The 144,179-nt window shown below is 41.0% G+C and overlaps 6 protein-coding genes across 7 annotated transcripts in view; 4 read left to right on the forward strand and 2 right to left on the reverse strand.

Annotated features, from left to right (window-relative positions):
- Nucleotides 1-25,774: 25,774 nt before the first annotated feature.
- rpl36 (ribosomal protein L36) lies at nt 25,775-30,099 on the reverse strand. The gene is made up of 4 exons (XM_083940235.1): nt 30,038-30,099; nt 29,273-29,367; nt 26,196-26,330; nt 25,775-25,898 (listed from the first exon to the last, which is right to left on the reverse strand). The coding sequence occupies exons 2-4, from the start codon at nt 29,363-29,365 to the stop codon at nt 25,809-25,811; spliced, it is 318 nt and encodes a 105-aa protein (XP_083796361.1). The 5' UTR covers nt 29,366-29,367; nt 30,038-30,099; the 3' UTR covers nt 25,775-25,808.
- A 10,238-nt stretch (nt 30,100-40,337) lies between these two features.
- lmnb2 (lamin B2) lies at nt 40,338-57,334 on the forward strand. Its single transcript, XM_083939099.1, has 13 exons — nt 40,338-40,726; nt 44,867-45,003; nt 45,128-45,284; nt 45,920-46,045; nt 47,325-47,423; nt 47,561-47,632; nt 47,707-47,832; nt 50,396-50,616; nt 51,788-52,019; nt 52,205-52,312; nt 53,640-53,759; nt 53,888-53,965; nt 54,235-57,334. The coding sequence occupies exons 1-13, from the start codon at nt 40,514-40,516 to the stop codon at nt 54,268-54,270; spliced, it is 1,725 nt and encodes a 574-aa protein (XP_083795225.1). The 5' UTR covers nt 40,338-40,513; the 3' UTR covers nt 54,271-57,334.
- A 2,253-nt stretch (nt 57,335-59,587) lies between these two features.
- On the forward strand, nt 59,588-63,972 carry commd2 (COMM domain containing 2). The gene is made up of 6 exons (XM_083911626.1): nt 59,588-59,726; nt 61,946-62,023; nt 62,288-62,370; nt 62,828-62,902; nt 63,006-63,104; nt 63,237-63,972. Exons 1-6 carry the CDS (start codon nt 59,660-59,662, stop codon nt 63,444-63,446), a joined length of 612 nt encoding a protein of 203 aa, XP_083767752.1. The 5' UTR covers nt 59,588-59,659; the 3' UTR covers nt 63,447-63,972.
- A 1,474-nt stretch (nt 63,973-65,446) lies between these two features.
- Nucleotides 65,447-104,067, forward strand: trappc8 (trafficking protein particle complex subunit 8). 2 transcript variants are annotated; one of them, XM_083911422.1, is made up of 30 exons: nt 65,447-65,706; nt 69,704-69,913; nt 73,716-73,799; nt 78,863-78,952; nt 79,392-79,566; nt 81,340-81,493; nt 81,643-81,739; nt 82,399-82,661; nt 84,788-84,903; nt 85,003-85,153; nt 86,935-87,035; nt 88,178-88,283; nt 88,716-88,847; nt 89,559-89,783; nt 90,258-90,363; nt 90,963-91,157; nt 92,883-93,055; nt 93,135-93,209; nt 94,017-94,122; nt 94,323-94,480; nt 95,597-96,030; nt 96,490-96,646; nt 96,734-96,830; nt 97,650-97,718; nt 97,807-97,865; nt 98,703-98,906; nt 99,695-99,796; nt 101,463-101,602; nt 101,995-102,084; nt 102,863-104,067. In XM_083911422.1, exons 1-30 carry the CDS (start codon nt 65,550-65,552, stop codon nt 103,095-103,097), a joined length of 4,461 nt encoding a protein of 1,486 aa, XP_083767548.1. In that variant the 5' UTR covers nt 65,447-65,549; the 3' UTR covers nt 103,098-104,067. The 2 variants fall into 2 exon arrangements, with proteins under 2 accessions (XP_083767548.1, XP_083767549.1); XM_083911423.1 differs by lacking the exon at nt 73,716-73,799.
- Nucleotides 104,068-120,567: 16,500 nt separating this feature from the next.
- ctns (cystinosin, lysosomal cystine transporter) lies at nt 120,568-137,945 on the reverse strand. Its single transcript, XM_083911552.1, has 11 exons — nt 137,928-137,945; nt 137,358-137,460; nt 137,025-137,103; nt 134,266-134,356; nt 129,667-129,770; nt 129,378-129,515; nt 128,735-128,834; nt 127,085-127,204; nt 126,445-126,615; nt 126,090-126,207; nt 120,568-120,984 (listed from the first exon to the last, which is right to left on the reverse strand). The coding sequence occupies exons 2-11, from the start codon at nt 137,431-137,433 to the stop codon at nt 120,836-120,838; spliced, it is 1,146 nt and encodes a 381-aa protein (XP_083767678.1). The 5' UTR covers nt 137,434-137,460; nt 137,928-137,945; the 3' UTR covers nt 120,568-120,835.
- A 4,359-nt stretch (nt 137,946-142,304) lies between these two features.
- Nucleotides 142,305-144,179, forward strand: part of mrpl55 (mitochondrial ribosomal protein L55) — a 3,754-nt gene continuing 1,879 nt past the window's right edge. Inside the window, exons 1-2 of the mRNA XM_083940105.1 lie at nt 142,305-142,405; nt 142,680-142,890. Of these exons, the coding sequence (XP_083796231.1) occupies nt 142,362-142,405; nt 142,680-142,890 (255 nt within the window). The 5' untranslated portion in view covers nt 142,305-142,361. The remainder of the gene's footprint in view (nt 142,406-142,679; nt 142,891-144,179) is intronic.

Genomic DNA, 144,179 nt, shown 5'->3' on the forward strand with positions numbered 1-144,179 from the left:
TATAAGTTAATTTTCCTGTGATAAGTTAATTTTCCTCCATTTTCCTGTGATAACGAGTTAATTTTCCTCCATTTTCCTGTGATAAGTTAATTTTCCTCCATTTTCCTGTGATAATGAGTCAATTTTCCTCTATTTTCCTGTCAAACGTTAAATTTCCCTCCAGTTTCCTGTGATAAGTTAATTTTCCTGTAATAAAAAGTTAATTTTCCTCCAGTTTCCTGTGATAACAAGTTAATTTTCCTCCAGTTTCTTGTTATAAGTTAATTTTCCTGTGATAATAAGTTAATTTTCCTCCATTTTCCTGTGATAACAAGTTAATTTTCCTGTGATTACAAGTTAATTTTCCCTCATTTTCCTGTGATAACAAGTTAATTTTCCTGTGATAACAAGTTAATTTTCCCCCATTTTCCTGTGATAAGTTCATTTCCCTCCATTTTCCTGTGATAACAAGTTAATTTTCCTGTGATGAATTAATATTCTTCCTTTTTCCTGTGATAAGTTAATTGTCCTTCAATTTCATGTCATAAGGTAAGTTTCCCCCAGTTTCCTGTGGTAAAGAGTTAATTTTCCTCCAGTTTCTTGTTATAAGTTTATTTTCCTGTGATAATAAGTTAATTTTCCTCCATTTTCCTGTGATAAGTTAATTTCCCTCCATTTTCCTGTGATAACAAGTTAATTTTCCTCCATTTTCCTGTGATAAGTTAATGTTCCTCCATTTTCCTGTGATAACAAGTTAATTTTCCTCCATTTTCCTGTGATAAGAAGTTAATTTTCCTCTTTTTTCCTGTGATAACAAGTTAATTTTCCTCCAATTTCTTGTTATAAGTTAATTTTTCTGTGATAATATGTTAATGTTCCTCCATTTTCCTGTGATAACGAGTTCATTTTCCTCTTTTTTCCTGTGATAACAAGTTAATTTTCCTCCAATTTCTTGTTATAAGTTAATTTTCCTGTGATAAGTTAATTTTCCTCCATTTTCCTGTGATAACGAGTTAATTTTCCTCCATTTTCCTGTGATAAGTTAATTTTCCTCCATTTTCCTGTGATAATGAGTTAATTTTCCTCTATTTTCCTGTCAAACGTTAAATTTCCCTCCAGTTTCCTGTGATAAGTTAATTTTCCTGTAATAAAAAGTTAATTTTCCTCCAGTTTCCTGTGATAACAAGTTAATTTTCCTCCAGTTTCTTGTTATAAGTTAATTTTCCTGTGATAATAAGTTAATTTTCCTCCATTTTCCTGTGATAACAAGTTAATTTTCCTGTGATTACAAGTTAATTTTTGTGTGATAAGTTAATTTTCCTCCATTTTCTTGTTATAAGTTAATTTTCCTGTGAAAACAAGTTAATTTTCCTCCAGTTTCTTGTGATAAGTTAATTTTCCTGTGATGAGTTAATTTTCCTCCTTTTTCCTTTGATAAGTTAATTTTCCTCGATTTTCCTGTGATAACAAGTTCATTTTCCTGTGATAATGAGTTAATTTTCCTCCATTTTCCTGTGATAAGTTAATTTTCCTCCATTTTCCTGTTATAACAAGTTAATTTTCCTCCAGTTTCTTGTTATAAGTTAATTTTCCTGTCATAATAAGTTAATTTTCCTCCATTTTCCTGTGATAACGAGTTAATTTTCCTCCATTTTCCTGTGATAACAAGTTAATTTTCCTGTGATTACAAGTTAATTTTTGTGTGATAAGTTAATTTTCCTCCATTTTCCTGTGATAACTAGTTAATTTTCCTGTGATTACAAGTTAATTTTTGTGTGATAAGTTAATTTTCCTCCATTTTCCTGTGATAACGAGTTAATTTTCCTGTGATTACAAGTTATTTTTGTGTGATAAGTTAATTTTCCTCCATTTTCCTGTGATTAAAGTTAATTTTCCTCCATTTTCCTGTGATAAGTTAATTCTCCTCCAGTTTCCTGTGATAACAAGTTAATTTTCCTCCAGTTTCTTGTTATAAGTTAATTTTCCTGTCATAATAAGTAAATTTTCCTCCATTTTCCTGTGATAACGAGTTCATTTTCCTGTGATTACAAGTTAATTTTTGTGTGATAAGTTAATTTTCCTGCATTTTCCCATGATAACAAGTTAATTTTCCTCCATTTTCCTGTGATAAGTTAATTTTCCTCCATTTTCCTGTAATAACAAGTTAATTATCCTGTGATAAAAAGTTAATTTCCCTCCATTTTCCTGTGATAAGTTAATTTTCCTCCATTGTCCTGTGATAACAAGTTAATTATCCTGTGATAACAAGTTAATTTTCCTGTGATGAGTTAATTTTCTTCCATTTTCCTGCGATAAGTTAATTTTCCTCCTTTTTCCTGTGATAAATTCATTTTCCCCCATTTTCCTGTGATAAGTTCATTTTCCTCCATTTTCCTGTGATAACGAGTTAATTTTCCTGTGATTAATTAATATTCTTCCTTTTTCCTGTGATAAGTTAATTGTCCTTCAATTTCATGTCATAAGGTAAGTTTCCCCCAGTTTCCTGTGGTAAAGAGTTAATTTTCCTCCAGTTTCTTGTTATAAGTTTATTTTCCTGTGATAATAAGTTAATTTTCCTCCATTTTCCTGTGATAAGTTAATGTTCCTCCATTTTCCTGTGATAACAAGTTCATTTTCCTGTGATAATGAGTTAATTTTCCTCCATTTTCCTGTGATAAGTTAATTTTCCTCCATTTTCCTGTTATAACAAGTTAATTTTCCTCCAGTTTCTTGTTATAAGTTAATTTTCCTGTCATAATAAGTTAATTTTCCTCCATTTTCCTGTGATAACGAGTTAATTTTCCTCCATTTTCCTGTGATAACTAGTTAATTTTCCTGTGATTACAAGTTAATTTTTGTGTGATAAGTTCATTTTCCTCCATTTTCCTGTGATAACTAGTTAATTTTCCTGTGATTACAAGTTAATTTTTGTGTGATAAGTTAATTTTCCTCCATTTTCCTGTGATTAAAGTTAATTTTCCTCCATTTTCCTGTGATAAGTTAATTCTCCTCCAGTTTCCTGTGATAACAAGTTAATTTTCCTCCAGTTTCTTGTTATAAGTTAATTTTCCTGTCATAATAAGTAAATTTTCCTCCATTTTCCTGTGATAACAAGTTAATTTTCCTGTGATTACAAGTTAATTTTTGTGTGATAAGTTAATTTTCCTCCATTTTCCAATGATAACAAGTTAATTTTCCTCCATTTTCCTGTGATAAGTTAATTTTCCTCCATTTTCCTGTGATAACAAGTTAATTATCCTGTGATAAAAAGTTAATTTCCCTCCATTTTCCTGTGATAAGTTAATTTTCCTCCATTTTCCTGTGATAACAAGTTAATTATCCTGTGATAACAAGTTAATTTTCCTGTGATAACAAGTTAATTTTCCTGTGATGAGTTAATTGTCCCCCGTTTTCCTGTGATAAGTTAATTTCCCTCCATTTTCCTGTGATAACAAGTTAATTTTCCTGTGATAACAAGTTAATTTTCCCCCATTTTCCTGTGATAAGTTCATTTTCCTCCATTTTCCTGTGATAACGAGTTAATTTTCCTGTGATGAATTAATATTCTTCCGTTTTCCTGTGATAAGTTAATTGTCCTTCAATTTCATGTCATAAGGTAAGTTTCCCCCAGTTTCCTGTGGTAAAGAGTTAATTTTCCTCCAGTTTCTTGTTATAAGTTTATTTTCCTGTGATAATAAGTTAATTTTCCTCTTTTTTCCTGTGATAATAAGTTAATTTTCCTCTTTTTTCCTGTGATAAGTTAATGTTCCTCCATTTTCCTGTGATAAGAAGTTAATTTTCCTCTTTTTTCCTGTGATAACAAGTTAATTTTCCTCCAATTTCTTGTTATAAGTTAATTTTCCTGTGATAAGTTAATTTTCCTCCATTTTCCTGTGATAACGAGTTAATTTTCCTCCATTTTCCTGTGATAAGTTAATTTTCCTCCATTTTCCTGTGATAATGAGTTAATTTTCCGCTATTTTCCTGTCAAACGTTAAATTTCCTCCAGTTTCCTGTGATAAGTTAATTTTCCTGTAATAAAAAGTTAATTTTCCTCCAGTTTCCTGTGATAACAAGTTAATTTTCCTCCAGTTTCTTGTTATAAGTTAATTTTCCTGTGATAATAAGTTAATTTTCCTCCATTTTCCTGTGATAACAAGTTAATTTTCCTGTGATTACAAGTTAATTTTTGTGTGATAAGTTAATTTTCCTCCATTTTCCTGTGATAAGTTAATTTTCCTGTGATGAGTTCATTTTCCTTTATTTTCCTGTGATAAGTTAATTTTCCTCCATTTTCCCGTGATAAGAAGTTAATTTTCCTCCAGTTTCCTGTGATAAGTTAATTTTCCTCCAGTTTCCTGTGATAAGTTTATTTTCCTGTGGTAACAAGTTAATTTTCCTCCAATTTCCTGTGATGAGTTAATTTTCCTCCATTTTCCTGTGATACGTTAATTTTTCTCCATTTTCATATAACAAGTTAATTTTCTTCCAGTTTCCTGTGATAACAAGTTAATTTTCCTGTGATAACAAGTTAATTTTCCTGTGATTAATTAATTTTTTTCCTTTTTCCTGTGTTAAGTTAATTGTCCTGCAATTTCATGTCAAAAGGTAATTTTCCTCCAGTTTCCTGTGATAACAAGTTAATTTTCCTCCAGTTTCTTGTTTTAGTTAATTTTCCTGTGATAAGTTAATTTTCCTCCATTTTCCTGTGATAACGAGTTAATTTTCCTCCAGTTTCCTGTGATAATAAGTTAATTTTCCTCCATTTTCCTGTAATAACAAGTTCATTTTCTTCCATTTTACTGTGATAAGTTAATTTTCCTCCATTTTCCTGTTATAACAAGTTAATTTTCCTCCAGTTTCCTGTGATAAGTTCATTTTCCTGTGATAATGAGTTAATTTTCCTCCATTTTCCTGTGATAACAAGTTCATTTTCCTCCATTTTCCTGTGATAAGAAATTCATTTTCCTCCAGTTTCCTGTGATAAGTTAATTTTCCTGTGATGAGAAGTTAATTTACCTCCATTTTCCTGTGATAACAAGTTAATTTTCCTCCAGTTTCTTGTCATAAGTTAATTTTTCTGTGATAATATGTTAATTTTCCTCCATTTTCCTGTGATAACGAGTTCATTTTCCTCCATTTTCCTGTGATAACAAGTTAATTGTCCCCCATTTTCCTGTGATAAGTTCATTTTCCTCCATTTTCCTGTGATAAGAAGTTAATTTTCCTCCAGTTTCCTGTGATAAGTTCATTTTCCTGTGATAAGAAGTTAATTTTCCTCCTTTTTCCTGTGATAAGTTAAATTTCCTCCATTTTCCTGTGATAACAAGTTAATTTTCCCCCATTTTCCTGTGATAAGTTAATTTTTCTCCTTTTTCCTTTGATAAGTTAATTTTCCTCCATTTTCTTGTTATAAGTTAATTTTCCTGTGAAAACAAGTTAATTTTCCTCTTTTTTCCTGTGATAATAAGTTAATTTTCCTCTTTTTTCCTGTGATAAGTTAATGTTCCTCCATTTTCCTGTGATAAGAAGTTAATTTTCCTCTTTTTTCCTGTGATAACAAGTTAATTTTCCTCCAATTTCTTGTTATAAGTTAATTTTTCTGTGATAATGTGTTAATTTTCCTCCATTTTCCTGTGATAACGAGTTCATTTTCCTCTTTTTTCCTGTGATAACAAGTTAATTTTCCTCCAATTTCTTGTTATAAGTTAATTTTCCTGTGATAAGTTAATTTTCCTCCATTTTCCTGTGATAACGAGTTAATTTTCCTCCATTTTCCTGTGATAAGTTAATTTTCCTCCATTTTCCTGTGATAATGAGTTAATTTTCCTCTATTTTCCTGTCAAACGTTAAATTTCCTCCAGTTTCCTGTGATAAGTTAATTTTCCTGTAATAAAAAGTTAATTTTCCTCCAGTTTCCTGTGATAACAAGTTAATTTTCCTCCAGTTTCTTGTTATAAGTTTATTTTCCTGTGATAACTAGTTAATTTTCCTCCATTTTCCTGTGATAACAAGTTAATTTTCCTGTGATTACAAGTTAATTTTTGTGTGATAAGTTAATTTTCCTCCATTTTCCTGTGATAAGTTAATTTTCCTGTGATGAGTTCATTTTCCTTTATTTTCCTGTGATAAGTTAATTTTCCTCCATTTTCCCGTGATAAGAAGTTAATTTTCCTCCAGTTTCCTGTGATAAGTTAATTTTCCTCCAGTTTCCTGTGATAAGTTTATTTTCCTGTGGTAACAAGTTAATTTTCCTCCAATTTCCTGTGATGAGTTAATTTTCCTCCATTTTCCTGTGATACGTTAATTTTTCTCCATTTTCATATAACAAGTTAATTTTCTTCCAGTTTCCTGTTATAAGTTGATTTTCCTGTGATAACAAGTTAATTTTCCTCCATTTTCCTATGATAACAAATTAATTATCTCCATTTTCCTGTGATAACGAGTTAATTTTCCTGTGATTAATTAATTTTTTTCCTTTTTCCTGTGTTAAGTTAATTGTCCTGCAATTTCATGTCAAAAGGTAATTTTCCTCCAGTTTCCTGTGATAACAAGTTAATTTTCCTCCAGTTTCTTGTTTTAGTTAATTTTCCTGTGATAAGTTAATTTTCCTCCATTTTCCTGTGATAACGAGTTAATTTTCCTCCAGTTTCTTGTGATAACAAGTTCATTTTCTTCCATTTTACTGTGATAAGTTAATTTTCCTCCATTTTCCTGTTATAACAAGTTAATTTTCCTCCAGTTTCCTGTGATAAGTTCATTTTCCTGTGATAATGAGTTAATTTTCCTCCATTTTCCTGTGATAAGAAGTTAATTTTCCTCCATTTTCCTGTGATAAGTTAATTTTCCTCCATTTTCCTGTGATAACGAGTTAATTTTCCTCCAGTTTCCTGTGATAATAAGTTAATTTTCCTCCATTTTCCTGTAATAACAAGTTCATTTTCTTCCATTTTACTGTGATAAGTTAATTTTCCTCCATTTTCCTGTTATAACAAGTTAATTTTCCTCCAGTTTCCTGTGATAAGTTCATTTTCCTGTGATAACGAGTTCATTTTCCTCCATTTTCCTGTGATAACAAGTTATTTGTCCCCCATTTTCCTGTGATAAGTTCATTTTCCTCCATTTTCCTGTGATAAGAAGTTAATTTTCCTCCAGTTTCCTGTGATAAGTTCATTTTCCTGTGATAAGAAGTTAATTTTCCTCCATTTTCCTGTGATAATGAGTTAATTTTCCTCCATTTTCCTGTGATAACGAGTTAATTTTCCTCCATTTTCCTGTGATAACAAGTTAATTGTCCCCCATTTTCCTGTGATAAGGTAATTTACCTCCTTTTTCCTGTGATAAGTTAAATTTCCTCCATTTTCCTGTGATAACAAGTTAATTTTCCCCCATTTTCCTGTGATAAGTTAATTTTTCTCCTTTTTCCTTTGATAAGTTAATTTTCCTCCATTTTCTTGTTATAAGTTAATTTTCCTGTGAAAACAAGTTAATTTTCCTCCAGTTTCTTGTGATAAGTTAATTTTCCTGTGATGAGTTAATTTTCCTCCTTTTTCCTTTGATAAGTTAATTTTCCTCGATTTTCCTGTGATAACAAGTTCATTTTCCTGTGATAATGAGTTAATTTTCCTCCATTTTCCTGTGATAAGTTAATTTTCCTCCATTTTCCTGCTATAACAAGTTAATTTTCCTCCAGTTTCTTGTTATAAGTTAATTTTCCTGTCATAATAAGTTAATTTTCCTCCATTTCCTGTGATAACGAGTTAATTTTCCTCCATTTTCCTGTGATAACAAGTTAATTTTCCTGTGATTACAAGTTAATTTTTGTGTGATAAGTTAATTTTCCTCCATTTTCCTGTGATTAAAGTTAATTTTCCTCCATTTTCCTGTGATAAGTTAATTCTCCTCCAGTTTCCTGTGATAACAAGTTAATTTTCCTCCAGTTTCTTGTTATAAGTTAATTTTCCTGTCATAATAAGTAAATTTTCCTCCATTTTCCTGTGATAACGAGTTCATTTTCCTGTGATTACAAGTTAATTTTTGTGTGATAAGTTAATTTTCCTGCATTTTCCCATGATAACAAGTTAATTTTCCTCCATTTTCCTGTGATAAGTTAATTTTCCTCCATTTTCCTGTGATAACAAGTTAATTATCCTGTGATAAAAAGTTAATTTCCCTCCATTTTCCTGTGATAAGTTAATTTTCCTCCATTTTCCTGTGATAACAAGTTAATTATCCTGTGATAACAAGTTAATTATCCTGTGATAACAAGTTAATTTTCCTGTGATGAGTTAATTTCCCTCGATTTTCCTGTGATAAGTTAATTTTCCTCCATTTTCCTGTGATAACAAGTTAATTTTCCTGTGATGAGTTAATTTCCCTCCATTTTCCTGTGATAAGTTAATTTTCTTCCATTTTCCTGCGATAAATTCATTTTCCCCCATTTTCCTGTGATAAGTTAATTTCCCTCCATTTTCCTGTGATAACAAGTTAATTTTCCTGTGATAACAAGTTAATTTTCCCCCATTTTCCTGTGATAAGTTAATTTTCCTCCATTTTCCTGCGATAACAAGTTAATTTTCCTGTGATAACAAGTTAATTTTCCCCCATTTTCCTGTGATAAGTTCATTTTCCTCCATTTTCCTGTGATAACGAGTTAATTTTCCTGTGATGAATTAATATTCTTCCTTTTTCCTGTGATAAGTTAATTGTCCTTCAATTTCATGTCATAAGGTAAGTTTCCCCCAGTTTCCTGTGGTAAAGAGTTAATTTTCCTCCAGTTTCTTGTTATAAGTTTATTTTCCTGTGATAATAAGTTAATTTTCCTCCATTTTCCTGTGATAAGTTAATTTCCCTCCATTTTCCTGTGATAACAAGTTAATTTTCCTCCATTTTCCTGTGATAAGTTAATATTCCTCCATTTTCCTGTGATAACAAGTTAATTTTCCTCCATTTTCCTGTGATAAGTTAATGTTCCTCCATTTTCCTGTGATAAGAAGTTAATTTTCCTCTTTTTTCCTGTGATAACAAGTTAATTTTCCTCCAATTTCTTGTTATAAGTAAATTTTTCTGTGATAATATGTTAATTTTCCTCCATTTTCCTGTGATAACGAGTTCATTTTCCTCTTTTTTCCTGTTATAACAAGTTAATTTTCCTCCAATTTCTTGTTATAAGTTAATTTTCCTGTGATAAGTTAATTTTCCTCCATTTTCCTGTGATAACGAGTTAATTTTCCTCTATTTTCCTGTCAAACGTTAAATTTCCTCCAGTTTCCTGTGATAAGTTAATTTTCCTGTGATAACAAGTTAATTTTCCTCCAGTTTCTTGTTATAAGTTAATTTTCCTGTGATATTAAGTTAATTTTCCTCCATTTTCCTGTGATAAGTTAATTTTCCTGTGATAAGTTCATTTTCCTCCATTTTTGCTGTGATAAGAAGTTAATTTTCCTCCAGTTTCCTGTGATAAGTTAATTTTCCTGTGATAAGAAGTTAATTTACCTCCATTTTCCTGTGATAACAAGTTAATTTTCCTCCAGTTTCTTGTCATAAGTTAATTTTTCTGTGATAATATGTTAATTTTCCTCCATTTTCCTGTGATAACGAGTTCATTTTCCTCCATTTTCCTGTGATAACAAGTTAATTGTCCCCCATTTTCCTGTGATAAGTTCATTTTCCTGTGATAAGAAGTTAATTTTCCTCCATTTTCCTGTGATAATGAGTTAATTTTCCTCCATTTTCCTGTGATAACGAGTTAATTTTCCTCCAGTTTCCTGTGATAAGTTCATTTTCCTGTGATAAGAAGTTAATTTTCCTCCATTTTCCTGTGATAATGAGTTAATTTTCTTCCATTTTCCTGTGATAACGAGTTAATTTTCCTCCATTTTCCTGTGATAACAAGTTAATTGTCCCCCATTTTCCTGTGATAAGGTAATTTACCTCCTTTTTCCTGTGATAAGTTAAATTTCCTCCATTTTCCTGTGATAACAAGTTAATTTTCCTGTGATGAGTTAATTTTTCTCCTTTTTCCTTTGATAAGTTAATTTTCCTCCATTTTCCTGTGATAAGAAGTTAATTTTCCTCCAGTTTCCTGTGATAAGTTCATTTTCCTGTGATAAGAAGTTAATTTTCCTCCATTTTCCTGTGATAATGAGTTAATTTTCCCCCAGTTTCCTGTGGTAAAGAGTTAATTTTCCTCCATTTTCCTGTGATAAGTTAATTTCCCTCCATTTTCCTGTGATAACAAGTTAATTTTCCTCCATTTTCCTGTGATAAGTTAATGTTCCTCCATTTTCCTGTGATAAGAAGTTAATTTTCCTCTTTTTTCCTGTGATAACAAGTTAATTTTCCTCCAATTTCTTGTTATAAGTTAATTTTTCTGTGATAATATGTTAATTTTCCTCCATTTTCCTGTGATAACGAGTTCATTTTCCTCTTTTTTCCTGTGATAACAAGTTAATTTTCCTCCAATTTCTTGTTATAAGTTAATTTTCCTGTGATAAGTTAATTTTCCTCCATTTTCCTGTGATAACGAGTTAATTTTCCTCCATTTTCCTGTGATAAGTTAATTTTCCTCCATTTTCCTGTGATAATGAGTTAATTTTCCTCTATTTTCCTGTCAAACGTTAAATTTCCCTCCAGTTTCCTGTGATAAGTTAATTTTCCTGTAATAAAAAGTTAATTTTCCTCCATTTTCCTGTGATAACAAGTTAATTATCCTGTGATAACAAGTTAATTTTCCTGTGATAACAAGTTAATTATCCTGTGATAACAAGTTAATTTTCCTGTGATGAGTTAATTTCCCTCCATTTTCCTGTGATAAGTTAATTTTCTTCCATTTTACTGCGATAAATTCATTTTCCCCCATTTTCCTGTGATAAGTTAATTTCCCTCCATTTTCCTGTTATAACAAGTTAATTTTCCTCCAGTTTCCTGTGATAAGTTCATTTTCCTGTGATAATGAGTTAATTTTCCTCCATTTTCCTGTCATAACAAGTTCATTTTCCTCCATTTTCCTGTGATAAGAAGTTAATTTTCCTCCAGTTTCCTGTTATAACAGGTTAATTTTCCTCCATTTTCCTGTGATAAGTTAATTTTCCTCCATTTTCCATTGATAACAAGTTCATTTTCCTCCATTTTCCTGTCATAACAAGTTAATTTTCCTCCATTTTCCTGTGATAACAAGTTAATTTTCCTGTGATAACAAGTTAATTTTCCTCCATTTTCCTGTGATAACAAGTTAATTTTCCTGTGATTACAAGTTAATTTTTGTGTGATAAGTTAATTTTCCTCCATTTTCCTGTGATAAGTTAATTTTCCTCCATTTTCCTGTGATAACAAGTTAATTTTCCTCCATTTTCCCGTGATAACAAGTTAATTTTCCTCCATTTTCCTGTCATAACAAGTTAATTTTCGTCCATTTTCCTGTGATAACAAGTTAATTTTCCTCCATTTTCCTGTGATAACAAGTTAATTTTCCTGTGATAACAAGTTAATTTTCCTCCATTTTCCTGTGATAAGTTAATTTTCCTCCATTTTCCCGTGATAACAAGTTAATTTTCCTCCATTTTCCTGTGATAACAAGTTAATTTTCGTCCATTTTCCTGTGATAACAAGTTAATTTTCATCCATTTTCCTGTGATAACAAGTTAATTTTCGTCCATTTTCCTGTGATAACAAGTTAATTTTCCTCCATTTTCCTGTGATAACAAGTTAATTTTCCTCCAGCTTCCTTTGATAAGTTAATTTTCCTGTGATAACAAGTTCATTTTCCTGTGATAACAAGTTATTTTTCCTCCAGTTTCCTGTGATAAATTCATTTTCCTCCATTTTCCTATAACAAGTTAATTTTCCTCCAATTTCCTGTCATAAGTTAATTTTCCTCCAATTTCCTGTGATAAGTTAATTTTCCTATGATAAGTTAATTTTCTTCCATTTTCCTGTGATAACGAGTTAATTTTCCTCCATTATCCTGTGATAAAAAGTTAATTTCCTCCAGTTTTCTGTGATAGGTTAATTTTACTGTGATAAAAAAATAATTTTCCTCATATTTCCTGTGATAACAAGATATTTTTCCTGTGATAACAAGTTAATTTTCCTCCAGTTTAATTTGATAAGTTAATTTTCCTCCATTTTCCTCTAATAACGAGTTATTTTCCTCCGTTTTCCTGTGATAAGTTAATTTTCCTCTATTTTCCTGTGATAACGAGTTAATTTTCCTCATTTTTCCTGTGATAACAAGTTAATTTTCTTCCAGTTTCCTGTGATAAGTTAATTTTCCTATAATAACAAGTTAATTTTCCTCCATTTTCCTGTAATAACGAGTTATTTTTCCTCCAGTTTCCTATGATAACGAGTTAATTTTCTTCCATTTTCCTGTGATAACAAGTTTATTTTCCTCCAGTTTCCTGTGATAAGTTAATTTTCCTCCATTTTCCTGTGATAACAAGTTAATTTTCCTCCAGTTTCCTGTGATAACAAGTTAATTTTCCTCTATTTTCCTGTGATAAGTTTATTTTCCTGTGATAAAAAATTAATTTTCCTCATATTTCCTGTGATAACAAGTTATTTTTCCTGTGATAACAAGTTAATTTTCTTGTGATAAGTTAATTTTCCTCCATTTTCCTCTAATAACGAGTTATTTTTCCTCCGTTTTCCTGTGATAAGTTAATTTTCCTCTATTTTCCTGTGATAACGAGTTAATTTTCCTAATTTTTCCTGTGATAAGTTAATTTTCCTCCAGTTTCCTGTGATAAGTTAATTTTCCTCCAGTTTCCTGTGATAAGATAATTTTCCAGTGATAACAAGTTATTTTTCCTCCATTTTCGTGTAATAACGAATTTTTTTTCCTCCAGTTTCCTATGATAACAATTTTATTTTCCTCCGTTTTCCTGTGATAACAAGTTAATTTTCCTGTGATAACAAGTTAATTTTTGTGTGATAAGTTAATTTTCCTCCATTTTCCTGTGATAAGTTTATTTTCCTGTGATAAGTTCATTTTCCTTTATTTTCCTGTGATAAGTTCATTTTCCTCCATTTTCCTGTGATAAGAAGTTAATTTTCCTCCAGTTTCCTGTGATAAGAAGTTAATTTTCCTCCATTTTCCTGTGATAAGTTAATTTTCCTGTGATAAGTTCATTTTCCTCCATTTTCCTGTGATAAGTTAATTTTCCTCCATTTTCCTGTGATAAGAAGTTAATTTTCCTCCAGTTTCCTGTGATAAGTTAATTTTCCTCCATTTTCCTGTGATAAGAAGTTAATTTTCCTCCAGTTTCCTGTGATAAGTTAATTTTCCTCCAGTTTCCTGTGATAATGAGTTAATTTTCCTCCATTTTCCTGTGATAAGTTTATTTTCCTGTGGTAACAAGTTAATTTTCCTCCAATTTCCTGTGATGAGTAAATTTTCCTCCATTTTCCTGTGATACGTTAATTTTTCTCCATTTTCATATAACAAGTTAATTTTCTTCCAGTTTCCTGTTATAAGTTGATTTTCCTGTGATAACAAGTTAATTTTCCTCCATTTTCCTATGATAACAAATTAATTATCTCCATTTTCCTGTGATAACGAGTTAATTTTCCTGTGATTAATTAATTTTTTTCCTTTTTCCTGTGTTAAGTTAATTGTCCTGCAATTTCATGTCAAAAGGTAATTTTCCTCCAGTTTCCTGTGATAACAAGTTAATTTTCCTCCAGTTTCTTGTTTTAGTTAATTTTCCTGTGATAAGTTAATTTTCCTCCATTTTCCTGTGATAACGAGTTAATTTTCCTCCAGTTTCCTGTGATAATAAGTTAATTTTCCTCCATTTTCCTGTAATAACAAGTTAATTTTCCTCCAGTTTCCTGTGATAAGTTCATTTTCCTGTGATAAGAAGTTAATTTTCCTCCATTTTCCTGTGATAATGAGTTAATTTTCCTCCATTTTCCTGTGATAACGAGTTAATTTTCCTCCATTTTCCCGTGATAAGAAGTTAATTTTCCTCCAGTTTCCTGTGATAAGTTAATTTTCCTCCATTTTCCTGTGATAAGAAGTTAATTTTCCTCCAGTTTCCTGTGATAATGAGTTAATTTTCCTCCATTTTCCTGTGATAAGAAGTTAATTGTCCTCCAATTTCCTGTGATGAGTTAATTTTCCTCCATTTTCCTGTGATACGTTAATTTTTCTCCATTTTCATATAACAAGTTAATTTTCTTCCAGTTTCCTGTTATAAGTTGATTTTCCTGTGATAACAAGTTAATTTTCCTCCATTTTCCTATGATAACAAATTAATTATCTCCATTTTCCTGTGATAACGAGTTAATTTTCCTGTGATTAATTAATTTTTTTCCTTTTTCCTGTGTTAAGTTAATTGTCCTGCAATTTCATGTCAAAAGGTAATTTTCCTCCAGTTTCCTGTGATAACAAGTTAATTTTCCTCCAGTTTCTTGTTTTAGTTAATTTTCCTGTGATAAGTTAATATTCCTCCATTTTCCTGTGATAACGAGTTAATTTTCCTCCAGTTTCCTGTGATAATAAGTTAATTTTCCTCCATTTTCCTGTATTAACAAGTTCATTTTCTTCCATTTTACTGTGATAAGTTAATTTTCCTCCATTTTCCTGTTATAACAAGTTAATTTTCCTCCAGTTTCCTGTGATAAGTTCATTTTCCTGTGATAATGAGTTAATTTTCCTCCATTTTCCTGTGATAACAAGTTCATTTTCCTCCATTTTCCTGTGATAAGAAGTAAATTTTCCTCCAGTTTCCTGTGATAAGTTAATTTTCCTGTGATGAGAAGTTAATTTACCTCCATTTTCCTGTGATAACAAGTTAATTTTCCTCCAGTTTCTTGTCATAAGTTAATTTTTCTGTGATAATATGTTAATTTTCCTCCATTTTCCTGTGATAACGAGTTCATTTTCCTCCATTTTCCTGTGATAACAAGTTAATTGTCCCCCATTTTCCTGTGATAAGTTAATTTTCCTCCATTTTCCTGTGATAACGAGTTAATTTTCCTCCAGTTTCCTGTGATAATAAGTTAATTTTCCTCCATTTTCCTGTAATAACAAGTTAATTTTCCACCAGTTTCCTGTGATAAGTTCATTTTCCTGTGATAAGAAGTTAATTTACCTCCATTTTCCTGTGATAATGAGTTAATTTTCCTCCATTTTCCTGTGATAAGAAGTTAATTTTCCTCCAGTTTCCTGTGATAAGTTAATTTTCCTGTGATGAGAAGTTCATTTTCCTCCATTTTCCTGTGATAAGAAGTTAATTTTCCTCCAGTTTCCTGTGATAAGTTCATTTTCCTGTGATAAGAAGTTAATTTTCCTCCATTTTCCTGTGATAATGAGTTAATTTTCCTCCATTTTCCTGTGATAACGAGTTAATTTTCCTCCATTTTCCTGTGATAACAAGTTAATTGTCCCCCATTTTCCTGTGATAAGGTAATTTTCCTGTGATAAGGTAATTTACCTCCTTTTTCCTGTGATAAGTTAAATTTCCTCCATTTTCCTGTGATAACAAGTTAATTTTCCTGTGATGAGTTAATTTTTCTCCTTTTTCCTTTGATAAGTTAATTTTCCTCCATTTTCTTGTTATAAGTTAATTTTCCTGTGAAAACAAGTTAATTTTCCTCCAGTTTCTTGTGATAAGTTAATTTTCCTGTGATGAGTTAATTTTCCTCCATTTTCCTGTGATAAGTTAATTTTCCTCGATTTTCCTGTGATAACAAGTTCATTTTCCTGTTATAACAAGTTAATTTTCCTCCAGTTTCTTGTTATAAGTTAATTTTCCTGTCATAATAAGTTAATTTTCCTCCATTTTCCTGTGATAACGAGTTAATTTTCCTCCATTTTCCTGTGATAACAAGTTAATTTTCCTGTGATTACAAGTTAATTTTTGTGTGATAAGTTAATTTTCCTCCATTTTCCTGTGATAACTAGTTAATTTTCCTGTGATTACAAGTTAATTTTTGTGTGATAAGTTAATTTTCCTCCATTTTCCTGTGATAAGTTAATTCTCCTCCAGTTTCTTGTTATAAGTTAATTTTCCTGTCATAATAAGTAAATTTTCCTCCATTTTCCTGTGATAACGAGTTCATTTTCCTGTGATTACAAGTTAATTTTTTTGTGATAAGTTAATTTTCCTGCATTTTCCCATGATAACAAGTTAATTTTCCTCCATTTTCCTGTGATAAGTTAATTTTCCTCCATTTTCCTGTGATAACAAGTTAATTATCCTGTGATAAAAAGTTAATTTCCCTCCATTTTCCTGTGATAAGTTAATTTTCCTCCATTGTCCTGTGATAACAAGTTAATTTTCCTGTGATGAGTTAATTTCCCTCCATTTTCCTGCGATAAGTTAATTTTCCTCCTTTTTCCTGTGATAAGTTCATTTTCCCCCATTTTCCTGTGATAAGTTCATTTTCCTCCATTTTCCTGTGATAACGAGTTAATTTTCCTGTGATGAATTAATATTCTTCCTTTTTCCTGTGATAAGTTAATTGTCCTTCAATTTCATGTCATAAGGTAAGTTTCCCCCAGTTTCCTGTGGTAAAGAGTTAATTTTCCTCCAGTTTCTTGTTATAAGTTTATTTTCCTGTGATAATAAGTTAATTTTCCTCCATTTTCCTGTGATGAGTTAATTTTCCTCCATTTTCCTGTGATAAGTTAATGTTCCTCCATTTTCCTGTGATAAGAAGTTAATTTTCCTCTTTTTTCCTGTGATAACAAGTTAATTTTCCTCCAATTTCTTGTTATGAGTTAATTTTTCTGTGATAATATGTTAATTTTCCTCCATTTTCCTGTGATAACGAGTTCATTTTCCTCTTTTTTCCTGTGATAACAAGTTAATTTTCCTCCAATTTCCTGTGATAACAAGTTAATTTTCCTCCAATTTCCTGTGATAAGTTAATTTTCCTCCATTTTCCTGTGATAATGAGTTAATTTTCCTCTATTTTCCTGTCAAACGTTAAATTTCCTCCAGTTTCCTGTGATAAGTTAATTTTCCTGTAATAAAAAGTTAATTTTCCTCCAGTTTCCTGTGATAACAAGTTAGTTTTCCTCCAGTTTCTTGTTATAAGTTAATTTTCCTGTGATAATAAGTTAATTTTCCTCCATTTTCCTGTGATAAGTTAATTTTCCTCCATTTTCCTGTGATAACAAGTTAATTTTCCTGTGATTACAAGTTAATTTTTGTGTGATAAGTTAATTTTCCTCCATTTTCCTGTGATAACAAGTTAATTTTCCTCCATTTTCCTGTGATAAAAAGTTAATTATCCTGTGATAAAAAGTTAATTTTCCTCTATTTTCCTTTGATAACAAGTTAATTTTCCTGTGATAACAAGTTCATTTTCCTTCATTTTCCTGTGATAACAAGTTAATTTTCCTCCAGTTTCCTGTGATAAGTTAAGTTTCCTGTGATAACAAGTTAATTGTCCCCCATTTTCCTGTGATAAGTTAATTTTCCTCCATTTTCCTGTGATAACGAGTTAATTTTCCTCCATTTTCCTGTGATAAAAAGTAAAATTTCCTCCAGTTTCCTGTGATAAGTTAATTTTCCTGTGATAATAAGTTAATTTTCCTCCAATTTCTTGTTATAAGTTAATTTTCCTGTCATAATAAGTTGATTTTCCTCCATTTTCCTGTGATAACAAGTTAATTTTCCTGTGATAAGTTAATTTTCCTCCATTTTCCTGTGATAAGTTAATTTTCCTCCATTTTCCTGTGATAACAAGTTAATTTTCCTCCATTTTCCTGTGATAACAAGTTAATTTTCCTCCATTTTCCTGTGATAACAAGTTCATTTTCCTGTGATGAGTTAATTTTCCTCCAGTTTCTTGTTATAAGTTAATTTTCCTGTGATAATAAGTTAATTCTCCTCCATTTTCCTGTGATAATAAGTTAATTCTCCTCCATTTTCCTGTGATAATAAGTTAATTCTCCTCCAGTTTCCTGTGATAACAAGTTCATTTTCCTGTGATGAGTTAATTTTCCTCCAGTTTCTTGTTATAAGTTAATTTTCCTGTGATAACAAGTTAATTCTCCTCCATTTTCCTGTGATAATAAGTTAATTTTCCTCCATTTTCCTGTGATAAGTTAATTTTCCTCCATTTTCCTGTGATAAGTTAATTTTCCTCCATTTTCCTGTGATAAGTTAATTTTCTTCCATTTTCCTGCGATAACAAGTTAATTTTCCTGTGATAACAAGTTAATTTTCCCCCATTTTCCTGTGATAAGTTCATTTTCCTCCATTTTCCTGTGATAACGAGTTAATTTTCCTGTGATTAATTAATATTCTTCCTTTTTCCTGTGATAAGTTAATTGTCCTTCAATTTCATGTCATAAGGTAAGTTTCCCCCAGTTTCCTGTGGTAAAGAGTTAATTTTCCTCCAGTTTCTTGTTATAAGTTTATTTTCCTGTGATAATAAGTTCATTTTCCTCCATTTTCCTGTGATAAGTTAATGTTCCTCCATTTTCCTGTGATAAGAAGTTAATTTTCCTCCATTTTCCTGTGATAAGAAGTTAATTTTCCTCTTTTTTCCTGTGATAACAAGTTAATTTTCCTCCAATTTCTTGTTATAAGTTAATTTTTCTGTGATAATATGTTACTTTTCCTCCATTTTCCTGTGATAACGAGTTCATTTTCCTCTTTTTTCCTGTGATAACAAGTTAATTTTCCTCCAATTTCTTGTTATAAGTTAATTTTCCTGTGATAAGTTAATTTTCCTCCATTTTCCTGTGATAACGAGTTAATTTTCCTCCATTTTCCTGTGATAAGTTAATTTTCCTCCATTTTCCTGTGATAATGAGTTAATTTTCCTCTATTTTCCTGTCAAACGTTAAATTTCCTCCAGTTTCCTGTGATAAGTTAATTTTCCTGTAATAAAAAGTTAATTTTCCTCCAGTTTCCTGTGATAACAAGTTAATTTTCCTCCAGTTTCTTGTTATAAGTTAATTTTCCTGTGATTACAAGTTAATTTTCCTCCATTTTCCTGTGATAAGTTAATTTTCCTCCATTTTCCTGTGATAAGTCAATTTTCCTCCATTTTCCTGTTATAACAAGTTAATTTTCCTCCATTTTCCTGTGATAAGTTAATTGTCCTCCAATTTCCTGTCATAGGTTATTTTCCTCCTTTTTCCTGTGATAACAAGTTAATTTTCCTAGATAAGTTAATTTTCCTGCATTTTCCTGTGATAACAAGTTAATTTTCCTCCATTTTCCTGTGATTAAAAGTTAATTTTCCTCCATTTTCCTGTGATAACGAGTTAATTTTCCTCTATTTTCCTGTGATAACAAGTTAATTTTCCTGTGATAACAAGTTAATTTTCCTCCATTTTCCTGTGTTAACAAGTTAATTTTCCTCCAGTTTCTTGTGATAAGTTAATTTTCCTCCTTTTTCCTTTGATAACAAGTTAATTTTCCTGTGATGAGTAAATTTTCCTCCTTTTTCCTGTGATAACAAGTTAATTTTCCTCCAGTTTCTTGTTATAAGTTAATTTTCCTGTGATTACAAGTACATTTTTGTGTGATAAGTTAATTTTCCTTCATTTTCCTGTCATAATAAGTTAATTTTCCTCCATTTTCCTGTGATAACAAATTAATTTTCCTAGATAAGTTAATTTTCCTCCATTTTCCTGTGATAAGTTAATTTTCCTCCATTTTCCTGTGATTAAAAGTTAATTTTCCTCCATTTTCCTGTGAAAACAAGTTAATTTTCCTCCAGTTTCTTGTGATAAGTTAATTTTCCTGTGATGAGTTAATTTTCCTCCTTTTTCCTTTGATAAGTTAATTTTCCTCCATTTTCCTGTGATAAGTTAATTTTACTCCATTTTCCTGTGATAAGTTAATTTTCCTCCATTTTCCTGTGATTAAAAGTTAATTTTCCTCCATTTTCCTGTTATAACAGGTTAATTTTCCTCCAGTTTCTTGTTGTAAGTTAATTTTCCTGCATTTTCCTGTGATAAGTTAATTTTCCTGTGATAAGTTAATTTTCCTCCATTTTCCATTGATAACAAGTTCATTTTCCTCCATTTTCCTGTGATAACAAGTTAATTTTCCTGTGATTACAAGTTAATTTTTGTGTGATAAGTTAATTTTCCTCCATTTTCCTGTGATAAGTTAATTTTCCTCCATTTTCCCGTGATAACAAGTTAATTTTCCTCCATTTTCCTGTGATAACAGGTTAATTTTCGTCCATTTTCCTGTGATAACAAGTTAATTTTCATCCATTTTCCTGTGATAACAAGTTAATTTTCCTCCAGTTTCCTGTGATACATTCATTTTCCTCCATTTTCCTATAACAAGTTAATTTTCCTCCAATTTCCTGTGATAAGTTAATTTTCCTCCAATTTCCTGTGATAAGTTAATTTTCCTGTGATAAGTTAATTTTCCTATGATAAGTTAATTTTCTTCCATTTTCCTGTGATAACGAGTTAATTTTCCTCCATTTTCCTGTGATAAAAAGTTAATTTCCTCCAGTTTTCTGTGATAGGTTAATTTTACTGTGATAAAAAAATAATTTTCCTCATATTTCCTGTGATAACAAGATATTTTTCCTGTGATAAGTTCATTTCCCTCCATTTTCCTGTGATAACAAGTTAATTTTCCTGTGATAACAAGTTAATTTTCCTCCAGTTTAATTTGATAAGTTAATTTTCCTCCATTTTCCTATAACAAGTTAATTTTCCTCCAATTTCCTGTGATAAGTTAATTTTCCTCCAATTTCCTGTGATAAGTTAATTTTCCTGTGATAAGTTAATTTTCCTATGATAAGTTAATTTTCTTCCATTTTCCTGTGATAACGAGTTAATTTTCCTCCATTTTCCTGTGATAAAAAGTTAATTTCCTCCAGTTTTCTGTGATAGGTTAATTTTACTGTGATAAAAAAATAATTTTCCTCATATTTCCTGTGATAACAAGATATTTTTCCTGTGATAAGTTCATTTCCCTCCATTTTCCTGTGATAACAAGTTAATTTTCCTGTGATAACAAGTTAATTTTCCTCCAGTTTAATTTGATAAGTTAATTTTCCTCCATTTTCCTCTAATAACGAGTTGTTTTCCTCCGTTTTCCTTTGATAAATTAATTTTCCTCCAGTTTCCTGTGATACATTCATTTTCCTCCATTTTCCTATAACAAGTTAATTTTCCTCCAATTTCCTGTGATAAGTTAATTTTCCTCCAATTTCCTGTGATAAGTTAATTTTCCTGTGATAAGTTAATTTTCCTATGATAAGTTAATTTTCTTCCATTTTCCTGTGATAACGAGTTAATTTTCCTCCATTTTCCTGTGATAAAAAGTTAATTTCCTCCAGTTTTCTGTGATAGGTTAATTTTACTGTGATAAAAAAATAATTTTCCTCATATTTCCTGTGATAACAAGATATTTTTCCTGTGATAAGTTCATTTCCCTCCATTTTCCTGTGATAACAAGTTAATTTTCCTGTGATAACAAGTTAATTTTCCTCCAGTTTAATTTGATAAGTTAATTTTCCTCTATTTTCCTCTAATAACGAGTTATTTTCCTCCGTTTTCCTGTGATAAATTAATTTTCCTCTATTTTCCTGTGATAACGAGTTAATTTTCCTCATTTTTCCTGTGATAACAAGTTAATTTTCTTCCAGTTTCCTGTGATAAGTTAATTTTCCTGTAATAACAAGTTAATTTTCCTCCATTTTCCTGTAATAACGAGTTATTTTTCCTCCAGTTTCCTATGATAACAATTTTATTTTCCTCCGTTTTCCTGTGATAAGTTAATTATCCTCTATTTTCCTGTGATAACGAGTTAATTTTCTTCCATTTTCCTGTGATAACAAGTTTATTTTCCTCCAGTTTCCTGTGATAAGTTAATTTTCCTATGATAAGTTAATTTTCCTCCATTTTCCTGTGATAACAAATTAATTTTCCTCCAGTTTCCTGTGATAACGAGTTAATTTTCCTCTATTTTCCTGTGATAAGTTAATTTTCCTGTGATAAAAAATTAATTTTCCTCATATTTCCTGTGATAACAAGTTATTTTTCCTGTGATAACAAGTTATTTTTCCTGTGATAACAAGTTAATTTTCCTGTGATAAGTTAATTTTCCTCCATTTTCCTCTAATAACGAGTTATTTTTCCTCCGTTTTCCTGTGATAAGTTAATTTTCCTCTATTTTCCTGTGATAACGAGTTAATTTTCCTAATTTTTCCTGTGATAAGTTAATTTTTCCTCCAGTTTCCTGTGATAAGTTAATTTTCCTCCAGTTTCCTGTGATAAGATAATTTTCCAGTGATAACAAGTTATTTTTCCTCCATTTTCGTGTAATAACGAATTTTTTTTCCTCCAGTTTCCTGTGATAACAATTTTATTTTCCTCCGTTTTCCTGTGATAAGTTAATTTTCCTCTATTTTCCTGTGATAACAAGTTCATTTTCCTCCATTTTCTGTTATCACACATCCATATCCTCCTGCTCCTCTGACACTGACACACTAATGTGAACATTATCTGTGACAGAAGAAAGTTATTTCAGAGATATGTGATGATCCATATCCTCCTGCTCCTCTGACACTGACACACTAATGGAACATTATCTGTGACAGAAGAAAGTTATATCAGAGATATGTGATGATCCATATCCTCCTGCTCCTCTGACACTGACATCTTGATTAAACATGTAGGTGTTTTCACCTGCTAGGCTCTAGGCCTGCCGCACCTCCTCCGGAGCCCTTTCCGCTAGCTGCGGGGTCATCAGCTGGGGACCACCATTCACTGATGTTTCGCCCCTTAACCAGAACTTCTCCTGGTGACGGGGCAGTGAACAGGGACGTCTCCCAGTCACCCGCCGCAGCTAGCTTTCCTCAGGAGTTGCTCACTCCCCTCACCTTGTCCCACCTCCTCAGCCAAAGCCAGAAGCTTGCCTTCTCTGCCTCGTCAGTCAGCTCTTTGGTGGTTTTGGTTAGCTCCTTACCCCTCAGCCCTAGATCTTTCAGTAGGCGAGTTGTTGAGTCTCCCACAAAGCCCCTGGGGCCCACCTCCACTGGGAAGAGTCTTGTCCTCCAACCGTTCTCCCTGCACTCAGCGACTAGGTCGGTGTACTTTGCTCTCTTCCTATCGTAGGCTCCATCCATCGCCTCCTCCCATGGCACCGTCAGCTCTACCAGCAGCACCGACCTCCCTGCCTTGGTCCACAGCACCATATCTGGCCGAAGTGTGGTGCTGCAGATCTCTCCTGGGAAATGGAGCTGCCTGCCCAAGTCCACCTCCATTCTCCACTCCCCACAGTTTCCCCCGCTTCCCCCTCCCTCAGGAACTGGGTCCACCGCTGCATGCCCTTTTGGCTCCCGTTGCTCGCCTCTTGCCTTCTCTTCTCCACCACCTCCGCCAGCTTCCTCAGCACCTGATCGTGCCGCCATCTGTACCTGCCCTGAGATAGCACGGTCTTGCATCCTGCCAGGGTGTGTTGTAAGGTAGCACTGATGGTCCCACAGAGGTCGCAGGCCTGCTCTGTGCCCAGCCACTGTTGGAGGTTTTGAGGGGAGGGCAGTGTCATAAGTTGCCCTGATTGATGTTTCCTGCAATGATTTAATAGACTACACCATTGTTTGTTTTCTCCAGATCTCAAAAGAATCATCTCGTTTATCACAGGAAAATAGAGGAAATAAAAGGGATGTAATGTATGATATCCACCGTACATATCCACGATTTGTTGCTATCCGTTAGTCCCCACTGGTTCCTGGGATTCACCAATGTTTTTCTTCTTCTGAGGTCAGAACACATTTTGATTGGAGAGCACTCCAAAATAAGACCCAAACATCTGGTTCAGTCCACTAGCTGGAAGTTTGAGCTGCTCACTCCTTACACTGTCACTTTACCTTAGAAGGTTACTGTTTATACAAACACCTGTCTGCTTATATGGATTACGTCTCATAATGCATATACATTTACTGCATGTTTACACTCTAACTTTAGTTTGTTCATTTGCCAATAAAACTTTATTTATATGTAGTTATGTCAATATTTATCCCTATAGTCCAACTGTAATCTACTATTATGTCTCGATTTTCCTGTAGGACTGAAAAAGCACGTTCATTTTGTTCCAAGTTTATTTAACAGGGTGATTCCAAGTTCTTCTTCCACTCTTTTTCTGGTGACATCTCTCCAGTTCTTGGTCATGTGTCAGTGTTTAACAACACCTGCCTTTAGTGTTCCAGGGCCTTACCATCTGCTGATTAACAGTCAGGATCAAGAGGGATTCATCTTCCAGCTCAGCTGGGTAATGGAAGGTTTCGATGGTTCTGAGTGTTAGCTGCGCCTGGACTTGATTCTTTTGTTTTCTCTGAACAGAAAATTAGGATAATATTTAAGAGAATGTTTCTCCCTGAGGCCCATAGTGGGCCAACCCACACCTGATGAGGTGTTATACTAGCCAGTAGAGCTTGTTTTTACACCAGCGTTTCTAGGAGTTGAAGTGCTGAGAGCAGATTTAATAATTCCAAAATTGAGTGTCAACAGTGACAAGTACACGCGTCTGTGCAGCGACCTGATACCATGTAATGTAGCTAGGAAAAAAACACTAGCTCTATATCTATATGTGCAACTCTCAAACTAGATAACTGTTCATGTTTGACATGTTTTAACCTGCACCAAGCCACATGACAGCAAACATCCCATCCAAACAGGCTCCTACACCTTTCTAATCAAATTCAAGGACTTTTCATCCTAATTCCCTCAAACACGAGGACCAAGAACAGCAGGGAAACACTGATCAGGGTTGATTACTGTTACAATTGTTTGAGAATTAGCAGCTTTACAGACGCTCATAATGAAAGAGGCTTGAATGCTGTTAGTGATGGAAGGTGGAACACAGCAAAACATCAAACGGTGTCAACTGAGCGATACAGACGTACAGAAGGTGACCCATTAAGCAAATATAACTTTAAGTTCTATTCTTGCACATACACACACAAGCTCTTTCAATGAGTCGTCTTCTCAGATCTCATTTTTAAAAGTTCAAGACCTTGCTTTAAAATCATCCCGGGGTCTTTATTTGGCAAATTTGGTCATCAAATAAGCCATCGAGAATTTCTCTTCATGTATGAACAATCAATGGAGAAATCGCGGAGAGTGGCAAACACTGATTAGCTCGGGCAGTACGGTGAAGGCATTTAAAGGTCTTTAACCACTAATACCGCTCAAAATAACAGCAAACCTCTGCAACAGCATGAGAAGAGTCCCTACACAGAAAACAAAGCACCAATGGGCTCCTTCCTTCGGGATTGACTTTGGTAATCCACTTAAATAGACTTTACTATGAGAGGAGCTGGTACAGGGGACAGTAGGGAAGTCTTTAAAACACTCTTTAATAAACTCTGGGTTCACTGACTACCTTGTTGGTGCTTTGTTTTCTGTGTAGGGACTCTTCTCATGCTACTGCAGAGGTTTGGGGTTATTTTCAGCAGTATTAGTGGTTAAAAAAAGAAGTTTAATGCCTTCACTGTACTGCCCGAGCTAATCACTGTTAGCCACGTCCGGCTGTTAACGACTCCGTCAATAGTTCATATATGAAAGAAATTGTCTTGATTGTTTATTTGATGACCGAATAGTCTAAAAAGGTTTTTACACTGGAATTTTACTTAAAGGATTTCATGGGCCCATGAGTATGTAGCGGTTTTAAAAATTTGTGCTGTGATAGTATTTTGAAGCATGTTTAATAATTATTTTTCCAAAGAGAAAAGCATTAAATCCTAAACAGAGAACACAGTGGTCAGAGATCAACATGTGTGCTGGACATGGACCGTCAGAACCAGAGCTGATGAGCAGAGCAGAAGACAAACACACGGCAGTCTGGAGTTTGTAGTTTAGCAAACGTTTATTAAGTGACAGATTAGTCCTTCTTGGCGGCAGCTTTCCTCATAGCAGCCAGTACGTTGCTCAGCTCCTCCCTCTTTCTCTTGGCACGAATGTGAGTGCCAATCTGGGGAGGAAAGAGAGCAACATTAGAGCGACTTAACATGAGCGGAGCAACACAACGAGCAGGGAAAAGCTCAATATTAGAGCTGAGCTGCTGAGCTGGAAAGGGCCGATGCAAAATTAGGCTAAACCCTACAGTATGCTACAGCCTTACAGTGCTGTGAAACAGAATGACACTCTGCAGCAGACTTCTAAAGCAGTGTGCACACATCAGATAGATGAGATTAACAGGAGATGCTCCTGTGGCTGTCCCACAGTTGGTTGGCACTTGAAAGCACTCGGAGCAGAAATAGAAACTCACCCTCTTCTTGATGAACTTGAGGGCTCTCTTGTCCTTTGACACCTTCAGCAGCTCCATGGCTCGCCTCTCATACGGAGCGAAACCACACACTTCGCGGATCATGTCCCGAACAAACTTGCTGTGTTTGGTCAGACGCTGCAGAGGAAAGACAAAGCTTTTAAACATGATCCACTTTTATCCACTGAGGGACTCTGGAGAACGCTGTTCATGTGCTACTTCTTCAGTACAAGATTGGATCAATACTACTCTTATGCTCCTTTATTGGTTCAGTTCTTTATCAATACTCATTTCTTTTTCATTACTAAATTGCTTTTTTCCCCCCAAAAAATATTTCAGAACAGGATTAGAATGTACTAAATGTTTCTAGAGCAACAGCAGTCAAGTTTACGATGGCAGAAATCCCTTTAAACCTCATATCTCACTTCAAACCTATCTAAAATGCCATGAACTAAAATCCTATTCCTGACATGACTCTGAGCTTGGGAACCAGAGGGGAGCAGGTTCCAGTTCGTCTTCTTAAATACTTAGTGAAGTTTACAGAGTTAAGACACTCATGTTCTCTTCCCTGTGCTACTGCGAACCAGGCTCCTCTGTCATTATTGTGCATATTAGTTAGTCATGTGCAGGCAGACAGAGGCCATTAAAATACTGCTTTGGATAAAGTATGGGCTTCTTAACTGCAAAGCCTTTATTGCAATGAGTGTCTGATATCAACGGGTGTAGTTAGAGCAGCTCAGTCCTGATGCTACAGTGTGATAATTACACCAAAACAATAACAGGGAGGAGGGGAAAAAAGAACCGATAGCCCGCAGGTTTATCAATACCGTGGTCTTTAATAACTAGCCCTGGGGCCTGTTTAATACCATGTTTCTGTACCTAACCCTAATCGTCCAAAGCCTATCTGCAGCATGTTAACACTGAATAATACACAAGTCTTGTGACAATGTGATATATTTACAAAGGAATTTCTAAAAATCTAGCGATCTGGAGGTCCTGAAATTTGGAACTTATTTCCTAAGAGAAATGAAAGGTCAGCTGCAGGACATAAGGCTGGTGGAAGTGTATATTGATCAACAAATCTCACGATAAGACAAAAACCAATCAGATTGCCCACCAGCTCAGCTCCGAGCCTAGTGTTTCACTTCTGGAAAGCTCACAGTTTAAACAGGCTGTATCAGAGCTGGTGTCAAATGAAGATTACCACATGGTGATAATCGAGACTTGAAACATCACTGGCCTTTTCAGAAAACGCTTCATTCAATATACCCCTTAAAGATTTGAAGCCATTTCTTAAGTGATGCCTCATTAATGAAAAGAAAGAGTGAGGACTTTGGTGATGCACACAAGAAATATGTCATCACTATGGTCCCTTTTCCTCCCAAAGCTGAGGAATAAGGACTTTAAAAAAAAAGGGTTAGGTTTGTTCACATCATTGAGACATTAAATGTGAGGTCAAACAGGTCCACCGTGGACAGCGAACCGCAACAATGAGGTAAATCACATTTAGTTTACATGTAGCCAGGCTTTTCTTGGGAGTGCATCTGCTGGGACTATTTTCAGCAGCAGATTAAACATTGGCAGCAGGATAATGACATGGGTGTAAATTCCACTAACAATTCTTTTGGATTATACATCCATAGTTAGTTTCCAGATTTACTCATTAATCATTTGGGTTACAACAGTTTAAAAAAATACACACCATCTCCAGATCATTACTTATATTGTCAAACCAACAGTCCAAAGCCCAAACACATTAGTTTGATGCCCTGTGAAGCACTTTGGATGACTGTTACAGCTCTTTAACTGTGCTACAGAAATAAAAGTGAACTTGAACCGTAGAAGACAAGGAAAAGCAGCAAATATTCACTTATCCAAGGAGCTGAAACCTGGGGATTTGAGCCATTTTGCTAACATGAATTGAACAATTAATTGAGTATAGTTAGTCATTTTTTTAATTGACTAATCAATTGATTGTGTCAGCTCTACATTGCATCCAGAAACATGTTATCCTGTGCAACAGTGTGGCTCACCAATGTGGTTATAATAGGTTCTGGACAACAATGGAGCTGTACAGCAGAAAGAAAAACCGGAGTTGGGAGTACACAATTTTTAACTGGTTTCTGTATTTTCATGGGATCTGTTGAAAATAGATAAAAAAATAAAACCACCAAACTTAACTGCGGGCTTTACTAATCTGAATCCATCTAAATAAAATTAAATTGAATGTTTAAGGCATTGTATAGGCAAGGTCCTGATGGCTTTCTGATTGGTCTTTTGGCCTACTTTCATTTCTTGATTGACCTGGTGAATAATGAGTTTCCTTTCAGACTTTTTGCATTTATGGATATAGAAGTTATTGAATGAACTGGTAATATTTCAAATAAAAATGTAACTTCTGTCCAGATCATTTACCTACAGGCCTAATAAAGAACATATTTTCTATAAGTTCATCTTTGTCCCACATAACATGGTCAACATCAATCCAGAAGAATTTAACATAAATGCATAAACGGTGTGAAATCAGAAAAATCGACTTCAGCAAATCATGGTTAAAATTCGGAAGGATTGAGAAAGTCATGAGATATTCCTGTGATATTCGGTTGAAAAAAAAAAAAAAAAGAAGAAAACCACCGGACATAATCCCAGACTTCTCTATTCTGATGTTGTTTAGCTGTGAAATTCTGATTACCTTAAAGAAGTGGATTTGTTTCACATGTCTATACTCCAACTGCTCTGCTCATTAGCCATGATATGGGAGCATACCTATGTTCGCTCTTTCTTTTTTTTTTAAAGTCAGATGCTCCCCGCTTTTCACAGAAAGGGTCCCATGTTCTCCGATCAGTTATTTTTTCCACAATCAGTGCCGACTTCCAGAGCAAATTGCCCCAACACTCCCCCCTAACCTCTAACAAAATGCTGAATTACATCAGCGAACACATAGGCTAATGCGACTGAACCCTGATCATTGACTATTGATGGAAATTATGGAGCGTGTTACAGCAGTATGCTTTAAACCAGGAGGACCCCTGTGATAACCAGAACATTGAGCCTGTCACTACAGTACGGCAGATACTCACCCCACGCCGGCGGCTGTGTTTGGGAGCAGTCACATTCTTGGTAACCTGGTGGCCTTTGTTGAGGCCAACAGCCATAGGATAGCGTATAGCCATGTCTGCAGGAGATCACACACACAAACATCAGTTCAATGCAACCCACTGCTGTCACCAACCGTTTTGACATACAGCTATCAGACACTCAGCATTATAACCGGACAGTCTTTCAAGCCTTTATTGTACAGGGGTGAGCGAGAAAGAGGGGGAGACATGCAGCAAAGGGAGTCAAACCTGCGTCCGCTGCCTCGAAGACCTTTAGCATTTTTACATGGGGAGACTGCTCTAACCACTGTGCCATACTACAACATCCCGGCTTCAGCAGAAGCACCGAAAACAGCAGGCTAACTCTAATTCCACGAGTGAGTTACAGAGCTGCGTGAGGGCCGTGCGGCAGTAACACAGAAGCGTTGAGCCCGGACATGTACATGAGTTTATATAGGGTTTCTGCAGAGGCCTGGGACGCTTCGTTACACATACACGGTGGAACACAAGGTAGACGGAGGGAGTCTAGCGTTAGCCGCTTCAGTGTGCTGGACGAACAGAAACATGGAAGCTGTGGAGTCACTGACGCGACGTCTACTTTTCACTTCTTTTTGTGCTACAATACTGGACACATGTGTTAGGAGAAGTCAATAGGACGCTGTAGTTTGAATTGATTCTGTAGAAATGGACGGATGGCAGAGATTTTGAGTGGCTTTTAGCTGATAGTTGTCAACATTAAAGTCTTACCTGCTGTCTATGATGGCGGTCAAGCCGGAAGGAATGCTGGGGGAGCGGAGCGGGCTAATGGAAGGTTTGACCCGGAAGACGCGACTGCGACGTCGACGGCAGTGCCCCTGCCGGCCTGGAAGGGTACTGCTGTTTAATAGTCCAGCCATTTTAAGCCAACACACCAACACAACAGAAGCAAACCAAACAGATTTTTTATCCTCAATATACAACAAGGAAAAAAAGCCCCGAAGAATCCTAATAAGGGAGAGTTTCTAAAAAGACTCAAATATACCCTATGCTTTCAACTATGCATTATTTCTCTCATGTGAATAGAGAAAAGAATAACCTTCAGATATCCCCATGAAAATAACTCAGTTGATTACTTACATCAAAACAAATAAAAAATGTATTGATTTTGTAGTTTCTTGACTAAGGGCTGTCTGTCTGTCTGTCTGTTGGGATAGGGTGCCCTGTTGCTGCTCATGGGGGAATTTTTGGGTCTCTGTAAATCATGAATAAGTCATAGTATGTTCTTTTCCTGAGATAACTTTGTTGTGATTTGGCACTGTAAATACAATTGAATTGGATTGAATTGAAATTTTAGGGCACAGTGGTGGTGTGGTGTGGTGGTCAGCACTGTCGCCTCACAGCGAGAGGGTTCCCGATTCAAATCCCGGCTGGGGCCCTTCTGTGTGGAGTTTACACGTTCTCCCCGTGTCTGCGTGGGTTTTCTCCGGGTTCTCCTGTTTCCTCCCACAGTCCAAAGACATGCATGTGTTTGGTTAATTGAGGACTCTAAATTGCCCGTAGGTGTGAATGGTTGTCTGTCTTTGTTTGTCTCTATGTACGCCCAATGTCAGCTGGGATCTGCTCCAGCCCCCCGGTTGAATAATTCATTTAATTTATATAGCGCTTTTCAAAGACCCAAAGTCGCTTACAGAGCAGGACAGGTAGTACATAGACACACATGTAACAGGTAGCAAACAACAGGAGACAAGGATGACAGGGAAACAAAGCAAAGGGGGCATGGGGTAATGGTGATACAGACAAACAGGCAGAAACAGGTACAACAATAGAGGTGGGGGGATGGATTGAAGAGCAGTGGGGGGGGTCGGGGGCTGAATGGGTGAGGAGAGCTGAAGGAGGGTGGGGGGGGGGGGGTCAGGGGGAGAGGACAGGAGTGAATGTAGTTTTGGGTAGGGGAGGTTGTAGGCTTGTGAGAAAAGGAAGGTTTTTAGACGGGATTTAAATGTTGTGATTGATGGAGAGTCGCGGATGGGCTGGGGGAGAGAGTTCCAGAGTCGGGGTGCAGTTCTAGAGAAGGCTCTGTGTCTGAAGGTTTTGAGTTTGGAAGGTGGCATGGTCAGAGTTAGGGAGGAGGAGGATCGAAGGGCTCGGGAGGGGCGGTGGGGGATAAGGAGGTCAGAGAGGTAGGGTGGTGTCAGATGGTGGAGAGCTTTGGAGGTTAGGAGGAGTATTTTGAAGTCGATGCGTTGTTTGATCGGGAGCCAGTGGAGGGTGTAGAGAATGGGGGTGATGTGCTCACGGGAGCGGGTGTGAGTGAGGAGGCGAGCAGCAGAGTTCTGGACCATTTGGAGTCTATGGAGGGAATGGGAGGTGATGCCAGTGAGGAGGGAATTGCAGTAGTCAAGACGTGAGGAGATGAAGGCGTGGATGAGGGATTCAGCGGCAGGGGGGGAGAGGCAGTGTCTGATTTTGGCGATGCGGCGGAGGTGGAAGTAGGAGGTCTTGACAATGGAGCGGACGTGGGGATCAAAGGAGAGCGTGGGGTCCAGGATAACACCAAGGTTGCGTGCAAGGGGGGAGGGAGAAATGATTGAGCTGTCAATGGTAAGTGAGATGGGTCCGGTTTTGTTTAAAGTGGATTTGGTGCCAATGAGGAGGAGTTCTGTTTTGTCACTGTTGAGTTTGAGGAAGTTCTGGGACAGCCATGTTTTTATTGCAGAAATGGAGGTTTCAATGTGGTTGAGTGGAAGATTTTGGGTGGGTTTGGTGCGGATGTAGATCTGGGTGTCGTCAGCATAGCAGTGGAATTCGAGGTTGAGTGAGCGGATGAGGTGACCAAGGGGGAATAGGTAGCAGATGAAGAGAAGGGGGCCAAGGACTGAGCCCTGGGGGACCCCCTGCGAAACAGGAGAGAGGGTGGATGTGTGGAGGGAGACGAACTGTTGCCTGTCGGTGAGGTAGGCGGTGAGCCAGTCGAGGGCAGTGCCCTCAACACCCTGCTGGCGCAGCCTTTCGAGGAGGATGGAATGATTGATAGTATCGAAGGCTGCGCTGAGGTCGAGTAGTAGCAGGATGTTGAGGGCACCGGAGTCTGCAGAGGTGAGGAGGTCATTGACAACTTTGACAAGGGTAGTTTCGGTGCTGTGAAGTGGGCGGAAACCGGATTGGAGGGGTTCATAGAGGTTGTTTGACTGGAGGTGGGTGTGAAGTTGGGCGGCGACAATGCGTTCCAGAGTTTTGGAGAGGAACAGCAGGTTGGAGATAGGACGGTAGTTGGAGAGGTTAGCTGGATCAAGGGTGAGCTTTTTAAGGATGGGGGTGATGGAGGCAAGTTTGTAGGTGGAGGGAACGAGACCAAGGGACAGACACTGGTTGAAGAGGGTGGTGAGGTGGGGGATGAGGACGGGGAGGCAGGCCTTGGTTAGAGCTGTTGGTATGGGGTCGAGGGAGCAGGTGGTTGTTTTGGACGCAGAGATGATGTCCAAAATGTAGGAGGGGTCGATGGGGGAGAAGGCAGTGAGAGAAGGGGGGGGGGGGGGGGGGGGGGCGGGTGGTCAGGGAGGGGGGAGGCGACTGGGATGGTGTTGGTGGAGGAGTTGCCAACAGTGGCAGTCAGGGAGCTGTTGATTTGGGAGATTTTATTGTTAAAGGCGAGGAGGAAAGAGTTGCAGATGTCGGGTGAAGATCAATGAATGAATGTATAAGCAAAGTCCTGATGGCTTTCTGATTTGTCTTTTGGCCTACTTTCATTTCTTGATTGAACCGGTGAATAATGAGTTTCCTTTCAGACTTTTTGCATATTTGGATATAGAAGTTATCTGTAATTAACTGAAATTTCAAATAAAAACGTAACTTCTGTCTAGATCATTTCCCTACAGGCCTAATAGAGAAGAGCATATTTTCTGTAAATTCATCTTTGTCCCACATAACATGGGACATCAATCCAGAAGAATTTAACATAAATGCATAAAGCACCAACGGTGTGAAATCATAAAAATATACTTTAGCAAGTCACGGTTAAAGTTCTGAAGCACTGAGAAAGTCATGAGATAAGGTATTCCTTTATTAGTCCCACAGAGGGGACAATTAGGAGGTGATGACTTAAGCTTAAAATGCTCTTTAGGTGAGGACTTTTTTTAACCCACAGACTATGGATGTGACCACTGCTCACTTAATGATGTAGGATCAACCGTAAAATCATCCTATAATGGAAAATGTGTGGAGCTTAGTCAAATGTCCTTTTATCGCCCTCTAGTGTATGGTCTTAATAGTGAATGGATGATGGCCAGAAACCGTGTCAGTGCAGTTTCATGTTGTGTGTAATGGGTTTTAGACCAGATTGAACTACCGTAAGTACTTATGATTGGTCTCTGTATAACCATGGGATAATAAAAGGGATTTGTTGCCAAGTAATTGGGCTCCAACTCCCAGCTGTGTACTAGCTATTTGATGTATTTTCATGCTGAAAAAGACCACGGGGCCATTTTTGCCAGACTTACACTTTAAGACACAGTGTCAATAACGGCTCTGAAATCTGATCAAACTGTGAAACGAGGCATCACTGAGCAAATTTGAAACCAGATTCTGTTACGATTGCCCAAACATTCTCATCAACAGATTTGTATATCTTACCAAATGTGACATGCTATTTAATGCTGTAAAACACCGTTTAGGAAACAAAGATTAAGTTTACTCACCAAAACTACCCTTACGTGAACCATCAACTTTAGCCATTAAAGCGACTAGAACAAATGTTGTGGTTTGGCTTAGTTCTTCCAGGACAGGAACATCTGCCCCCGCCACCCCCCAGGAACTACAGTGCATTAGTTTTCGTAGTTATATGTATGAAGAGTGGATGGGAACAGCCTACAGTATTTTACATATTTCTCACAAAAAGTGTTTTCAGGAACCTATTTTAGTGTCCTGTTTAGCTGCAAAAAGAAGACATTAGTGAACTGGTCAAGTCCAAACCAAGCACTGCCCACTGGCCGCAATATTAAATATATACACCAATAAACATGCATATGAAATAAATATAAAGATAGGGCTACAAGTACCAGGGCCCCCTTCTGAAGCCACACCTGGGAGGGGTAGTTATCCGGCAAGCGTCTGGTGACCGGGCATTTGATGACATTTATCCCACGCGGACAGAACCAGACCTTTGCAAACATGCCGACATGGCAGGTTTATTTTTGGCTTTACGTTACAGCGCTACCTATAAAAAAAACTTGTTGTTATAGGTTATATTGTCTGTGCATACCACTGCGCGCGCACAGACACACACACACACACACACACACACACCGTACTACAGCGGGGTGACAGCCTGACAGTCACAGACGCTTTTACAGTGCCTCGAATATTTAAGGTGGAGTGTTTTCATTCATGTTACTTTTACATAAGTTGAACACAGGCCTCCTTAAATCAAACTGCTGTATCTTTATTTCTCTTGAGGAAGAACGCACCACTGTATCACTGATCAGCTGATCCCCGGTGATCCAAACCCATTCAGAGTGATACGTCACCTCCAGAGTCTCCTAATCCCTCTGGGGCCTTTTTTGTAATGAAAACACAGAGAGTGAACGGCTGTTTGAGAGGACGTGCCCTGAAACTTTCCTGGAGGCCTCTCTACAGGGCTAGTGGAAACACACCTATTCTCTCTGTTTTATGCTGATGACCTTCTACCGTCTCCTACTGAACAACACCTCAGCAACATCTGGACATAGTAGAAATGTATTGTCAGAACTGGGTCCTGGCAGTAAATATGAAGAAAACAAAAGTCATGATTTTTCAGAAACACCCTAGATGTCAGGAGCAGAAACCAATGTACCATAAATAAATATATTGTTGAACATAGTATGAGTTATACCTACCTTAGTATAACAGCATCAGGCAGTTTCAACATGGCAGCGAAAAAGAAAAAGCTTTAAGAGCTCTAAATGCAATAATGAGAATATGGGATCACTTCCAAATTCCATTTCAAATCTGGCTTGCTATATTAGATAGTGTCTTCAAGCCCATTGTGCTTTACAGTAGTGAAGCATGAGGTCCACTCAGTCATCACAGCTTTACTCTTTGGGACAAACATCCAACAGAATCTTTACACAGAGTTCTGCAGATAATTTTACACATACATTAAAAAAACAGCCAATGCATGATGAACAGAATTAGGCACATACCCACTGATATTAAACATGCAACTGGTTTTAATCACCTTAACAGTCTAGGAGATTCTTAGAAGGGGCCTAGAAAATGTGAAGCACAGCCCACCCTCCACATCATTTGTCTAGTAGCCCACTATAAAATGATATCCTGATCCCTGTAGATCATTCAAGGTATGGTGTACCTTGGTCCAAGTGGGACATCATTCTTTTCAAATAGTATGTAATAGTAGTAATAGAAAATAAAATGATGTCAAAATACAACACACAACAATGAATTAATCTCCATAGAATAAATGATAAACAAGCCAGGCTTTTAATACTTTGAGGTACTGTCACAAAGACATTTTATTGTTACTCATTCCGTGGATGATTTTCAAAGTCTTACCTTCAAAGCTTAAATTAAACTTCAGCGTCGGTTCTGTTGCTAAGGAGGTTTATGGGATATTTTCATGTGCAGGATAAATGTATTAAAATCTGACAGGAGTGCAAGTGCCATTTTATTGACTGTATCCCGTCACCGTAGATCGACATTCTTGAACCAGCTGTATAAACTTTGAAATGATGCATAAAGAGGAACCATTTCCTTTGTATTGAGTTGGTGCAAGGTTTCCTTAGCAACGGTTGATATAGAAACGTAGAACTTACTTGCAAACATCAGGAAATAAAGATGTTACCACCACAATATTGCGAGTTTGATGTCATTAGCTGTGTTTCGAAACCGTTGCCTATCACAGAAATAGTGCACTAATATAGTGTGCTCGTGTTGAATTCTCAGTCATTTCATTCACTATACAGTCAACTATAAAATACCCACAATGCACAGATAAATGGAGTGTACATATGATGTTCTTTTCATTTTACTTTTGTATAACACAATACAATGCAGAGGAGAAGAAGAGGGTTTAGCGCTGATCTCTTGTTTGGTCATAACTATATAGTTCACTATTTAATAAGCATTATACAGGGAAAAGTAAGTGAGAGACACAGCTATTGTGTCCATTAAAACAAGAGTTATGATATTTGATTTGCTGTTAAGGGCATTAGCATTATTTGTGGGGACCATATCACTCTTTATATTTCAGCCCCTATAGGTCCATGATGTCTCACCCCGACCAGAGTACATCTTACCTAAAAATTATCTTCAGACACCAGGCTATCGTTTTACGGTACTGGACAAATTATGTGGAGGGTGGCTACGACACCATTTTTTAGGGTTTTTCTGGAGTCCTCTTTATCAGTTGGTGTTGAGCCTAACTTTGAGACTCACTCTGACCAGCCTCACAACAACTATGCTCTACAAACACTAATCAGATTAAACCACATCACGGCACATGTGAAGCAACATATTTAGAAGACTGGAAAGAAGAAACTCAAAGCCAAAGTGGATTATGATGTTATCGAGGCCTAAAAAGAGGTTCTGAATCGTCAGAACATCTTTCTACTGTCAGAGACAGAAAGCAGAGACAGATACCACCAAGTACAGGCTCGGTGACCACAAACTGACAGTCTGAACAGGAAGACACAAAAGAAAACAGAATATGTTGTTACATAGATGAGGCTGAGACAGAGGTGCACGCTCTCCTAAAACATTCACTGAAATTATTTTAACAAATTCAATTTGGTCATTACAGACTTTAAAGAGCTCAACCACTCATCAGGGCATATTTTACTCCAACAGGAGTATTTAGACATGCTGTATTATGATGCTTTGACGATATTATTACTGAAACCTTTAAGCCAATAAAGCAATGTGAGTAGAATTGAGACGGATGTTGAGTTCAGAAAGAAGCCTATTATTATACAGAGTTTGAATGTGATGCCCTGTAAATTCAGATGGATTTGGATATCAGTGTTTTGGTGGCTCATCAGATCTCTCTGAGAGTGATCACACCAATATCGTTCAACACAGACAAACAATTGTTGTGCTGTGGAGTCTGCCAACCCCTTGAGTTAGAATGATTTTAAAAACTATTTATATAGTTATTGTTATAGTTATGGTTCTTGGTGTAGACGTCCCTAAACATGAAGTCTGTTGCTGAGCAACCATGATAACATTATATAGTTTTCAAAGAACCTCATCATGAAACCACAACTCTCTGTGCCATCACGGGTAGGTTCTTACCTGCACTGGTAGCACAGATTTTTTGCAGAGCAGGGGCAAAAAGGAAAAAAAAGGGCACATATAGCACGTCCTCGCCACTGAAGAGGACACTTTTACACCTGTTTTGGCTCCTAGAGAGCACTTTAACACACATTTTGGCTCCTAGAGGGCACTTTAACACCTGTTTTGGCTCCTAGAGAGCACTTAAGCACACATTTTGGCTCCTAGAGGGCACTTTAGCACACATTTTGGCTTCTAGAGTACACTTTAGCACACACTTTAGCTTCTAGAGGACACTTTAGCACACATTTTGGCTCCTAGAGAGCACTCTAACACAAATTTGGTCCCTAGAGGACACTTCAGCACATGTTTTAGCTCCTAAAGGCCACTTTAGCACACATTTTAGCTCCTAGAGGACACTTAAGCACACATTTGGGCTCACTTTAACACACATTTGGTCCCTAGAGGACACTTCAGCACACGTTTTAGCTCCTAGAGAGCACTTTAACACACATTTAGCTTCTAGAGGGCACTTAAGCACATATTTTGGCTCCTGGAGCACTTTAGCACGCGTTTTGGCTCCCAAGAGAGCACTTTTACATGCGGTAGAGGACACTTTAGCCCAACCGCCCCCCCCAACCCCCACCCCTCCCCCGCATGTGTGCATCGGTATGAATTTTTGGGTGAAGTGACCCCTTTACCAATTGACTGTGTTGAGGAATATTTTCAATAATCTTGAGACAATGAGGCTGAGAAGTATCAACCATCTGCATGCCATCTGCTTGGTCCCTGTTAAACCCACAAGCTTGCTCCTCAGGAGATTACCGCTCTCTTGTGATATCCTTCAGTGTGTCTCAGTGACACCTAGCTTTGTCACAGCCCAATACAGTAGCAGCTTTTAAATGAGATGGCTCTTATGGATAGATAAGTTGTTAAAAGATAGGTGGACGATAGTTATGTGCAGCATGACCATGGAGTAATCGTCATACACGCATTCATATCTTAAATTCTGACCTAAATTCAAAATGTTTGTACCATTACAGCTGTGTGTTGTGTCCTTGGCAAATACCTACCAGTATTAACAGTATCTTTTTTAAACAACATGTTTCATTTAATCATCAGTAGAGGCCATCATGAGCATGTAGGCCAACTCGTTATCATTGGTTATCTATGTAGAAAGTGTAGAGCGCACACAGCAGAAAAGTCAAACTGAAGACAGAAGAAGTCAGGATCTTTAGTCTGACTCTTATCTGCACCTTTGGTTGATCTTCTCTACATTGTTCTTTCTGTTAAAATATCACTGACAGCTATCAACCTATTGCGCTTTTGCCTTTTCTCTGGTCTTGCAGCAAGCAATCATGCAGCATGTTCTTACTAGATTAAGCAAACTATGGGACTGGAGAGAGAGGGGAGAGTTGAACCAAATAATTTATTTGAATATGTGAATGTGATATTTACCTAGTATAACAATGAAATTAGTAAGATCCAGAAAGTAAGTATCCAGATTTTCATTAAAAAAAATGTCAAAATATGTAAATAGGGAAAAGTTTAAATTTTAAGACACCCAATTTAAGACTGTCCTTAAAAAAAACAACTCTATGGGTTGTTTGTAAGTAGCTTATAACAGCCATGGATGTACTAAAAGAACTGGATACAGTGTTCCAGGCAGGGCCCAATTATTCCTAGGAAAGTTGCTCAGTGGCGCATGAAGCCAAAAAAATTTCAATATCTTGGTCTAGGTCTAAAGGTAGATTGCGTGCATAAGGCGTCAACAAAGCCGTCTGTACCGGTAAACTAGTACACACATTATTCAGTTCACAGTGTTATGGCACAGTGTTAAAGTTAGTCTCCAGTGTTCAGACAGTTTAACAGTTAGCTGACTGCCCTGTTGGGCCGATACAGCAGGCGCATTAGTCTAATGGAACCCTTTCTTGTCTGTTCATCATTGGTATTTTTCCCATGTTGAAGCTGTATCTTAGCTCTTTGTGTTCATCCTGTATTTTCCCAGTGTTTATACTGGTGTTGTTCCTTGTTGTGGGCCAATAAACAGTTTACTCTTTAGTTCTTGTCTCCTGCCTGGTGTTGTATCTGTAATGTAATTTGGGTCCACCTGCTTCCACCATGACACGTACATAACTTAGTTACATCACATTCTACATCATAGGCCTAAGTGACTGAGTCATGAGTTAAGTTACATGACATAGGCTACTAATTTCATCCAAACTGTAATCTTTTCCTAATCATAACCAGTTTTGTTGCCTAAACCTAACTGCGATACTTCTATATTTATGTTTTTGGCTTTTGCACTTTGCTTTTATTTTCTATGTCCCCTTGATAGCTATGATTATTGTATGGAAACATCAAGGTAAATTCCTTGTATGTGAAAACCTACACAGCAATAAAATGTATTCTGAAATATGTTTTGTAAAATAGCCTACACATTTGCACCTATTTGCTCTTGTGGATTTTGAATGGTGTTTAAAAATGTTCCTAATTTTCAGCCCCTGATACATGAACATTCCACAAAGGCTATGGTATTCATGGCTAGCTTACAACTTCAACCGTGGCCTACTTTTGCTAATGAAACACCAAAACTAGTGGAGTTCCCTTTCTGTGCAGTGGACAAACTATATATGGATATTTGAACTGAATTGAGTGTGAAGCAATGTGTGGATGTGTGTGTCGCATGCCGCGCGCGTGCGTGTTTCTCTACTATTCTCCCAGAATCCATTGCGAGACAGGAAGCCTACTCTGCTTTTGGCGCGGTCTTAGCGGCGTCGGCCATCTTGGACTGGTATCCGAGTGTTTCAGGTTACACTCAAACTCTGAGACGCTGCATGAGCACAGGACTCATTGATTGACCTCCTGCCGTTGACTAAGAAAAGGCGTTCTTGCGTGACCGTTTAACGACGACAGCAGAGCCGTTTGTTTTTTATTGCTCGCGGAGCGGAGAAGCGAACTCAGCGTGTTGAAAGAACCGTCATGGCGACAGCTACCCCGAGCCGTGAAGCTGGCCGGTCGGCGGCCTCTACTCCCCTCTCCCCGACCCGGATCTCTCGCTTACAAGAGAAACAAGATTTGCAGCACCTGAATGATAGGCTGGCCGTGTATATCGACCGTGTCCGGTCACTGGAACTGGAGAACGACCGGTTGATGGTTAAAGTGTCTGAGAAAGAGGAGGTGACTACTAGAGAGGTGAGTAACAAAAAGAGCCCAACACCAGGGCGAAGTGTTCACACACTCATCCACATGGAGCGGTAACCTTGCCTCAGGGCAGCGGATCACTCGGCGTAGTTTCGTCCTCACGTTAGTTCCAGTGAATCTATCTGAACAGCCTTGTAGTGAACAAGGAATCGATATAATTAAAAAAAAAAAAAAACCCGACTATAACTAACACACATTAGTAACGGGCGCAAACTGGCCATAACACTGTGAACTGACTAAGTATTTGCTTGAATAATGTGTGTACTAGTTTAGCGGTACAGATGGCCGTTTCATTAACAGAACTTTGTTGACGCTAATAATAAACGCTGCTGCATTTCCTAATCTCCATTCAAACGGACCGGGGAGATTGGGCGGGTGCTTCTGCGCCTTGTGCGCGCCATTCTATACATATGACCCAAGTTATGGCGTTTCATTCACTTATGTGGAACTCAAACGTACTTCACTTGACGGCAAATACATTTCAGTACTTTGGCATGTCAACACAGTTGAGAGGAATGTGCCTCAGGGCAACTCTTAAAAACAGGAAAAAGCCACACCGTAAAGTAAATGAGAATACAAAATGTGCACAGTCTACGTTATGTTGAAACATCCCATGTTTCAGAAACGCTGAGTAAAAGCTTCAGTTGGCTTTAAATGAATTTGAGTCTGTGACTACAGCAGCTGCTCCTCGTCTGTGTCCTGTAATATCCTTAGGATTGTCCCCGTTACTGGTAAAGATCCAGGCCCCTCTGGTTCACGTGTTTGTCAGGGCGTTAAAGTGTTCTGACCACAGTCGCTGCAGCTGTGGAATGTCTGCTAAGGAATCCAGTGTTTCCACTTTCTGGGTTTAACAAGCACATGAACCTGCAAAAAACTTGTAAGGGGCTCCTGTATACTGCTGCACTTTCTGCAGGTATATTTGCACATAGCGCTTTAAATGATCAAATCACTATTATTTATGTGTTTTTATTTGTATATGGGTGGAAATCTGTAGACATCATAATCCAATTTGATTGTATGCACTCAGAAGGAATTCTCCTCTAACATGTTGAAAAGGTCCCAATTTTCAGGCTCCGAGTAGGTGTTCAGTCTGGAAACAGAACTGCAGAAAACAGGACAAGGGGCTGGGATGATGATGGCGTCTTTCCGGTACTGATGGGACAGTTAATATGATCCAGATTGGCTGATTTGACTAATACATGCACAGGTCTGAAGGCTGAACAAATGACAAGCTCTGCACAGTGGTTTATAATACTGTGAAACATGGTTTGACGACAATGGAAATAAACTGAAAAGAACCATACATTATTATTGATTTTTTTGACAGTTTCAACTTTATTGCTGGACCGACGGGCTTTTATTTATAAGGACAGCCCCAACAAGGCTGTCAAGCTAGTCCCACTGTCTTTAGTCTACTGATGTGCAATAAGTGTTGTCACCATACCAAAATTAGGACTTCAGTACGATACCTGCCTAGAATATCTCAATACAATACTGAAACATACCATGTCGGAAAACTAAAACAGCATCACAAGTAATGGAATAAAATATTAGATGACAAATAAAAATGTTTTTTATTATGAAACTCTTGGTACAAGTACAACACAAATGACCCAGGCCTGGTGGATGGCTGTGCTCTAATCAGACCATTTTCTTCTAATATAAATTACAATAGATATTAAACACTGACATAAATGTACATTATTCTATGATTATATTACCAGTAGTGATTTAGCTATAATAGATCATTTATAAGTGGTGTTGTTGATGAGCATACTTGTGAACACCAGCGCCTTTTCTGGTAAAGTTAGTCTCAAGTGTGCGGACAATTAAACAGTTAGCTTTACCCCTGACTGCCTCATGCAACTCTGATGGTGAAAAAGGTTCACCAAATAAACACTCACTTGAGTAATCTCTTTTGTTTGCGTCCCTATTCTGTTTACATGTAACTGCCGACCCACCTTCCAGGAGACATTGGCCTTCAAATCTGACCCATCAGTTTAGACTTCTTTGCTGCTGGTTTCATTTGTTATTTTAAATGTGAGAATCTGTTGCTGATATAAGAGTCTCTTTTGGCTGCTCAAAGTACCAGTACTGTAGCAGCACGAAAAGATGCTTCTCAAGGTCCAAGCGCCTTAATTGAGTGCAGTGCTTAGGGGGCTGTGTTTCTTTGTCGTCTGTCTGTGCGCTGTCGGTGTCCTCTTTTCATACTGTGGCTTTATTAGTTCTTCATTGCTTTTTTTCTGTGTGAGTAAATGGATGTTTGGCGGGAGAGCTGCTGATTGCTGGGCCCCGAACAGTTGCGCATGCCTGTAGAGCTGGGAAATATTATGTCTGTATGTATTATGTCTATAGCTCAAATTTTTCACCCACTGCCGTTCATGAGCACGTGGTATATCAAGCCCCTGTAACAGAACAGGGTCAGACCCAGACAGGTGCATGTTTCAGTACAGGCCACATAAAGACGGACAAACTTCTGCTATTGACAGCATAGTGGACAGAAGTAATGCATCTGTATTGACAGTGTTGTTTAAATCGGTCCCTCATATTTCCCCCTGCCCCCCTTACCTACCGCCAGTGTTTCTATTGTCTGCTAATTATTACCAGATTTGGATTGGGAAAAACTCCCGTCATAATGTCCAGGGAAAATAATTCCCTCTACAGTGTATGCAACTGGTCTCTGTCTGACCCAATGTGCTGCCCCTAGCATACGATTGGCTAGATATCACCAGTAATATCCTGTCAACGACAGTGAAGGCTGCTGCCGCAGACGGGTGAAGTTGCTCTGGTGACAGAGCATAGCGTGTGTTGAACCAAGGCGGCAGATCTTACTGAAGTTGCCCAAAAAAAATCACAATTCTGTATGCTGAAGTTGCAGAAACACTGAACAGATGTTCATTGAGAAATATTCATGAGAACAAGAACTGCAAGGAGAGGAAGAGGGAGTGAGACTACGCCTGGACTTGGTCGAGAGATGTGACCCATGACCAGATGATCCTAGTTAATGCAGCGCAGTGAGGAGGATACAGTCATTTCATACATCAAGCGTAGGCCATATTACACAGACCTGCCAATGTGTTTTAAACCCGTGTTCAGAGACTCCAGTCTGCAGTGTAGTTTTACACTTCCCTGATAAACCAGACAATTGTACACCTCTATGAAGGCCACGATAGTTTGGGAAAATACTGTAGGCATATATTGATATTGGTCATTAATGTGCTTGAATTTATATATATCAAGCAGCACCTCTTGCTTCTGCACTTGACCCGAGACACAGACGCCTTTAGTTTAAGAAACCTTCTCTTCCTAAAGCTGTGTGACCTACATGACAGGGTTACTGTGCAAGGCCCTGACAATATGGAGGGGGAAAACTGTGACGTCAGGGGACGCAGCGGTGCAAGTACATGTGCCGGACACCCTTTTCTTGGAGGACGCGTCGAAATATGGATGTCAACGAGCTAGAAGCTTGTTTCAGTGAGCCACGCATTGGTACTCAGAAAAACAACTAGAGCGGAGGAAGTGTAACAGAAAACTGAGCATTGTATCAATGCAGCAGCTGCTGATACCTGCCACTTCTGTGCCAGAGGAGCACCTGTTCTCCACAGTGGGACTGATCATAAACAGAATGGGAACGCTAACGTAATCACGTTTTTGCAAGGAAAGACTGTTTTGAAGTTGTGGTTGTGAAAAAATAGGTTCTTAAAGGGTAACAGACTGTTCCTACACAGTATGGGAAAGAATGGAATCTCGATAAGTTTGAGAAAGGAGTATGAAAAATGTTTGTGTTGTTACCAGGCTATTATCTCACTTTCTAAAATAAAATATATTAATACATACAGATCAAAACAAGTTTACTAACACGACACAGCCAACCTGTAGATCATTTGAAACTAATCAAGCTGGCTGTAGAATGGTGTTGTGTTACCATGGTTACTCTTCAATTTTAAGAGACATGGGTCTGGAAAGTCCTTTCAGTCATTGAATTTGATGTTTAAGAAGGTGTGGTAACCTTACTTTTTGAAATGAAAATAAAGGATTGAGTCACTGAATTGTGTTTTTTTTTCTTTCTTTTATTTCCCACCCAGCTAAGCAATCTAGTAATGAATTTGTGTGTCCTTGTGTTCTCTTTAGGTGACCGGCCTGAAGGCTCTGTACGAGGCAGAGTTGGCTGATGCTCGACGGGTTTTAGATGAAACTGCTAGAGAGAGAGCAAGGCTCCAGATCGACCTGGGCAAGGCTCAGGCTGACCTGGAAGAAGCCACACGCAGGTGATATGATGCAGTCATACATTGTTTGAGATCAGATGAATGGGGGGATGAGCATTTAGAGATTGGGTTGGTGACATGTTTGAAGCCATAACGGTTTTCTCCTTCCTCTGTCCATGTGTTCCAGTGCCAAGAAGAAGGATAGTGATCTTGCTGCAGCGGTTTCCAGGGCCAATGGTTTGGAAGGCCAGCTGAACAAGAGTGAAGCTTCTCTTGCTACAGCTCTGAGTCAGAATGCTGCTCTGACTTCTGAGCTGGCTGATGTCAAGAGCATGCTGGCTAAGGTGTGTACTGCAAGCTTCTCTGTTCAGAAAACAATGAGAGAAGAAGGAAACTAGAAAGTGGAGCTGCAGCGTTTAATTGATTGATTAGTCGTCAACCATTAGATTCAATTTATTTTGATAATCGTTTGTGTAAAAAACAGTCCAAATCCTCTGATTCCAGCTTCTATGACAATAAACTGAATATCTTTGAGCTGTGGACAAAACAAGACATGTGAGGACCTCACTTTGGATTTTACGAAACACTGAGCCACATTCAAACGATTAATAGTCGTTAGTTGAAGCCCTGCTAGAAGAGAGTCTTTATCAGTGAATGCTCACTGCTCCATTTGATGTAATGTGGACTAACATCCTTCACTCTGAAATAAATGAAATAGGTTAATAAAGTATTCAGGTACGATTTAGGTTTGTAGGCATTACACATCCAAATTGGCAGATGAAGCACAACTCCAGTGTTTATTTAAAGCAATAGTCCAAATACAACACCCGACATAAAGAAGTGGAGACGGGACAATAACACACCAGACTCTCATCTTCTGACCTAATGAGAGGACCAGGAACCAGACTGATCCCACAGCCTGCTCATGATGGGTCAGCTAACCTATGTTGACTCTCCCATGTGCTTGTATTCCTTATAGGCAGAGGATAGCCATGCCGTTGCTAAGCGCCAGCTGGAGGCGGAGACACTGATGCGTGTAGACTTGGAGAACCGCTGTCAATCACTGAGTGAAGAGCTGGAGTTCAGGAAGAGCATGTTTGAAGAGGTAAGGGCTGCGTGTGCTGTGTGAATAATCACAAATCATCCTTTCCATTACTAATATATATAAGTTGTTTTACTAATTATTAATTGTAGAAATGAATGTCATCTCAAGTTAATCTCACTATAGTAAGAATCACAGTGTATAAAACATGGCTGTAGTCTTTGTGATCACCCACTGGTCAAAATTAAGCTCTGAGTGGGCAGCTCCCAGTGGCCTCAGCCGTCACCATCAAGGCAGTGCCAAACATCGCCTGCTCCGAGCTAATCCTAGAAGAGGCAGAGAGCTGAATGAAAACACAGCTGGCCTATCACTGTCATTAGACTGAACATTAAAGGAATAGCCAAAGCCAAACACCTTTAAGACACAGAATGATCTTGGCTTAAAGAACAAAATCACCCCCCGAAACTGTAACCTGTCGTCTCCTGTGACAGCACCCACACCTTTAATTATGCATACGTGTCTGTGGGGTCTTCAAAAGTATTCCTGATAAGTGAATTGAGGAACAATTATGGCCTTAGTAAGATTTTTAAAAGTCTTAAAGATTATGAGGTATTACATTTTGTAGGGTCAGTATGTAGAGATGTCCAAAGATATTGTAGCTAAAGTTTGCATGACTTGAATCGTTGTGTGGGAACGAAGTGGGATTCTGTGTCATTTATTGATGAAATCCTGCCACATTTGACTTCATCTGAAAAAGACTGTTGCTTGATAGCACCCAGGTGTTAAGCTAGCTATGTGCTATCATACAATAAATGTAAAGTAAATGTAAGTTAAAGCTATGGTCTACATTCTGAAAATCAGTTGAGCCCCTGAGACAGATTTGAAAAAAGCACCCCCAATGGGAGCCTTCCGTGACGGAAGATCAATTCCTATGCAGACCTACGGCTGATAGACTGAATTAATTTTTTTGTTTTTTTTTGCTATTCATATTGTGTAGATCAGACTACAGGACCATAATCACCGTATAAACGATGTTAATAATTATTACCAACATTACAAATGGTAGACCATAGCTTTAAAGTGTGTCACTGAGGTCTTTTTGGAAAGGGTCTAAAAAACTGTCTTCGAAGGTATTGGATTTAACTCATTTATTAATTAAACTCATTCACCCTGCTAGATAAAGAAAATAACAGTTTTGTACCAGGAAGGAAACATGTTTATTTTGCTGTTAGGCATTTTAACATGGGCCTCTATGGGGACTGACTCACGTTTGGAGCCAGCCTCAGGGAGCCACTTGATGAACTGGACTGAACTGTACTCCAATCTTCTTCCTTGTGTTCAGGAGGTGCGTGAGTCTCGCCGTCGACATGAGCACAGGATAGTGGAGGTGGACTCTGGAGTCAGGCAGGACTATGATTTCAAACTGGCACAAGCTTTACAGGTATGTTGTAACTGTTGTCCCATCTGTATCTGTTCATCTATTTCTATGGCTGTGATCATGGCAACATGGTTGTGTTTTATTAATGGAATCCGTACTGGCATTGGCACTAATGAGGTTTGTTTGTGTGAACCCACCAGGACCTCCGGAGGCAACATGATGAGCAAGTCTCCATTTATAAGGGCGAACTGGAGCACACCTTCCAGGCCAAGGTGAGACATAACTCCTTTGTTCCTTTATCTTTCAAAGCTCTGACTCTCACACAAAGTCTGTCTTCTCACTCTAGTTGGATAATGCCAAGGTGTCCTCTGAGGTCAACGACAAGGCAATGAGCACAGCCAGGGAGGAACTGCAGGAGTCCCGTATGAGAATAGAGAGCCTTGGATATCAGCTCAGCGCCCTGCAGAAACAGGTACTGCTCTATGACCACAGAGCCAGGTGCCATTCACCGCCATGAGTTGCATTGCTAATTCACTTTCTAGGGATCCTACACAGTATTGAAAAGTATGAGATTTAATTTGATTAATTTCCAGGTCTGGAAAAATATGGCAAAAGGGAAAGAGTATGAAAAAATGTTTGTGTTGTTTCCAGACTATTCTCTCACTTTCTAAAATAAAATATATTAATATAAACAAACTAAAACAAGTTTACTAACGCAGCACAGCCGACTTTAGATGATAAGAAACTAACCAAGCTGCTGTAGGATGGTGTCTGGTTACCATGGTTACTGTTTGCCGTGCGACTGTGATTCTCATTTATTGAATTTTTCCATATGTGTCGTCTAGATTTAAATGTATTTTTATTTATTATTATTTTATTTATATACAGTATGTTTACTCCATCTCCATCTAAAGCCAATGAAGCACAGGCTCATGTTTTCTTTTGTAGTTCCTGGTTAATTCTCCATCTCTACTGTTCCTGTCTGTAGCGTTACAGGTTCAGTTATTAATTATTAATCTTTTAGCATTAGCTTGAATAAAATGCTGTCTATTGAACAGAGTTCATTCACTTATATGAACTTCGATTCGTTTGTAAAAATGTCTTGTAATTACATGGCAACATAATGGCGTAGATAGTCAGAATTTAAGATATGTGTGAAAAGTTGGATTTTAAAACCATTTATTTACATACCGTATTTTCACGACCATACGGCGCACCGTACTAAAGGGCGCAGTCTCAGTTATGTGTGCCATTTCTGTATTTAACACACACATACGGCGCACCGGATTATAGGGCGCGGGTTTTATATACCGGTACATATTCTCTACTACGTTTAAATACCTCTACTGCGTATTTAAAAATAGAGCGGGAGCAAAACTGAGTATGTATTTCATGTATTTATTACATGTATTTATTACAAAGTATTTAATCAAAGCCATCAAAGTCATCATCCTCTGTTTCTGAATTAAACAGCTGCGCTAAATCAGACATGCCAGTTTCCCCTTCTTCGCTGTCAGAGTCACTTTCCGTGCCGTGCGGCTCCTCGGAAATGATGCCGGCTTTTGCGAAAGCTCGAACAACAGTGCCAGCAGACACGTTAGCCCAAGCATCTACAATCCATCCGCAAACTGTGGCGTAACTTGCCCGGCGCTGCCTTCCACTTTTGGTGAAACTGTGGTCTCCGTCGGTCATCCATCGCTCCCACGCCGCTCGCAGCCTTACTTTAAACGGCCGGTTCACGCCGATGTCGAGCGGTTGAAGTTCTTTTGTCAGACCTCCCGGAATAACAGTAAGCACAGCGTTCATTTGTTTCACAGTGTTTTTCACATCAGCTGTGAGATGGGCACGCATGGAGTCACAGATTAACAGCGATGGTGATGCGCGGAAAAAGCCACCTTGTCTCCTTACATACACCTCCCTCAGCCACGCTTTCATCATCTCCTCATCCATCCAGCCCTTTTCATTTGCCTTAATAATGACTCCAGCTGGAAAAGTCTCTTTAGGCAAAGTCTTCCTCTTAAAAATCACCATAGGCGGCAGTTTCTGTCCATTTGCGTGGCAGCCAAGCACAACAGTAAAGGAAGCTTTTTCATACCCCGTTGTGCGTATCGCTACCGTTCTTGTCCCCTTCTTCTCCACCGTGTGACTCACCGGGATGTCGAAAGTGAGCGGCACCTCGTCCATGTTGGTGATGTGGCTTGGCTGGATGCTTTTGTCGGCGATGTGTTTGCCGCAGAAGGAGTGGAAGCTCGCCAGCTTTTCATTATAATCCGCCGGACGCTGCTGCGCTACTGTAGTCCTGGTCCGGATGGAAAAATGGCACCGTTTCATAAAACGAAAGCACCACGACGGACCTCCTTGAAAATGTTCAATTTTCATTTCTTCCGCTAGCGTTACTGCTTTTAGTCGAATAGTGACCGTCGAAACGCTCGCCCCACTCGTTCTTTGCTCAATGATCCACCGCTCCAGTCTTTCCTCCAACTCGGGCCACCTGGCCTTATGTCCGCGGAAACTCAGCAGCGTCTTCTTCACCTGTCGGAGTTCGTTTTCCATCTTCCTCCACTTGCGAACCATCGATTCATTAATCTTGAGTTCTCTCGCGGCTGCTCGATTTCCATGTTCCTCTGCGTAGCTGATAGCCTTCAGTTTAAACTGTGCTTCATATGCGTGTCTCTTTGCCATTCTCAGGGTTGTTAAGACAACAATGTTTTGCATTAAGCACATACCTGTTCTTTTATACACAAGCCACGCCCACTATCCCCCTTGAACGTTCTCTCGGTTCTCAACAACGTCCGCAGTAACACAAAGGGCGCACCGCACTATTGGGCGCGCCGCACATTTTGAGAAAAAAAAAAGACGTTTATATGCGCCTTATAGTCGCGAAAATACGGTAATAAGCATCTAACAGTTGGTATTTACATGTTTAATAATGACTGAAAAATCCTCTGAGAAGTCTGGAATTTAGAAATGGAAAATGTGTGGGAACCCTGGCTTTCCCAATTGATGTTTATGTTGGTCGATATTTTTTTGTGTAGGCAGCTGCCTCAGAGGATCGCCTCAGAGAGCTGGAGGAAATTCTGTCCGCAGAGCGGGAAAAGCACCGCCGTACCATGGAAGGAAAAGAACAAGAGATGAGCGAACTGAGAGACAGGATGACTGCTCAGCTCAGTGAATACCAGGAGCTGCTGGACGTGAAGCTCGCCCTGGATATGGAGATCAATGCCTACAGGAAACTGCTGGAGGGAGAGGAGCACAGGTACAACACACAGGCACACACACGCATTGAAGCGGAAGTATTGACTCCTGTGTTTCTCCTCTTTTGTTGCATTTAATCCTTGAATTTAAATGGATTTTTATTAATCATATGTAATGGACCTACACAAAACAGTCAAAGTTGAAGTAAAAAGGGAAAATAAATAAATGCAAATAGTTGCTTGCCTATGTATTCTCCCCCTTTGCTGTGAAGCCCCTGAATAAGATCTGGTGCCACCAATTACCGTCAGAAGTCACATGAATGAAATAAAGCTTCACGTGAGCTGTCACATGGTGTCAGTCTGCAACACCACTGAGACCACGGAGCTCGCCACACAGGCCAGGGACAAAGTCCTTGATTACAGATCAGAGTTGGGTTATGGAAAACTTCCCACAGAGCATTATTACATCCATTATTACAAAATGCAAAGAACATGGCAGAGAGACCAAAGACAGACCTGAAGGAAGCTGTAGTGACCAGAGTATCTGTCTATTTGGGCTTGGCACTCAAACTCTTTTTAAATGATGATAAACCTTTCGATTTATAGTTACTGACTGAATATAGTTTTCTGAAAAGTTTAGGAGTTTTCAGTGGGTTGTGAAAATGCACTACAACGTATTTGATCCCATTTATTTTTATTTATGGTTTTTATATTCTTTATATAAATCTATAGAATGATTTAACGATCTTATTTTTTACATGTATTTTTTGAATTTGTTTTCCAGTTGAATTATATATAAATTTCAAGAAAATCCATTTTTAAAAATGCATTATTGCATGATCAATTACTAATAATTGATTGATCTCAGCATGGACCAAAATAATCATGGTTATGATTTTTGCCATCATCAGGCAGCCCTGCTCTCCATAAAATTGTATGCCTTTAAAACTTTGAGTGTGTATAGAAGAATGGCCAGAAGAGCTCTAACTTAAAAACAAAAATGAAAACACGTTTTGCAAATTATTAGGGTAGCAGTCTGCTTGTGTCTTGTTTTGCCAGTAAAAGACGCAATTGAGTAGTTGAGTTTGAACCAGTGAGAGCCGATGATTAGTTTTTAATGCCATTAAAACAGTGGCACGGCTCTTCTGTCCTATCTGCCAGCCTCTGACTGCTCAGACCCGGCTGTGCCAAGCACTGACGGATAGGGTTAACTCACTGCTGTCCTTCTTTCAGACTGAAGCTGTCCCCCAGCCCATCGTCTCGAGTCACTGTTTCCAGGCTCACCGGATCTTCCTCCTCCCGCTCCTCCAAAAGGAAGAGGGCAGAGGTGGAGGCTAAGGAGGAAGCCGCGAGAGGAGAGGGGCAGCTGCTGGTGTCAGAAGAAGCCACAGCTAGCGGAGCAGTCTCCATATTACCCACTGACATGGACGGAAACGCAGTCACACTGACCAATGATACTGAGCAGGTGTGTAAGACTGGACGCCAATGAGTATCTTCACATAGTTACTATCAAAACCGAATATGAGAGACTTTATAAGGTTGGATTTCTTCCACTGTGAATGAAAGGTAGAATAAAAAGTGAGAGAACGTGCACACACAGAACTCTGAGGCTGGCTACAGTTATATGTTAAGCTCTCTTGTGCTCTGTAGGACCAGCCCCTGGGCAACTGGAGGTTGAAGAGACAGGTCGACAGCGGGGACGAGATCATCTACAAGTTCTCCCCAAAGTTCGTCCTGAAGGCCGGACAGTCAGTCACGGTGAGGAATATCAAGAGTGCTCTGTTTTTGCTCAGGGCCCACCAATGTGGGGTTTTTAAAAGAAGAATATTGACCTTTTTTATACATTATACATACATTATACATACATGTATTACATTGTCAATGATTCTAAATGAACAGAGAATATAATAATTTATTTAATAAATAAAATTATAATAAACATGTTCAGTATCCATCCATATAAAATAAATAGCTAAATTGTTCAGTATGTTCAGTATCAGTATTGCTTAACGTTTAAATTAAATAAAAATAAAATTTGATATCTGACGACATCTGAAAATCACCAACTGCCATTTTTTTGCATTGTGGTGTAATATATCTGAGATATCAGAAAACGATACTGGGCTCCCATTTGGTGCGTCAATAGAGACGTATCTTATCAACTCTCTAATCTTCTCTGTGTTCATGCGTCCTTTACTGTGGAAAGGAGGGCGAAAAACATCCTCCAGAGGGCATCGACTCAGTTACACCAATTAAGTGTGAAAAAAAGGTTTTAACTACAACAAACATGGCGACGACGACAGGGGAGATAACAATCCTATGTTTGTTGAGAAGGAGGTAAAATCTCAGGCAGCGTTGTAGATGGCTTTGGTCTGTGAGACCCTAAAGACGTCCCAGAGTGTGGACAGAGATTTCCACACATTGGTTTGACAGATGAGACAAACTGCCGACCAACGTCTCTTTCAGTATTTCAGGATGTCCGCTGGGGCTTTGATGACTCGATCGCTCCTGATATTCACAGCTTTTTTTTTTGTGTCCAGTGCCCACCACTGCCCCCCTGATTTCTGGTGGTACTGCAGCGTTTTGTCCATAGCGGTACGCATCCGCAAGCTCGAGGATACATGCAGAAATACAGCCAAAATTTACGCAGAGTATGGACAGAAGGCTCCGTCCGTACCGGTATGCGTATTTAACGTAGACCACAAAGGAGCCTTTAGTCTGGGATGTAGCCGATATCGGCTGAAAGATATATCTGTGTGGCTCTAATCCAAAGCTTTTCAATAACTACGCCACTCAGGCTGATCCACTGAGCTCCACTTTAACACTTCTCTCTGACAGTGTTGAAGCTGAAGATGGATCTTAGTCCTAGCTTTGTCTTCTGAGCTAATGTCATCTTCAGAGTGGGGAAGGTGACAGGCTTAGGCTGAGTCAGGGGGTGAACCTTCAACATTTCTGTAACTTGCATGGTATAAAAACCTGCTCAAAGGCCTAAAATATTGACGATATGTTTAAAGTGAATGTTATTTCTCTGTCAGTATGTTTGGGTGCCATCCTAAGTCTTTGAACATGTACTGTGTCTATACAGGTGTGGTCTGCTGATGCTGGCGTGGCCCACAGTCCACCATCTGACCTGCTTTGGAAGAGTCAGACTTCCTGGGGCACAGGAAATGACATAATTACCACTCTGGAGAACGCTGATGGCGAGGTAAGGATCCCCATGTCTTTTATATCTGCTCCATGTTGAATGTGTTAATCTTGGTGAGGCCATGTGAGCTTGGCAGCCTGGTGTGTCTGTTTCGAGTCATGTGGGCTGACTGACTGACTGTCCTGCAGGAGGTGGCCACAAGGAGCGTAACCAAGACTGAGATGGAGATGGAGAATGGAGAGGAAGAGGAGGAAGAGGCACAAACGGTGACTAGACTTGTTTTGTTTTTTTACCTGTGCGAAAAAGCACATAGACTGAGGTTATTTGGCAGGTATTTCTGTTATTTTGTCCACCTCATTGATATCGGTGAAGCCAGGCCAAAAAACAGTATAATCAGTATAACACCATAGTGATCAACGAAGGACATCCTCTCAGTGAGCACACCGTTGAATCCCCAGGTGTAAAGTAGTCTGAACATGAGATTTATTACATGAAATGTTTCTGATCATTTCAACGTGTGTTTCTCCTCCTCCAGGGCAAGGTGTCCTCCAGAGAGTGTGCCATCATGTGAAGCCTTCCCCCTCTGTCGGCTTTCACTTCCCCATCCTATATATTTTTCTCTAGAGCCACTCACATATGATCTTATCCATTGCCTCATCATTGTGTTTTTTTATTTTTATTGTTTAAGTCCACATAAGAATCTCATGTGGTCTGATGGACTCTTTTTACTGCCCTCCACATTTCTGGACCTGCTCCAATGAGTCATTTTCATCACTATTACGAGCAATGCCAATGTCTGTGGATCATGATGATGGATCCAAAAGTTCTCTCAGACTGTGGTGTTGCAGATGATTCTTTCTACTCTTACCACTTACCAATAGTACTCTACATGTAAATGATGGAGTCACCCGGCTGTCTTTACTCTTCTGTGGTTCCTTCGTCCTTCACACACAGTAGAACACAGCAATCATTGCACAGAAATCAACTCAAACCACCTGTTCTTAAAGGACCTCCGAGTATAGCCATAAAGATAGGACGACTTCATAGCATATGATGGGCAGCTTAACTTCAAAATCCAGACCGTAAGTGTTTCCCATCTAAAATATCTATTTGATAGGTAATTATTTTTCATGGATGTCTTCTGTTGAAAGGCCAAATCAAGTCAAGTTTCTTTGTATAGCCCAATATCACAGATGGTCACACAGGGCTTTACAGACTGTGCAGCAGAGGACACCCTCTGACCTCTGACCCTCGCTTCAGATCAGGAAAAACTCCCCAAAAACTGTGTCAAGATCTGCACAGAAATGCAGGTGAACATAAGGATTGATGAAAAGCCTGTTGAAATGATGCGTTATTGTGCAATTGTGTTGTGTGCTGATTTCTCTAATACAAAAACGGCGTTGGACTTCAGAACAGAAAGTAGCAGCTGACCTCCAAACCTTTATTCACACCCCAGTCCTAACGCTGCCCCATCCCTCTGCAGGCAGCCCAACATCAGTCTTTAGGTGCGTTTCCATTAGGCTGGAATACCCAGAGTGAGGTGGGTCTATCTCGCCAAAACGCCCTTAATTTTTTATTGTGAGAGTCGCTCGAGCGGCCGTTTGTTTACCCTGTGTGAGAGGGCCGTTTTTCTCTCCTGAGAGAACCCTGGTTGCTGATTGGATGTAGCTCTCAGCAGGATGTGACGTGTGGTCGTACAGACGCCACAACAACACGGTGAAGTGGAGTAGACACTTTTATCCAGTGGTGTAGAAGAACACAGCACAGAAAATGATCTGTTCTTGTGTATCTTTGCACGGGCTTGTTAAATGAGTGCTGCAGCGGTCGGGTTGGATTCTGACCGGTGGTCCTTTGCTGCATGCTCTCTCCGTCTCTCTCTCTCACACACACACACACACACACACACACTGTAATGTTAGTACTGCAGCGGGGTGACAGCCTCTCTGTCAACACTTTTACTCCGCCCAGAATCCTTAAGGTGGAGTGTTTTCCTTCATGTTACTTTTACATAAGTTGACCTTGTGAATCATACAGGCCACCTTAAATCAAACTACAAATATTCTGTATTTCTCACTTTGAGAAAGAACGGTGCACCTCTGTATCCCCGGTGATCCAAACCCATTCCGAGTGATACGTCTCCTAAATCCCTCTGGGGCCTTTTTTTTGTAATGGAAATACAGCCAGTGAACGGCCGTTTGACAGGACGTGCCCTGAAACGTACTGAGCGGCCACATTTTACCCTGATGGAAACGCGCCTTTTGAGCCTCAGTGATGATTTAAGATGTAAGCTGCTGAATGAGGTGTTGTGCTGCCTGGGAGCCTTGATTGGCATTAGAAGCAGAGGGGTGAGTCAGTATTTCTATCACATTGTTGTGAAAAGCTTTAGTGGCCACTGAAATGTGAAGTGTATCCTCAGCAGCAGCAGCAGCGGGGCGAGCCTGTGTCAGGAGCAGGTCTGTGGGCTGATGTGTAACTTCTGTCCTAATGAGAAGGCCAGTGCAGTCCTCTAGTGTAATGTGCTCACTGAACATTTGCTGCATATGGAGCTGCAAACAGAACTTAATCTGGTGACGGTGTCATGTATCAATGACGTGTGGAGCCTTGAACCACAGTCGGAGCTCTAACTGTGCTGTGGGCCGCTGAAATAATCTGCTTCAAAGAAAATCCTTGTGACTGGCACAATGTAAACACAAGGTAAAGAGCGAAAGCAACACCTCTCTCACAGTGGATGAGGGGACTCTCGTTACATTAGGAGTGTTGCTCTCACACCTTGTGTGCCATCTTTGGGAAACTCCATTTTTGTGTGTTTGTATGCCGTGCTTTACATTGCTAGTTATTTTTCTAGAGTGCTTAACTATGTAATCAGCTTGTTTACACAAGATATTTCATTTATTATTGAGTGTTACGGATTTCTGGGACGATAAAGGTCGGGTGTTTATTACCTTCTATATATTTCAGGATTCTGACAGAACCGTACTGAACACTACTGCTGCAGTGTTCTGCTGAGAGTTTACAGTCGGCACCTGCTCAGACACTTTCATATTGGCGGAAGCAACAGCTTGTTGCCTAATATTGAGGAGCCTGGCAGTGTCGGACTAACTGACTATAAAGTTAAAACTGAACTGATTTAGATTGTTGTTAGGCTCTCAAGTACGATGGTGAGTCAGTTCCTCCAGGAACTCTTGATTTAACCCCAAGAATGAATGCTTAATCAAGTCGTCAATGACCAGCTGTTTCAGAATAACTGGTCAAACTAGTGCTAATTTTACCAATTACTGCAAATTTGTAATTTTACCCCTCGCTGATTTTAATAGAATTAAAGTTAAGCCTTTTTAAAAGTCGAATGATCACGCTCTAATCTCAACAATGACTCTCTTGGAATTACGACTACTGGTGGACTATTTGTTGCATATTAGTATGCATGCTTATCGGTTTGTTCTTAATAACAGTAATAAGTGTTTGCCACAGTCAGTTTTGGAAAGGACAGGATTGCATAATGGGGCCAGTAGAAATCAATTTAAGAGGTTTTGTGGAAAAGCTGCTGCTCGAGCACAAACCCCAAAACCCCTTTTGTTCCTGGAGGGACTGTTACACGATGAGCCGTTTGTGATTCTTCTGTTGACAACATCATTTAACCTGGGATTGTTAATGTGGGGGGGAGGGGTGGGGGCATGCCAAATGTGAGTCTACATGATTTACTGTTGTTGACCTACTTTTTGTACACAATAAATGTTTTACATATACACATCTGATATCACTAGTGCTTATTAATACATGTGAGCGTCCAGTTGCTATGATCCACATGCTGATATTAGGGCCAGACTGATGTAAGAGGGAACACTTCAGCGATATAGTGACTGTTGGATCTGGAATGATAAAAGAATGTTTATTTAAAGGATGAATATGTAGAAAATGTATTAAAACCTACATATACCTTTTAAAATTATACACCCATGGGGCGTTTTGAGCGGTACGGAATGTTTTAATATTTTAAAGATTTTGACAGGTTTGACAATGACTTTGTGTCAGTTCTGTTTCCAATTTAGCAGCCAATAGCGTTGGGCGTTGCTGGTTGCCAGGGTTGTCTGTTGTTGCTACAGAAACAAGAATCATGTTGAGTTGAGAGCTAGCTAATGGATTCCACAGCACTCATAGAAAGACTTCAGCTGAAGACTGGCTAACGTTAAATACTTTTGTAAAATCATTGATTAGTCCAAATGAGTGGTTCCCCTGTTTGATTCATCACTGACATGGAGCAGGCTGATCACTGACACACTCTGCAACAAACCTGGCAACCCGACTGCTGGAATTTTTTTATTTTAATTATTTTTGTTGTGACTACGATCTTGAGACACTAGATGGTGGAGCTCTGCTCATTCTCCACATTCAACCTTAAATAAATAACAGAAAAAAGAATCAAAATAAGATAGCTAATCAGTCACCAACCATTAGTGACAAAATAAAATAAATGGCTATCTGACATTTCTAAATCACCCCGAGCCTCATTCTCTGGGTCATGGTCTGCAACCAAAGTTTTCATATCAGAAAACATACAAACTGATAAATACCAATATATCTGTGATTGGTCAATAAACATTTGATATGCTCATCTGAGTTGTAACAGAATGCTCAGAGAAACTGCAGGCTTTGAACATGTTTTTTTTTTCAATATTCTATTTAAAAGAGCAAGAATTGAACATCAATGAAAGATCAGGCGGTGAAGCAGTCTTTCTAAAGGATCGGAGAAACTAAATGTGAGTCGAATCCCAGCTTGGGACAGATGGACAACCATTCACACTCACACCTAAGGGCAATTCAGAGTCATCAACGAACCTAACACCTGCATGTCTTTGGACTGTGGGAGGAAGAACCCAGAGAAAACCCACGCAGACAGGGAGAACATGCAAACTCCACACAGAAGGGCCCCAGCTGGGATTCGAACCAGTAACCCACTCTCTGAGATGCCCTCACACTGAGACTGATGCTATGTCTGATGCTACCTGTGGCCCCTTCAACACACAGCCCCACCCCCTCACGTGACATTTCAGTGCTGTGGAAATTTGCTGTCTGGGACTTTTCCAAACCTTTTACATCTATAATTAACTTATATTTCACCAAACTATCAAACCACAATGTTTACGTGTTTTGATGGAATTAGGGAATGAGTGACTAATGGGCTCCTTCCTTTAGGATTGACTTTGGTAATCCACTTGAATGGACTTTACTATGAGAGGAGCTGGTACAAAGGCCAGTAGGTAAGTCTTTAAAACACTGTTTTAATAAACTCTGGTCTCACTAACTTCGTTGTTGGTGCTTTGTTTTCTGTGTAGGGACTCTTCTCATGCTGCTGCAGAGGTTTGGTGTTATTTTCAGCAGTATTAGTGGTTAAAAAGGACGTTTGAATGCCTTCACTGTACTGCCCCGAGCTAACCAGTGTTAGCCACATTCGACTTAGCGACTGTCCAGGATTTCTCTGTTAATAGTTGTTAGACAAAAAAAGCTGTCTCCATGGCTTATTTGATGTATGTAAGTGTCGAAAAAGACCATGGAATGATTTATTGCCGGAATTACACTTCATTTGAATGTTGAACACGTTGGGTCTCCACATCACAGTCACAAGACTCACGGAAACATGGAGGACGTGATTGAGTCCAGAAGATGGCACTAATGCAGCTGCTGTGAGACACCACAGAAGAAGAAGACGAGTAAGAAGAAGAAGAAGCATGACCCTCCCCACTGTGCCTCTGATTGGCTTGCCCTGACAATCTTAGTTTAACCTTAACCAATCATGCCGAAGCTCAACCGATCAGCCAATCCGAGGCCGCTCATGCCTTCGCCCACCCCTCCGGACCGACTGTAGTAGCATCAACCGAAGGAAAGCTTCTGTTTTCCGGGTCCATGGCTCTGTGTGCCCCTGACTGTTAAATTGTCGTAGTTCAGGACTCTTGTGGTGGTTCAGGATGCTGCTGGTTCTGTCTGAAGACCATAAAGAGCACCTCGCCTTCCTGCCGAAGGTCGAGGCCGCAGGTCAGTAAGTGTTGTTGGCTCAGGTGTATGCTAGTCCCGGGTCTCCTCAGGATCTCCGCAGCCCCGGAGGAGTACAACATGTTGACCGCTGGGACATGAGTGACTGTCAGCTGATTGACATGTGCTACTGGGACCAAAGTGGTTTTATTTAAGACGATATCATACAGACCTTCAGGGCCACACACACACACACACACACACACACACACACACACACACACACACACACACACACACACACACACACACACACACACACACACACACACACACACACACACACACACACACACACACACACACACACACACACACACACACACACACACACACACACACACACACACACACACACACACACACACACACACACACACACACACACCTGTTCCAAACACGTCGGGACGCTGTAAACATCAGTAGAAACAGAATGTGATGATTTTACAAACTTTGAAACCCCATATTTAATTGAAAAAAGCCCAAAGTTTCGATCACGACCAACAGATCAAATGTTTAAACTGAGAAATGTCATTGTTTTTTTTTAATAAGCCCGTTTTGAATTTGATACCAGTTTGAGAAGAGTGTAAAGGTTGTGAAAAGCAAAAGAAAACAGCCGTTGGCCCATCTTAGTGAATGGGTAACTGTAAGCGTTGGCGAGGTCCGGCCAGCCTCTGATCACCTGCACACGAGGAGGAGTTGATGTAGCGGTAACTCTGGAGCTACTCTGTCAGCCATTGTGCAGTGACACTGAAAAATATCCTCTCCTCGACACTGAGCAGCAAGATAGTTCTAAACTGGCTGATGTTAGTTGACTTACATACACTTTCTGCAAATCCCCATTTAGGGGTGCCCTCCTCCAGATCACCCTCAGGGCCTTCCACTGTTCGTGTGGAGCCTGAGATAGTGCCGATACGCTAAGACCAGGTATCAGGATCTGACTGGATCGGTGCATCTCTAGGTCCCGGTGCTGATCTGGCTCTGGCAGCCTTGACAACACATTGTATTTCTTTCCAACCTGGTTCTTTGGTGTCATAGTTAGGGGTGGTTGGTCCAGGTGGATTGATCAAGGCTGTGCATTCTCTAAAGTCTTCCCCGCGTGTTGCATCACTAAAGGTGTTTTGAAGAGGGTTGTCTAACTCCTCTTTTGCACATTTGAATTGTCTGCTGTGCTACTTGCCTAAAGGAAGCTGCTACGACGGTGTGTTTTCACAACCCACAGGTGTTGTTGTGTAATACATGGTGCTTGGGGATCCAAGCACTGTGGGGTGATTGCGGGCCTGGCTCGTCCTGCAACTCACCAAAGTGGATACCTGAACATTGTTCCAACTGCTCCCCTACAAAGAATTTCATCTTGGCCTGGTGGCTTTTATAAGCTTTTGCATCTTTCCACATACACAAACTCTGGTTGTTACTCCAAATGGAGTGGACATCAACAACTGTGTGATAATGCTGTACCAATCAATAGACCAAAAAGGACTTGCAGTCTCTTTTAACACATTGGCGCATTTAGTTGCTATTGTTTTACAGGTAGGTGAAGTGGTTCACCGCGGCCATTGGGTCTGAACCTGAAGTGCTCACACAGCAGCTGTGGCGTTCAGCTTTGAAACCAACTCCATCTTTGTTTTTATTCCTCCAAATCTCAACTAGCGTGTCCTCTAAGCTGCTCCTCACAGGGCTCTCCTGCTGCACTCTGGGTGTGGGGAGGAGGACCCCTGGAGTAACCCAGAGACCGTGCTGCTGACAAGTGACTGACACAACACCAGACAAGGGTGAACTCCCCATTACAGGAGGAACAGAGAGGCTCAGTGGAAACAGATGCACCGCAGTGAAAACTCTGAGATAGAGGGACACCAGGAACACAGGAAACATGGAAATGATCGCAGCTGGAATAGTTACCGAGCTCATTCAAAGTTAGCATGAGATTAATTGTTTTATTGCTTATTGTGACAGGCCTACCAATCAAACCATTTCTAACAACGAAGCCGCCCTAACACCAGATGAATATTTTTCTTTGATAATGATAGCCACCCATCTCCTGTTGAAGACCCATGTGTGTCTCAGTTTGTCAGCTGCTGTTTCTGTGTATAAAACAAAATATCACAATAGCTCCTCAGGAGAATTGTGACATCACTTCTATTTATCTATATTTATATTTCTTACCCCGAATATGAATTGAACACAATGATTTTGTAAATTGATCAGGTGTGTTTGTCCCTCAGTGGTTGGAGAGTTTGGTCGCATAGCGCTGGAGTTCTTAAGGAGAGGAACCAGTCCCAAGATCTACGAAGGAGCAGCCAGTAAGACTACAGCTTTTATAACATCCTCGTTACCAAGCAGCTGATTGGTCCAATCCGCTGCTGCTAAAAGCACCAGTCGACCCTGTGGGCAAGAGTGGACCAGTCATTTAAAACATTTCTGCCCCTCTGGATACATACTGAATACACAGTCGTTTATGTTGCTTTAAAAATATGTCTTTGCCATAGTTAACATTAGGTATACTATGCTAAGTGTCCCACAGTTATATTTCTAATATCCCATATGTAATGACCCACTGCTTGCAGGGAAGCTGTGTGTTCCTGTGGAAATGGTGCAGCATGGAGTGGAAGGCCTGATGTTCCTGATGACGGAGAGCTCCAAACACATGGTGACTCACACACACTCCTGACACGTCTGTGGGTGTTGGCATGGCACAGGGTCACAAAGTTTACTAGGTTTTGTTTTTCTTCAGAGGCTTAGCAGGAGAAGAACATATTTTAAACAACAACATTAAAAATTGGACACCTGCAGCACCACCACAGCTCTCTGCTAAATCAACCCCCTGTAAAGAAAATACTGACATTTTAAATTTTGTTTAAATCTTGTCGCGTCGTGCATCGTCTCGTCTCGTCACACCCCTTACTCTGAATGCATGGTATATTTTTCAATATTGTACTGTCATGAATGCGATGTGTTTCATCTTCAGAACCCTGTTCCAAGTTGGGACGCTGCAAAACATCAATAGAAACAGAATGTGATGATTTTCCAAGGGGCATAAGGTGCAGCAAATATTGAGGTGTGTGCGTGTGCGTGTGCGTGTACGTGTGTGTGTGTGTGTGTTTTAGATCTCTGAAGTGGATTTCCTCGACTCAGTGTTGGTCCTAGGCTTTGGTGAGGAGCTGAACCAGATCCTCTTGCAGGTGACTTTGACCCTAGTTTTATGGATCTGAGATGATTTGCAGGGCACACTTTAAACGATGGTTCCCTGCTCTCCAGCTGACCTTGTGTGCCTTCATGTTGCAGCTCTACGTGCAGCACCACAGTCAGATCCGCAGCATCCTCAGTCAGCTGCCCTCCAACCTGCCTGCATACCACAACCTGGAATGGAGACTGGATGTTCAGGTGTGTGTCTGTGTGTGTATGCTAAATCAGAGAGTGTAAACAAGCAAATGGAATGACTGAATAAGCAAACTGAAATTCAAAGTGTATCTATGTTCAAATTTGAACTTCTTCTGCTGTATGTTTATGTGTCAGTTGGCGAGTCGTGCAGTCCGCCAGCAGGTCATCCCCTCGCTAACGATGCGTCTGATCCTGACGGGAGGCCGGGACAGCCACAGTGGCCACAGCAGAAGGGTCCTCCAGACTGACCCCAGCACCCTCCTGCACCTCATCTCCACACTGGAGGCTGCCCTTGCTGCCATGAAAAGCAGTCACGCTCGCCGTATATTTCGCAACATCAAGTAACTGCCCCAGGTCCCTTTGTGCATCACGTGTGCCTCTGGTGAAACACTGCACCGCTGCCTTTCTACCTGGAGACCTCCAGCAGTGTCTCTGGGTTCTGCAGTGCCCAGTTGATCTGCACCTGGACGGTGAACTAGGCGATGCTCGTCACTTCATTCCCCTCCAGTTCCACTACGTGCCACATGGTATCCACTGTGTTGTATATAAGGTTTCTACAGTGCTGCTGGTATTGTACGAAAGTGCAAGATGAGATGCCGTTCCTGTGGCATGTGTAAATTCAGAACATTGAAGTGTTTTCGAATGTTTTATTCAATCCTTTTTTGTATGCTGCACAACAGTGCTTTAGAACCGTCTCTTCAGTGTGTTGGTTGACCTGTACAAAACACACACTGTCCACGCCATCAGCATAATGAATATGTAATGAGTATAATAACATAATGGATCAATATCACTATAACATTTTGATGATTCTTTTATTTTGATGGTTTTGCTCTGTCATCAGTATTGTATTTAAACCTTCATGATTTTATCCACATGCACCTTGTGTTCATTTATCAGTATAACATAACAATAATAATGTGTCAGTATCAGAGGCTTCTATACAAAACAGTTTACTGACTTTGTCATTCAGGCCCTGTACGATATCAGTGGTGGAAGAAATATTCATATAATTTACTCCAGTAAAAGTAGTTATACTAAATGTTATATACATGATGTCCCAAAAAAAATCAGGGAAGGCTCTAACATTGTGACGGTAGTGTGGGGTCGCCCATTCATGCTGAAAATCAAAGGCCTCATCTTCAAAGTCTTCTCTAATACTCAGCATGACAGACCAAGTCCATGTAAACGGGACCAGTCACAGTAGCGTCAGAAAAGACTGGTTTAGAATGAATTTCTTTTCTTCAAAGTTTAGTCTGGCTGCCATCATTAATTCCAACGGGTTTAATCTGCCAAAAAACTAAAAATTGTGTAATCAGCTGCTATGTTTTTGGGACACCCTGTATTTCACTCAGCAAACTGTATAAAAAGTCAAAGAATGTGTCGGTCAGAGCGTGTCCTCATCATTATTATACTGGACCATCATTAGTGATGCATTAACATTTAAACAGTACATTAAAGTTATAGTTCAAAGTACAACATTTGCCTCTGAAATGAAGTCCAAGCATAAAGAATCAAATGAAAATACTCAAGTACGGTAAAGTGTACAGTACTTGAGCAAATGGACATGGTCGATGTAATATTCCTCTACATGAGACGGACCATGTCTGCTAGGTTCAGTGATTTAACAGAGTCAATTACCTTTATAATATCTCTTACAATATTATTACAGATCCCCTCCAGACATGGATTAAGACACATACAAATAGTCTGCCTGGAACAATGTGTGTCTTTTGTTTTATCCAGAATCTGTGAATATGCAATTTCTAAAGTTTCCATTCTAAACACAAGAGGTGTCTTTAGATCACTGCCTTTTTCACCAAATAAAGGTTTATGTTGAAGTGCCTTGGTTAGTTAAAACATAATCATGCTAGTACTGTGGAATAGAGGTATAGTCACAGAATACATTGTCAAATTGTGAACAGTAAAAATAGCAGTATTTCAGAATAAATCAAGTATTTATTAGTTGTTCTCTAATTTAACATTTTGGTTTCTAGTGGAGGTTGCGGGTGCTTTGCTTTGAGGGGGACAGAAGCTGCTCAGTAGTCTGAGTGTATGACCACAGATACTTCAGGCGGACCGGGGTGTTTTTACTGTCACTTGGGCTCTGCAGGCACCTCATCTCTCAGATCTGACTGAACAGACCGTGCCGGTTTATAATGTTTCCGCTCAGGAGGCTTCCCGGTCTGCTTTCTTCAGTTTCCTTTCAGTCGGTTCTGAGCTCTCTTCCCCGGGGTCCAGTTACCGAACACAGAGGAAAGGGAAGTCGCGTTGGCTGATGTCAGGCATCACCTGACCGTCTCAGCTCTACACAGGAAGTCGGTTGGCCAATTCAACATGGCCGCCGTCTGCGAATAGAGTGTATGAGGAGTCTTCTGAGGCTTTCTCCGTCTACAGGACAGTAACTAGGTTCAGGGTGTAAGCTGGTGTTGACAGTGCTGCTCCGACATGGCCCAGTGTGTTCAGTCCGTACAGGAGTTCGTCCAGGACTCGTTTGTCCCGATGGTGGCCGTCTTATGCAGCGAAGAAGCGGAGAGAGTGACTCGCAAGAACAGCCTGAATTTCGCCGAGCTGCTGCGGCCTTTCTGCAGACTAACGTCCGAAGGTAAGAGCCGCCGTTTGCTCTGGCTGTCACACGTCACGCAGCTTTAGTCGGGGAGCTACCGTTAGCATCGTTAGCCCGGCTTGTGCTCCGGTGACATTAGCTCGGCGCTAACAGACGGTTAGCAGGCAGGCAGGCAGGTTGGTTGTGTGTAGCAGCCGTGTGTTGGTCCACAGTGACACCTGAGAAGGCCGGGTGACACCTGACCCTCACACTCTGAGAGCGGCTCTCATACCAACGAGAACTTCTCTTCTTATGCTCTTCTGTTATCAGCAAACAACCTGGCCCCGGTAGTACGGTATTGGGCTTATAGGCTTAGTTGTAGTCTACACCTGAAAGCTAACTCAATAGAGACATGATACAAGCCGTGTGGGTCCCAACCCACTTTCACATAACCGGCTCGGCCAGGCCAGGCAGGAGAGACAGGAAGTCCCCCACCAGTGTGCTCGCTACACAGTAAAAGTGTGAGCTTCTTCTGTATGGCAGTGTGGCTTATTGGAGTGCTACATAGACTGTGATCCAATCGTAAACCTTGGGTTGGCAGTTTATTTTTGCTGTGGTTGGGCAAAAAATACACAATAATCTCTCATGTTGTTATTCAAGTGTTGTCTTTAAAAAAAAACGTCTGCACCTCCTCTTGGCTCTGTTTTCATGCACATACACTCACACTGTCACACTCATCTCACCCTCTTATCCGGGGTTGGGTCTCAGGGGCAGCAGCTTTAGCAGGGGACCCCAAACTTCCCTTTCCCGGGCCACATTAACCAGCTCTAACTGGGGGATCCCGAGGCGTTCCCAGGCCAGTGTGGAGATATAATCTCTTCACCTCGTCCTGGGTCTTCCCCGAGGCCTCCTCCCAGCTGGATGTGCCTGGAACACCTCCCTAGGGAGGCGCCCAGGGTTCATCCTTACTAGATGATCCTGAACCACCTCAACCGGCTCCTTTCAACGCAAAGGAGCAGCGGCTCTACTCCGAGTTCCTCACGGATGCTGAACTTCTCACCCTATCTGTAAGGGAGACTCCAGCCCCCCTCCTGAGAAAACACATTTCGGCCGCTTGGACCCGTGACCTCGTTCTTTCGGTCATGATGTTTTCATGCTTCACAGGCTTAATCTATCCCACGATGGGAGACTTTGGCGAGACAGATCGTGTTTTTTAATGCTTTTTACTTACTGCAGCTTTAACATTGAGATGGGTTAGAATTGTCAGGCTAGAATTGTCATGCCAGACTGCCATCATGTTGGCCTGTTCCCTCTCACACCAACATTCATAACAGGAATTACAGTGGAAATACCACATGTCCTGTAACACCCCGAAAACAGCTGATCATGGAAAACACATGGAGAGTGAGAGAAAAAGTCAAATGTCCTGGACAATCGTGTGTTGTCCTGTGAAATGATTTCAGCATTCTACTGGGTTATCAGAGCTCCATCTGAAAGGGCCGAGTTGTTTTCACGATCATAGTAATGTTCAAATGGTAGTGTATGGATGAGAGTAATTCATGTCACATGGTAACACATGCAGGTAAAATGACTGAAACTCAAAACAGTAAAATAAATCATCCTTTGAATGTAAATATTTGTCACTGCTAGCTGGTAACTAGTAGTTTTTATAATTATATTATGTGATCGATTTGTCATAATTCCTAAGCAAATGTGAGGTCATTTAGATAAGTTATAACCATTGACTACACAGAGAGGAACACATTAGTTTATAGCGTGGTCCCTGTCTGTCATAGCAGCTAGATCATCAGTGAAAAGTCCTGGAAAGTGATCTCTAGAAAATAGAGGAAGCAGGAAAACAACAGGGTAATAGTTTTCATTGAGATGGCATTCGGTGTGTGTGTGTGTGTGTGTGTGTGTGTGTGTGTGTGTGTGTGTGTGTGTGTGTGTGTGTGTGTGTGTGTGTGTGTGTGTGTGTGTGTGTGTGTGTGTGTGTGTGTGTGTGTGTGTGTGTGTGTGTGTGTGTGTGTGTGTGTGTGTGTGTGTGTGTGTGTGTGTGTGTGTGTGTGTGTGTGTGTGTGTGTGTGTGTGTGTGTGTGTGTGTGTGTGTGTTCATTCATTCATTCATTGTCTTTTCCTTGCAGGACTCTCTAACTTTAGAGTAGTGCTGAAATTCTTGGTTTCATTGATTCATAAATTGTAAAAATAATGTTTGTGTGTTTCAGCTGTTCCTCTCACATAAATCATTATTACAGAAATGTGAGATGACTCGTGAAAAAAAGAGTTGTCCTTACTCTTTACAGCTTCAGGAAACAGCTGTTTCTCATCCGTTGCAGCACTTTTCAACTCCACATGCACGTGTAAAAATGTAAAAAAAACTCAACAGCGAGTCATCAAGGAATCAATAACTCTCGCCTGTCTCTACCAAGTACCAGGACTCTCACATAAAAGAAAAAAAACAACAGGTCTATGAAGTGCTTATACACTGACTGCATTCCTCTGGGGCCTCTAACCACCGGCATTTCTGTGGGATCTCAACGCATTATTCCTAAAGCAGGGTTATCTCTCAGAGGGATTACACTCTGTCTTGCACTAGAATGGAGCCTGCCTCCTCTGAGGAGTCTGTACCCAACTCTTGAATGTCAGAAGCACAAAGTGACACATGTACGCACATGCTGTAACAAGGGCCTAAGAAGAAGAAGAAGATGAATTCCTTTATTTGTCCCACAATGGGGAAATTCAATTTTCACTCTATTAGGGCGGCAGTAGCTCAGTCCATAGGTGACTTGGCTGGGTAACCGGAGGGTCGCTGGTTCGAGTCCCTGTGTGGACCATGAATGGAGTGTGGACTGGTGGCTGGAGAGGTGCCAGTTCATCTCCTGGGCACTGCCGATGTGCTGTTGAGCAAGGCACCAAACCCCCCAACTGCTCGGGGCGACAGTCACTGGCAGCCCCCTCACTCTAACATCTCTCCATTAGTTGCATGTATATAGGTCCTGTCTGTGCATGTGTGTGTATTTTGGGCCTATGTGTGTGTGTGTAAAATGAAAAAATATAGTGAAAATTGAGTGAGAAGGGATATTATTGTATTTCTATATAGAATCTAACAACTGGCAGGACTCAAAACACATCATGGGTAGTCGCAATACAACAATTAACAATTACTCTCATGCTAACTTTGAATGAGCTCGGTAACTATTCCAGCTGCTATCATTTCCATGTTTCCTGTGTTCCTGGTGTCCCTCTATCTCAGAGTTTTCAATGCGGTGCATCTGTTTGCACTGAGCCTCTCTGTTCCTCCTGTAATGAGGAGTTCACCCTCGTCTGGTCTGACACGACGTCAGTCACTTGGCAGCAGCACGGTCTTTGTGTGGGGAGCAGGACCCTTGGAGTTACCCAGAGTGCAGCAGGAGAGCCCTGTGAGGAGCAGCTTAGAGGACACGCTAGTTGAGATTTGGAGGAATAAAAACAAAGATGGAGTTGGTTTCAAAGCTGAACGCCACAGCTGCTGTGTGAGCCCTTTAGGTTCAAACCCAATGAGCGCAGTGAACCACTTCACCTGAGCGAGCCGCTGTTAAAATAGACTGAGAGTCCATTTGATTTATTGTCTTTGGTTGTTTTGTTCATTCATTTTGGATATTTCAAATGTTTTGCAGTTCTAGTGTGAAATATTCTTCAGAAATAAGCGTTTATTGACAGAAAGGTTGCACTTGCATTATTTTACCATTATCATTATGTCAGTGTAAAATGGTCTCAAAAGGGCAATATTATCGCTTTTATATCGCAATAATTTCTGTGACAATTTATCACCCAACTGTAAAGTACAAACATCACAAGAACTTGAGAAAGAATTAAGTTGTATATTAATTATGAGAGAGAGGAGGAACACAGGTGTGCACCAATGTTTGAGTGCAATGAAAGTTCCGGTTTGAGGGAAGATAGTTGCGACACGCTCACTCTCTAGCAACGAAAAACAACCCTGATAGAACAAAGTAAAACAATATGTCTTAAAAATCGTTTTACTGACAGCAATAAATAAATGACTTGTCTTCTCTAGGTCACATCCGGGACCCCAATAACCAGATTCAGGTTGTGAAGAACCTGCGCATCTGTGTCAACAATGTGGTGACGAGCCCAAACACAGCATCTGCTGCCTTCAGCCCCGCCCAGCGCAGACTGCTCAACGAAGTGGTGCTATCCTGCCAGCCCCAGGAAGGCGCCGCGACCAACGTGATCACAGCAGGAGACTATGACCTCAACTTCAGTGGTAAGGACCGTGGCTGGAATGGTTCGGGACTTTTAAGGTCAATGCAGAGTTTGATAATCGCACAACGTTACATTAACTGGTATAACAGAAATGCGTAATATAATGCAGGGTTCAGACGCCAAAATATGTTTGTCTGTTAAAATAGTCACAGTGTCAGATTAGGTGATTTATTTTAAAAGCCTAGAAAAATAAACCACTGCTGGGTCCCACTAGGGCTGTTCCGAATACAATTATTTGATATTTGAATATTCTGTGTCTATGAAATACTTACAAAAATTACAAATATTTATATTTGTACGCAGGGCGATAGACTGTTTCTTTCTCCATTCATTCACCAGAAAACAACTGTCTGCTACTGTTAAGTCATCAGCATCATTTAATATTATTATTCCCATTTGTTACCACATTTTGTCTTTTCATTGATGGTTTATACCTACACGTTATGAATGCTCATTATAGACGCACAATCTGACACAGCGCTGTGAAACCGAAAGAACAGTTCTAAATATACCGGCAGCTATAATTGTCAATGAAAGTTACAAACAAAACACATTTATGTTATAACAACAATACTTTAAATAAGGTGCCCGTATCAGAAATCAGAAATCACATCACTCAGAAACCTGCTGCTGTGACAGCAGGCAGGCTGGACACCAGTGCACCCAGAATGAGAGGGTTTATTATTTCCACACATTAATAGTGCAATGGCAAAAAACACGTTTTGCAGTTCACCTTTATTGATAGCCTATATGAAGCACAATATATACACTGGAGATCGAAATTAGAAAACAAGTTCTTAATACTTGATGTCCAGATGAAGGCCAAAGGGATGACCCTCTCAGCCATCAGAGAGGTTGGGCATTTACAGTCTGTGATTTCAAGAATACTGAAACTTTAAAAGGAGATTCATTCAGATTCATTTAAGTCCCTCAAAAAGGCCGGACTTGGGCCTCTTCTACAGCTACATGGCAGGGTGGATGCAAATGTTTATGGAAAATCCTTGGCAACAAAGTAATGTGTAAGAAACCCACTCCAGTTAGTGAACTGTGGAAGGCACTGAGTCAGAATGGATCCAGATCAAACCAGAGCAGTGTGAGAAACTAGTGATGTCCTGTGGGAGCAGATGTGCTGAAGTCATTCAAAGCTGTGGCCTCTACACTTCCTGTTCATTTTTGAATCCTAGAGAAGAAAACATTGTTGAAATCTTCTCTTCTGACACAATGAACACTGTTCTCTCATTCTGATCACTGTTTTGGTTATTAAAAAAATATGCTGGTAGAGCAACAGCGGATATTCTTTCATATTCTGGACAAAAAAATAAATAACAATATTTTAGAATAAATCAAGAATGAACACTTTGTTCTCTAATTTTGATCTCCAGTGTATATACTTTTTTTTTTTTAAATAAAAAAAACAAATATCCGAATAATGAAATGGAAAATCGAATACCTACCCAAAAAAGGAAAATTCAAATATTTTGGTCCTGCCCTAGGTCCCATGAATGAGTCGATCCCTCAAAGAGAATCCGAGGTAGTAGATCCTGTCTGCTGGGTCAGGCTATAATCGGACTGATATTGCTTAGTCTGAACTGTGCCAATACCAGTGAAATTACATGATTCTTGATGCCAATGCTATACCACGATAAAAAAAGGATTTTCCATTTTTTTACAAATTTGCAAAATATTAAAATGCCCTTTCTATAACATGCATACGGAATATAACCTAACAGAATACAGTACAACCATTGGTCATAGTGCAACAACTTAAGATTCGTACACAGAACGAACGCACGCACGCACGCAAACAAACAAATACCCCTAATTAGTAGTCGGTGCCCCGGATAAGCGGTTGAAGATGAGCTGAGTGGATCATACTGTGTCAGTTTAGCACAGTTTAGTCTTTTCTCTGTAAAAGTTTCATCTGGTTGAAGCCACTTTATCCCCACCTACCAAGACCCCACTAAATCTGTAAAACAGAAAATGCTAATTTATGCTAATTAATGGCTGTTTCAATCCACTACCATTATGTGTTAAGATGACCTCATTAAACGAGCGTTAGCCGAACCTCTAATGGTAAAGAAGGATGTAGAAAACTGGATTGATATATGAAATTTGTGATCCTTTATCCTCTTTACCCCGCTCTCATCCTCTCTGTTTATCAGACCACAGAGGGGAGCAGAATAGCTAGCTGGTGCAACAGATTAACACCTTTTGAGACAAACTACTGTCATCATTTCTATGGTGAAATGTGTGTTTCCAAAGTGTCCACTACTGCTGTACCCTTAGCTAACTTTCTGCCAAGCTAGGGGACTATTTTAGCAACAAATGAATGGCAAGCATGCTTACTGCTGAAAAGGAGACAATGATTGGGCCTGACAGTTTGACAAATAAATGTCACATTGGTTTACTAACAGGTTATACACCACTCAACTACAGAAGCTGAGTGCATGAGAGGGGTGATGGACGTAGAGGCTGCAGTAAAAAAAAAAACAACAGCATTGTGACCTCTCAGTACCTCTTTTCAATCTAATGAATTGTATGGCTTTAATTTGAAATGACTACTGGATTTACAGATGAGCAAGAGCTTTTAAAGCTCACAAATAAAACATTATTTCTTCAGTCTAAATGGTTCTATAAATGGTGTGTGTGTGTGTGTGTGTGTGTGTGTGTGTGTGTGTGTGTGTGTGTGTGTGTGTGTGTGTGTGTGTGTGTGTGTGTGTGTGTGTGTGTGTGTGTGTGTGTGTGTGTGTGTGTGTGTGTGTGTGTGTGTGTGTGTGTGTGTGTGTGTGTGTGTGTGTGTGTGTGTGTGTGTGTGTGTGTGTGTGTGTGTGTGTGTGTGTGTGTGTGTGTGTGTGTGTGTGTGTGTGTGTGTGTGTATCATCCTTTATGCCTGCTTTGCACACTATGGCGTTTCTGAGAAACAAAAAAGGAGATGTTTGGAAACGCTGCTGATTCCGTTTTTAGTGTGAAAACTCCAGGTTTGTGCTTTAGTCTGGACGGGCGGAAATGGAGTAATTTGCAAACGATGACACAGACACCCGCGTCACTCAGTCGATCAGTCAGGTAGGTGGACAGACCTTTTGTGAGGTCATCCTTCTTGTGTGGGTGCTCCTTTCTCATTGCCATTGCTCGTGGTTTCGCTCTAATATGACACCCAATCTGTGTTTTCCACCTGTGTTGTTCTCAGTAACAGTTCCACCTCGCTGTTGGTCCAAGCAAGTAAATCTCTGGTCTGACTTTTCACCATTGCTGTTCCTCCTCCAAAGTATTTTTTGCATTTTCAACTTATATTCAGCCACAGAGTAAAGTTAGTGTATTGTGAACTAGGCGCCTCGGCTGGTATGCCTTCAGGGACTTGTGGATTTTTTGGGGGGGTCACAGTGCTCTAGTGGACAAGCTACATAACAGCGACACTGGTAATAAAACAGCTGATTGTGCACCGATATGACTTTACTATACATTATACGTTGTCAACCAGTGGACACTGAGAAAATAAAAACTAAATAAAACATAAAATAAACTGTTAATTACGCCATTTCTAAATTATCCCAACATAATTTTCTGCATTATCTTCTGTCAAAAGGTTTTCATGTTGAATGGTGGATTTGGAGACTGGACCCTGACAGAAGCCTATATGTCTGTGACAGGCCCATATATGGGCCTGGCTCTATAATGGAATATCTCTGTGATATTGGATGGGTTGATAGTTTCAGACCTCTATAATGCTTTATGTCCTTCATCCACTGTTAAATTCACATTTTGAATGCTAACATTAGCCCTGGCTATGTGCTTCCACCTATCAGATCACTCTGTTAAAGCTAGCACCCCCTGGTACAGTGCCTGGAGAGAAACACTGTTGGAAGTCTGCACCTCCGAGCACTACACAGGTATCACTGTCTCCTGGCTGATGTGTGGATAGATAGTCCTCTCCGGCCCTCCTCCTCTCCTTCTAGTTTCCACCAGCTTCATTGTCTCTCTGCTTTTAGTCACTATGTGCTGGGTGCTTTCTTGTAAAGACTGAGGTGACCATCAGTATGAAATGGTGGTTATTTTTGACCTGGGGCCAGATGCGTAGTGTGAGTGCTGTGGAATCCATTAGCTAGCTCTTAACTTAAAATTATTCTTGTTTCTGTAGCAACAACAGACAACCCTGGCAACCAGCAACGGCCAACACTATTGGCTGCTACAATGGAAACAGAACAGGACAGAAAGGCATTGTTAAACCTGTCAAAAGAAATGTAAAATATTAATTCAGACTACATATATTTTTTTATGGAAAAGCAATACCTTCATTCTATACCCCTCAAAATGCCCCGTCGGTGTTTCCATATCCCTTTATGGCGAACTGCGGGAGTTAAATCCAAGCTCATGCATGCGTCCCCACTTCACGCCCCACCCCCACAGTGATTGAGATTAATAAAACACAACCAGGTGTATTGCTGCTTCATAAATTTGATGAAAATAATCTGTATGCATATTCTGGTCTCTCAGTCTTTTCAGAGTTTCGTGAATCTTCTATGCACCTGGCCCCTCAACCTAGTTCTCCTAGTTCTTCCCTATTCATCACCGAACTGTAGAGCATTCTATCTTTAGTCCCCAGGTAATGCTGCCACTGACAAATATCCACAGCTCTAATGCAGTCTCTCATGCTGCATTTGCATATGGTAAGGCTGTCTGTACTGCACTGTTCACTGCACTCATCCTCAGAGTCTGTGATGGGTGGGTTTTCTGTAGGACACCACTGGCAGGTTAGGGTGGTTTAGTGTTCACCTGATCCCTGATAACGCTTTCAGACCAAAAGTGCAAGAACACATTTTCTGCCAGGCTTGAGACTTCACATGTTGGGACATTGTGTAAAACGTAAATAAAAACAGAATAAGATTTGCAAATCCTTTTCAACATATATTCAATTGAATCCACTACAAAGACAAGATATTTAATGTTCAAACTGATAAATGTTATTGTTTATTTGCAGAAATTCACTTTACTTCAGTTTCTCAACAGTCTGGGGTCTCCGTTGTCGTATGTCGCTCTTCATAAAGCTCCACACATTTTCAGTGGAGACAGGTGTGGACTGCAGCAGGCCCTTCTAGTACCTGCACTCTTTTACTACGAAGCCACGCTGTTGGAACACGTGCAGAATGTGTCCTGTCATTGTCTGGCTGAAATAAACAGGGACGTCCCTGAAAAAGAGGTTGCTTGGACGGCAGCATATGTTGCTCCTAAAGCTGTGTGTACCTATCAGCATTAATGGAGCCTTCACAGATGTGCAAGTTACCCATGATGCAATGGGCACTAACACACGCCCATTCCATCACAGATGCTGCTTTTGAACTGTGCTGATAACAATCTGGACGGTCCTTTTTCTCTTTGGCCCAGAGGACACGATGTCCATGATTTCCAAAACAATTGTAAATGTGGACTCTTCAGACCACAGCACACTTTTCCACTTTGGGTCAGTCCATCTCAGATGAGCTCGGGCCCAGAGAAACAGCATTGTTTCTGGGTGTAGTTGATATACGACTTTAGCTTTGCATGGTAGAGCTTTAACTTGCACTTGTAGCTGTAGATGAACTGTGTTAACTGACAACGATTTTCTGAAGTGTTCCTGAGCCCTGGTGGTAATAACCTTTACAGAATGAAGTCAGTTTTTAATGCAGTGCCGTCAGAGGGATCAAAGGTCACAGTCATTCAGTGTTGATTTTCAGCCTTGCTGCCTACGTGCAGAGATTTCTCCAGATTCTCTGAATCTTTTGATGATATTATGGACTGTAGGTGATGAAATCCATCAAGTCCTTGCAGTTATACGTTGTTAAACTATTGGACTATTTGCTCACAGTTGTTCCCAAAGTGTTGAACCTCTCCCCATCCATCCTTGATTGTGAACGACTGAGCCTTTCATGGATGCTTTATACCCAATCATGACACTCACCTGTTTCCAATGAACCTGTTCACCTGTGGAATGTTCCAAACAGCTGTTTTGGAGCATTCCTCAACTTTCCCAGTCTTTTGTTGCCCCTGTCCCAGCTTTTTAGGAACGTGTTGCAGATATCAAATTTAAAATCAGTGAATATTTGCAAAAAACAATTAAGTTTATCAGTTTGAACATTAAATATCTTGTCTTCATAGTGTATTCAGTTGAATTTAGGTTGAAAAGCATTTTCAAATTATTGTATTTCGTTTCTATTTACGTTTTACACAATTAACTTCATGTGAATTGGGGTAGTATAAAACCAAGCAGGTGTAGAATTGGCATCCTTCTCTAACTGCTTAATAATAGTATATACACTGCTGTATCCGAATAACTATGAAAAAGCCAGTGTTGTTTTGTGTGCATTGGTTTTTTTCCACCCTTTATCTTGGTGTGCAGGGCTAGATGGTGATGTCACTGTAGGACCTTGGTATACATGACACAGACTGGTGTTACACTGTTTGGTCAAGGGTCAATGTTGACAGGGGATAAGGCTTGTTTCACTCACTGAATGGGAGAACCTGCTGCACCAGTAATGATAATACCTGATAATGCATGATGTAATGTAAACACACTCCCCCTCTTCATAAAAATAATAACGCTTTGTGATTGCAAATAAAAAAACAAGATGGTAAATTCAATCATGAGATACCCAGAGGAGCCAGTTCATTTTCTTCTTAGTCTTTTTGATGAAGCCCAAAGCTGTTTTCTTCATACAGATGAGGGGGCAGTATGAGTGACACAAGCAAACCTCTTTATTCAGCTGCACATTATTTCCCTCTATCATATCAGTGATTCTCTCTCACCCAATGTCAGCTGGGATTGGCTGCAACACAACCCCCCACCAGATGGATAGGTGGTGAAAGTGAAATTCCGGCTTGAAATCATCCCAGGGTCTTTTTCAGCAAATCAAGTCATCAAAAAAGCCATCAAGACAATTTTTTTTTGCGTAACAACTATTAACAGAGAAATCCTGGAGAGACGCTAACAGTCAGAGGTGGCTAACACGGATTAGCCTCGGGCAGTACGGTGAAGGCATTTTTAACCACTAATACTGCTCAAAATAACAGCAAACCTGTGCAGCAGTATGAGAAGAGTCCCTACACAGAAAACAAAGCACCAACAACGAAGTTAGTGAAGCCAGAGTTTATAAAAAGAATGTTTTAAAGACTTACCTACTGGCCCCTGTACCAGCTCCTCTCATAGTGAATCCATTCAAGTGGATTACCAAAGTCAATCCCAAAGTCCAGTACGGTGCAGTTGATGAGGGATGGGGAATCCTCCATAACAGTCACACAGCGTGTTGCAGTATTCAATGATTCCATCATGGTGAAAAATGTCCCTCTGTTGGCAGCATAAACATTCTTCTTCGGTGCCCATGGGCTCACAGTATCCACAGGGACACTGAAAAATGCTCTCACACTGAGACTGATGCTATGTCTGATGCTACCTGTAGGCCCTTCGACACACGCCCCCACCCCCTCACGTGACATTTCGGTGCTGTTGGGAAATTTGGCTGTCTGGGACTTTTCCAAACCTTTTACATCTATAATTAACTTATATTTCACCAAACTATCAAACCACAAAGATTACGTGTTTTGTTGGAATAAATCACCAATGGGCTCCTTCCTTTGGGATTGACTTTGGTAATCCACTTGAATGGACTTTACTATGAGAGGAGCTGGTACAGGGGCCAGTAGGTAAGTCTTTAAAGCACTCTTTTAATAAACTCTGGGTTCACTAACTACGTTGTTGGTGCTTTGTTTTCTGTGTAGGGGCTCTTCTCATGCTGCTGCAGAGGTTTGCTGTTATTTGGTGTCACCGTACTGCCCCGAGCAGTGTAAGCCACGTCTGGCTGTTAGTGACTCTCCAGGATATCTCCGTTAATAGTTTGTACACAAAAATAACTGTCTCAATAGCTTATTTGATGACTGTATTTCCCCCAAAAGACCCTGGGATGATTTTATGCCGGAATTACACTTATAATCCGAAGTTTTATCAAACATAGAATATTAGATTGATTCTGTAGACAATGATACAATATTTGCTAATATCATGCCTATTTCACAAAATCAGATTTCTATCAACTCACAAAAGGCATCTAAAATATAATGCAGTGGGAAATTCAAAATAAAGGTACAAAGATTATGATACGTTTCGTTCATTTCACTTTGCACCATGCATGATGTTGGATCACTGATCACTAAATTGCCGTATTGATCCAGGTGAATGTATTATGACATCCTTGTTGGATGGGTGGATGATGTGGAGTACTAGAATAGTAGACAGAGGAAAGGAAATGAATGAATGATATGGTTCATGGTCACCAGCTTCACTCTTAGGCAACCAGAGCACCTGTGTCTTTGTGATTTCATTAGGACTGTACTGAATAGATGGACGCGTTCATTCAGAATCTTCACTTTCATTTTCAAATTCAACATTCAAATGTTTTTTTTTCTTTTTTTTGCATGTCCATCCAGTTTAAAGCTGGTATTTCTGCACAGTGTCAGGTTTAGATTAGGCTACACTAATATTATATTAATATTAGAGTGATCAAAACATTTTTTAAAAACTCTGTTGTTTCTGTCATAGCATTATGTTGCTGGCATCATTATTTGAGGCCCTTATTGGATTAGTCCGCTGCCTACATGTATTTATGTTGAGGAAACTGGCTAGTTACGTTCATTAAAGAAAGTTGATTCAACAAAAGAACTTGTTTAATCAGACATTCATTCAAATTGAGGCTTTCTTTTAGGGTGATGATGTAAAAAAAAAACCTCAAACATAGTCATGAAAAATCTGATGACAGATATTTGAAACTTCATTTGAAAAAAACTCGAAAGAATCTTCGAATGTCAAACAATGACATGTGATGGTGTAGCCAAGGTAGAAAGAGAGACTAATAGATGTGTTAAAAAAGGACAACAGGCCATCACTGATTGTTGTTTGTCGGATCTCATTTTGTCTTTGTCTTTCTAGCAACCACGCCCTGGTTTGAATCCTACAGGGAGAACTTCCTGCAGTCTATGCCTGCTTCCGACCATGAGTTTCTCAATCACTACCTCGCCTGTATCCTTCTGCCAGCACACACAACTGGCAGCTGCTCATTAAGAGTCATCACGCCCTGTTCGGGTCATTTCTTTAGACTCCAGTTAGGTTAAGCAGTGTCCTGGTTCAGTAGTGTGATGTCTCCCAGGTTCTGTGAGCCCTGCTCCTCATTATCAAGACTGTGGGACTGTAGCTGCTATCATTACATCTAAACCAGGTCGAACAATGACTCTTGGATGAGATATTATCTTTAGCCCTACATTGAGGTTGAAATGTTACTGTTACAAAAACAGTTCTTGTACAACAAAATGGCTTAGTTGATTTAAATGACAACTTTACTTATGTAAATGTGCGTAATGTGATGTATATCCTGTTGATTAAGAGCACTAGCACTAGTAGAAGTGTTCCTCCTGTCTGGTGTATCCACATGTTGTCCCCCTTGACGTCCTGGTTCTGACAGGCCTGCTGGTGGTGTCCTCCACTGAGGCAGTCCCTGTGGAGCAGTTCCTCAAGCTTTCTCAGGAGCAGCACAGGATTCAGCACAGTGGAGAATACACTAACCCCAAGTGGTTTATCCCCAACACGCTCAAGTACTACGTCTTACTGCACGACATGAGCGAGGGGGGTGAACAGAGGTACCGAAAGGAGCTTCACTGTGTCCATGTATGCATGTATACGTGGTAGTACTGCTAAAGATACCATTGCACCATCTACAGTTGTGTGACATTAGCATTATTTTATATTTCATTTCTCTTTTAAAGTTGTACTCCGTAAGATTTACATCTATTTAATTGCCTTTTAAGTTAATATCTATCACAGAGTGAGTTAAAACAATGGTGACTGAGTATTCACATCTGTGTGTCTGTGGAGACATTCCCTCCATAGATGGAAATAAGCCGCCATGTTAGTGACGTTGCTGACAGTGGTTGGTCTGTTGGCCCAGATTACTTCAACGGTTATGCTGCGTTCACTTGTAATCAGAAATTCCAACTTCTGAGTCAGGCTTCTAGTAAGGAAGTGTGTGTGTGTGTGTGTGTGTGTGTGTGTGTGTGTGTGTGTGTGTGTGTGTGTGTGTGTGTGTGTGTGTGTGTGTGTGTGTGTGTGTGTGTGTGTGTGTGTGTGTGTGTGTGTGTGTGTGTGTGTGTGTGTGTGTGTGTGTGTGTGTGTGTGTGTGTGTGTGTGTGTGTGTGTGTGTGTGTGTGTGTGTGTGGACGTACTGGAAGTAGAGAGGTGAATGTGTTACAATAAAGTTTACAAAAGAGCAAAAAAAACAAACAATTGTCAACACACTATTGCTGCGTTCCAATAGTGGTTAAACATGCCCTCGTTCACTTCCCTTCAGCATTTATCCTCGGGGGAATCCCCACCCCCAGCTTAAAGGATGTTCCAATAGTGTGAAAAACTGAAGGGAACTTGGTGAGATGGACCCTTGGAGGGCTGAGTGATCGAGTGAACATCGATGGTCACTCCAGAGGTGGAAATCACCCACAATGCATGGCAGTTATGCATTTGGTGGAGGAGAATACATCCATGGGTAGGCGGCAGTAATGGTCGTAAAACTCTGCGATTGCTCTCCACTAAAGAAGAACAATCTGCATAATAAAGCAACTTTTTATTATCATCATTAAAAAACTCCACTATCTGACAGGCTTTTCCGTTTTTTATAAATAATAAAAGTCTGTTTTCTTACATGTGTGGGCTGTTCGCCTGTTCTCAACATTATCTGTAAACAAATTATATAAAAGTGATTTTGCATTAATAATGATAATGATGATCCAGATCCAAACAGAAGTTTCTGAATCAAAGATGACGCAGCTGTTTACAAAGTGCAGATATATTACAGTCCTCCGTAGAAAACACCTTCACCTCATTAAAATGAGTCTAAAGGTATTTCTGATTATTAGTCAGAAGCAGTAGAGCTCTAAAACTGGAGGAAGATCAATGACACTTTGTCCTGAAGTGAACGAGGGCAGGTGCGCTCCATTTCATCCCTCACTCCTCCAGCGCCCCATTTCCCTCTGCTCCCCCAGTGGCCTCAATGTGACGTGTGCTGCTACGTCATACCAAGGGCTGAGGGGAAGTGAAGGACGGCATGTTGAACAACTAATGAAACGCAGGTTTAGTGACCATGAACGTGACAAGATGGAGGCTCTGAAAGAACAGGCTCACCTGCAGTTACATCTTACTGCCAAAGAGGTCGCTATAAACAACGTATCTCAAATCTTATGGAGTAAAACTTCAAAGAACGCAATGATTAGACCTGTAGTTCTGATTTCAAATGAGTTGATCCATGACTAAAGAAAGCCAGCAGTGCCAAAGATGATGTGAAAGTCTTTAGTTGATAAAAGGCTCATGGTGTATTTGCTGCGTAAGCTGTTGTTTGATCAGTACTCCTCCTTCCTCTTCAGGGCAGATTCAGTGTACGAGGATATGAAACAGAGGTATGGTCATCAGGGCTGCTATCTGTTGAAAATGAACTCTCGTACCTTCTCAGCTGAAGACGATGAACAGATCCCAGACCCCTGGAGTCAATACCTGCACAGGAACAACCTGCAGAGCCAGGTAAGCCCGGTAGCCTCCTCCATAGGCGGTGACGGACCAGCTGACCAAGGACTCTGACTCTGTCAGCGTCAACACGAGTCAGCCAGAGGATGCTCTGCTGTGATCTGTCAAAAATGTACCTGGTGGTAACACAGTGAGCCTTGTTGCAGGATACGCTTGATGATGGAGCCGCAACTGTGAGCAGTGGTGCTGTGGAGAACAACATCGGTGCAGCTGACGTGGACTGCCATCACTCAACAGAGAAGGGTCAGTCAATTCAGCAGCTCCTTAATATTCCTTCCTCTTGTTAAACAACTGCAGCTATCTTCTTCTGAGCTCACTGAAATGATTTAAGCGGACTGTTATGCTCTATTCAGAATTGTTTGAATAACTACCTTTCGTCTTAAAGTGTAATTCCGGCGTAAAATCATCCCATGGTCTTTTTCTACGCTTGCACATATCAAATAAGCCAGTGAGGCAGTTTTTTCATGTATAAACTATTAACGGACATATCCCTGAGAGTCGCTAACAGCCGGACGTGGCTAACAGTGATAAGCTCGTGGCAGTATGGTGAAGGCATTGTTAGTGGAGTCAGGTTACTCAATATTAGGCCCACAGGAAATTATGTGACCAATTCCGATCAAAAGTAGTCCTATACTGTCAAGAAAAACACACTCACACTCACACACAGAGTTGATCAGAGGAGACAGTTGAAGTGAAGATAACGTTGTCATTACTGGTTACAAACACGCTTGAATTACTTAAAGTTACAGACAGGCAACCCTCAGATTTTCCCTTCATTGTTAAAAGAATTCCTTCAAAAACAAAAGAACTACCAGTTTGTTTTGATGTGACGAATAGAGTGAGTGAACACCAAAGGTTTCTATGTCGTGAGTGATCTTCCTTTCAACGCTGTGTCCGATCAGACGGAGCATCCAACAGCCTGGACAGCCATCCTCTCCAGCTGGACACAGCGAGCAGCTCGGGGAGCCTGCACACCCTCAGCGCTGCTAACACTGACCTGAAGAAAGGCGCAAGAGATCCAGAGAACCCGGTGGGGGGAGCAGGGAGCCACGGGGCCTGTCTGACCCTGAACGACCACGACCACATCAGACAGTTCATCCAAGAGTTCACCTTCAGAGGCCTGCTTCCGCACATAGAGAAGAACATCAGACAGCTCAACGACCAGGTACTGCTCCAAGCCTGGACCCTCCATGCTTTCTGACACAGCACAGATGCATTCACTTCCTGCTACTCCTGCTTGACCGACCAAAATAGATCCACAGAGATGAGCAGATCCAGAGCACCCACAGGAGGAATGTTGAGATCCAACAACGCATTTGTGAAACTTTTATTATAAAGAGAGCTTTTTCTCTTCCCCTCACAAATAATAGAAAGGCTCAGTAAAACAGTTTGACCCTCCAGCTGAAGGGTTTTTTGCAGGACTGTATCACACTGCATTAGTTTTAGCTAGCTCTACGGAATAAACTGGCAACCAACTGTTTTATTTCAGTAAATATGCACGTACACGTTACATTTTAAAAGCGTTTTAGCCTTTGAACATTTTCAGTTGCTTTTGTTTCTTTCTGTTCATTAGTAGGATTTTTAAACGGACGTGTGTGCTTCAGGAGCAGTGGCGCCACCATGTGGCCTTTTATAGAGCACTTCATGTTTTACCCCCAAACTATTGAACCCTGAGTTAGGCTGGGGATGGATTCAGTTTGATCATGTACTGTCTTTCAGTGGTAAAATGATATTGGGATTTCATGATCCAAAATGATGTTGCCTAAACGGACACTAACAAACACATTAACTCAAACTTGTCAGGAAATGTTCTCTGAAATACAAGGTACCTGACAGAATATCATTTGAACTTTACATTATTTACCACACCCGTCAATGTGATTAACATCAGCTTGATTACAAAACCTGTGATTTCACATGTGTGCACATATCAGGACAATGAAAGAATCCTCAGTACTTTTCATTTAATAAAGGTTGACTATGGAGAATGATAAGAACACCGCCATTTATTGTCTCAAGATCATAGTCGCAACAACAAAAAATAATTCCAGCAGTCGGGTTGCCAGGTTGGTCAGACCAGGCCGAGTAGCTACAGGAACCCGTCCCCTCCGGCAAATCACACCATAAAAATAAGTATTACAGAGGAGTTTAACTGACAGTTAGCATTAGCCGTTAGCCGTTCCAGCTAAGTAAAGATGAAAGTGATGTTAGCGATCAAGGAGAAGCGTAGCCATTTGGGCGTGCGTTTGAATGGCCTTTCTCTCAGTCCATGGAGTGAATGCTCGGCCTATATTGACTCTGGTTTTTGCTCGTCTCCGCTCACTCAGCTGCTGGGACAAATAACGCCCCCTTTACTGAGGCTCTGAAGCAGCTACAGGATTGGAAAACTCCATTTCACCCAGTACCAGCCTACAGTAGCTGCACCCAACAACAGACAACCCTGGCAACCAGCAACGGCCAACGCTATTGGCTGCTACCATGGAAACAGAACGGGACAGAAATTCATTGTCAAACCCCTCAAAAAATATTTTTAAATATTAATTCAGATTAATTGGAAAAGCAATACTTTTATTTTTTTACCCCTCAAAACTCCCCAAAGTTGTATTTTTTTTTCAAATTATAGCGTTTAATAAAGATTCTACATATTCAACCTTTAAATATTTAATTTATTCAGAAAAATACAAAAATAGGCATTGCCATGTGTCTATATCTATCTAATTATTTATTCATATAATATACTATAAAGCATGCTCTATTGTGATATACTGTTTATTGTTATTTAGAGGTAAAATGAACTATGGCTGGATAGAGGACTTTGTCCATGTTTCTAGTGGCTTGTTATGGTGGTATTATTGAAGTAATATGATCTATGTGGCGAGTTGAAATACAGTTTCACTGTATTTCAATCCGTCTGAAGGTGTAATAATCATTCGATGTGTATAACATATATCCAAAACCCTTTTTATCAATGAGTGACACATTTTCAGCTCCACCTCAAGTGTCTTTTTCCACTTTTGTCTGAGATTTGCTAATGTGTGTGGCAATCTGTCTGTAAGTTCAGGTTTGTTGGTCCTGAGCCAAGGCTCACAGGCTCACGCTGCCAGGCGGGCACAAGAGAGAGACCAGCTGCTGATGGCAGGGTGCAATGGACATGAATTAGTGTAGGACTGAGGAACAGTTTGACAACTTTTCACACAGTTGAAAACAGTATTACTACAATAATAGCTTCTTAGTTTATGAGAGCAACACTACCTGAGTCAGCACTCACACACATGATCTGTCTGTCCACAGCTGGTCTCCAGGAAAGGCCTGAGTCGGTCTCTGTTCACCGCCACCAAGAAGTGGTTTGGTGGAGGAAAAGTTCCAGAGAAGAGCATCAGTGAACCAAAGAGCACATGTGGCCTTCTGTAAGCATCACACATCATATGAGACATTAGATTCTATTCTAAACGCACCATGAACACTGTATTCATTGCTGTTTGGATCTTTCTCATCTGTGATGTCAGATATCCCCCAGAAGCCCCCGAGCTGCAGATCAGGAAGATGGCCGACCTGTGCTTCCTGGTTCAGCACTACGAGCTGGCCTACAGCTGTTACCACACTGCCAAGAAAGACTTCCTGTCGGACCAGGCCATGCTGTATGCTGCAGGGGCACTGGTGAGATCACACACTTTATATCTGTCCTCACGAGGACCACATGTTCACAGTAATAGTTCTCCAACCCATAACAGTAACCACAGAGCTTGTGTTGCTTTAATCTTCAAAGAGGAGTGTGTCAAACATCTCATCTCAGATTCTGGTTACTTTGATACTTGAGTGCTGCAGCACTAACCTTTGAGAGGATGGAGACAAAACCAAAATAGAGGAAGCAATCATACTAACTGTGTCACATCATCCCACTGGATAGAACCCGGCTCTGCTGGAGCTCTGGCAAGGGTCATGTGTCAGGCTGACGTGTGTGGGCCTGGATATGAGCTTGTTAACTAGGGCTGCACAATATTCAATATGCAAAAAGGCTGCAGAGATTAATCCATTAGTTGTCAACTATGTAATTTATACTCAACTAATCCGTATAATTGATTTATGGATGTGAGTCATTTTTAAAGAAAAAAAAAGTCACAAATCACTATTCCAGCTTCTTAAATATGAATATTTTATTTATATTTATTTATTCTATGACAGTAAACTGAATATCTTTGAGTTATTCAAGACATTTGAAAACATCATCTTGGGCTTTGGGAAACACCGATCATTATTTGTTACCACTTTCTGACATTTCAGCCAAACAACAAATTAAGAACAGATTAATCAACAATAAAAATAATGGTTAGTTGCAGCCCTAGTCGAGATAAATAAGTATATATTAAAGTGTACTCAGTTCTGCCTTCCTACTGCTGTCAGATAGGCTGCTGAAATACAACACATTGCTTGTTGAGTTAAAAAAACTGAAAGGAAAGGATTTCCAAACAAATTAAACTGAACACATCAGGTACCATTAGAAATAGAATGATAGTTATTTATGATATTCTCTTTCAGTGTCTTTCGGGGTGTGTTTATTACACAAGTTGATATGACGAATTATAAAATGACGATTAGAAAATGATTTATTGTAACCCTATAGTCGAGTTACGGTGTAATTAGCACAGTAGAGAGCGCAGTAGTAGCTTGATTAGTAAGGATGCACAAAAGAATCTCTTTCAGGTTTGAACATGCACCTCTGCTCTTCATCAACAGCTGCACTTCTCCCTCAGTGCCTGCGTTCAGTACTGCTGTTTACTGTGAAGAATTTTAACTGCACTCACAAGACCAAACACATCAGTATAGCTACACGTGTGAAAATGAATATGAAACCTGTTTTATTTTTCTCATCCTTTAGTGGGTTCAGTTCATGTTATTTAAATATCGTGACACAACGGTTTTAAACGGTTCACACTTTGTTGTCATTCACCAAGAACAGTGCAATACAGTTCATACATAAACAGTAAACTAGGTACCAGTATAGATATTAGTACACATAGATATTCACCCATACAGATGTTCATGTACCCCTTTGTAACACTTGCACATAATTAAGAAAATACATAAAAACAAAATATATACATCCAGACACATTTCTACACATACATACAACTACAGTACTCTAATATTTCTTTAATTATATGGCATTTATTCCTTTAGCAATAATGGTTTTTAACATGTTAAAGATAAGTGCTGCAGTGTAACACAATAGTGAGAAGAATCATAAAAGTTTCACAGTAATATGTGACATTGATAGCATAAGCTGCCACCATCAATCACTGGTCATACCACACAAAGTAAGGCTGTGACAGCAACACCCTCCAGTGGACTGAACTGAGAAATGGTGTATTTTTCTTGTCCTCATGTATGTATGCATGTTAAATAATCCCTCTGTCCTTTGATCGTGATGTCCTCAATAGGAAATGGCAGCAGTGTCGGCCTTTCTGCAGGCTGGAGCCCCGAGACCGTATCCAGCACACTACATGGACACGGCAATACAGACGTACAGAGATGTCTGCAAGTATGACCTCAGGCTGTCGTGCTAATGTATTGTCACTCAAAGGCTCACTTAAGTCAGTCTTTCTTAGTGCACCCTAATAACAGTTTCAGGTTCTTAATAGATCTGTTTTCATCATTTGTAGAGTGCAAATTCATCTAGTCTCCTACCAGTACCAGGCCTTAAACAGGTTTAATGATGCTGGGAAAACGGCCTTTTTGACATGGGGGTCAATGAGAAACTGCTCTATTATGAAACCTGCACCTAGTGGACACTCAGAGAACTGACATTTTTGGCACTTTCTGATTGGATCAACCAGGAAGTCGCTGTGGTGGGGGTTTGGGTTTTCCTGACTCACTTAAAACATTGAAGAATAACAAATCTGATCAGAAAGATCACTTCCAGACCTGGCTCAGAGGAAGGGCTGATATCTCTGACCCAGTCACATAAGTCACATTCCAACTGTACTGGACTTTGCCCTGAATGGCTCCTCCCCTCAGAACAGTGTTGAAACTAAATTTCTCCAGATGCTGGTTGAGTTAACAAACGTGTCTTCACCATGAGGTTGCATGTTAAGGACACGCATCTTTGCAACATGTACAGTATGATAATTAGCCCACTTGGAGTGCATAACATAAGGCACATGAATTTGCTAAATGACTGCTCTATAGCGCAGGCTACCAGATAATACATCCATTCCCATGTCAGGTAACACTTTGTATGAAGACCATGACTATAGTGCATTATGGGGGCATTCATAGTGAATTATAATGCGTCAGGACTACACTCAAACACACATAATGCTTTCTGAAGCACTTTATTTTAACAGTCAAACTTTATAGACTTTTCATGATTTATAAGTTTAAGTGCCTTATGGATGCTCTTGACTAGTTATAAACTGACTACATGTACTCACCTATATACACCTCAAATATCAGCTGTAGGATTGCTATTTGTGCTACTATTGTTGATATAGTGCAGCAGAAAGCATCATGTGTGTTTGAGTGTAGTCATGAATCATTAATAATGCACTATATACGTGTGTGGTTTTCATAGAAAGTGTTATGCAATATTCCCCTTTAGTGTATCTTATCCTTCTGTCCTGATCAGTGTCTGTGGCGTTGATCCAGCGTGTTGGCATGTTTTCCTCCCTCTGCCCTCCACAGGAACATGGTTCTGGCTGAGCGCTGTGCGTTACTCAGTGCTGAAATACTCAAGAGTCAGAGCAAATACTCAGAGGCTGCAACTCTCCTCATTAAGATGACCAGTGAGGTGAGGAAACCCACAACCCACACCTTATCAGTCATCAGTTCTGTTGTACGTGTGTAAATGCCCCAGGTGCACAGCATACTGTACTCCACTTTACTCCGTACATATTCTCAGATGACATTGGTTTCTTTTCACATTATAGTTCATTATGTAATGCATTGACCATTTTGTAGTGTTGTCTAAGTGAGAATTTTTATATAGTGGACACAAACTATCCCACAATGCAATGTTCAAAGTTGTGTAGAATCGATGGCCGCCATCTAAGAGATAAACACCATGATGCATTACAAGACAGAACAAAGGTAAAGGCAACTTGGAGATGAGAGTAGTGACCTGAGTCCTGCTGCTCTCTCAAAAGTAGAATTTTCAGGTCATGTCGCAGTGGATTCATTCTGCCTGGACCTTTTTTTCAATGTCCCTTTTTTTTCTGTGCAGGACTCTGACCTGCGCAGTGCTCTCCTTTTGGAACAGGCTGCCCACTGCTTCATTAATATGCGTAACCCTATGGTACGCAAGTTTGCCTTCCACATGATCTTGGCTGGTCATCGTTTCAGCAAAGCAGGACAGGTGAGCCTCTCAACATCACTGCTGCCCGGGCTTCTTCCTGTGTACCGGTTGATGATCTTTAATCTGTAGCATTGCAAACGCTCACTATCACGGGTTTGTTTGGGTTTAGCGTCATCATTTTTTAGAATTGTTATCGATTCAATCCTGAGTTCATGAGTTGAAGCTGAAGTTGGTAACTGCATGAAAAACTTTTTTTTCCCTAGTTGCTGAAACTGTCACTATATCTTCAGCACCATGAGGCAGACAATCTGTGCAAAGTCATGTATCTTTACCAAATATGGAAAAAATAATAATATGGAAAACCAGACGTTTTCCTGTAGTACACAGTCAGGCTACAATGGCCGTCAAAACCTGTTGGAATGTTTCTTGAACTTCATAGCCTCAACTGTCTATAATCAGTGAAGTAGTGGGAACTTTCATGGTGCACTTAAAGGACATGCCTTCTTTTAGATTTTGGCATCTGGAGTCTGCCTCTGACCACTTTCCAAGTCCTTGTGTTCAGGCGTCCCCCCGCTATTGGACTGATTTACTGTTAGTGTTACAATAAGCAATATGTGAGAGAATCCTCGGGTTCAGGTCAAACTTCTTTAAGTCATGAAGACAAGAAACGGGGTGAACCTTGAACCTGACAAAAGGGGTGTCATGATAAAAGGTTTCTCCTCCTCACACTGCCCTGTTTACCTCACAACCTCTGTCCCTCTCTTCCCATAGAGGAGGCATGCGCTGCGCTGTTACTGCCAAGCCATGCAGGTGTACAAGGAGAGGGGCTGGTCTTTGGCCGAGGACCATATCAACTTCACAATCGGCCGTCAGTCCTTCACACTTGGCCAACCAGAGAGTGCCGTGACAGCCTTCAGACAGATCCTGACCAATGACAGCAGGCAGACGGCCACGCAGCAGGGCGCCTTCCTCAGAGAATATCTCTATGTTTATAAGGTAACTACAGTTTGTCACCACGTCTGTATCTTAAAGAGGCATTCCCCGTTCGATTCAATCAGCCAGAGAAGTCAGATAGAGCTCAGAAATACCCTCTGTCACTCTGTCAATCTACTAGAATTCTGCCTTAAAGACAATACATCAAATCTCCATTCACGTAAGTATCAGAGTTTGGATGGGAATCAAAAAGCCTGCACAGCTGCGGATAGTTTGGACACAGTCTGGAGTTCAGAGTGTCTTAAAGTTTTGACTTTTTTTGCTCATACATGAGTTATGCAGCAGAGATGATACATACAGTAACAAGAGAGCGTCACACGTCTTTGGGACTTTGACACAAACACAAGAGTGACATAAAAATAAAAAACAGTATCAAACTTTAACAGCATTACAGCTGCTCGTACTACATGAATCGATGGGTTTAAAATAGGTCCAGAAATTGGCACACACATGAACATGTTTTGTGTGTGTGTCCAGAGTGTGATGGGGGGAAATGAAGACAGCCTCCCTCAGCTGCCTCTGCCCTGCATCTCCAGCTCAGCCACAAGAGTCTACTTCGGACATGAACGCCGCCTTGCAGAAGGTAACACACTGAGTCCTAAAAGACTCTAAAGGAAAGAGTTGTGATTAGTTATTATCACACACACATCACTTATGCTGTTTTTCCATTGCATGGTGAGGCACGGCTCTACTCAACTGTCCATCAGTCCGTCCCCACAGACCGTTTGAGCTTATTGATTGTTCAGCGAAGTTTACCTGCTTTCTGAGGGTGTGCTCAGTGTCTGCTGTATAATTTGAGTGTGTCACCGTAATGATATGTAGGTCGTCTCTTTCAGCTCCCTCCGCTGCTCAGGGTATCATTCGAAGTTATTATTACATATTATCATATCACATTGCTACATAAGTGTGATTCAATAATACAAAGTTCTAGGCTTTATTGTGATCCCTGCAGACAGCCTGTATCGTAAAACTCTCTCAAAACCAAACATACCATTAATTATGTCTGTCATATTCTCCCCTAAAATAATGATAGGGGAAACACTGAACAACAATATATTAATAACTGAGGTGCCTTTGAGCAAAGGTTCAGTCTAACTCGTGAACATGTAAGTGTTGCAGAGGAAGTACTTTATATTGAACACTAATACTGCATATTTGATTCTAATGACCTGATGTGTGCAGGGGAAAAGCAGGCAGCCACTCATGTGTCCCTGGACCAGGAGTACGACCAGGATTTGGCAGCCATGTGGTGCCACCTAGAGGAGCAGCTCGTGGCTGCTGCCAACAGGGGGACTGTCCCAGCAAACTTTCAGCCCACCCAGTGCTGCCTGAACAGCCAGACAGACAACCTGCGCTGCCCACTTGCTGTAGCAGAGGGTAAGAGGTGCAACTGTACTTAAAATGCCATCTAGACAGTTACTTGTACTCGTCTACAACTTAGTAATAGGTTTTGGGACATACCAACGCTTGTCAACCTACAGGGGCTTCTATTTTCTTTTGTCATATATCACAGTTCTTTTCTTTTCTTCAATTTGACGAAAGAGGTACACGTGTGTGACTGTCTGGTTTTCAAAATTAGTTCTAACAAAGGGTTTATACAAAATCTATGTAAATAAGACTAATAGGATTATATCTACGTGTGTCTCTTATAAAAGAATAAACAATGACACAATTGAGCTGAGGACATCTCTGACTACATACACACCAGTGGCGATTGCTCTAAGACTGCAAGGGAAGCTCAGCTTCTACTGACTTCAATGGGGAAGTGTAGAGCGAGTTGTTCCACTGCAGCCAAACTAGACGCTCATTGGATAAATGCTGGGCTTTGTCCCGCCCATCGGACGCTCAGCGTCTATGGGGGTCTATGGGGCAGTGGGCTGGCCCGGACGCTCGGCTTCTGCATGATGATTGGATGAGCTGTCTGAGGTAGAATCGTTTTTGATTGACAGCTAAATGAGCGAATCAGCGATCTTGAAGAATAAACATCCAGCAGAGCATTTTCCAAGTTTTTCATTCCGTTGTTCTGAACTGATCCGTAGACTTTACCAATCCCCAGAGACTTTGTCTTTGTTAAAAACAACTAGCATTGTGTTTGGAAACTCTGTTCTGTCACTCTGCGGTTTATTTCCCCAACTAGCAGCGGCAGCTGCTGAGCTTCTCCCCCCGTCACTCACACTCACACTCACAGGTGGTCACACTTCACAGTAGCCTGGCGCAGCAGCTCCAGCTGGACCAAGGCTGTTTAAGTAGCCTAGCTCTGCTGCCATTGAGAGGACACTGGTCAAGTCCCTGGAAATTACACCGAGTTGGTACGACAAGGTCACAGATCATTTTCTTGAAAAGGAACGAAGGGAAGAATTGACATATAAATAAACAAACACATTTATGATGTAGCCCGGAAAAATAAGCTTCCCCTCCTTGAAAGACCAGCTTCCGCCACTGGTACACACTCACAGACTCACAGACTCACAGACTCACACACTCACAGACTCACACACACACACACACACACACACACACACACACACACACACACACACACACACACACACACACACACACACACACACACACACACACACACACACACAACTTCATGCTTGAATACTTGAGGTGCTACAAAAACAAATTGCTTCATAATTAAGATTTTCCAAAGTCAAAGTCTCTAGAAGTGAATGATTCAACTTTTTCAGATGGTCTAGTGCAATAAATCATAGTATAGAATCCCAATACTTGCATTACATATTTGATCTGCACCAAGTATTGTGACATCATCAAATCAGGAGAATCACCGCAGCCCTAATAAAGAGACTAGCGCTGCAAAGATTAATTGATTAAAACATTTGTTTGTCATTTTTTGTCAATTCTCTGATTCTTAAATGTGAATATTTTCTGGTTTCCTTCCTTTATGACGGTAAAATCCACATTTTACACCTTTTTCTGACATTTTATAGACCAAACAAGTAATTAATTAACGTAGAAAACAACTGACCAATTAATCTATGATGAAAATAATCATCAGTTGCAGCCTGAAAAGAATCACAGCATGAGCCATCCCATCACTATTTGCTGTCAGTAAACAGCCATCTTTCTGTCCTGCAGAGCCAATCATAGTGGAGGTGACATTCAGGAACCCTCTGAAGGTTCCCCTTGCTCTCTCCAACCTGTCGCTCCTCTGGAGGTTCACTGCTGATGATGCGTCTCCATCCGAGGAGAAGACCACTGAGGAGTTGGAAGGAGAGGCCGTCACTAACGAGGAGACTCTGGCTCTAGGGGTGGGCAACCTGACCTCAGATTGACGGATGCTATAAATAACAATATTAAGACTTCTCTAATATGCGTTTCCTCTTGCAGATGACTCAGAAAGATGACATCGTCACCACTGAGGTGATCCTGGAGTTTGTTATGGGTACAGAGGAGACCAAGATGGTGAGGGCTCTTACTGTATCTACAGATGTACGATCTGCATCAGATTTCATTTCTACACTGAACCTGTTTTGGAGGCCTAGTGTACAGATTTAATGGGAGTGATGGAGTGCACAGCCTTCTGGTGAAGGGCTGTAGGAGCTGATAGGACAGCTTGTGTTAGGACAGCACAGTTTCAGTACACAGCCAAACATTCAGCTGTAAAAGGGTCTGACTTTCCCTGCTGGAGGCTCAAGCTTCATCCACACTTGGGCGTTTTCATTCTAAAACAGCGTTTCAAATCAAAATTGATCTCCGTCCACAGGGCAATGTTTTTCCAACTCGGGTATCAGTGACACTATGGATACACCATAAAATACAGCTGGGTCAGCAGAAAAAACACACATTAACTATGACATAACTGGCAGCAAATGTATTTTGCACTGTATAAAGCCTAGTTGTAGTTGTGGATAGGCTATACTAATATAGGACTATACTGTTGGCACGCAGTTAAGATTAGAGATGAGTGGATAACGCACTTTTGCCAAGTACAAGTATGATACGAGTAATATCCTCGTAGGATTCTACGCACAGTTTTATAAATGTGAAAACACATATCACATGACCGTTCACATACACTGGACATGCATGTGACGGTGTAAACAGGAAGCAGATTGTGTAACGTTACTCTGCAGTTGAAAGGGAGGAAGAGCAGCAGTGAAGGACTTTTAAATCCCCAGCTGTGGACTGTTTCTTCTAATTGAGGCTGAACGGACATGTGGTTGTGTTATGCTGCTAACAGTTACTGTGACCTCTGACCTCTGACCCCAGGCTCGACTGCGGCTGCTGCCACACAGAACTGGTCAGCTGAACATCGTGGGTGTGGTGTACAACCTGGCTGCAGCCTCCTCTGGAGAGATCGCTCCCAGCACCGAAGGTTAAGCACTTTGCTTGTTGTTGGCTGCTTTAATATCACTTCATACAGTACTTTGTTTTGCTGTCAGGATGCCTGATGTGTCCTTGACTCTCATTGTATTGCATTTGCCTCGTCTGTTGTTTTTTAACTACAATCTTTCTTTTGTGTCAGATCCCAAAAAACAACTGAAACCCACAGTGTGTCTTTTCTCCTGTGTACAGGCCAGCAGGTGGTAGATTTGATGGTGGTTCGTGGCAGACAGGACCTGAAGATCCAGGGCCCACGACTGAACCAGACCAAAGAAGACAAGATGTTGATACGACATGGTCTGGATCGGCGTCTGGATCCCATCATAACACCACCCATGCCCCTAATGGAGGTACTGTTGACTCACTGACTGCACGCACTCACCACATCCTGCACTTCTAACAGAGGCTAATCTGAAGCCTAATGAATATAGCGTTTTTCTCTGGCAGGGTGCTGCAAAACGCGTTTGTTTCTATGACCACATTAACGCTAGCTAGGTAGCTAACTTGAGGCTACATTAACAGAGAGTTGATCACACCTAAACAACAAGCTTTTCTGTCTTTGAGTGACAGGGTGATGAGGTTATACTGTTGTCAAGATACCAAAATTAGGACTTTGGTACAATACCTGCCGATAATATCTCAATACCGATACTGAAATGATACCACAGCGGAAAAATAAAACTCATCAAAAGTAATGGAATAAAATATTAGATGACAGAACGTGGAACTTTTTCAATTATTCATTTATTTTTATTGATTAAAAGACTGATTTAAAAAGTCGAGATAAAAATATATTGGGGCAGCTGAGTGTTGCCCCAATATATGAGCAGTCACCCCATGTAAAGAGGCTGAAGGTCCTCGAGGCAGCGGCCGTGGGTTTGACTCCGACCTGCTCCATGCCCCCCCCCCCTCTCTCACCCCATTTCCTGTCTGTCCTATATAATAAAGGCTTGAAAACTGCCAAAAATAATAAAAAATAAAGTAAAAGCTGCTGAGCTTTATAGCTACTTCACATGTTATAAAGTGCTGCATGTCATCCCCTCTCTCTCTCTCCCGTTTTCTGTCACTCTTCAGGAAGCCATGAATAAGGCCAAAACATAACTTAAGAAAATAAAAAAAACAAAAAAACAGTCAGTAGATAGAAAGAAAAATGATCGCCAACTATTTTGATAATCGATTAATCATTAACATGCTCTTTCTTTCCTTCTTTTCTCTGTTTTGTATCATATTAAACAGAATATCTTTCAGACAAAACAAGACAATTAAAGAAATCACCCTTGACTTTGAAATCTTTTGACCAAACAATTTATTTTCTAAAATAATTGGCAGATTAATCGGTAAATAAAAAAGAATCAATAGTTGCAGCCCCGGTGATCCCCAGGAGTGACCTGCAAGTTAAAGCTTATGCAGTTTTGACAATGCTGCCAGTTTATCAGTGGGTTTTTTTGTGTCTGTGTGTGTGTCAGGTCTTCTTCCTGCAGTTTCCCACGGCTCTGCTGTGTGGTGAGATCAGGAAGGCCTACGTCGAGTTCTGCAATGTCAGCGGTGTTGCATTGTGCGGCCTCCGAGTGGCGTCCACACACCCAGATTTCTTCACCTTCGGCAGCCAGACCACCACTCCCCTCACGCCCCTGAGCCCTTCCTCAGCTGAACACTGCTCAGCCTATAAGACGGTGGCCACGCCCCGGCAGCCGGGCTCAGTGGCATCTGAGATGTTGGTTTCAGCGGAGGATTTCAGTCAGCCGTCCGGTGTGATGGAGATCCCGATAGAAGGCAGCACACTGCAGCCGGGGGAGTCCACCCAGCTGCCTCTGTGGCTCAGAGGACCAGACCAGGAGGGAGTCCATGAAATCAACTTCCTGTTCTACTACGAGAGCACAGAGAAAGGAAACAAGATCAGGTATAAAAAGGAAGTAAACTGAAGCTTGAGAAGATACCATTAACATAAGCAGCCTATTTAGTGTTAAAGTTGTACTCCACAAGATTTTCATCTATTTAACTGCCTTTTAAGTTCCTTTCTATCACAGAGGGAGTTAAAACAGAGAGTGATATAGGGGACGGCCAGGAAGTACAGAGGGGTAAATGTGTTTTTAATAAAGTTTACCAAAAAAAATACGAATGTGACAAGATGGAGGCTCTGAAAGGACAGGCTCACCTGCAGTTACACCTTACTGCCAAAGAGCCCGCTAGAAACAAGCTATCTCAAATCTTATGGAGTACAACTTTAATTATGAAAAGGCAAAAAAAAAATATTAGAAAAGGAGACTTGTACCATAACAGCTGTATAGAAATGAATGAGTGATATATTGGATGTGAGCTTCTGTCTCCTCATGCGTCTCCCTCCTCTCTTCCTGTGAAGTCACCGGGTGTTGCGTCACACAGTGTTCATCTGTGCCAGCCGCTCTCTGAGTGTGCAGGCGTCGGCCTGCCGCAGCAGTGTTCCTCCGCATCACAGTTTGGATGACAAAGGCAGCGGTGGAACGCTGGTCTTTATCGATGTGGAGAACATCAATACGGTGAGGCACTCAGCGTGCCACAAAGCACCCCCCCCCAGCCTATCACTGCTAGAACTCACTTTTAATCTGCCTCCTCTGGGCTCTCAGAGTGAAGCTGGCGTGCGGGAGTTCCACATCATCCAGGTGTCCAGCAGCAGTCAACACTGGCGCCTCCATAAGTGCATCAACCCAGCCAAGGATAAAGGTGAGTGAGTCGTCATGTCTGCCATGCTCTCTCACTCTGGTTCGTGTAACTCAGTTGTATGTTGAATTGAATAGAATAGAAATACTTTATTGATCCCAAGCTGGGAAATTGCAGGATCAGGAGCAAGGCAGATTTCCCAGTTTCCCGTTTGTCCCTCACAAACACAAAGCCCTGTGTTCCACAACCCATTCATCACGTGTGATCTGGAATTTGACCTGAAATAGGGAACAATTAATTGAATATGAATCATGATTTTGTCTTTCCACATTGAAATAAACATGACCGACTGCAGTAACCACATGTACAGTCCGTGCTTTGCTCAGAGAAAACTGTTTCATGCCGACTGCATGTTTTGGCTTCACTTTTGAAGAGCTGTCATGCTGCTGTGCTCACCCTGCAGCAGCAGACTGAAAAACGTTGCTAAATGTTGCAGCAGCGGTTCAGAGGAGAGGAGTAATATACAACAGAGAGCAGATGGTTAAAACTGAAGTGAAATGTCTGGAGCAGAAGGAGAAGAGTTGGTCCCTTTTGAGAATATTTTATTTCTATATTTTCTCTAGAAGATGCAGTGAATTCAGGTAGAGGAAGAACTTTTTTTAAGTCTTATGTTGAAACAAAGATTAGCTAATTAACAGGAATCTAGTGTAGCAAGGGGCTGTAAGAAGAGCTCTGTTTATTTCAATGTAAAAGTGCAATAAAAGTATTTTGTCCCCAATATCAATGAATGTTTGTGTGTGTACACTGTGTACAAACTAAACAAAGAGCCACTCAAAGCGTGTTCAATCCCAGCTGCTCTCTGTGTGCCCTCTTCCCCTCCAGACTGTAAACTCACCAGCAGAGAGAGAGCCAAGCTGTGCTTCAGGGCCACGCGCTGCAGGCCCCCCCAAGGTACCTCCTATAGAACACCATCACTCTGCTCTGATAAGCTTTAGGGCCGTGAATAAACACTGATTCGCCTGTTTTTGTCTGTTTCAAGCTACCTCGGATGCCGTCGAGAAATACACCTTTGCAGACCTGAATCTGGGAAACGAGCGGGTAAATTGAAAGCTAAATGTTGTTGTTACTTTAATTTGTCCGAGTGAATGTGTTCTCTCGTTTAGTTTCTTTGTTCTAGTCAGGTGCTGTCAGCTCGCTATCTTTGTCTCTATGGATATCTTTTTGTTTGATACTTTGTCAAACTAAATAACACACAATCTACAACCGCTCATACTCCATAAAGCAAACCTGCAGTACTTTGTATGACACCAATCAGCAGATCAAAATCAGAGAACAAAGTATTAATACTTGATTTATTCTCAAATACTGTTATTTTGTATATAGAATTTGATGTGATATCCTCTGTTTCTATACCTCCGCTGTACTAGCATGTTTTTTTAAATAACCAAAACACTCAACAAAAACTTTTATTTAGTGAAAAAAACAGTGATCAAAACAGTGTTCATTGTGTCAGAAGAGACGATTTCAACAATGTTTTCTTCTGTAGGATTTAAAAATGAACAGGAAGTGTAGAGGACAGCTTTGAATGACTTGAGCACATCTGCTCCCACAGGACATCACTAGTTTCTCACACTGCTCTGGTTTGACCTTGACTTCACTAACTGGAGTGGGTTTCTTCCACATTACTTTGTTACCAAGGATTTTCCAGAGATTCTCTATAGGGTTTAGATCAAGTATTAATAATGTGTTCTCTAATTTTGATCTCCAGTGTATTTCATGAAGATATGTAAGTGGCTTGTGTGATAAGCCTGAGGCAGAGCTCAGATGGAAAGCTTAGCTGCTGTGGAAGTCATGACTTTAACATTCACTCATTGTCTACGTGTTCTTTCTGCTTTCTGTCGACCCTCTGCTTCCCTCACCTCTGTCTTCATGCAGATCATCAGTTCCTCCACACCCTGTGGAGATTTCTTCTTCCGTGGCTGTCGGACGTCAGAGTCTCAGCGAGTGGATGGGACCTCATCCAGGACATCATCCAGCAGCAAGAGTCAGCCCGTCCACACTGACCACAGAGCCTCCGACATCACCGACATCGTTAAGAAGTGTAATGAGCTGGACCTCAACATAATCATCATCTGGAAGGTACACATAACAGAGTCAGTGAAGCCAGATCAGTCAGAGAGAGCCTTATGTGCTGGACTCCTTCAGATAAACACCATGGACAAAGAAACCATCAGAGGTGTGCTAACGCCCGTTAAGTGAATAATCTGATTATTAAACGGGGGAGATGGGAAAATGAAAGTACAGTAGGTGGCGCCCCGCCAACATACAGCTGCTCAGAATACAGGTTATCATTTGTCAAAATCACAAGCGTGGGGAAAATGGCCGTCTTTTGGACAGAATTACGACAGAAACAAGTCGTCTTGTTAGTGATGTTACTTACCATGGCGAAGTCCTCTCTCTGTTAAAGGTAACGATTGTGTTGTTGTTTTCATGTTGTTTTCGTCCGTTGCTTCCTTCCTGGTTTATTCTATTTCCGGGTCAAAAAAAAAGCCACTGCTGCGGAGCGGGGAGGGGGAGTTATAACCCATGGAGTATGCACAGACACATAACCCGATAATACTCTGGGTACGCTGTTAAATGCATGAATACTCAGGTTACTGAAGGAGTTCTCTAGGTCTGTTAACCAGGGTACAGTGTTTGCATGGCGTTTGAGAAACCGGAGGATACCCTTAATCCGAATATAATCGGGTTTTTGAACTACATGTAAACGCACTGAAACTTTCTATATTCATCATCCATTCAAATTCGGTAAGCCAAGCCTCGTGACTGTCAGCATTTAGTATCCTAATGGCTGAATGAACACGTTGGATGTACAGTGTGTGTTTGTGTGTGAGTTTCCAGTATGTGCTGTGTGTGTGTCTGTGCAGGCTTATGTGGTGGAGGACAACAAACAGCTGATCCTAGAGGGCCAGCTCCATGTGGCTCTGCAGACCATCGGCAAAGAGGCCACTTCTCTCACTCCCAAAGAGGTACAGTAAACACACATACAACCTTGCCCTCTCTGTAACTTAGGGCGCACTCACACTGTCCTTCCGCACCGCGACCCGGGCTTTAGGGTAATTGTCCCCCCTCCCTCTCCCCCCGCGCCCCAGCCCCGTTTGTACTCACACTGCCTGGGCCTCGGCCAATGCTTCTTGCTGTACATACGTCATCATGCCGTAACACGCCACATGCATTGATCGCGTGTGTGTGGCTTTGTTTACAAATCTTTCCATAGACCTCGGAGTTTTTGTGCGTCTTGTCGACTGTTTTTGAAAATTTTCATCCGACCAAATCTGCAGTAAACACTCCACCTCAGCATCACACCAACGTGAACCTTTCACCGCCATTGTTGTTGTTGTTAAATGTCCGCGCATGGTCCGTCGTTCTATTTTCTATGTCCGAACAGGCGCACATACCGCTACCGCCGTACGGCTCGTGCTTGTACACGTGCGCACACTCGTGCTCGTACATGTGCAAACGGCTCTGCTAAAGCCCACCTCTTTCTAGCGGGCCTTGGGCGGCCTGCTGTCGGCTGTTATGCGCGGAACGTGTGCACTCACACTGCTTAAACGTACTAGGCATTAGCTGAAAAACCGGTTTTGGCCCGGTACAGAACGACAGTGTGAGTGCGCCCTCAGTGAACATGATTGGATGGGTTGTGTAAATTCCTAAATCTAAGCTATATAGAATGGCACTTTGTGGCATCAGTCGATCAGATACCAGGTGTCAGCTGCAGCCTCAGCTCCTGAATGATGTTTTGTCTTCCTCTGCATATTTTCTTGCCAGTCTCCGTGATTTGTGATTGTCAGACAGAAGCTGTAGAGTGTCCATGTGTCATTGTCAACTCATTTCAGAGTAATAATGCAGTTGTCGTTGCTCCAGAGAGAAAAACAGCAACCCAGTTCAGGACTCTAAAGAGAGCTATTCTGGGCACCTCTCTGTCATCTGCTTGCTTTAGTTTGTTGCCTTTAGTAGTTCAGTTGTGAAAGAGAGCCTCTGTGCGTGCCTTCATGTGGTGAAAGTCAGGGAGCTCACGGGCACACACAAGCAGCAGCTTCAGAGCAGTGTCAGACAGTTCAGTGGAGCAGAGACAAACAACCCTTTAACCTTTCCCTGTTCACCTGTTGACGCTTCTCCAACTGTACAGCAAGTTGATTTCCTGTTAAAACACACAGCTTTCAAAAAAAAATCCTGGAAGGTTTTCGTTGCCACTGTGTGCACTAGATTGCTGGATATGGTTGCATTGCAACTTTTGTTGTGATTTGGCACTGTAAATAAAACTGAATTGAATCATTTTAAAGTCTAAATAATTACATAATTATTAAATAAATAGGATTTTGAAGCAGAAATAAGTATAAAACCTGGTGTATATTTTTCAAATAAATGAAATCCATTAGTTTGTAAATGTCACATTACACATTATTTGATTGATTTTCATTGTTCTGTATGCGCTCCTACATTTTCAAAAGTTAGCATCAGGCCCTGTTTATCATGTAGATGAGGTATGAGAGCTCAGGTAAAATTTCAATCTGTGTCAGCTTTAGACATGATGCTTCACACGCAACATCTAACACGATGCTTCCTATCTCAGTGAGGATGCCGTAAAGAGGAGAGGTCAGAGTAAGTGCTCTTCACTGTATCTTTGCGTTGCAGGAAGCTCAAGAGATGGTGCTGCTCAAGTTTAAATCAGAGCTCCCGACTCCAGTGGCCCTGCCCTCTGCAGAGCTGTCCCAGCTCATCAAGACCAACCTGCACTACCCCGAGACCTACACACATCCATTCATCCAGGACAGGTGAGAGGCACACACACACACACACACACACACACACACACACACACACACACACACACACACACACACACACACACACGCACGATGGGATAGGCTCTCACCTCATTCTTGGCGGCAGTAGCTCAGTCCACAGGGGACTGGGCTCGTCGCAGTAGGGTCCCCTTTTGGTCCATGAATGGAGTGTGGTCTGATGGCTGGAGAGGTGCGAGGTGGAGCCTAGAAGAGGACACATGACACAAACACATCATTAACACAGACAGGGGGAGTGTGTGGGAAGAGGCTGAAAAAAGAGCAGAATGTGAGAAAAGAGTAATGGTGTCAGTTGGAAATCCAAGTGAACACAAAGCTGTTGTTGGAGATGAGTGTTGAGCTGATGTCCTCTCTGTCTCCAGTCTGTGCGTGGTGCCTGTGACTCTCACTCTGTCCAACTGCTCCTTGGCTCAAGTGGATGTCGTCATTGACTTGCGGCACAAAAGCACCAGGTAAGGGTCCATACCTGCAAACTTTTCGCTTTTCCGAACAATCAACTTTTTCTTTGTCACTTGGGTCATTCACGTGAATCGCCTAGAGCCGGTGTTGCACCCATACTGGTTTCCACACCAACTGGTTTCCACACCAACTGGTTATCCTGTTGTGTTTCTCTAACAGAAGCCGCAGCTGTGCTCAGCCTCTCGTCAGATTCGATAGTAAGACGAGAAACCCGATAGTAACCCGAGAAGGCTTGGAAGGTTCGCCTTCTTGGGTTACTATCGGTCTTCACGTCTGAGCATGCTCTGTGGGTTATAACTCCCCCTCCCCACTCCACGGCAGTGACTTTTGACCCAGAAAATGAATAAACCAGGAAGCAACGGTACTAAAAACGACGTAAAAAAACCCAACAATATTAATTGAGCGTTACCTTTAAAGCGAGACAGGACCTTGTGATTTTGACAAAGATGAACAGGGAAAAAACCCGTATTCAGTCCAGCTGTATGTTGGTGGAGCTCCACCTACTGTACCGGAGGAAGAGTTACTCCGTCACTTTCCCATTCAACCCCCTTTCATGTATACGAGGGGAACTTCAATAATCTGATTATCCCCTTAACCGGGGAGAGGCCATTTTCGGGAACTGATGTGACTGTAAACACACTAATAATGTCAGAAACCCAATAAATATGGCTCCACAGCCTATTTTGGGTCCCGACCCTACCTTTGGGATAAACTGGTCTCGGTTAAGTGAACATATTTTCTAAGCTCTCCATCTACCCATTCCCTTTTTAGCCCGGAGTCTCTGGAGGTCCACAGCTCGTTCACCTGGGTGGGTCAGACCCAGTACAAGCTGCAGCTGAAGGCTCAGGAGGTGCTGTGCCTGACGCTGCGAGCCTGTTTCCTCCAGGCAGGAGTCTACAACCTTAACACGCCGCGAGTCTTCGCCAAGCCGGCTGAGCAGGGCGCCATGTGTGAGACGAGTCAGCAGACGGCCAGTCCCGCCCTCATCATCATCAACAACGCCTGAGTGGAGCTTCGGGCCTGCAGACAGGAGCCCTACCAGCTACCGCTCTACACACAATGACCACACCTGTTCTCCACGATTGATAGCTGACAGCATTGAACCAACATGTTTGTACCCATTACTACAATAGAAGAAGGTGTATTTAAAACAAACAGCGACAGTTTGTAGAGACTGATGAGTTTCTGGAACTCAGAACTATTTAGTTTCATCCTACAAAGCATCAAAGAGTTTCACCTGCATGTTACTTTCTCTGTACGAGGCCCTCTCACTAACACGCAGGTCTACCCTCTTACCACCCCGCCCTCCGTAGCTCCATCGTCTCCACCCACCCGTGTTCACACACCGGCCACCAGCATCTCAAACGCCCACTTGTGTTTGGAAGCTAACAGAAGCTAGGTCACCTGGCAGACCAGAATGTTGACTCTGCATCTGACTTTTCAGTTCAAAATGGTTCTGAACAGGGAGTGTGTCCACGTGGAGCCACATCACCAGAGCGCTCGCATCACTGGGAAATCCGTTGTGTGTGTTTGGTTCAGTTCAGCTGGAATGGCCTCTGGCTCCAGACTCTGGACTGATGCATCAACTTCAATCTGCAAAAACACTCAACTGTGGAGGAATCCGAGCAGTAGTTTTAAAATGTCACTTACTGTGACATTCTAACGAGTGTTTACATCCTGAATATTGTACACCTCACCACCCGGCCCTCTTTTCATCAATTCCAGTATCCTTGGCAACAGGCTGACGACAGAGCCTGTCTTACTGCCCATCCTCTGTTTGATTTTCTCTCATGTCTTCATGTAGAGTCAGCCAATCCAATCAGCAGACACCCCTCCCCCCAGACCTGTGTATTTAACCTCAACCTGTTGTGATCGAGCTCTCGTATGCATTGACTTGACAGCTTTTCTGAAAATGATGTATTATATTTATATAACAAATTGTTTGTAAATAGAAAATAAAAATGTAACTAATGAGACTGTATGTGTTGTGAGAGATGAGTGGACAGGGAACTGTGACATTTTTAGAGTAGTAAGGCTTAACGTGTTTTAACTCAGAGCCAGCATGACTGTGGAAGACTGCAGAAGGAGCTCAGAAGCTCGGTAAATTTGAAAGAATCACTGCACTTTTGTTCATAATACAAGATCATACTTATGCCACACCACAGGAGAAGGAATCATTAATTAGAGAATTAAAAAGGTACCGTGACCGTACCTGACGGCCACCGTAGCTTCTACTACAGCTTGGAAAGGCGAGGGGAGGGGTATTCAGTTGGTTGTAATCTCTAACTCACCACCAGATGGCACTAAATCCTACACACTGCCCCTTTAAAGAAAACTTTAAATTTCATTTATCTTCCTTGTCATTTTTTTGAGTCACCAGCCTGCGCTGCTCCATGGACGTAGTACGGGGATGAATATCAGTTGAAATCATAAATGCTGCCTAGGCTTGACTTCTGTGTTCTCCACTAAAGACTGGCCTCCTGTGTTGACGTGAGCTCTAATTAGCATTTTAGCACAAACAACCATTGGATGAACCACAGACAGTTCAAAAGTAAAATCACCTGTGATCGGACAGCAAATTATTAGTATCTAGTGAGAACTACGTGTCACAATAAGAAACATAGGGAGGGACATATTGAGAGTGAAGCTTTATTAAAAAAATAAAAATAAACTTAATTATTTACAGTGTGTTCCCCTGGTCTGGGTCACACACTAAAACACTTCATTTAACTAAAGGTGTCTCTTGGCTGCTTCAGGGTCATAAGAAGCTGGAGCAGGTCTTGCGGAGGGGGGCCCAATATGCAGCCTTCTGCGGTGGGTTGCTAGGTACTTGGGGTCCCTCTCCAGCCTCTCCTGTAAAACTGAACACAGCTGAGACAGCTCCTGGATGGAACCCAGCAGGATCTTTCACACTCTGTGGCTGGACTTCCTGTGCGTTCTGCAGCAAGTCTTTGCACTGGAGTTTCATCACGGGAAAAGTGCAATAGTCTCTGTCCAGACATTGGGCCTCATTTATCAAACTTGCGTGGAAACGGGCGCAGATCTGAGCGCATAATTGGTCGTAGGAAATGACCCACGTGTGATTTATGAAACATTCCTATCCGACCAATCTCCGCGTATGAATGAGCGGGCCTTGATAAATGCTGCGGCTGAATTCGATCGTCTTTAACATGTTACGCCCTTAAATATTCCTGGTTCGGAGGCCTCGCCCACTCAGGTCAAACATGGAGGGGAAGAACGCTGGTTAGAAAAGAAACTTTTCCGACACACAGATCAGCATCCTGACATCCGACATGGAGCAAAATAAAGATGTGCTTTTTGTCATTCTTAAGAGTGGAATAGAAGGGGCCCATAAAAACACCGTATGGAAAAAAATAATGGAGGGAGTCAAACCGAAGCAGTGCTCCACTGTGACCCGAGTGCGCCTGTGCGCACTGTTGGACAGGTGTTGTGCCGTATTCAGCACCCCTGCCGTGAATTGCACCCCCTCGCATTATAGCTGATATTCAAAAGATCCATTTAATTCATTTTGTAATTATGGCTGCAGTTTATTTCCACAGAACATAAAAAAGGTGTTGTTTTGTGTTCGCTATTATCCAAGTTTGTGATTTTAAACTCTTTAAAATAGTTTAAAGACTGTAAGTAACCAATGGTCTGACCGTTATGGGTTACCTGTATATAAACTACTCCTATAGGTGGAAACAACAGCCTTCTGATCCAGAATATCACCTATAATGCGAGGAGTGCATTTCACGGCCGGGGTGCTGAATACGGCACAACACCGGCGCTACCGGTGGGTCATTAGGTATTCCGTAAGAGGATACCTTTGTCATCTAGAAGAACCATACCAAGATGTTAATCATCTGATACCTTGTTTGATCTAAAGCAATTTATCGAGGGTAGCCACCAACCGAGGAGATGACTTTGGCTCTGCAGTGCGTCTTGCTGCAGCCACGCGCCAACACATTCATTCATTATTTCAATGTCGGGGTCGCGGGGGGCTGGAGCCGAGCTGTTTTGATATTCAAAAGAATTGCGTGTCCCCCCTGGCCACGTTTAAAAGCGACAGCTTGGCATCACAAATCACCTGTACATTTATCGAGTGGTAGTCTTTGCGATTGATGAATGCGTAATCATTCATGGATGGTGCCTTCAGACGCACATGAGCACAATCAATCACTCCAACCACAATTTTTATATATTTTTTTTATTCGTTTCAAGAATCCGTTCTGATCTGTTCTTAATATGGGACTGCTTATGCTAAATGACAGCTGAGGTTTGTTCATTATTTTCAGACAGATTTTGCTGTGCTGCACCGCAAATACACAGGCTCAAATGTGCGTACACGACCTCAGACCAGACGTGAGATTTGATCGTAGCTCCCGCTCACGTCCAAATTGATAAATGCCGACGTTCGCCAGGAAATGGTCGTACGCACGTTTTTCTGCCGTATGTTCGTTTGATAAATGAGGGCCATTGTGTGCTGAAATTCCAAATCCACAGAGGAGGAAGAGGCCACATAATCATCCAATGAAAGTATAAAGTACAAATGCATTAGTGCAGAGAGTGAAAGCCAGTCGTGTGTGCAGACATTAACTCACAGATAACTTCACTCAGCATGTGAGGGTAGTGATTTAGGACTGAAAGCCAGTCTCGTGCAGACAGCTCCAGTGAAAGTGTGGAAAGCTCACCACAGAGCCAGAGAGGTTTGCTCCTTCATCCTCCTCGGAATCTGAACAGCTGGAGTCCAGGAAAAGATGAATGCATTGGTCATCTGTTTCCCCTGGCAGAGAATCCAAGTCTTAAATGAGATACAGCGTGTACATGTTGTCCTCGCATTTCACTCAATCATGTGTCATCGTTGAAACCAAAGACAATGAGGAGCAGACTACTATGGAAGAGCCCAGTAGTACTAATTGGGCTCTAAATGAAGCTGAACTAGCACTGCCTGAATGTAGATCCTCAGTTGCATCAGTGTCTCCCACGATCTGAACACATATGCCACCTGCATCATCATCATCATCATCATCATCATCATCATCATCATCATCATCATCATCATCATCATCATCATCATCATCATCATCATCATCATCATCATCATCATCATCATCATCATCATCATCATCATCATCATCATCATCATCATCATCATCATCATCATCATCATCATCATCATCAAAACACATGCACATCGGTGTACAGAAGTGTATCATGTATTAATAAAACAGGGGTGCTCTGAACGTTGGCATTTAAAGATTAGTTAAGGGTCAGAAATTACACACTGGCGTGAGAACGGGAGAGTTGGGCCTAAGAACAGTGGAATTCCTTAAAGGTTCACTTATGTACTTAAAGTAAAGTAACGTTCCTCCTCATCGAAGGCTCCTTAAACATGCTGCTGCCGCCGCTGCTTCTTCTTCTTACCGTTGTCTTTCTCCGGATGGTTCATTTCTTCGGCAGCTTCACTCTTTCCTCCCGAGCTTTCCTCCGGATCCTTTTGTCTCTTCCAGACTCCACTGGTAAAAAAGCGCCTTCTAATTCAATTCAATTCAATTCAATTTTATTTATAGTGTCGAATCATAACAAAAGTTATCTCAGGACACTTTACAGAGTAGGTAAAGACCACACTCTATGACTTATTTATGATTTACATAGACCCAACAATTCCCTCATAGAGTACGGTGGCAACGAAAACCTTCCCTATAACAGGCAGGAACGTCAGACAGACCCAGCTCTGTGGAGGACGGACATCTGTCAGCACCGGTTGGGGAGGAAGAAAAGGAGAGAGAAAGAGAGAAAAGACAGACAGATTGACAGAGAGAGACAGACAGACACACTTCCAGAGATGCAAGCAAAGCCTAACAGTAACTATAATAATATTTATAGTAATGTGAATATAACGTATATGTTAAGACAGTTAATACAACAGAATAGTAGAAACAAGCACAGCTAAGGTAACAGAATATGAAAATGATAATAATTATGTTGGCAAACATGATCAATGATGAGTAGTGGCAATAGCAGCTACAATACAGCTACAAATTTTATAGTTTATTAAACTAGTGATAGTATATATGTGTAACAGTGATAATAGCAGCAGGAAGCGTCATGTAGGACCACGGCAGCAGGCACCACCACGATCAGCAGAGACCTGCGAGACGACAAAGCACAAACAACTCCGGGGAAGAAGCTGAATTAGTAACATGCATTGATGAGACATGAATGGTACAGACAGAGAGGAGAGAAGCTCAGAGTATCAGGAAAAGTATTATCCCCCGGCAGACTAGGCCTATAGCAGCATAATTAAGCAGAATAAAGTCTCATCGTAAGCCCTAGCTGTAAGCTTTATCAAAAAGGAAAGTTTTAAGTTTACTCTTAAATATGGGGACAGTGTCTGCCTCCCGAATAACATTTTGGAGTTTGTTCCACAGGAGAGGAGCTTGGTAGCTGAAGGCTCTGCCTCCCATTCTACTTTTGGAGACTCTAGGAACGACGAGTAGCCCTGCATTCTCAGAGCGCAGAGATCTAGTTGGGTGATGCGGTACTATGAGCTCTTTAAGAAACGATGGAGCCAGACCAATAAGAGCTTTGTACGTAAGGAGAAGGATTTTAAATTCTATTCTAGATTTTACAGGTAGCCAGTGCAGAGAAGCTAAAACAGGAGAAATATGTTCTCTTCTATTTGTTTTAGTTAGTACACGAGCTGCAGCATTTTGGACCAACTGGAGACTCTTAACAGACTTATTGGAGCAGCCTGATAATAAGGAGTTGCAGTAGTCCAGCCTAGAAGAAACAAATGCATGAACAAGTTTCTCTGCATCTCTCTGAGACACAATGTTCCTAATTTTTGCAATATTACGCAGGTGAAAATATGCAGTCCTTGTTGTTAGTTTTATGTGAGAATCGAAGGACATATCCTGATCAAAAATAACACTCAGATTCCTTACTGTGGTGCTGGAGGACAACACAACATCATCCAGAGTAACAATGTTTTTAGCTATTGAGTTTCTGAGGCCTTTGGGGCCAAGTACAATAACTACAGTTTTGTCTGAGTTTAACATCAGAAAATTGCAGGTCATCCAGCTTTTTATTTCCTTAATGCACATTTGAAGTTTATCTAACTGATGGGTTTCTTCTGGTTTGATCGACAAATATAATTGTGTATCATCAGCATAACAATGAAAATTTATGGAGTGCTTCCTTATAATATTTCCTAAGGGAAGCATATATACGGAGAATAGAATCGGTCCAAGGACAGAACCCTGTGGAACTCCGTGACTGACTTTAGTGTGCATGGAGGATTTGTCATCAACATGTACAAACTGAGATCTATCTGATAAATATGACTTAAACCAGCTCAGTGCGGTTCCTTTAATGCCAATTAGATGCTCCAGTCTCTGTAGCAGGATGTGATGGTCAATAGTGTCGAAGGCAGCACTAAGATCTAGTAAGACAAGCACAGAGACAAGTCCTTTGTCTGAAGCTATTAGAAGGTCGTTAGTAATTTTCACCCGTGCTGTCTCAGTGCTATGATTCGCTCTAAATCCTGACTGGAAGTCCTCAAGTAACTCATTATTATGTAAAATGTCACACAATTGATTGGCAACTAATTTCTCGAGGATCTTAGAGAGAAAAGGAAGGTTAGATATAGGTTTATAGTTGGCTAGTACGTCAAGATCAAGACTGTGGTACATAACCTGCTAATAAAGACATGTTAATCATATCTAATACAGTAGTGCTAACTAAAGGTAACACTTCTTTAAGTAACGTAGTTGGAATAGAGTCTAGGAGACAAGTAGAGGGCTTTGATGCTGAAATAGTATATGTTAATTTGTTAAGGTCAACTGTAGAAAAGCAGTCCAAGAACATATCAGGTCGCACAGCTGTTTCTAAGGTTCCTGGGTTTGATGAAAAATTGGTGCCAAGCGAGTTGATTTTGTCTCTAATAGTTATAATTTTGTCATTAAAGAAGGTCATGAAGTCGTTACTACTGAGGGTTATAGGAATACATGGCTCAATAGAGCTGTGGCTCTCTGTCAGCCTGGCTACAGTGCTGAAAAGAAATCTAGGATTGTTCTTATTCTCCTCTATTAAAGATGAGTAATATGTTGCTCTGGCATTACGGGAGTCCTTCCTATAGGTTTTAAGACTTTCTTGCCAAACTAAGTGAGATTCCTCGAGTTTAGTGGAGCACCATTTACTTTCTATTTTCGCGATATTTGTTTTAATTCACGGGTTTGTGAGTTATACCACGGAGCTAACTTCCTCTGTTTTATTATCTTCTTTTTTAAAGGAGCAACAGAGTCGAGTGTTGTTCTTAGAGAGCCTGCAACACTTTCAACAAGGTGATCAATTTCAGAGAAACTAACGTTAATGCAGGAATCTTGAATATTAGGATAAGGCATTAAAGTAAATGCAGATGGAATCGCTTCCTTAAATTTAGTTATAGCACTATCAGATAAACATCTGGTGTCGACACTTTTACCCAGAGGTGAGTAGTCCTGTAATATGAATTCAAAAGTTTCTATTCTGTGGCCGTAATAGTGCGAAGTAGAGAGTTCCTGGTCACAGTGTCCACAGACCCGCCGGGGCCGTTTGGGTTTGGGGACCTCCATCCTGTGGTTCACCGAGCGGGTTTAAAGAGCGCCTCAGCCCGCAGCTTCCAGGATTCACGGCTGACGTCATCGCGTCAAAGGGGTTATCCAATCACAGGAGAGGTCGTGGCCGCAGACACGAGACAAGAGCATATAATCGATCCCCATAGACCCCCCCCCCCATGTTAACATGAGTCAATCCCCATAGACCCCCATGTTAAAGCGACACTGTATAGTGTTCTAAGTCATTTATTTCCTCAAATCCACACCTTCATTCATAAATAAGTCCTCATTGGTGAATTATTACCTCTGCCAACAATCTGACTCATGCTCCTGAGCCAATCATTCATTATCTGTATTTCCATAGGACGGGAAAGCTCAATGGAGGCTTCATGTTCTTCTGGTCTGTAAGAAACTATGAAAGGCAGAGAGGGACATAAAGCATTACATGGTGCTGGTAAGGCTAAACGTGTTTTCACTCAGAGCCAACATGACTGTGGAAGACTGCAGAAGGAGCTCAGAGAGACGCGTTTGTCACTGCCCCGGCATATTTGAAAGAATCACTGCACTTTTGTTCATAATACAAGATCATACTTATGCCACACCACAGGAGAATCCTTGTCGCCAAAAAAGCGAAAAAGAGAATTAAAAGGTACCGTGACCGTACCTGAAGGCCACGGTAGCTTCCACAACAGTTTAGAAAGGGAAGGGTGAGGGGTATTTAGTTTCTTGTAATCTCTAACTCACCACTAAAATTAATCAATCCCATATATCTCCATGTTAAAATGAGTCAATCCCCATAGACCTCCATGTTAAAATGAAACGATTCCCATAGAACTCCATGTTAAAATGATCAATCCCCATAGACCTCCATGTTAAAATGAGTCAATCCCCATAGACCTCCATGTTAAAATGAGTCAATCCCCATGGACCTCAATGTAAAAATGGTCAATCCCCATAGACCTCCATGTTAAAATGAATCAATCCCCATAGACCTCCATGTTAAAATGAATCAATCCCCATAGACCTCCTTGTTAAAATGGTCAATCCCCATAGACCTCCATGTTAGAATGAACCAATCCCCATAGACCTCCATGTTAAAATGAGGCAATCCCCATCGACCTCCATGTTAAAATGATCAATCCCCATAGACCTCCATGTTAAAATGAGGCAATCCCCATCGACCTCCATGTTAAAATGATCAATCCCCATAGACCTCCTTGTTAAAATGAATCAATCCCCATAGACCTCCATGTTAAAATGAGGCAATCCCCATCGACCTCCATGTTAAAATGAGTCAATCCCCATAGACCTCCATGTTAAAATGATCAATCCCCATAGACCTCCATGTTAAAATGATCAATCCCCATAGACCTCCATGTTAAAATGAGTCAATCCCCATAGACCTCCATGTTAAAATGAATCAATCCCCATAGACCTCCTTGTTAAAATGAGGCAATCCCCATAGACCTCCTTGTTAAAATGAGTCAATCCCCATAGACCTCCATGTTAAAATGAGGCAATCCCCATCGACCTCCATGTTAAAATGAGTCAATCCCCATAGACCTCCATGTTAAAATGAATCAATCCCCATAGACCTCCTTGTTAAAATGAGGCAATCCCCATAGACCTCCTTGTTAAAATGAGTCAATCCCCATAGACCTCCATGTTAAAATGAGGCAATCCCCATCGACCTCCATGTTAAAATGATCAATCCCCATAGACCTCCATGTTAAACTGAGTCAATCCCCATAGGCCTCCATGTTTAAATGAGTCAATCCCCATAGACCTCCATGTTAAAATGATCAATCCCCATAGACCTCCATGTTAAAATGATCAATCCCCATAGACCTCCATGGTAAAATGATCAATCCCCATAGGCCTCCTTATTAAAATGAACCATCTCATTTAAGACTTGGATTCTCTGCCAGGGGAAACAGATGACCAATGCATTCATCTTTTCCTGGACTCCAGCTGTTCAGATTCCGAGGAGGATGAAGGAGCAAACCTCTCTGGCTCTGTGGTGAGCTTTCCACACTTTCACTGGAGCTGTCTGCACGAGACTGGCTTTCAGTCCTAAATCACTACCCTCACATGCTGAGTGAAGTTATCTGTGCGTTAATGTCTGCACACACGACTGGCTTTCACTCTCTGCACTAATGCATTTGTACTTTATACTTTCATAGGATGATTATGTGGCCTCTTCCTCCTCTGTGGATTTTGAATTTCAGCACACAATGTCTGGACAGCGACTATTGCACTTTTCCCGTGATGAAACTCCAGTGCAAAGACTTGCTGCAGAACGCACAGGAAGTCCAGCCACACACCTTGGATGATAGCGAACACAAAACAACACATTTTTTATATTCTGGGGAAATAAACTGCAGCCATAATTATAAAATGAAATAAATGGATCTTTTGAATATCAGCTATAATGCGAGGGGGTGCATTTCACGGCAGGGGTGCTGAATACGGCACACCTGTCCAACAGTGCGCACAGGCGCACACGGGTCACAGTGGAGCGCTGCTTCGGTTTGACTCCCTCCATTATTTTTTTCCATACAGTGTTTTTATGGGCCCCTTCTATTCCACTCTTAAGAATGACAAAAAGCACATCTTTATTTTGCTCCATGTCGGATGTCAGGATGCTGATCTGTGTGTCGGAAAAGTTTTTTTTCTAACCAGCGTTCTTCCCCTCCATGTTTGACCTGAGTGGGCGAGGCCTCCGAACCAGGAATATTTAAGGGCGTAACATGTTAAAGACGATCGAATTCAGCCGCAGCATTTATCAAGGCCCGCTCATTCATACGCGGAGATTGGTCGGATAGGAATGTTTCATAAATCACACGTGGGTCATTTCCTACGACCAATTATGCGCTCAGATCTGCGCCCGTTTCCACGCAAGTTTGATAAATGAGGCCCAATGTCTGGACAGAGACTATTGCACTTTTCCCGTGATGAAACTCCAGTGCAAAGACTTGCTGCAGAACGCACAGGAAGTCCAGCCACAGTGTGAAAGATCCTGCTGGGTTCCATCCAGGAGCTGTCTCAGCTGTGTTCAGTTTTACAGGAGAGGCTGGAGAGGGACCCCAAGTACCTAGCAACCCACCGCAGAAGGCTGCATATTGGGCCCCCCTCCGCAAGACCTGCTCCAGCTTCTTATGACCCTGAAGCAGCCAAGAGACACCTTTAGTTAAATGAAGTGTTTTAGTGTGTGACCCAGACCAGGGGAACACACTGTAAATAATTAAGTTTATTTTTATTTTTTTAATAAAGCTTCACTCTCAGTATGTTCCTTCCTATGTTTCTTATTGTGACACGTAGTTCTCACTAGATACTAATAATTTGCTGTCCAATCACAGGTGATTTTACTTTTGAACTGTCTGTGGTTCATCCAATGGTGAGAAAGAGAGGCAGCTGGGACTGTTGCCACCTTTACAGAGAGGCAGCCGGGGCTGTTGCCACCTTTACAGAGAGGCAGCCGGGGCTGTTGCCACCTTTACAGAGAGGCAGCCGGGCTGTTGCCACCTTTACAGAGAGGCAGCCGGGGCTGTTGCCACCTTTACAGAGAGGCAGCAGGGGCTGTTGCCACCTTTACAGAGAGGCAGCCGGGGCTGTTGCCACCTTTACAGAGAGGCAGCCGGGGCTGTTGCCACCTTTACAGAGAGGCAGCCGGGCTGTTGCCACCTTTACAGAGAGGCAGCCGGGGCTGTTGCCACCTTTACAGAGAGGCAGCCGGGCTGTTGCCACCTTTACAGAGAGGCAGCCGGGCTGTTGCCACCTTTACAGAGAGGCAGCCGGGGCTGTTGCCACCTTTACAGAGAGGCAGCCGGGCTGTTGCCACCTTTACAGGGAGGCAGCCGGGCTGTTGCCACCTTTACAGAGAGGCAGCCGGGGCTGTTGCCACCTTTACAGAGAGGCAGCCGGGGCTGTTGCCACCTTTACAGAGAGGCAGCCGGGGCTGTTGCCACCTTTACAGAGAGGCAGCCGGGGCTGTTGCCACCTTTACAGAGAGGCAGCTGGGGCTGTTAGGTGCGTTTCCACTATGTTCGACTACCCGTAATGAGGCGGGTCTAGCTTGCCAAAAACGCTAATAATTTGCATGTGAGTCGCGCAGGATGCCGTCTGGAGGTCCCCTGAGATATACCCGATGATTGGATGTAGCTCTCAGCAATGTGACGTGTGATAGTACAGAAGCCACAACAACACAGCAGTGGAAATAAAATGATCTGTGCATGCACATCTTTGCACAGGCTTGCTGCCGTAAGGATTCTGACCTGTGGTCCTTTGCGGCATGCTCCCTCTCTCTCTCTCACACACACCGTACTGCAGCGGGGTGACAGCCTGTCTGTCAACAAACACTTTTACAGTGCCTCGAATCTTTAAGAAGAAGAATGAAGGAAGAAGGATTACTTTATTTATCCCGCAACGGGGAAATTTAATTTTTTCACTCTTATTATTAATCATGTTACACACACATGCCCGAAATACACACACATGCACAAACAGGACCTATACATGCAATTAAGGAGAGATGTCAGAGCGAGGGGGCTGCCAGTGACCGGCGCCCCGAGCAGTTGGGGGTTTCGGTGCCTTGCTCAACAGCACCTCAGCAGTGCCCAGGAGATGAATTGGCACCTCTCCAGCCACCAGTCCACGCTCCATACATGGTCCACACAGGGACTTGAATCAGCGACCCTACGTTTTCCAGCCAAGTCACCTATGGACAGAGCTACTGCAGATAGATGGAGTGTTTGCTTTCATGTTACTTGTACATAAGTTGACGTTGTGAATCATACGGCAGAGTACTTCTTAAAGTTTAAAAAGTTTATTATTAAAACAACAGCAATTTCTGCATTTTCTGCCTGGCCAGGGACTCTCTCTCTCAGGTGAGAAGTCAAAGGCTGTCTCTGTGATCACAGAGGCAGAAACAGCACAGAGGCCCTCCTTCACAAAGAATTGATAGCGTATCACTGATCAGCTGATCACCGGTGATCCAAGTCCATTCAGAGTGATACTCACCTCCAGAGTCTCCTAATCCCTCTGCGGCCTTTTTCTGTAATGAAAATGTAATTTGTAATGGAAACACAGTGAGTGGGCGTCTGTTTGAGAGGGGGTGCCCTGAAACTTTCCAAGTGGCCACTCTATAGGCTGGAAACACGCCTGTTGTCTTCTCCGGATCATGAAAGGTAAAATAAGTCAGAAAAATATCAGCATCAGTTGACATTAAATAATAGTAGAAAACTTTACTCGAGGCAACAAATAACTGAGCCTGTGTAATGGACAGGCCCGCTGCGTTTCTTCCCTGTGCCTGGGACAAGATTTTTTGTGTAGTGCCCCCCGCGCGCACAAGGAGGTGGCTATCTGGCAAAATATTATTTCAGAATTAATATAAAATATATGAAAAGTACTGAAAGTGAAAATGCCGCCATTACTGTGGTGGCGTCTCCCTCCGGTATGCGCGTGACTGAATGGGAGCTGTCATAAGAAGTGTACCTTTTCTACTTTAACCTGTCATTAGGTTGCCCTAGTTAGAGCAACTTACGTTATATTTCACAATAACACCACACTGAGTTCATTTACTCTGTGCGACCATGACAGCCTTGATAGAGGCGTCTAGCGTGAGCTAGCTAAGCAGTGTTAGCTTAACGGACATTACTTTTTCACTGTGTTAATTTGCCTACAAAAATACTTGATCACAAAAGCCAAATGTTGAAACACACGGAAGATTCCACTGCAATTAAAGGTTTTAAATTGTTGAAGCGATTATGATTTACGATTACTGAATGACTTAGGAGTCCTCTAGACTACTTTTAAATTGTCACAGTTTTAGGAGCGGCATTTAGGAAAACTTTGAGAAATACTCTTAGACCAAAAATGAGTCCTAAAAATCGCCAGGATCCCTGTCCTGTCAGTCTCTTCCCTCTTCCTTTTGAGTGAGTTTGTCTCTGCCTGTTTCTTCCTGCTTGTGTCTTTCCCTCTGTTTGTTTGTCGGAGCTGGTAGGCGTGGTTCCTCCCAGCTGTGGCTCATCCCCTCATCAGCGCCAGCAGGATATAAAAAGCCGGATGTGGCTCACATTCGGTGCCAGACTGTTTTCGCATTTACGTGGTACCGTGTCTTACTTCGTTGGCTCCCATTTACCTATGCTCGTTTTCTTTTGTTCTTCGTTAATTGTTTCTTTGTTTCTTTTGTTTTAGCTTCCCGAGAACCTGCTTCCCTTTCTGAACCCTCGCCTGCTTGTCTACCACCCATTCATGTTTTTCCCCTGATCTCCGCGTTGTTACTCTGTCAGCTGCACCTGGACCTCATTCCTTTTTAGCCTGTTCCTTGGACACTGTTTGTTTTATTGTTTTTTTTTGTATTATTGTTTTTCGTTTATATCTTACTCTGTGTCCGTGTCTGCATTTGGGTCCCGCTCCTCTGAGTTATTCCCCGCACCGTTCATGACAAAATTAGTACTGACGCACCCATCTTTTAAAGAGTAACTCCTTAATCAGCAAGTTTGGAGCTCCTTTTAGCCGTAAAGTATGTTTCCCGCGTAAAATCATTCCATGGTCTCTTTCGGCAGTTACATACATCAAATAAGCCATTGAGACAGTTTTTTCTGTGTATAAACTATTAAAGGAGAAATCTGGGAGAGTCGCTAACAGCCGGACGTGGCTAACACTGATTAGCTCAGGGCAGTACGGTGAAGGCATTCAAAAATCTTTTTTAACCACTTTCTTAAGCCAACAGAAAGAAAGCAGATTCCTGTAAAACGGGCGGTGGCCCAGCACCGCCACCTCTAACGAAGACAGAGTAGCTGGCCCTTAGCCAGAATTTAGGAAGCCTTGCTCAACAGCACCTCAACAGTGGCCAGGAGATGAACCGGCACCTCTCATGGACCAGTCACCTATGGACTGAGCTACTGCCGCCCCTGCACAGACTGACACAGTGAGATGGATGTTCAGTAAACACCAGAGAATCATTCTGTGGAATTTACGTGAAACTGTATAATGTGCTCCTCGTATGTATTCCCAGTTACCGGTCAAAGATGTTTATAAAATTCACCTGCTGAAAGGTTTTTTTTAAAAAAGGAGGGCAGACCTAGCAATTGAAATACTGCAGCACAAGTTAGAGGTAGGTGCATGGTCACAGCTGAATGATGTTAACTATTGGAACATTAACTAAACTAGCTCTTGTATTTGCAGGAAATAAAGAAGACCAAATGAAATGCGTATTATGTCTTTATTTAACTGCTTTGCAATCACTAAAGTGATGATGGCATATGGTGTCTCTGACTGCTCTGCCGTCCTGCATAGCTGACAGGTGGATGGGGTCATCATCGGGGTCTTCAATTTGTAGGGCAGGGTGTTGCTCTCCTCTAATAGTGGCAATATTATGAAGAACAACACATGCCACAATAATATCACAGGCCCTCTCAGGGGTCACCCTGAGGTGACGGAGGCACTGGAAACGGGCTTTCAGCAGGCCTATGGTCATCTCAACCCAGGCCCTTGTCCTGCAGTGAGCCCGGTTAAAGTTCTGTTGGGGGCCTGGTTCAGGGTCAGGGTAAGGGGTCAGCAGCCTAGGTCGTAACCCCTGTCAGATGGCCATCAAACTCTCCTGTAATATTTAGTGGATACATTAGAGTATATTAAAAGGAGGGAGACAAGTGAATTATACAGTATTGTGTAAATCTTTAGGCTGCTTACCACGCTGCAGTCTGTTTTTTTGTTTAGGTTAGACTCGATAAATCCTTGAGTCATGAACAGACCAAGGCCACTTGGCCTCCACATTGGAAATAATATATGCAGCATCACATATGATCTTGACAGTGCAGAGAATGACAGATGTTGAACTATGATGCAGTCTTTAACATTTTGAAACAGTAGTCAGTCCACATGTACCTGCACATTTATGCTGTGAATGGACTTCATATTCACATAAGCTGCTTCATTATGGGATGGAGCCGTGATGGGGATGTGTGTGCAATCTATGCAGCCAATCACACTAGAAACACAATCACACAAGAAATTAAATTGAACTGAACTGAATTGAGAAACTGAGGTTGCAGCACAATGCCATTGGCAGAATATTATTTAATATTAATTTAATGGATCCCTACATCATTCACCTGCAATCCTGTGGAACTCCTCCTTGATGGCTCTGACGGGTTTATGTCCAGGGAAAATTATATAGATGGGTAGTAGCCGTTTCAGGGCGAGGCATACTTACTCAAGTGCTCTGCATCTCCGACGTTGTACAAAAAACTCCCATTTGCAAAAAACGCAGCGCAACACATAATATCTGCTGGGATGTGAGAGCATGACTTTGGTTGTTAAGGTTGGAAATGTAAGGACGGATGAGGTTGTGTATGTAAATGGACTGTGACGTGAAACGTTACCGCTCAAAAAGGCTAGAGTTTCCCCTCTTTCTGTGGTTTGAGTTACCTCCCTTTGTGAAACCAAAAACTCAAAGAGTTTCCCTCATTTCAGGGTTAACAGACTCAGAGTTTTCACTAAACCTGCTTTGCGAATCGGACCCCTGGAGTTTATTAAAAGAGACTTACCTACTGGCCCCTGTACCAGCTCATAGTAAAGTCCATTCAAGTGGATTAACAAAGTCAATCCCAAAGGAAGGAGCCCATTGGTGACTTATTCCAGCAAAACACGTAAAGTTTGTGGTTTGAGGCAGTTTAGTGAAATATGATTTAATAATAAAAAATAATAGTTTGGAAGAGTCCCAGACAGCAAATTTCCCTGCAGCACCAAAATGTCACACGAGGGGGGGACACGTCTGTTGCCAGAAGAAGCTACAGGTAGAGGTAGCATCAGACATAGCATCAGCCTAAGGGTATTTTTCAGTGTGTCTGTGGTTCTGTGAGCCCATGGGCACCAGAGAAGAATGTTTATGCTGCCAACAGAGGGACATTTTTCACCGTGGCCTGGAATCATTGACTGGGCTCCTTCCTTTTGACTTGAATGGACTTTACTATGAGAGGAGCTGGTACAGGGGCCAGTAGGTAAGTCTTTAAAACACACTTCTAATAAACTCTGGCTTCACTAACTACACTGCTGGTGCTTTGTTTTCTGTGTAGGGACTCTTCACATGCTGCTGCAGAGGTTTGCTGTTATTTTGATTAATGGTTAAAAAAAGACGTTTAATGTGTTCAACTTGCTGCCCCGAGCTAATGCATTTGGCTGTTAGTGACTGTCCCGGATTTCTCAGTTAATAGTTTATACACAAAAAAACCTGTCTTGATGGCTTTTTTGATGTATGTATGTGTCAAAAAAGATCATGGGATGATTTTGCGCCGGAATTACACTTTAAGCTCAAGTCATCTCGCAAAATTAATCTTTAGAGTTTATATCGGAGCTCAAGGTTTGCCTGGAGTTTGTGAAACCAACCGAGCCTCACCCCCAACAGCTGTGACTGAAAGAGACTCCAGGTGTGTCGACCAATACTTTTATCTGGCTAAATAGCTGAAGACAGGGTTACCAACGAAGGCTAATAAGGGCGAGAGAAGAAGGTTACTACACAAGTGAAGACTAAAGTTAATGAACAATAAAAACTATAATAAGACACTGCATCCCAAATTGAACAGTACAGAGTTAGTGGCTCATTGAGCGGTGACTTGTCGGAGTCAAACCTGCGGCCACTGCCCCGAGGACCTTCAGCCTCTTTACATGGTGCGACTGCTCTAACCACTCTGCCCCTCATTGGCAAGTATTCGTTGCCTGGAAACAGAGCCAAAAGGAGGTGCAGAAGTCTAGTTTTCAATTTCAACACTTGAATTACAATAAGATGAAAGATTATTATGGAGGTTTCGGCCAACAATGCCAAAAATAAACTGCTTACCACAGGTATAACTAAAAAAAACAAAAACCTATGACTTTACTTGTGATATTGAATTTAATAAAAAAGTGTTTACATTGTCATCATTACATTCATTTATCTTACACCTTCTAACAATCATTTTCATACAGTGGTACAAAAAAAGGTGCAGATCCTGAGATAGTTAAGGAGAGAATCAACGTGCAACATCATGAGGGAAGTCAAACCACCACCAATACTTCCCCTCAGCACTGAATCATTCATTGGTGGATCAATGTTCTCCCTTGTTAGTTTGTGATTGTGTGTTTTTAAACAGTCCATCCACAGTCAGCATCAGTCCTCTGGTTGATCTGCAACAGCCTCATACTGTGGTGGTCGTCTGTAGAGACAGTAGTGCTGAGTAATGAAGAGGATGTCGAACACCACCGAGAACAGACCCAGACCGAACTTTGTAGGGTCACCAAATACCAGCCTCCACTCGTCTGAGGAGAGACACATCACAGTTAGCACAAAGAACAGGCTCCAGTCCGACAGAATGGATTGAATGCTGATTAAACACTGACAACAAGACATTTGTGCCACATAGAAAATACGATTTTTAGTTTAAATTAACACTACCAGAGCAGAGAGGGGGTGTACTGTATGCCAGTGTCAGAGGAGATAAGACTGTATTTACAGTTAGAGATATACTGGGCAATATTTGTTTAAGGCAAATGTATGTGCATTATCACCAGAAGTGTTTAGACCTCTTCAATGTTTATACATGTTGTCATGTGGCTCAACAGGGCACATCTACATAGGCTATGTAGATTGGTGAACATAATGCAGAACTAAATTTCACAAGCAAGTTACTCCCAGATACTTTTAGGCTCCAGCCACACTACTATGTTTACGTACAACATTGGTATTTCAAAATAAAAGCGATCTGCATCCATAAAAGTGTTTAAGCTTGGTATCAGAAATAATCCATCCATATTAACACGCCTGAAAAAACATGACCATTTAAGTATGTACACTGGGCATGTGCGTGCTGGTGTATACAGGAAGCAGACTATCTAATGTTACTCTGTGGTTGATATTCATGGATGTCCAAGTTAAAAGTACAGAAAATACTTTGGTGGACAAACAGCAATGGTGAAAAGTCAGACCAAAGATTTATTTGCTTTGACTGATGAAAATAATACATGATTCATTCATTTGATTCCTGCAACCATAGACGTAAATGGACGTAGCCTCTCCCCGGGGCCCGTTCTCTCTACTTGATCCAATCATATTCGCCTCCTTGACTCCTCCTCATTTCCTCTTAAACTGATATTCAACACAGTCCCATAGACTGTAAAACACTGACCCTCAGAGCCTGAATCCTCCAGCTGCTCCAGATTAGCATCTAGTGTCTGTGTCATAGATAGCAGGCTGTACTGCAAGTCATGGTGCAAGTGCTGCTATTTAATTAGCATAACAGAGCTAACGTTAACACGGTGTGTTCCTAAACCATCTGTTGTTTCAGTTGATTGAAGAGCAAACCATCTTGTCACTTATGGAAACACCACCACACGAATGACCGGAGTTAGCATGCTAATGATGCTTATCCTGACAACTAGCCTCCGAGGAGAAGTGAGGGCCAGAGGCTAGCTGTCACTCAAGAGGCCACGCCCCTAATTATTAATAAACTCCATAAACCTCCAATAAACTAAAAACTAGCCTGGTATAAAAAAATTCACCCCCCTCAGTGTTGTCATGGAGATATGACCTAAACATACAGACTAGAATGTTCTTTTGACCCAGGCCTTAAACAGGTTTAATGATGCTGTGAAAACGGTCTGTTTAACATGGGGGTCAGTGAGAAACTGCTCTAATACGAAACCTGCCCCTAGTGGACACTCAGAGAACTGCAGTGTTTGGCACTTCCTGATTGGATCAACCAGGAAGTCGCTGTGGCGGGGGCTTGCCTGCAACCCGCTCCGAAAAAGTGTGTTGAATTTTCCATAAAGGTGGGTTTTTTTTCGCTTACTTGGCTCAAAAAAACAGCTGTTTGGAACATTTCACGGGTGAACAGGTTCATATCATGATTGGGTAGAAAAGGAGCATCCCCGAGAGACTCAGTCGTTCACAAGCAAAGGATGTGGCAAGGTTCAAGACTTTGGGAACAACTGTGTGAGCAAATAGTCCAACACTTAATGTTTCTCAATGAACAATTGGCTGGAATTGATGGATTTCATCATCTACAATGCGTAATATTATCAAATGATCAAAACTGCCATCATTCTGTAAAGGATATTACCACGTGGGCTCAGGAACACTTCGAACACCGTCGCCAGTTAACACAGTTCGTTACTACATCTATAAGTCAAGTCAGGGTATATGCAGAAATCCTGAAGTTCATTTCAATACCCTTTTAAGACTTTTTAAAGACCTTCCTTTTATTTTAAGACCTCATGGCCACTTCACACTGTAATCAGCAACACGTCTTTAACTTAAACAGGGCACAACCATACAACAGAACTGATAAACTGGAAAGGAATAAAGCTCGTTATAATAAATCAAACCAAAGGCCACGTTTATTAAAAGATACCTTACGTCACAACCAGTGGTGTAAAGTAACTAAAGTACATTTACTCAATTGTGAGGTACTTGTACTTTACTTGAGTATTTTATGCTATACTTCTACTCCACCACATTACAGAGAACAGATTATACTTATTACTCCACTGCATTTATTTGGTAACTTCAGTTACTTCACAGATTCAGATTATTAATACAAAATATTATCAACAATTTAAATAACATATAGTTAAAGATCAAGCTACACAACAATATATAAAGTAATCAAAATGATCCCCACCTTTATCAACTGCAACATAAAAGTGATATTTATATTAATCTATTAATGATATTATGATAATATAATATTCTGAAATGGACCATTATGCATAAATGAGTACTTTTACTTTTTGTACTTAAAATACATTATGATGCTGATACTTGAATGTAGGACTTTTACTTGTAACAGAGTATTTCTAGCTGTGGTATTACTACTTTTACTTAAGTACCACTGGTCAGAACAAGTAGCACTGACTCTCAACCGATCAAAACTCCTGACATGTGCCTCAGTTCATTTGAACGTCTTAGCTATGTCCCAATCCGGAAACATTAACGTGAAAATATCAGAAATACCTTTGTTTGAGTTCAGTGAGAAGGTGATTTCAGCTGTCGTGTTACTGGGTAGTGGTGTCGCACAGAAACTGATGCTGCTGCTGCTGCTCTCTGCAGCCTACGGCAGTCTGGTAGCTTGCACCGTGCATGTTGGACTTGACAGCGTTGATGCCAATCGAGTTCGCTAATCTTCCTTTAACAGTATAGTAAGCCTCTCAGTTGTTCTCAGTGACAGGCTTCAGCCGTTGTTTAAACTCAGGCTCATCTCCAATCAGGAGTCTGCAAACTTACATTTCCATTATATCAACTTTAATAAATCAACCCGTGGACACTCTTCAAGTGCAAGTTCAAACTCTACCATGCAAAGCTAAAGCCATATATCAACAACACCCAGAAACAATGCTGCTTCTCTGGGACGAGCTCATCTGAGATGGACTGACCCAAAGTGGTCTGAAGAGTCCACATTTACAAATCTTTTTGGAAATCTTAGACCGTCCAGATTGTTGTCAGCACAGTTCAAAAGCAGCATCTGTGATGGAATGGCCGTGTTTAAGTGCCCAGGGCATCATGGGTAACTTGCACATCTGTGAAGGCTCCATTAATGCTGAAAGGTATACACAGGTTTAAGAGCAACATATGCTGCTGTCCAAGCAACCTCTTTTTCAGGGACGTCCCTGTTTATTTCAGCCAGACAATGACAGGACACATTCTGCACGTGTTCCAACAGCGTGGCTTCGTAGTAAAAGAGTGCAGGTACTAGACGGGCCTGCTGCAGTCCACACCTGTCTCCACTGAAAATGTGTGGAGCTTTTTGAAGAGAGAAATATGAAGACCCTGGACTGATGAGCAACTGAAGTCGTACATCAAGCAAGAATGGAAAGAATTCCACCTACCAAGCTTCAACAATTAGTGTCCTCAGTTCCCAAACACTCATCAAGTGTTGTTAAAAGAAAAGTGATGTCACACAGTGGTAAACACGACTGTTCCAGCTGTTTTGGTTGCAGGCATCAAATTCAAAATGAGTGAATATTTGTTTAAAAAAAAAAAAGTCCATCTGTACAAACATTAAATATCTGGTCTTTTTAGTGGATTCAATTGAATTTACGTTGAGGATTTGCAAATCATTGTATTCTGTTTTTATTTACGTTTTACACAACGTCCCACTACCCTCCCAGAACAAGGAGTTTTAGTGGCTCAGACACACCAGAGAAGTGTGGAACCGACGGGTAAATGTAGACACACACACACACACACACACACACACACACACACACACACACACACACACACACACACACACACACACACACACACACACACACACACACACACACACACACACACACACACACACACACACACACACACACACACACACACACACACACACACACACACACACACACACACACACACACACACACACACACACACACACACACACACACACACACACACACACACACACACACACACACACACACACACACACACACATACATACATACATATTTATATTTATATATATATACATATATACACATACATACATATATATATATATACATACATATATACACATACATACATATATATATATATATACATACATATATATATACATATATATATATATATATATATATATATATAGTAGTAATGTGGATAGAGCCTTTCTTGTTTGCCGTTAGCAACATGTGCTGAGTTTAGCACAAGTGGATTGGTGTGCTAGTCGGTACACTGGCGAGCACTAAAAAACCCATTGGCACGAAAAGACCTACCTGCAGGTTCCCGTTAAGCTAGCAACTCACATATGATGGAAGTGTAACGGAAGGGACTTGCTTTAGCGGCAGAGACATATTGGTTGTTGCGGATGCCTGCAACCCCCTGTGGTGGGCTTGTCAATATTGCAGTATTGCAGTATAGCGGTTATGGTGACAGCTCTAGTTGCAGCCGTATGCTAACATCTTTAACATTCTGATGTTTAAAGAATTACTGAACCCCCTAACCACTTTTTAGCTGCAAACCAATATTTACAGTATGGGTATTTAGTAGTGGTCTTGATGGATTCAGACACTTGACATTTCAGTATTTGATGTCTACATATTGTGTTATATAAATAAATATGCCTAGAGACTGCCCTGTACTGGTTGAAGCTCGACTATTGCAATTAAATTTCACTACTGGTTGACCTGGTGGCAGGTGACGTATATGGAGGCAGCTTTTGCAGGCAAACCAAGGGCGAGCTCTGCCCAACACGACTGTGATTGGTTTAAAGAAATAAAAGATAGCCAGAGAATTTCTTCAGCTATCCCATACTGATAAGCCATATGGAACGGAGCAGAACCAGGTGTATGTGCGGCTTTAGAAACCTAACATGTAAACATATTTCTCTGTGACTTGACTGGACTGTGATTTTCTCTCCAACTCTTACTGTTGTTGTAGGACTGGATGATCATCTGTAGAATACTGAGGGTGCCACCAGTGAAGTCCAGCAACACGTTGCCAATACTCCACCCTTCAGTGCTCTGCTTTTTGTAGTTCATGTACGCCTGGAAAAACAGCCAGAGATCACCAACACTATAACCACCTGACCTTGATCGTTCATCCAATGTACAACAGAAAACACAACTCCATATAATAGTGAAGTAATTTTGTGGAATAGCATTGAAACACAGTCTCATAGTGCATGTTTGTATTGGTAAACTTTGCAATGGACATGCATTGCATCCTTTTTTCAGCACATTTTCCATGTGTCTGCTCCCTCAGTGTGTATGTGAACAGCTTACCTGCGGCACATATTTGATCAGAGTGACTGCTAGTTTGATGTAGGAGAAGTAGTAGAGGTAGTCCAGCCAGGTGATCTGTTTGGCTACAGCAAGAAACAGGCTGACCAAGGCAAATGTCCAGCCAATCACCAACAAGAACCAGGCTGTGCGGGAGACCTTTTGACCCCCCCTCTGAAACAGAGAGACACAGATGACTATGTTTAACTGTTTATTTTATGATAAATATTATTCTAAATATTTTGCAATGTTAGGTTTGCACTTTTCTTGAATATACCGTACTAAGCACTATTTTTCATTTTTTAGAATATATTAAGTCATATATCAAAATTCATTTAAACTGAAAAATGTTGCTACTTGTGTCAAATACTGATGTGATTAATTAATTACAAACCTCTAATTAATTAGATTAATTGTTTTAATTGTGTCTCACCACTAATAATAATAGAACACGTTTAAAGGACAATGAGTACGTTTACTACTGTTATACTTGAATTACATTTTGCAGATAACATGTTTGTACTTTTACTTAAAAAACAATTTGACTCTTACTTGTAACGGAGTATTTACGGACTATGGTATTTCTACTTTTACTTCAATTATCTGAGCCACTTGAGACATATTTTTTCCCTTTCTCGCATACCTCATACACAGCAGCCTGAACGATGTAGACCAAACACAGCAGGACAGCATGGAGACTGAAGAAGACATCGTTAGCGCTGACAGGGTTAATTCCATTCGGGTTCTTCTTGAGAAACTCCTCCTGCAGAGTAGACACAGAGCAGACACTTTATACTGGACACGCTGGAGCCTCAGTGCAGTCATGTAGGAGGACCTCCTCATGGAAATATGAATACATACATTCATAGAGGCCAGCTGTTTCAGGTATTTCTTATTTCACTGTTGTGCCTGTGGATCCTTGACATCCTAAAAGGCAGACCCCCAGGTGGTGAGGGTGGGTGGACACACTTCTTCCAGCCTCATCCTTAACACCGGAGCACCCCAGGGCTGTGTTCTGAGTCCCCTGCTTTACTCTCTGTACACACACACACATGACTGTGTAGCCAGGACTTGAACGTCATCATCAAGTTTGCTGAAGACACAGCTGTGGTGGGCCTGATCACTGATAACAATGAAAGAGTTAACCTAAAAGATGTAGAGGACCTGGGCTAAAAAATATTGGGATTTATAAAACCGTGCGTACTCACGTCCTACGCCGGTTTCCCTTTATAAATCACAATCAACTCTAAATGTGGAGCAGATTTTTCGGCTTCATGTCACGCCCATACAGGCCTATAAATAGTCAATGAAACGCCCCAAATTAATGTTCATTCATACAGCATCATGTCAAACGCAGAGAGAAAAACAAACAAAAAAGACAATCAATTTGAAGTTGTTCTTGTTGCAGAGTCGGAAATAAGGAAAACATGTTTAGAGGACACAGTGTGGACATAACTTAAGGGTCCGACTGTGGCCAAAATGAAAAAGAGATGAATGAAAGCTTTTTCCCTAATCCCAGAGATCCAATGAACCATGAGAACAGTGCACTGCAGTCAGTCGGTGTCGCAGTTTCTCATTTCTCCCATTGCTTTGCGTACGCCTGGGTCAGTGTGTGCGTGGAGAACCGCACAGTCTCCCGTCAAGCTTGCTTTTTTATAAATCACAAAGTTTGCTTAGAAAGTGGCGTGCACCCTCTTCTGTGTACGCCACCATTATATTAGAGGCCCCTGAGCCGCTGGTGACTAAGGAGACTAAGGAGATGATGGTGGACTTGGGGAGGAACTACACAACCCTTAATATCAACAGCTCAGAGGGTGGACAGCTTCAGGTACCTTGGTGTCCACATATCCTAGGGCCTGACCTGGGATCTGCATAATGACTCAGTGGTGTGAAAATCAAGGCTGAGACTGTTTCACCTTAGACACCTGAGGAATTCTGGGTATCCTCTCCAATAGTGAGGAACTTCTACTCCTGAATCTTTGAGAGTGTCTTGACGGGCAACATCACTGTCTGGTACAGAAACGGCATGGAAAAGGACAGCAAGGCCCTGCAATGAGTGGATAATTTGCTGAACATACAATAGGTGGTGTCCCACTGTGCCCAAAGACATTTACACCAGGCGCTGCCACAGCCTTTCCTCCCTGTTAGGTCAGGAAGAAGGTACAGACACCCCAGGCCACGACTGAGAGGCTCAGGAAGGCGTCTACCCTCAAGACACTAGGAGGCGAAACGAGGACAGACCGAGCTTCATGTGTAGAAACAGTGGAGTGGTCCTTTAAAAGGATGCACTCACCTTTATATAAGGCACCCAGAACAGCCCGACATTGAAGACACTGTAAGCGATGAAGCCAGTGAGGTTGAGAGCCAGGAAGTCAAAGTTGAGCCCTACAACACTGAAAACAAACATGTTGGTGTCATATGTCTGAGTCACTTAGTTTTTCTGATGAAGACAATCTTAATTAACATGGTTAATATGCTCACTTCTGTCATGATTATGTTTAAAGGAAATAACTATGTAATAATGTAACGGCTAATGGAGTTTAGCCTGAGCAGATATTATTCAGTCATTAGAAACATTCATAATGAATTGTATGTGTGCCTGCAGACTAAAGTCACATTCTGTCCAGCCGATCTGCCTTTTTAACGACTCAGTTATGCTAGCTCTGCGTTTCAATGGAATGGAAGTAAATTATGCCTCTACTGTATGCATAATTAGAGTCAAATGCATTCTCTCAGTAAATCATTTGGAGAAAGGAGCACGCACGCACGCACGCACGCACGCACGCACGCACGCACGCGCCATCTAGTGCTGATATCTAACAGTACGAAAACACCATTCAATTGAATTCACTGGCGCAACACGGACAATATTCCGGACAATATCCCAGGAAGGTTAAATGAGTGAAGAGACGGACAGAGGACGGACAGTAAATTACCTCTTCCTCCTGAAGTTTTCCCACACTTGTGGATAGAAGGACACAGACCAGGCCAGAAAGTAAATCCAGCCAATCACCTGACTGACTACCGACAGGATGTTGCTATGGATGACCACAAAGTGGATCCTGGCAGACAAACTAGAGGAGACACAGACACAAAGACGGAGGACATTTCAGCTGCCCTGGATGTTCCTCACACAGTTTGTCTCAGTGAATAATGTTGAAGGATGATCTGTGGACTGATGGAGGGGTTCATGAATGGGAGGGACAGTTCATGCTTGTTTCCCACCTGTCCAGGTCTGTGCTGTTGCTCAGCAGATGTGTGGTCACCTGGCCGACATCATGGGCTGTCACATTAAAAGTGACGGATGTTGCATTCGCTGGCAGCAACACCTAGACAAAAACAAAAAGTTATTGTTAACAGTACTGTGTGTGATCTTTTCAGGGAAAACTGTATGAATGAAATATGAAATAAATATAGAGCTCACACAGATCAGGGCTCTGTTCTTTGTATCTGAGGCGTCTTAAAGTGAAATTCCGGCGTAAAATCATCCCAGGGTATTTTTCGGCAAATACTCTCATCAAATAAGCCATTGAGACATTTTTTTAGTGTAACAACTATTATCAGAGAAATCACGGGGAGTTGCTTACAGCCGGACATGGCTAACAGTGATTAGCTCGGGGCAGTAAGGTAAAGACATTCAAACGTCTTTTTTAAGAATAGTATCACTGATACTGCTGAAAATAACAGCAAACCTCTGCAGCAGCATGAGAAGAGTTCCTACACAGAAAACAAAGCACCAACAACCAAGTTAGTGAACCCAAAGTTTATCAAAAGAGTGTTTTAAAGACTTACCTACTGGCCCCTGTACCAGCTCCTCTCATAGTAAAGTCCATTCAAGTGGATTACCAAAGTCAATCCCAAAGGAAGGAGCCCATTGGTGACTTGTTCCAGCAAAACATGTAAACTTAGACATCTCTTTATTGATCCCTTGGAATGAACTCCTGCAAGGAAATTGAGTTTCCAGCAGCTTGTAAAACATACAGTATAGGATAACCAATAAACTCTTAGCTAAATAAATACAGAAAGTATAAAAAAACAATAAACAGTAAACAATAAACTTTTAGTAAAATATATATATGAGGTAGATGTAAGAATATAGGTCAAATCAAATTCACAGAAAATTAAATCAGATAAGTTAAATGTAGAGGAAATGTATAAGATAAAATATTAATGACTGTGTATGACAGAAATGACAGAATTATTGCACTTAAGTGGTGGATAAAGTTATTGCACAAAAAAAAGAAAAGAAGTGTCCAGGTGTGTAAGAGTAGATTATTAATTGCACAGTGAGTGGCTCCCACTCCTTCCCTTCTGTCCTCTTTATTTCCTCCCCCCCCCCCCCCCGAGTGAGGAGTTGGAGAGGATGATGATGTTCTTGAGCCTGTTGGCAGCCTTCCACTGAACAGGCTCCTCTGGCTGCTGATGATGGTTTGCAAGTGGTGGCTGCCATTGTCCATATTGTCCAGCAGTTTGTCAAGTGTCCTGCTCTCTGCCACTGTCACCAGCGAGTCCAGTTTCATGCCGACCACAGAGCCGGCCCGCCTGATCAGTTTATCCAGTCTGGAGGTGTCCTTCTTGGATATGCTGCCCCCCAGCACACCACAGTGTAGAAGAGGACCCTGGTGACCACAGACTGGTAAAACATCCACAGCAGTTTGCTGCAGATGTTAAAGGACCACAGTCTCATCAGGAAGTACAACCTGCTTTGTGTCTTCCTGTACAGGTGGCTGGTGTGTGTTGTCCAGTCCAGTTTATTGCCACAGCCCGAGGTATTTGTATGAGTCCACCACCTCCACCTCAGCTCCCTCTAGCAGGACTGGTCGCGTTCTTGGTCTGGTCCTCCCAAAATCAATGACCAGCTCCTTCGTCTTGGAGGTGTTGAGCTGTAGGTGGTTAGTGTGGCACCAGAGAGCAAGTCCCCCACCAGACTACACTACTCCTCCTCTCTGTCACCCCTGATACATCCCACCATGGCTGTGTCATAGGCGTACTTCTGTATCTGACACTGCTCCGAGTAGTAGCAGAAGTCCGAGGTTTACAGGGTGAAGAGAAGAGGGGCCAGCACTGTCCCCTGAGGGGCTCCAGTGCCGCTGACCACAGTGTCAGACGTGGTGTCCTTCAGCCTGACATACTGTGGTCTGTCAGTGAGGTAGTTTCCGACCCAGTCCACCAGATAGGGGTCCACTCCCATCCTGTTCAGCTTGTCCTGAAGGGGGCTAGATGGTGTTAAAGGCCCTGGAGAAGTCCAAGAAGAGAATCATCGCTGTGCCGCTTCCCTTATCCAGATGGGAGTGGACTGCAGCATGTAGAGGATGACATCCTCCACACCAACATCTGGCTGGTACACAAACTGCAGGCAGTCCTGGGTGTGTTGTACCTGGGGTCTGAGGAGGCTGAGGAAGTGCTCCTCCAACGTCTTCATCAGGCGAGAGCCATTCAGCTCATGTTGTGGTCATTCAACTGTTAATTATAGATGGAAAAGGTTTGTAAAAGTCTTGATTGCAATTTTTTCCCCACAGCACTGAAATGTCACGTGAGGGGGTGGGGGCGTGTGTTGAAGGGGCTACAGGTAGCATCAGACATAGCATCAGTCTCAGTGTGAGAGCATTTTTCAGTGTCCCTGTGGATACTGTGAGCCCATGGGCACCGAAGAAGAATGTTTATGCTGCCAACAGAGGGACATTTTTCACCATGATGGAATCATTGAATACTGCAACACGCTGTGTGACTGTTATGGAGGATTCCCCATTCCTCATCAACTGCACTGTACTGGACACTGTTTTCCCATGTCCCCAGAATAAATGGGAAGAGGCGACTGATTCCTAAATAAATCACCAATGGGCTCCTTCCTTTGGTAATCCACTTGAATGGACTTTACTATGAGAGGAGCTGGTACAGGGGCCAGTAGGTAAGTCTTTAAAACACTCTTTTTATAAACTCTGGATTCACTAACTACGCTGTTGGTGCTTTGTTTTCTGTGTAGGGACTCTTCTCATGCTGCTGCAGAGGTTTGGTGTTATTTTGAGCAGTATTAGTGGTTAAAAAAGACGTTTGGATGCCTTCACCGTACTGCCCCGAGCTAACCAGTGTTAGCCACGTCCAGCTGTTAGCGAATGTCTTATTTGAGGAGTGTATTTGACGAAAAAAACCCTGGGTTGATTTTACGCTGGAATAACACTTCAATATCTTTTTGGGACAACGGAGCTAGAGATGCAACAGTTAGTCAAGTAGTTGGCAACTATCAAATACATTGCATTATTATTTTGATAACTGATCTTTGGGTTTTAGTCATTGTTTAAGAAAAAACTATTCTCTGATTCCAGCGGTACAGTACACTGAATGTCTTTCAGTTGTGGACAAAACAAGACATTTGAGGACGTCATCTTGGGCTTTGAGAAATACCATAGGATCCATATTTCTCACCATTTTCGTACATTTTATAAACCACACAACTAATGGATTAATAAAGAAAATAATCAACAGATTCATCGGATAATGAAAATAAAAGTTAGCTGCAGCTAATATAATATAAATGAATCAATAAGGCACAGGGAAATCAATGAATCAATTTTTGGCAGGATAAATTCTTTGTTTCTCCTCAGGAGAATGTAGTATATCTTGTGTATTTATGAGCCATTTTGCTTGTTTCATGGGATTCATTATAGTCTGGGTTTTTGATTGGGCTGTGTGATTAACCAAATGCTATTTTCAATGACCATTTTGACTTCCAATGATTATACAAACAAGAATATTTGAGATAAAAAGATTATTGTGCCACATTGATGCTCTCATTTGTCTTGTGTTCATCCAGTGCACCCTTTTTGAGTGACTGTTATGTTAATGAGGTCGCAGTTGGTTGTAGTAGCGCACTACAATATATTTGATAACATTTATTTTTAATTGTATTTTTTTTTATAAATTAATGTTTAGTAGTTTTCACAAGGTTGTGGTTTTTATTTATTACATTATATTTTTTTGAATGCATATATATTTATTCACCACAATATATTTTTATTTTTCAGTTAAATATCACGTTCAAGAAAGTTTTTTTTTTTTAAATCCAATAGTGAGAAATAGTGTTAAATAATCATGATGTCAATATTAACCCAAAAATGATGATTAGGATTAGGAGAACAATGGAATAGTATATGAATGTGAACAACTTAATATTTTTTCTGATGATGGAAGTTGAGGAAAGGTCCGAAGGCGTAACTAGTTCTTATTTATAATGTTATTATTGCATTTAACACACCTAATCATCATGGGTGGATTCCGCGTCAATGGGCCCCTGGGCACAGACATGTAAGAGGCCCCTGCTCTGTCTAAGTAGAAACAACACGCCCAAAAATGGTTGTTTCCAGTCATTTTGGCTCTCTTTGTGGTCATTGTCATTAATTAGAGGCTTTGTAATTAATTAATCGCGATTAATCACATATCAATATTAATAGTAGCAACATTTTTAAATTTTAAATGAATTTTTATATATGACTTAATATATTATAAAAAAAATAAAACACTGCTTAGTACGGTATATTCAAGAACAGTGGAAACCTATAATTTCAAAAATATTTAGAATAATATTTGGCCTAAAATAAACAGTTTAACATAGAGTGCTTTTTCTTCATGTTTTCAAAAACACAGAAAAATGATCCATCAACTAATGACAGTCCCTCAGGAGCGTTGTCTGTTCTCTGTTTGCCTTTATTTCTTTTCTAGAATGGGAGCAACTGTAACACAAGCCAATGCCCCCTGAGGATCAATCAAGTGTTTCTGAAAACTTCAGCAGCATAAGAACATGGAGGGCCATCCAGTCTGCAGTGTTACCTGCTCAGGCACTGTGATCACAGATGAGTAGTCCGTCTTGGAGGTAAAGGTCACATTGAACTGAATGACAGCTGGCTGGTTGACAGGGGAACTAGAGAAAGACACAAAAAGAAAAACATTGGTCCTGACAGTTGCTTTTACATCTCCAGGAACACTTCAGACAGGTCTGGAGTTCACATTCGGTGAACAGACATATTTGCTTTGACTTTTTCGCTGCTTTGTATTCACGCTGTGAGGCAAAAGCAGTACATCAGCAGATCAGCACTGCAGCACTGTTTACTGAGCTGTTCATTGGTTTAAGAGAAGTAAGAAACATGACGGGTTTGACATGTTTTCCCAGTTTAAGATGCCACAGGACGATTAAAGTGCTCTGCATACTCCTTCACTAACACAACCACAGTCTATACTAGTACAGAGGCTGAAGCTCTGACGATGAAGCTGTGATGATGAATGTGAGGAGCATTCATCGAGTCCTGACAAAACTTAAAGAGTGCTTATGTTTTTCCTATCTATCTATCTATCTAATCAATTCAATTTTATTTATAGTGCCAAATCATAACAAAAGTTATCTCAGGACACTTTACAGAGTAGGTAAAGACCACACTCTTTGAATTATTTAAGATTATGATTTACATAGACCCAACAATTCCCCTGTAGAGTACGGTGGCAACGAAAACCTTCCCTATTACAGGCAGGAACGTCAGACAGACCCAGCTCTGAAAATTGTCAAATACATATCTCTATATATATATCTATATATATATAGATATATATACATACACACACACACACACACACACACGTATATATATGCGTATATACGCATGCATGCATACTTCTTATATATCATCATACATTCTTACATATATATATATATAAGATATGTAAGAATGTATGATGATATATAAGAAGAATGTATGATGATATATAAGAATGTAACCCCCCCTTTATTTATTTATTTTTTATTGTCTTTCATGAATTATTAATTATTTTTGCTACTAGTTATAGTGGTTTTTCTTTTACTTTATCTACTCATGTTACATGTTATTCGGTTGCTTGTTTGTTTTGTCATTGTGACCTGTCTGTGTGTCTGACGTGGGTTGTTGGGAGGGATAGCAGGATTCATGTTAGGGTTTTTCTGTTTTTGTCTGTGTTTTTCTTCTTTTTCACCTTAAAGCAGACATACTGTACATGTGTTTACCTGTCTCTGTGTTCTGGTCTGCAAAAGCCAAATAAAAAATGTGAAGAAAAAAAATATATATAACCACTATGAAACAATGAGGAAATAACTATCTCAAACATAGATATGTTTTCCCTTCCTCCTAAAATGGACATAATGCAACACTAGAGTACTTCCTTGTGTTATGAATGAAGAGGTTGACATGTTGAACCAGCTGGGCTGTGTGTGTTTGAAAAGGAGATCACCTCCAAACAAAAAAATTCAAGATACCACTCAAAAGACTCATAAATATCTTGAGACTCTCTTCTAAAAAAATATATGTGGGCATAATTTTAGACCTGACCAAGATTGAGTTATAGGCAGGTGAAGGAGGGTGCGTGGCTTAAAAGAGCCGTAGTGAAACACCTCCAGCAGCTTAGGTCCCGTCTCTGTAAAGGCCCAGTGCAAGGCTCCAGCAGAGACTCAACTCTGCTGCTCACACTTTGAAAACATTGGGTCCCATGTTGTTTCTGTTGTTTTTTGTGTTTTTCATGCTTGGCAATCAGGCACGGGCAGTAAGTCCTCCCGCGTGCACGAGAAGACACCACACAACCAGGAAGTAGCCACATTCTTAAGCAACCATGCGCCACTGAGCAGCTTTCATAGGTAAAAAAAATGGCCGCCATTTTTCGGTATGCCGTCCATACTTTAATATGTCCACGTCGCTATGCTTCTTGATTATTTGCCCTTCTTCACTTCGATTCGTTTCTTGTTACTTTTTCTTTGGACTGGAAGTTGAACACTCTTCTTTCTCTGTCTTACTCCATTTTGAGTTAGCAGTAATGAAATGGATCTGCCCTGGTCAGACCAAACCCCCACCACAGAGACTTCCTGTTTGATCCAATCAGGAAGTGCCAAAAACGTCAGTTCTCTGAGTGTACACTAGGGGCAGGTTTCATAATAGAGCAGTTTCTCATTGACCCCCATGTTAAACAGGCCGTTTTCACAGCATCATTAAACCTGTTTAAGGTCTGGGACAAAAAAACATTCTAGTCTGTATGTTTAGGTCATATCTCCATGACAACACTGAGGGGGGCGAATCCTTTTGTACCAGGCTAGTTTTTATTTTATTGGAGGTTAAAGTTTATGAATAATTAGGGGCGTGGCCTCTTGAGTGACAGCTAGCCTCTGACCATCACTTCTCCTTGGAGGTAAACGTCAGCCAGATGGACGTACCTCCCTCCCCCCAGCGTCACATACATTTTGGTAAGAGGAAATGAGGCGGAGTCAAAGTCTGACAAAATGGAGAGTCCCATAGACGAGGACGATTGGATCAACTTTTGCCCCACTGTGTAAAAATTTAGGCATTTACAACATTTTAGGGGCACTTTTAAAAAGGTGAAATGAGCCTATTTAAGTTCCTATCTATCAAAGAGTGATTGACCATATGACCAACTCATGAAAGCACTTTTTTGCTGCTCTGCAGAAAAATACGATCAGAGTGTCTCAGGTTGTATTTCATCACAGAAACTGAGACTCCTACAGAGCTAGTGTAAGACTCAAGGAACCCGTATTTGCTGCAGGCCCTGTTTGAGGTTACCTGGAGGTGATGGTGACGTTGCCTTCAGAGTTTTCTTCAAGTGTGACAGTCTCTGGAGCAAACAGATTCACCCTGGACTCTGGAGGACAGTTGGACAGTAATTTCAAGATTCTCACAGAAACAATACACAGGTTGGCAGAATCATAAAGCATAACTATTCACAGTTTTTTTAAATCATAATCCTAATGACTAAAGGTTACTAGGTGGTTCAAAGTTGACTAAACCAGTATATATTTAGTGCATCCACATGAACTGAGTGAAGAAACAACAGGTTCATGTGGAAACAGACAGTTAGTGTGCAGCAGTGAAATAAAGTGAATAACAGTGAGTCACCAGAGATGCTGGTGAGCGTCCAGAGGAGCAGCAGCTGAGCAGGGACACTTCTCTTGGTTGAGCTCAGAGCTGACATCTCTGCTGAATGTTGGGGGCTGCCAACCTAGAGGACAGCAGAGCAGCACCTCACTACAGCACATATCCACAACTGTTACAGAGTACACCTTTGACTTAACCCCTTCTTGATTTCGGAATCCCACAAGTTATGTTTCAACACCTCTGCATCAGGGTGTCCCTCCCAGACCTCTCCCTGTCTGTCTGCCCCAGTGTCAACAGTGGAAACGCTTTCATAGTGAAGTGCAGCTGAGGGGGCTGTATATAAAGATGGAGGCTATGGCGAAATGACACGACGCGTTTTGTGTTGGTTTGGCTTTAGAATACAACGAATCATTATCTTTTGTTGGAACAGGAATCCAAACTTGGTGTAACGTCCCGTCAGTCAGGAGTCTGGACAGCCACACAGGTGGTGTGGTCTCGGACCCACTCTTTACCTCATTAACTGACGTACTTTTGCACTAAACGAACCCGTACTTGAGTTTAATGTGGAGCCGTGAACATGATGACACTTACCCCAGGTGACTGCTTCCTCTGAACAGCTCGGTCACAAGACACAGCTCATTTGTCTTCTTTGTGCTTTGGGCGGATTGTAGGCGAATGTCAATTTATAGCACCTGCATACCGCCACCTACCGTACCGGAGTATCTACTGACGAGCTACAGTAGGTTACAGTCAACTGTAACATGAGTCAACAACAGCAACAGCAACAACAATGACAACAACAACAACAACAACAACAACTGTATTCTATAAAACAGCCTTGTGTTCATTAAGAACTCTATAACTCTGAGTTTTACCACAGTTATCTATGAGAAGCTGCAGTGGCGTGCACAGCCTTTCGAAGGGCAGGGGTAAAAAAGAAAGAGGGCACATAGGCATATAGCTCGTCCTCGCCACTGAAGAGGGCTCTTTAGCACGGGTTTTGGCTGCCATGAGGGCACTTTAACACACGTTTTGACCCCCCTGTGGAGCTTTTGATTGTCCTGTATGTTCTCCCAGAGAGGAGAGGGGAAACAAACCATGTGTCGGCCAGATTCTTTTTTTATTTATAAACAGTTCAGTTCAATTCAATTCAATTCAATTTTATTTATAGTGCCAAATTACAACAAAAGTTATCTCAGGACACTTTACAGAGTAGGTAAAGACCACACTCTATGACTTATTTATGATTTACAGAGACCCAACTATTCCTCTGGAGAGTACACAGTGGCGTTGAAAACCTTCCCTTTAACAGGCAGGAACGTGGACAGACCCAACTCTGTGGAGGACGGACATCTGTCTGCACCGGTTGGGGAGGAAGAAAAGGAGAGAAAAAAAAGGCAGACAGACGGACAGAGAGACAAAGACAGACAGAGAGACACATTTCCAGAGATGCAAGCAACCACAAAAGTAACAGTAACTATAATAATATCTGTAGTAATGTGAATATATGTTATGACAGTTAATACAGCAGAATAGAAGAAACAAGCACAGCTAAGGTGATAGAATATGAAAATGATAATAATTATGTTGGGAAATATGATCAATGATGGGTAATAACAGCTGTGATCTGATATTCTTTTCTACCTTAGCCACACCTACATGCAGCCACTGAGAGGAAATGTCTCTGCAGTGCACACAGTGTCCTCTCAAGGACCTCTTTTGCACATTTTCATTCATGCAGATATTCTACAAGTTTTTTTTCCCTCTTTTCCTTAAATGGGGAACCCAGGAATGAACCAAACCGACATTAGTAAAGTCATGACAATGATGGCCTCTTTGGAGGAGACAGATTTGGACACACTGGATTTAACTATTCAAGATCAGTAAACATAATACAGGTAGATGTCATAACTGTGGGCAAGAACAAACAGTAGAGCATGTTATAGGCTACTATATTGTCGAAAAATATGAGGAAGACAGAAGGCGTTTGATTTAAAACCTCACAAAGTTAGAAGTGCAGTGTCAACAAATAAATATTCTACAAAATAACTCAAGAAATGAGGGTTAGATGTTTCCAGTATACTCAACAAATCAATATGATTGAAAGACACAAGGGTTTTCTTTTCTTTCTTTTTTTGAATATTGTTAATACTTAATATTGTGATCAACACTCATCAGCCTTACTCTGTCAAGACGACGTAACGCCCTTTCAAAATATAATTTCCGGGTCCAAGCAAGTTCTCGTGTTTCTACAACGCCACAGGGCCGTGTTCCCCGTTGTTTGAACAGATCTGAGTATTTAAAAACAACGTAATTGTCATTTTACCTCTTTCTTATGGATGAAAAAGATGTTTAACTGACAAAAGAGGTGATCGTAATTGTTCACATGTTCGGCCGTTGCGTTTGTTTTGTTTCGACGGAGCGTTTGGACCCGGAAACCTTATTTTGAAAGCGTGTTACGTCAGACTGAACAGTGGGATACTGTACCTATTTGTAAAGGGCAAGTTAAGGCAACACACAAAAGTATGAAGAAAGTGCCAGATAGATGGGCTAGGGACATTAGTGGAAGGGAATATTATAGTGTACAGAAACGTGTAGGCAGAACAGAAGGGAGGAGACAGTGCTCACTAGACTGAGATTTGATCAAACAAAGTTAAATAAGACCCTCTTATTGATAGGTAAAGGTCAAAAAGATGGGTACTTTGTTTGAGGAAGGACAGACAGTGTAGAACATGTTGGACTGTGGGAAATATAGGGAGGAGACGGTGAGGTTGGCAAGAAGAGAGTGGAGCCTTGGGGGTATACTAAATTATTATCATCATTATTTATTGTTTGTTTATTTGTTTATAATGTAATTTGGATGGCTTTTTATTACATACTCCTGTACAGTTGGTGGCGGTATGCACCAATATAAGACATGGTTGCAGCCTGTCAGAAGAAGAAGAAGAAGAAGAAGAAGAAGAAGAAGAAGAAGAACCGAACCGAACTACCCATAGACATAAAGAGTAGACGCCTCATCGAACGTTGGGCCTATTGGCGCTGACGAGCGGTGGAGCCGCCATCTTGGACCGGTCGCCCGCTCCAGTCAGTGTAAGGACAGGACACGGTTCAGCGTATTTTAATATTCATAGTGGGATTAACAGTAATAGGATATTCTCATATATGATATATGTGATGTATGATAGGTGTTTTACAAACACTATAAATATAAACACAACAATAGAAATAATTTATAGAGTATTAATAGGCTATATTTCATACATGAATACATAAATCTCTCTCTCACTCACTCTCTCTTTTTCTCTCTCTCACACACACACACACACACACACACACACACACACACACACACACACACACACACACACACACACACACACACACACACACACACACACACACACACACACACACACACACACACACACACAGAAAATTAAAATACATATAAATCAAGAGTATCAATACAATTAGGTCAGAGAGAGAGATGACATTTTGGACACATCTAAATACAAGTCAAACAGACACACTTCCATTTAAAGCACTAAAAAAAACAAGAGCCGAACCCTATATGTTTATAAATATTCAGAAATGATCCATGCTCTGCCAGTCGCATAGTCGTGGTAGTGGAGAGGAGAGGGAGCGAGTGTGTGTGTGGTATAAAAATATATATAACATTTTGTTAAATCGATCATTTTCACACTGTTTTGTTCTTGCACAGTTACCAATTAGAGTGTAGCTCTATTTTTTATATTTTAATGATGTAGTAATTGTATTAAATGTGCAAACAAAAACACGGGGCATAGTTCAGTAATATCCATTTTAAATTATACAAACGATTTAAGATTTTTCCTTAGTTAAATAAATGTATGATTTTTTCTTTTCAGACTGTTTCAACTTCTGTGGTACAACTGAACTAAAAAAGCCTGGACCCATCAGTTCTGGTTTACAAACATGTGACGTTCGTCCTGCTTTAAGTGGAGATGTGGAGAACCAAGTAAAAATGTATGGAACATTTTGTTCAGCTGTGAAAATATCGGGCACAGAGTGGAAATACATGTTCACGCTTGCCTCGTAAATCTCTGATTCATTCTTTATAATAAACCCCACATCATGTTGCTCCTGTTTGATGAAACAGTTTAACAGCAAAGGATATTGATCAGATTCTGCCACTTCTCCTTTGATAGTCTAAACTTTAAAAAAAAAAGTGACATGACATGAAAAATTATCTCATAATTCATCTCAATGTCATGTTCAATATTTAAAAAAACAAAACTGAGAATATCTGAGGTGACCTGAGATGAACTGTCTCTGAAGTGTCTTCCTCTCATGAAACCCCAGCACATCCTCCGCTGACCTACTGCTGGAAATTTGCAATCCATTTACACTGGACCACATGTACGACAACCCCTCTCCTCCCTGCTTCTCCTTTCATATCTACACGGGCATGCACACACACACGCACGCGCGCGCACACACACACACACACACATCTGGCGGGGGGTAAATTAACTAAGATTCCCACAGAGGCAAATCTCCATGCCTCTACTGTGACGAGATAATAATAATAAAATAAGGGACAGCAGCTCCTCTGGCAGCTAAATATGTATCTACCTGCCACAGCCTGAGGGAGTCACTATAACATTCAAACATTTCTGGATTTATGTATAATTGTTTAAAATTGTACTGTACCGTACTGATTATGAATTGTAATATTGTAATATTAGATTAGAGCAGGAATACGCTGCTCACTGCTCTGGCATCTTGTTCCTTCTGCTGCTCAACTCAGAGGCTCAACTAGTCACTCATAGAACTGATCTGGTAGGATGACCGGTCCAAGATGGCGGCCGCATTTCTCGCGGCCAAACGTTCGATGCGGCGTCTACTCTTTATATGTCTATGGAACTACCTCCGGCCCTGTGACCCCCGGAACGAATCTGCGCTTTAGTTTCAGTAGGACATCTACTCTGTGAGCTCCCGTGTTTGACCTTAAGTGCTTCCTGTTACAGTCGACTGGTCGCGAACATGTTTTTAATGAAGCTTTTTCCACCACAGAGTCTGTTATCACGGTAAGAGTCTCAGGATAAAGGTTGGAAAATCGTGCTCGCTACAAGCTAACGTCCGGGCTCGTGCTAGTTTGATGTCAAACTCTCTGAAAAAGAAATGCAGAAGAAGAGTCAAACATAAGTCAGTGTAGAAACTTGCTACATGACGGTAAATGTGAAGGAGCACACACGTGTCCCGTCATGGTTGTGACAGACTGCGGTGTATATCCGAGATTTACAGTGTGTGTCTGTCTGTCTGTCTGTATGTGTGTATATATGTGTGTGTGTGTTTGTACAGGTGTGTTTACCCCGTGTTCACCCGGACAGGTTGCCTGTCAGTGTCGGCCCCTGCAGGGCTCCACACTCACACTCCTCAGCTGAACTCCAACCGGACATCCGTGGTGCGCTGCGGTCAACAGAAATATAATAGAGTGTACCCGGTGATGCTGGTCCGACCTGATGGATCTACAATCAACATCAGATACAAGGATCCTAAACGCCTCCTTATCGTGAGTACTGCATCTACTTCACTCCGCTCTGTACACATTCTACACATGGCTTTCATTCTGCTTTCTAATGGCAACATTGCCTGACGACAGTTTTATTCCACTAAAGGGGCATTCCACCAGTTTTAGTGTTGTGCTCCCATGCATTTACAGCAGCACAGAGATCAGACATGTTTGATGATATAAGCCTCTCTGTTATAGTGAGAAACTTGTGATTCCTATCTTCTAAGATTCCAAATCGGTTCATAACTTCCAAAAAATATTTTTACAAACCCTTTTCCCATCTCACCCTGCGCACTTTGTGACTATCATTGTAGTGATGGTCATTTGAAGGATTCAGGTTTTTCTGAGTCACTCACTAATATGATCCGTGTTGTGCGAGTCGCTTGAGTCACTTTAGTCAAATCCACCCGATGAAACTCCCTAGTAAAAACAGACATGCAGGTGGTGAATAAACCTAAACATTAAACAATATTATTTCAAATTCAGTCTGCTTAGTTGAATTTCAAAACTACGACCAAATATACCAACATCACGTTTAGAACATATGGATTGCTGTGTGTTGTCTTGTTACAGATTATTAAAAGACTCATGATGTAATCTACAGTAAATGCAGCCACTCACTTAAGCTTGTGCATGACCAAATGCGATCCGTGGATCTGTAGGAGAATATTATCTTCAACCGCACGTGAACATGTAGTTTGTGATTGGTTCAGTCTTACTGATCCACTCAGTGACAGAACCATGCACAAGCCGAGTCAGCCATGCAGTGGGTCTCTATCGCCAGTGGCACTCGCCATTCGAGTAATAGGCTACAAGAGACTGTAGGCCAGGGACAGGCAGTTCTGGTCCTGGAGCGCCACTGCCCTGCATGTTTCAGGTTCCTCCCTCATCCAACACACCTGATTCTAATGATGTGCTCGTTATCAAGCAGCTGAAGCTTTGGTCATGGTTAGACTCAGGTGTGTTAAAGCTGGGAGAAACCTAAAACATGCAGGACAGTGGCCCTCCAGGACTGAAATGGCCACCCCTGCTGTAGGCTGTTCATCCTCAGTGTGAAACAGGGTCAAATAACCTCACATTAATTTGAGGATTTAAGGAATGGATTTTAAACATTTGTAGTAGCCTTTTACCCAAAGCACAGTCAAATATTGCTATTTATCAGTTACATGAGTGGTCGGCTTATAGCTTTAGGAAGTGTGGGTCATTTCTCCGGCTGCAAGTCAGACTGTCTGCCAATCATGATTCACCGTCTCTTGCATTATTTGTCATGTACCCGGATGTATTCTGAT

Source organism: Echiichthys vipera, assembly GCF_963691815.1.
Source record: "Echiichthys vipera genome assembly, chromosome: 3".
In the NCBI taxonomy this organism is placed as follows: domain Eukaryota; kingdom Metazoa; phylum Chordata; class Actinopteri; order Perciformes; family Trachinidae; genus Echiichthys; species Echiichthys vipera.

What these genes read in the sequence shown, in the direction of transcription:
- ctns (XM_083911552.1), bottom strand. Translation starts at nt 137,433, where the DNA reads ATGTCAGCTCTGAGCTCAACCAAGAGAAGTGTCCCTGCTCAGCTGCTG. An exon ending in TGATCACAGTGCCTGAGCAG is followed by an intron (nt 129,771 to 134,265) that starts GTAACACTGCAG and finishes GTTTTTGTCTAG; the next exon opens with GTGTTGCTGCCAGCGAATGC. An exon ending in TGATCAAATATGTGCCGCAG is followed by an intron (nt 126,208 to 126,444) that starts GTAAGCTGTTCA and finishes CTGTTTTTCCAG; the next exon opens with GCGTACATGAACTACAAAAA.
- rpl36 (XM_083940235.1), bottom strand. Translation starts at nt 29,365, where the DNA reads ATGGCTATACGCTATCCTATGGCTGTTGGCCTCAACAAAGGCCACCAG. An exon ending in AACACAGCCGCCGGCGTGGG is followed by an intron (nt 26,331 to 29,272) that starts GTGAGTATCTGC and finishes TTTCCTCTGCAG; the next exon opens with CGTCTGACCAAACACAGCAA. An exon ending in TCAAGTTCATCAAGAAGAGG is followed by an intron (nt 25,899 to 26,195) that starts GTGAGTTTCTAT and finishes TTTCCTCCCCAG; the next exon opens with ATTGGCACTCACATTCGTGC.
- lmnb2 (XM_083939099.1), top strand. Translation starts at nt 40,514, where the DNA reads ATGGCGACAGCTACCCCGAGCCGTGAAGCTGGCCGGTCGGCGGCCTCT. An exon ending in AGCACACCTTCCAGGCCAAG is followed by an intron (nt 47,633 to 47,706) that starts GTGAGACATAAC and finishes TTCTCACTCTAG; the next exon opens with TTGGATAATGCCAAGGTGTC. An exon ending in TGGAGAACGCTGATGGCGAG is followed by an intron (nt 53,760 to 53,887) that starts GTAAGGATCCCC and finishes ACTGTCCTGCAG; the next exon opens with GAGGTGGCCACAAGGAGCGT.
- commd2 (XM_083911626.1), top strand. Translation starts at nt 59,660, where the DNA reads ATGCTGCTGGTTCTGTCTGAAGACCATAAAGAGCACCTCGCCTTCCTG. An exon ending in GATCTACGAAGGAGCAGCCA is followed by an intron (nt 62,024 to 62,287) that starts GTAAGACTACAG and finishes CACTGCTTGCAG; the next exon opens with GGAAGCTGTGTGTTCCTGTG. An exon ending in CGGAGAGCTCCAAACACATG is followed by an intron (nt 62,371 to 62,827) that starts GTGACTCACACA and finishes TGTGTGTTTTAG; the next exon opens with ATCTCTGAAGTGGATTTCCT.
- trappc8 (XM_083911422.1), top strand. Translation starts at nt 65,550, where the DNA reads ATGGCCCAGTGTGTTCAGTCCGTACAGGAGTTCGTCCAGGACTCGTTT. An exon ending in CACCCATGCCCCTAATGGAG is followed by an intron (nt 94,481 to 95,596) that starts GTACTGTTGACT and finishes TGTGTGTGTCAG; the next exon opens with GTCTTCTTCCTGCAGTTTCC. An exon ending in CATCCATTCATCCAGGACAG is followed by an intron (nt 101,603 to 101,994) that starts GTGAGAGGCACA and finishes CTCTGTCTCCAG; the next exon opens with TCTGTGCGTGGTGCCTGTGA.